This window comes from Panulirus ornatus, chromosome 62 (assembly GCF_036320965.1).
Source record: "Panulirus ornatus isolate Po-2019 chromosome 62, ASM3632096v1, whole genome shotgun sequence".
In the NCBI taxonomy this organism is placed as follows: Eukaryota; Metazoa; Arthropoda; class Malacostraca; order Decapoda; family Palinuridae; genus Panulirus; species Panulirus ornatus.
The window spans coordinates 5,550,180-5,678,535 of record NC_092285.1 but is presented as its reverse complement, the minus strand read 5'-3'; the positions used below and the strand labels follow the sequence as shown (position 1 = coordinate 5,678,535).

The 128,356-nt window shown below is 40.9% G+C and overlaps 1 protein-coding gene and 1 long non-coding RNA gene across 10 annotated transcripts; one reads left to right on the top strand and one right to left on the bottom strand.

Annotated features, from left to right (window-relative positions):
• Nucleotides 1-32,843: 32,843 nt before the first annotated feature.
• LOC139745789 (uncharacterized) lies at nt 32,844-40,115 on the bottom strand. The gene is made up of 2 exons (XR_011711957.1): nt 39,985-40,115; nt 32,844-34,328 (listed from the first exon to the last, which is right to left on the bottom strand). It is a non-coding gene; the product is annotated as an uncharacterized lncRNA (long non-coding RNA).
• LOC139745788 (uncharacterized) lies at nt 33,506-113,688 on the top strand. 9 transcript variants are annotated; one of them, XM_071656332.1, is made up of 5 exons: nt 44,476-44,723; nt 44,963-45,078; nt 66,871-67,091; nt 100,247-100,361; nt 107,268-113,688. In XM_071656332.1, exon 5 carries the CDS (start codon nt 108,547-108,549, stop codon nt 109,825-109,827), a length of 1,281 nt encoding a protein of 426 aa, XP_071512433.1. In that variant the 5' UTR covers nt 44,476-44,723; nt 44,963-45,078; nt 66,871-67,091; nt 100,247-100,361; nt 107,268-108,546; the 3' UTR covers nt 109,828-113,688. The 9 variants fall into 9 exon arrangements, with proteins under 9 accessions (XP_071512437.1, XP_071512438.1, XP_071512433.1 ...); XM_071656333.1 differs by lacking the exon at nt 66,871-67,091; XM_071656328.1 differs by lacking the exon at nt 44,963-45,078 and having other exon boundaries at nt 44,477-44,723.
• Nucleotides 113,689-128,356: the final 14,668 nt, after the last annotated feature.

Here is a 128,356-nt window from a genome sequence, read left to right as displayed (position 1 = left end):
GCAGCACCTAACTGTTCATACTAAAGAGAAGCCACATGAGTGTTCACGATGTCAAAAGACCTTTTCCTGGAAGAGTGCTTTAGTGCAGCACATGGCTGTTCATACAGGAAACAAACCATACAGATGTTCAAAGTGTCAAAAGTCTTTCTCCCAAAAGAGTCATTTAGTGAGACACATGATTATTCATACAAAAGAGAAACCATTTGAATGTTCACAGTGTCAAAAGGCCTTCTCAAGGAGGCATAGTTTAGGGTGGCACATGGCTATTCATACAGGGGAGAAGCCATATGAATGTTCACATTGCCAAAAATCCTTCTCTCGGAAGAGCACTTTAGTGCGGCACATGACCATTCATACAAGCACAAGGCCTTATGAATGTTCAGAATGCCAAAAGACCTTCCTTTGGAGAAGTAGTATAATGCAGCATATGACTATTCATACAGGAGAGAAACCGTATGAATGCTCACTGTGCCAAAAGACTTTTTCAAATAATAGTCACTTACTTCGGCACATGAGTATTCATTCAGGAGTGAAGCCACATGAATGTCCACAGTGCCAAAAGACCTTCTCACGGAAGAGTTCTTTAGTGGAGCACATGGCTGTTCATACAGGAAGCAAGCCATATAAGTGTTCACAGTGTCAAAAGACCTTCTCCCTGAAAAAGAATTTAGGGCAACATATGACTATTCATACAGGAGAGAAGCCGTATGAGTGCTCACAATGCCAAAAATCCTTCTTCCAGAAAAGTAATTTAATACGGCACATGAATACTCATACAGGAGAGAAGTTGCATGAATGTTCACATTGTCAAAAGACCTTCACTCTGAAGGGTAATTTAATGCGGCATATGACTATTCATACAGGAAAGAATTCATATGAATGCTCACAGTGCCAAAAGACCTTTTCCTGGAGGCCTAGTTTAATGAGACATATGAAGCTACACAAAGCAAAGAAATCCTTCACTAATGTCCATTCTGGTCAAGGCTTCTACTGCAAGGCTAGTCCAACAGGCCATACTTCTTCTTATGAAGATTGTCATTGTGACATGATGTCCTGCCAGCAAACACCTGAGTACCAATTATCATCTCACACAACAGTAGAGAAGTATAGTGGTCCAAGTGAAGTGAAACAGGAAGTTGTTAATAGTGGAGAACTTATAATATGCAAGACAGAAAATTGTCCAGAACTTGTCAGAACTGTCTCTGAGTCATCCATAAAGGTAGAGTTAGATGACACTGGCCTTGTTAAGGAAGAGTTCATAGCATCATGAAGTTCATCTGTGTTTTATTTCTTTTTTACCACTATGAAGTGTATGTATAGTGATTGCATCATGCTTCTTGCATTCAGATAGTGAAACAGTGACTTTCACAACAAACAATGAACTTTTCTTTAGATACTCTGAAGAGCTATATCATCTGTGGTGGGTTGGGGGGGGGGGGGGGGGGGTTACTGTGTCATTTCCGTTAAATTTATGTTTGAATTGGTAATACAGTTATTGTCTAGAATCACTTTGCATGTGTAAATATTTCATGTACTGACTCCCTTCAAGGAAGGCTGTGTTCCATGGTTCAGAATGATTGTGATTGGGGCCTTATGAAGTCACATACTCATATTTGTACTTCTATGATGTATATTATAATAAAGACAGTTGAAAGATGCAGTTTTATATATTATTAGGTATTTCATCCTAACAGCTGAATTGATATGTTAGTATTGGTGATAATAAAGATAGTGAAGAATATTATTTATTCAAAGAAATGTTCTGATATTTTTTAAAAAAAGTTAGATCTGGCATTCATCTTTCATTTATTTGATCTTAAGATTTGATTTAAAATGATGTTTATATTCCAGGTTATGCTTTGGTATGCCATTGGTTTGTATACTCTGTGCTGATATTCTCATATATCACTTGATGTTCCATATATAGAAGTAGAAATATTTATCATTTCATTTTTGAAATGAAAACAAGATCTTTCATAACTAAGTTACACATGTTTCACACTACCATATGAAGTTTTGACACATAAGAATAACAGGATATTATAGGGAGTCTTTTTGGCTCATTCAATGCAGCTCTTATCACTGTTGAAATTTTCCAGCATCTATATCTTAATTGTATTAATTGACTACTTAGTTCAGTTGTCTAAAACTCTGCCTTGAAACCAGTGCTTCCTCATGTCATCATTTAACCTAATATTTTCAAGTTTAAAATCTTTGTTGAGACATCTGTCTTTATTACTTATTCCATGTAGTTTGTTAATGTCTTTTAGCTTCAGTTCTTTCATCCATTTGTACATACCATTCTTCTGTATACAGTATACTTTTTAAGAGAACATGTATATGATTTTCTTGATATCTCTGTAAGGAAAGTTCCAAATGATCAATGCTGATTTTGTGATTCTTCACTGCATAGTTTCAAAGGATTATATCTCCATTATTTAGTTCTCTTACCAAAGTTTCTCAGGATAATCAAGGTTTTGGCCCACTAATAGTAGATAATGTTGAGGGATGACTCACAAATCAGTTGCTTTGCATGTTTCTCGTTCTTCAAGACACATAGACAAATAATTTTTTTTTATATTACATGCAACTGGAGGGATGTTGAGATTTTCAGAAAAGAAGAGAGAATGTTGGGGTGAAGAGAGTGGTGAGAGTAAGTGAGCTTGTGAAGGAGACTTGTGTGAGGAAGTACCTGGAGAGACTGAGTACAAAATGGAAAAAAGTGAGAACAAAGAACGTAAGGGGAGTGGGGGAGGAATGGGAAGTATCTAGGGAAGCAGTGATGGCATGTGCAAAAGATGCTTGTGGCATGAGAAGTATGGGAGGTGGGCAGATTAGAAAGGGTAGTAAGTGGTGAGATGAAAAAGTAAGATTATTAGTGAAAGAGAATAGAGAGGCATTTGGATGATTTTTGCAGGGAAATAATGCAAATGACTGGGAGATGTATAAAAGAAAGAGGCAGGAGGTCAAAATATATGGTGTGAGAGGTAAGTTGTTGGAAGCAGTGAAAAGATTTTATCGAGAGTGTAAGGCATATGTACGTGTAGGAAGAGAGGAAAGTGATTGGTTCTCAGTGAATGTAGGTTTGCGGCAGGGGTGTGTGATGTCTCCATGGTTGTTTAATTTGTTTATGGATGGGGTTGTTAGGGAGGTGAATGCAAGAGTTTTGGAAAGAGGGGCAAGTATGCAGTCTGTTGGGGATGAGAGAGCTTGGGAAATGAGTCAGTTGTTGTTCGCTGATGATACAGCGCTGGTGCCTGATTCATGTGAGAAACTGCAGAAGCTAGTGACTGAGTTTGGTAAAGTGTGTGAAAGAAGAAAGCTGAGAGTAAATGTGAATAAGAGTAAGGTTATTAGGTACAGTAGGATTGAGGGTCAAGTCAATTGGGAGGTAAGTTTGAAGGGAGAAAAACTAGAGGAAGTGAAGTGTTTTAGATATCTGGGAGTGGATTTGGCAGCGGATGGAACCATGGAAGCGGAAGTGAATCATAGGGTGGAGGAGGGGGCGAAAATTCTGGGAGCCTTGAAGAATGTGTGGAAATCGAGAACATTATCTCGGAAAGCAAAAATGGGTATGTTTGAAGGAATAGTGGTTCCAACAATGTTGTATGGCTGCGAGGCGTGGGCTATGGATAGAGTTGTGCGCAGGAGGATGGATGTGCTGGAAATGAGATGTTTGAAGACAATATGTGGTGTGAGGTGGTTTGATCGAGTAAGTAATAATAAGGTAAGGGAGATGTGTGGTAATAAAAAGAGTGTAGTTGAGAGAGCAGAAGAGGGTGTTTTGAAATGGTTTGGTCACATGGAGAGAATGAGTGAGGAAAGATTGACCAAGAGGGTATATGTGTCAGAGGTGGAGGGAACGCGGAGAAGTGGGAGACCAAATTGGAGGTGGAAAGATGGAGTTAAAAAATTTTGAGTGATCGGGGCCTGAACATGCAGGAGGGTAAAAGGCGTGCGAGGAATAGAGTGAATTGGAACGATGTGGTATACTGGGGTCGACATGCTGTCAATGGATTGAATCAGGGCATGTGAAGCGTCTGGGGTAATCCATGGAAAGTGGTGTGGGGCCTGGATGTGGAAAGGGAGCTGTGGTTTCGGTGCATTATTACATGACAGCTACAGACTGAGTGTGAACAAATGGGGCCTTTGTTGTCTTTTCCTAGCGCTACCTCGCACACGAGGGGGGAGGGGGTTGTTATTCCATGTGTGGCGGGGTGGCGATGGGAATGAATAGAGGCAGACAGTATGAATTATGTACATGGATATATATGTATATGTCTGTGTGTGTATATATATGTATACATTGAGATGTATAGGTATGTATATGTGCTGTGTGTGGACGTACGTGTATGTATATACATGTGTATGTGGGTGGGTTGGGCCCTTCTTTCGTCTGTTTTCTTGCGCTACCTCGCTAATGCGGGAGATAGCGACAAAGCAAAATAAAGTAAATAATATATATATATATATATATATATATATATATATATTTTTTTTTTTTTTTTTTCTTTTTCATACTATTCGCCATTTCCCGCGTTTGCGAGGTAGCGTTAAGAACAGAGGACTGGGCCTTAGAGGGAAAATCCTCACCTGGCCCCCTTCTCTGTTCCTTCTTTTGGAAAATCAAAAAAAAAAACGAGAGGGGAGGATTTCCAGCCACCCGCTCCCTCCCTTTTAGTCGCCTTCTACGACACGCAGGGAATACGTGGGAAGTATTCTTTCTCCCCTATCCCCAGGGATATATATATATATATATATATATATATATATATATATATATATATATATATATATATATATATATATATATTTTTCATATTTTTTATTATACTTTGTCGCTGTCTCCCGCGTTTGCGAGGTAGCGCAAGGAAACAGACGAAAGAAATGGCCCAACCCCCCCCCCCACCATACACATGTATATACATACGTCCACACACGCAAATATACATACCTACACAGCTTTCCATGGTTTACCCCAGACGCTTCACATGCCTTGATTCAATCCACTGACAGCACGTCAACCCCGGTATACCACATCGCTCCAATTCACTCTATTCCTTGCCCTCCTTTCACCCTCCTGCATGTTCAGGCCCCGATCACACAAAATCTTTTTCACTCCATCTTTCCACCTCCAATTTGGTCTCCCTCTTCTCCTTGTTCCCTCCACCTCCGACACATATATCCTCTTGGTCAATCTTTCCTCACTCATCCTCTCCATGTGCCCAAACCACTTCAAAACACCCTCTTCTGCTCTCTCAACCACGCTCTTTTTATTTCCACACATCTCTCTTATCCTTACATTACTCACTCGATCAAACCACCTCACACCACACATTGTCCCCAAACATCTCATTTCCAGCACATCCATCCTCCTGCGCACAACTCTATCCATAGCCCACGCCTCGCAACCATACAACATTGTTGGAACCACTATTCCTTCAAACATACCCATTTTTGCTTTCCGAGATAATGTTCTCGACTTCCACACATTCTTCAAGGCCCCCAGAATTTTCGCCCCCTCCCCCACCCTATGATCCACTTCCGCTTCCATGGTTCCATCCGCTGCCAGATCCACTCCCAGATATCTAAAACACTTCACTTCCTCCAGTTTTTCTCCATTCAAACTCACCTCCCAATTGACTTGACCCTCAACCCTACTGTACCTAATAACCTTGCTCTTATTCACATTTACTCTTAACTTTCTTCTTCCTCACACTTTACCAAACTCAGTCACCAGCTTCTGCAGTTTCTCACATGAATCAGCCACCAGCGCTGTATCATCAGCGAACAACAACTGACTCACTTCCCAAGCTCTCTCATCCCCAACAGACTTCGTACTTGCCCCTCTTTCCAAAACTCTTGCATTTACCTCCCTAACAACCCCATCCATAAACAAATTAAGCAACCATGGAGACATCACACACCCCTGCTGCAAACCTACATTCACTGAGAACCAATCACTTTCCTCTCTTCCTACACGTACACATGCCTTACATCCTCGATAAAAACTTTTCACTGCTTCTAACAACTTTCCTCCCACACCATATATTCTTAATACCTTCCACAGAGCATCTCTATCAACTCTATCATATGCCTTCTCCAGATCCATAAATGCTACATACAAATCCATTTGCTTTTCTAAGTATTTCTCACATACATTCTTCAAAGCAAACACCTGATCCACACATCCTCTAGCACTTCTGAAACCACACTGCTCTTCCCCAATCTGATGCTCTGTACATGCCTTCACCCTCTCAATCAATACCCTCCCATATAATTTACCAGGAATACTCAACAAACTTATACCTCTGTAATTTGAGCACTCACTCTTATCCCCTTTGCCTTTGTACAATGGCACTATGCACGCATTCCGCCAATCCTCAGGCACCTCACCATGAGTCATACATACATTAAATAACCTTACCAACCAGTCAACAATACAATATATATATATATATATATATATATATATATATATATATATATATATATATATATATATATATATATATATATATATATATATTTATGATTATTATTTTTTGATTTTGCTTTGTTGCTGTCTCCCGCGTTTGCGAGGTAGCACAAGGAAACAGACGAAAGAAATGGCCCAACCCACCCCCATACACATTGTATATACATACACGTCCACACAAGCAAATATACATACCTATACATCTCAATGTACACATATATATACAGAGACACATACATATATACCCATGCACACAATTCACACTGCCTTTATCCATTCCAATCGCCACCTCACCACACATGGAATACCATCCCCCTCCCCCCTCATGTGTGCGAGGTAGCACTAGGAAAAGACAACAAAGGCCCCATTCGTTCACACTCAGTCTCTAGCTCTCATGCAATAATGCCCGAAACCACAGCTCCCTTTCCACATCCAGGCCCCACACAACTTTCCATGGTTTACCCCAGACGCTTCACATGCTCTGGTTCAATCCACTGACAGCACGTCAACCCTGGTATACCACATCGATCCAGTTCACTCTATTCCTTGCCCTCCTTTCACCCTCCTTCATGTTCAGGCCCCGATCACACAAAATCTTTTTCACTCCATCTTTCCACCTCCGAATTTGGTCTACCACTTCTCCTCGTTCCCTCCACCTCCGACACATATATCCTCTTGGTCAATCTTTCCTCACTCATTCTCTCCATGTGCCCAAACCATTTCAAAACACCCTCTTCTGCTCTCTCATCCACGCTCTTTTTATTTCGACACATCTCCCTTACCCTTACATTACTTACTCGATCAAACCACCTCACTCCACACATTGTCCTCAATCATCTCATTTCCAGCACATCCACCCTCCTGCGCACAACTCTATCCATAGCCCACGCCTCGCAACCATACAACATTGTTGGAACCACTATTCCTTCAAACATACCCATTTTTGCTTTCCAAGATAATGTTCTCGACTTCCACACATTCTTCAAGGCTCCCAGGATTTTCGCCCCCCTCCCCCACCCTATGATTCACTTCCGCTTCCATGGTTCCATCCGCTGCCAGATCCACTCCCAGATATCTAAAACACTTTACTTCCTCCAGTTTTTCTCCATTCAAACTTACCTCCCAATTGGCTTGACCCTCAACCCTACTGTACCTAATAACCTTGCTCTTATTCACATTTACTCTTAACTTTCTTCTTTCACACACTTTACCAAACTCAGTCACCAGCTTCTGCAGTTTCTCACATGAATCAGCCACCAGCGCTGTATCATCAGCGAACAACAACTGACTCACTTCCCAAGCTCTCTCATCCACAACAGACTTCATACTTGCCCCTCTTTCCAAAACTCTTGCATTCACCTCCCTAACAACCCCATCCATAAACAAATTAAACAACCATGGAGACATCACACACCCCTGCCGCAAACCTACATTCACTGAGAACCAATCACTTTCCTCTCTTCCTACACGTACACATGCCTTACATCCTCGATAAAAACTTTTCACTGCTTCTAACAACTTGTCTCCAACACCATATATTCTTAATACCTTCCACAGAGCATCTCTATCAACTCTATCATATGCCTTCTCCAGATCCATAAATGCTACATACAAATCCATTTGCTTTTCTAAGTATTTCTCACATACATTCTTCGAAGCAAACACCTGATCCACACATCCTCTACCACTTCTGAAACCACACTGCTCTTCCCCAGTCTGATGCTGTGTACATGCCTTCACCCCTCAATCAATACCCTCTCATATAATTTACTAGGAATACTCAACAAACTTATACCTCTGTAATTTGAGCACACACTCTTATCCCCTTTGTCTTTGTACAATTGCACTATGCACGCATTCCACCAATCCTCAGGCACCTCACCATGAGTCATACATACATTAAATAACCTTACCAACCAGTCAACAATACAGTCAACAATTTTAATAAATTCCACAGCAATACCATCCAACCTGCTGCCTTGCCGGCTTTCATCTTCCGCAAAGCTTTTACTACCTCTTCTCTGTTTACCAAATCATTTTCCCTAACCCTCTCACTTTGCACACCACCTTGACCAAAACACCCTATATCTGCAATCTATCATCAAACACATTCAACAAACCTTCAAAATACTCACTCCATCTCCTTCTCACATCACCACTACTTGTTATCACCTCCCCATTTGCGCCCTTCACTGCAGTTCCCATTTGCTCCCATGTCTTACGCACTTTATTTACCTCCTTCCAGAACATCTTTTTATTCTCCCTAAAATTTAATGATACTCTCTCACCCCAACTCTCATTTGCCCTCTTTTTCACCTCTTGCACCTTTCTCTTGACCTCCTGTCTTTCTTTTATACATCTCTACTCAATTGCATTTTTTTCCCTGCAAAAAATCGTCCAAATGCTCTCTTCTCTTTCACTAATAATCTTACTTCTTCATCCACGACTCACTACCTTTCTTATCAACCCACCTCCCACTCTTCTCATTATATATTATATATATATATATATATATATATATATATATATATATATATATATATATTAATTTTATCCCTGGGGATAGGGGATTAAGAGTTACTTCCCACGTATTCCTGCGTGTCGTAGAAGGCGACTAAAAGGGGAGGGAGCGGGGGGCTGGAAATCCTCCCCTCTCGTTTTTTTTTTAATTTTCCAAAAGAAGGAACAGAGAATTGGGCCAGGTGAGGGTATTCCCTCAAAGGCCCAGTCCTCTGTTCTTAACGCTACCTCGCTAATGCGGGAAAATGGCGAATAGTTTGAAAGAAAAAAGAATATTATATATATATATATATATATATATATATATATTATATATATATATATATATATATATATATATATATATAAACCACTAACCACTGCCATTTTCTCTTCATACTTCCCAGATTGCTTGGCACAACCTTCCACTCACCTGCAACATATTTCTCAAAAGATATATCACCCCCAGCAGCCAACAATATCTGTACTGCAGTAGAAGTGAATGAACCATTGGCAACTGTGTATAGAGATTAGTCATTGTATGTTTAGCAATTTATTGGCATGTTTACAGGTGTAAAATAGACAAGACCACCTTTTTATAATGTAGATTAGATTAAACTGGGTTACTTTCTTCCCACTCTTAGATTACTGCACATGGTCTGAAACAAGAGGAAATATGTTCAGTACAGAGAAGAGAGTATTAGAAAGAGGGAAGGGAAGGTGAGGTGGACTATGTAAAGTGGAATCATATATTAAGAGTGAATAGGGTTAGAAATAAATGAGAGGGAATTAAAAGATAAGCAATAGAACAGAACTCTGAGGAACACCATTGTTGATAGGATGGAAGGAAGACACTTTATCAACATATATTGCAATATAATGGCTGAAAAAGAAACTATACATTGGATAATAGAGGAGAAGCAGAAGGAATGGAAAGCACAGGAGTTTGTAAAGAAAAGATTTATCTCTGAAGAGGGAGGACCAGAAGTTCATTACATAAAACAGATTACCCCCAGTAGACTGTGAAATCTGTATTGAGAAAGTGAATTTAAAGAAGTTTCAAAGACTTTAGAGATAATAGAAGTGAGAGTTGGGGGACATAGATGGGCTGCACAAGGGTAACTTCAAGGGAAGGAAAGGGGGTTGGGTCTTTAGAAGTAAAATTATTAAAAGAATTTGAGGTATTTCAAAAAAACACACTCCTTTAGGACACAAAGGTATGCAATCCCTTTTCCCGTGGGCTGAGAGAATTTTGGAGATGGTTTTGGTTCAGTGGAAAGTATGGGGAGAGGGATTCGAAAACAGAATCATTTAAAGTTGAATGAGAAAAAAATAGATACCAAAAATAGTGATTTGTATTGGAATACCCCGGGGATAGGGGAGAAAGATATTCCCCAGATTCCCTGGTGTGTAGAAGGCGACTAAAAGGAAGGGGGGGGGGGGGGCTGGAAAATTTTCCCTTTTCTTTTTTTTTTTTTTTTTTTTCCAAAGAAGGGAACAGAGAAGGGGGGGAGGGTGAGGATTTTTCCTCAGGGGCCCCAGTCTTTTTTAACGCTACCTCGCTGGGCGGGAAAATGGCGAATAGTATGAAAGAAAGAAAAAGATTTTATTTAATTTTATATTATTTTTTATATTTATATTTTAAAAAAACCATGGAAAATCAAAAAACCCCTCCCGAAAAACTCTTTTCACTGAAACCAAATTTTCCTTTTCCTACACTAAACATGTTTAATCCCGATAAAAACTTTTCCTGTTTTAAACAATTTTCCTCCACACCATATATTTTAATACCTTCACAGAGCATCTCTTAATCTTTCATATGCCTTTCCGATCCATAAATGCTCATACAAACCCTTTGTTTTCAAAGTATTTTCACATACATTCTTCAAAGCAAACCCCTGATCCAACATCCTTACCCTTCTGAACCCATGTTTCCCAATTGATGCTTTGTACTGCCTTCACCCTCTCAATCAATATCCTCCATATAATTTTCAGGGAAAACTAAAAAAAAATTTTACCCCGTAATTTGAGCACTCACTTTATCCCCTTTGCCTTTTTACAATGGCCCCCTTGAGCATTGCCCAAACCTCAGGACCCCACCTGGTCATACTAATTTTAAAAAACCCTTCCCCAAAAAGTAACAATACAGTCACCCCCCTTTTTTAAAAAATTCCACTGCAATCCTCCAAAAATGCTGCCTTGCCCGGGTTTATCTTCCGCAAAGTTTTATCCTCTTCTTGTTTACCCAAACTTTTCCTAACCCTTCCTTTGCCAACCCCCTTGACCAAAACACCCTAATCTGCCCCTCTATCATCAAACCATTCAAAAAAACCTTCAAAATATACTCATTCCCTTTCAATCACCCCTACTTGTTATCACCTCCCATTTGCGCCCCTTCCCCTGGTTCCCCTTTGCTCCCTTTTTCTTACGACTTTATTTATCCTTCCAGAACATTTTTTATTCTCCTAAAATTTAATATCTCTTAACCCCCCAAATCTATTTGCCCTTTTTTTTTTTTTTTTACCCCTTGCCCCTTTTTTTGACCCCCTGTTCTTTTTTTTTACTTCCATCAATTGCTTTTTTTCCCCGAAAAATCATCCCAAATGCCCTCTTTTCTTTTCATAATCTTTACTTCTTCTCCCCCCATCATACCCCTTTTAATAACCCACCCACTCTTTCATGCCAAAGATTTTTGGCAAACCATCACCCATTCCCCAAATAAACCCCTTCCTCCCCACCCCTTTCTTATTTTTTCTCTTTTTTCATTTGTACTCAGTCCTCCTTGTTTTTTCCTCACACACGTCTCCTTCCCCAAACCATTACTTCTCACCCCCTTTTAACCCAAAATTTTTCTTTTTGAAAACCCATACAAATTTCACCCTTTCTCACAAAATAATGGGTCAGAATCCTCCAGTTGACCTTCGCACTTTAAAATCCAAAAGTTCTCTTTGCCGATGTCTTAACACGTAAACCAAAAAACACTCTTGGGCCTCTCTCCTCTTACATAAATATATTATGTATATCTCGCTTTTTAAACCAGGTATTCCCAAAATTCAGTCCTTTTTCGCCTAAATTACAAACTTTCCCATTTCCTTTACAACATGAACACCCATGTTTTCCAATTATTCCCCAATGCCACTTTTTACCTTTTAAACAAATACCCATCACTTACCGGTTGTGCATCAAAAAAACCCCAACACCTCATTCAGTGCTCCCCAAAAAATTGCCCCTCTTTTCTTTCTTCTCATGCCCCGGTGCATATGCACCCATAATCACCCATTTCCTTCCATCAACTTTCGGGTGTGGATGTCTCCAGGTTGTTTTTTGTTTTGGGTGGGGTTTTTAGGGGGGCGTGAATGCAAAAGTTTTGGAAAGAGGGGCAAGTATGAAGTTTGTTGGGGGGAGGGGAGCTGGGAAATGAGTCAGTTGTTGTTCGTGATGTACAGCGTGGTGGGTGTTATGTGAGAAATGCAGAAGCTGGTGCGAGTTTGGGAAAGTGTGTGAAAGAAGAAATTTAAGAGTAAATGTGAATAAGAGCAAGTTATAGGTTACAGTAGGGTTGAGGGGTCAAGTCAATTGGGAAGTGTGAGTTTGAATGGAGGAGAAAAACTGGAGGAAGTGAAGGTTTTAGATATCTGGGAGTGGATCTGGCAGCGGAATGGGAAACCCCATGGAAGCCGGGAAAGCAGATGAAGCGAAGAGCACTAGGGGGAAAGTGGATTTTTCACTAGGGTTGGGGGAGGCGGCTCGCTGTGGGTGTGGGGAAACATTCTGGGAGCCCCCCTTTGAAGAATGTGTGGAAATCGAGAACATTATCTCGGAAAGCAAAAAGGGATGTTTTTGAAGGGAATAGTGGTTCCAACATGTTGTATGGTTGCGAGTGCGTGGGATATGGATAGAGTTGTGTGCAGGAGGGTGGATGTGCTGAAGAGATGTTTGATGACAATATGTGGTGTGAGGTGTGTTTGATCGAGAAGTAATAATTAGGTAAGGGAGATGTGTCGTAATAAAAAGAGTGTAGTTGAGAGAGCAGAAGAGGGTGTTTTGAAATGGTTTGGTCACTTGGATGAAATGAGTGAGGAAACGATTGACCAAGAGGATATATGTGTCAGAGGTGGAGGAACGCGGAAGAAGTGGGAGACCAAACATTGGAGGTGGAAAGATGGAGTTTAAAAATTTTTGATTGATCGGGGCCCTGAAATGCAGGAGAGGTAAAAGGCGTGCGAGGAATAGAGTGAATTGGAACGATGTGGTATACTGGGGTCGACATGCTGTCATTGGATTGAATCAGGGCATGTGAAGAGTTCTGGGGTAATCCATGGAAAGTGGCTGTGGGACTGGTTGTGGAAAGGGAGCTGTGGTTCTCGGTGCATTATACATGACAGCTACAGATGTGAGATGTGAACAAGTGGGGCCTTTGTTGTCTTTTCCTAGCGCTACCTCGCACACGAGGGGGGGGGAGGGGGTTGTTAATCCATGTTGTGTGGCGGGTGGTGGCGATGGGAATGAATAGAGGCAGACAGTATGATATTAGGTACATGGTATATATGTTTTGTCTGTGTGTGTTAACTCTCTATAGTATACATTGAGATGTATGGGTATGTATATGTGCTGTGTGTGGTCGTTACGTGTATGTATTATTTAAATGTGTATGTGGGTGGGTTGGGCCCTTCTTTCGTCTGTTTCTTGCGCTACCTCGCTAATGCGGGAGATAGCGACAAAGCAAAATAAAGTAAATAATATCTATATATATATTATATATATTATATATATTTATTTTTTTTTTTTTTTTTCTTTATATTTCATACTATTCGCCTTTCCCGCGTTTGCGGATGGGTAGCGTTATGAAAAGGACTGGGCCTTAGAGGGAAAATCCTACCTGGAACCTTCTCTGTCCTTCTTTTGGAAAATCAAAAAAAAAAAAAAGAGTAGAGGGGAGGATTTCAGCCACCACGCTCCCTCCCCTTTTAGTCGCCTTCTACGGACAGCAGGGAATACGTGGGAGTATTCTTTCTCCCCTATCACCAGGGATATATTATATATATATATATATATATATATATATATAGTATATATATATATATATATATATATATATATATTTTTCATATTTTTTATTATACTTTGTCGCTGTCTCCAGCGTTTTGCGAGGTTTAGCGCAAGGAAACAGACGGAAAGAACTGGCCCAACCCCCCCCACCATACACATGTATATACATACGGTCCCACACACGCAAATTATCATACCTTACCACAGCTTTCCTGGTTTACCCCAAGACGCTCACATGCCTGGATTCAATCCAACTGACTGCACGTTCAACCCCGGTTATACCACATCGTCCAATTCACTCTCTCCTTGCCCTCTTTCACCCTCTGATGTTCAGCCCCGATACACAAAATCTTTTTACTCATATGTCACCTCCAAGTTGGTCTCACCTCATTCTACTTGTTCCCTCACCTGACACATAGATCCTCTTGGTCAATCTTTCCCCAAATCCTCTCCATGTTCCACAAAACACATCAAAAACACCCTCCTTCTGCTCTCTCACCACGCTCTTTTTATTTCCACACATCTCTCTTATCATTACATTACCACTCGATTCAAACCACCTCCACCACACATTGTCCCCAAACATTCTCATTTCCAGCACATCCATCCTCCTCGCGCACAACTATTAACATAGCCCCACGCCTAGCAAAACCATTACAACATTGTTGGAACCACTATTCCTTCAAACATCCCATTTTTGCTTTCCGAGATTAATGTTCTCGACTTCCACATTCTTCAAGGCCCCCAGAATTTTCGGCCCCTCCCCCAAACCCTATGATCCACTTACGTTCCATGGTTCATCCGCTGCCAGATCCACTCCCAGATATTAAAACACTTCACTTCCTCAGTTTTTCTCCATTCCAAACTCACCTACCAATTGACTTGCCCTCAACCCTACTGTACTAATAACCTTGCTCTTATTCACATTTACTCTTAACTTTCTTCTTCCTCCACTTTACCAAAATCAGTCACCAGCTTCTGCAGTTTCTCCATGAAAATCAGCCACCAGCGCTGTATCATCAGGAACAACAACTGATAACTTCCCAAGCTTCTTCATCCCCAACTGTCTTCGTTAACTTGCCCCTCTTTCCAAAACTCTTGCATTTACCTCCCTAACAACCCCATCATAAACCAAAATTAAGCAACCATGGACGAACATCACACACCCCTGCTGCAAACCTACATTCACTGAGAACCATTCACTTTACTCTCTTCCTACACGGACAAATGCATTACATCCTCGATAAACCCGATTAAAAACTTTTCACTGCTTCTACAAACTTTCCCCCAAACCATTTATTCTTATACCTTCCACAGGCTCTCTATCAACTTATCATATGCCTGTCTCCAGATCCATAAATGTACCTACAAATCATTTGCTTTTCTAAGTATTTCTAACATACATTCTTCAAAGCAAAACACATGATCCACAAATCCTCTAAGCACTTATGAAACCACACTGCTCTTCCCCAATTGATGCTCTGTACATGCCTTCAACCCTCTCAATCAATGCCCTCCCATATAATTTTACCAGAAATACTCAACAAACTTATACTCTGTAATTTGAGCACTCAACTTTATCCCTTTGCCTTTGTACAATGGCACTTTGCAGCATTCCGCCAATCCTTCAGGCACCTCACCATGTAGTTCATACATACATTAAATAACCTTACCACCAGTCAACAATACACATATATTATATATATATATATAATATATATATATATTATATCTATATATCTATTTATATATATATATATATATATATATATTTATAAATTATATCATTTTTTGATTTTCGCTATGTTCTGTCTCCCGGTTTGCGAATGGTAGCACACGGAACAGGACGAAATAAATGGCCCAACCCACACCATCACATTGTATAACATACACGTCACACAAGCAAATATACATACTATAATCTCAATGTACACATATATATACAGCGAACATAATATATACCATGCACCACAAATTCACACTGCCTTTATCCATTCCAATCGCCACCTCACCACACATGGAATTCCATCCCCCTTCCCCCTATGATTGTGCGAGGTAGCACTAGGAAAAGAAAAGCCAAAAAAGGCCCCATTCGTTTCACACTCGTCTTTTTTTTCTATTAAAGCTCTCAGTGCAATAATGCCCGAAAACCACAGCTCCCTTTCCACTCCAGGCCACACAACTTTCATGGTTTACCCCAGACGCTTCACATGCTCTGGTTTTCAATCACTGACAGCGCGTCACACACTGGTATACCACATCGATCCAGTTCACTCTATTCCTTGCCTCCTTTCACCCTCTACATGTTCAGGCCCCGATCACACAAATTCATTTTTCACTCCAATCTTTCCACCTCCGTAATTTGGTATTCCATCTTCTCCTCGTTCCTTCCACCTCCGACACATATTATCCTCTTGGTCATTCTTTCCTCTCTCATTCTCTCCTGTGCCAAAACCATTTCAAAAACACCCTCTCTGCTATTCTATACACGTCTTTTTATTCGACCATCTCCCTTCCCTTACATTATTATCGACAAATTAACCCAAACCTCACTCACACATTGTCCTCAATCATCTCATTTTTTTTTTTCCAGCACATCCACCCTCCTGCGCACAACCTCTATCCATGCCCACGGCTCGCAACCATCAACATTGTTTAGGAACCATATTTCTTCAACATACCCATTTTTGGCTTTCCACAATAATGTTCTCGACTTCACACATTCTTAAAGGCTCCAGGATTTCGCCCCCCTCCCCCACCCTATGATCCTTCCGCTTCCATGGTTACCGTGCCAGGATCCACTCCCAGATATCTAAAACACTTTACTTCCTCCAGTTTTTCTCCATTAAACTTACCTCCCAATTGGCTTGACCCTCAAAATACTGTACCTAATATACTTGTCTTATTCACATTTACTCTTAACTTTCTTCTTTCACACACTTTACAAACTCAGTCACCAGCTTCTTCAGTTGCTCACAAGAATCAGCCACCAGCGCTGTATCATCAGCGAACAAACAACTGAACTCACTTCCCAGCTCTCTCATCCACAACAGACTACTTACTTGCCCCTCTTTCCAAAACTCTTGCATCACCTCCCTTAAAACATACCCATCCATAAACAATTTAAACAACCAATGGAGACATCACACAACCCTGCCGCAAACCTACATTCACTGAAACCAATTCACTTTCCTTCTTCCTACACGTACACATGCCTTACATCCTCGATATAAACTTTTCACTGCTTCTAACAACTTGTCTCCAACACCATATATTCTTAATACCTTCACGAGCATCTCTATCACTCTATCATATGCCTTATCCAGATCCATAAATGCTACATAAAAATCCATTTGCTTTTCTAAGTATTTCTCACATAACAATCTTCGAAGCAAACACCTGATCCACACATTCTCTACACTTCTGAATCCAACACTGCTCTTCCCAGTCTGGAAGCTGTTTGTACATGCCTTCACACTTTCAATCAATACCCTTCATATAATATATAGGAATACTCAACACATTATACTCTGTAATTTGAGCACAAACTCTTATCCCCTTTGTCTTGGTACAATTGCACCTATGCACGCATTCCACCAATCCTCAGGCACACTCACATGGAGTCATACATACATTAGCTAACCTACAAAACCAGTCAACAATACAGTCAACAATTATAATAAATTCCACAGCAATACCATCCAAACCTGCTGCCTTGCCGGCTTTCATTCTTCGCAATCTTCTTACTACCTCTTCTCATGTTTTACCAAATCATTTTCCCATAACCCTTCGCTCTTGAACACCACCTTGACCAAAAACACTATATCTGCCCAATCTATCATCAAACACATTCAACAAAAACCTTCAAAATATCTCACTCCCATCTCCTTACTAACATCACCACTACCTTGATTCACCCTCCCCATTTGCGCCCTCTTTCACTGCAGTTCCCATTTGCTCCATGTCTTACGCACTTTATTTACCTCCTTCCAGAACATCTTTTTATTCTCCTAAAATTTAATGATACTCTCTCACCCCAACTCTCATTTGCCCTCTTTTTCACCTCGTGCACATTTCTCCTTGACCTCCTGTCTCTTTCTTTTATACGTTCCTACTCAATAGCATTTTTTCCCTGCAAAAATGTCCAAAATGCTCTCTTCTTCTTTCACTATAATCTTACTTCTTCATCCCCACGACTCACTACCCTTTTATTATCAACCCACTCTCCCACTCTTCTCTTATATTATATATATATATATATATATATATTATATATATTATGTATATATATATATATATATATATTTATCCGGGGGATAGGGGGAATAAAGTAATTTCCACGTTTCCCTGCGTTGGGTAGATGGCGACTAAAAGGGGAGGGAGCGGGTGGATGGAAATCTCCCCTCTCGTTTTTTTTTTAATTTTCCAAAGATAGGAACAGAGAATGGGGCCAGGTGAGGGTTATTCCCTCAAAGGCCCAGTCATCTGTTCTTAACGCTACCTCGCTAATGCGGGAAGGGAAATAGCGAATAGTTGAAAGAAAAAAGAATATATAGTTATTTATATTATATATATAATATATATATATCTATTTATTATATATATATATATATATATATTATAACACTAACCACTGCCATTTTTCTCTTCATACTTCCCAGATTGCTGGCACATACCTTCCCACTTCAACCTGCAACATATTTCTCCAAGATATATCACCCCAGCAGCCAACAATATATGTACTTCAGTAGAGTGATATGAAAACCCATTGGCAAACTGTGTGTAGAGATTAGTCATTGTATGTTGCAATTTATTTTGGCATGTATACAGGTGTAAATAGACAAATACACCTTTTTATTAATGTAGATTAGAATTAAACTGGTGTTACTTTCTTCCCACTCTTAGATACAGCAACAGGTCTGAAACAAGAGGAAAATATGTTCAGTACAGAGAAGAGAGTATTAGAAGAGGGAAGGAAGGTGAGTGGACTATGTTAAAAGTGGAATTCATCATATTAAGATGTGGATAGGGTTAGAAATAAATGAGCGAGGGAAATTAAAAGATAACCAATAGAACAGAAACTCTGAGGAACACATTGTTGATAGGATGGGAAGGGAAGAAACTTTATCTAACATATATTGCATATTATAATGGCTGAAAAAGAAAACTATACATTGGATAATAGAGAGAAGCAGAAAGAATGGAAAGCACAGGAGTTTGTAAGAAACAAGACTTTATAACTGAGAGAGGAGGACCAGAGTTCATTAATTAAATCAGATTACCCCCAGTAGACTGTGAATTCTGTATTGAGGGAAAGTGAATTTGAAAGAAGTTTCAAAGACTTTGAGATAATAGAAGTGAGTTGTGGGACACTTAGAATGGGCATGCACCCCAAGGGCTTACTTCCAGAGGAAGGAAAGTTTCTTGGGTATTTAGAAAGTGGAAATATTTAAGCAAGAATTAGAGTAGTTCAGATACACACTCCTTTTGGAAACAAGGAGGTATTGCCATATTGCCTTGTTCACGTGGAGCTGAGAGAAATTTTGGGATGGCTAGGTTCAGTGGAAAAGATATTGGGGCAGAGGGATTCGAAAACAGAATCATTTAAAGTTGAATGAGAAGAAAAATGATACCAAAAATAGTGTGATTTAGTATTGGGGATATCCCTGTGGGATAGGGAGAAAGAATACTTCCACGTATTCCTGCGTGTCGTAGAAGGAGACAAACGGGAAAGGGCGGGGGGGCTGAAATCTTTCCCCTCTTTCTTCTTCTTTTTTTTTTTTTTCCAAAGGAAGGAAACAGAGAAGGGGGCCGTGTGAGGATGTTTCTCAGAGGCCCAGTCCTCTGTTCTTAACGCTACCTCGGCTGAGGCGGGAAATGGCGAATAGTATGAAAGAAAGAAAAAATATATATATTATATATATATATATATTATTTATATATTATATATATAAACAACCATGGAGACATCACACACCCTGCCGCAAACCTACATTCACTGAGAACAATCACTTTCCTTCTTCCTACACGTACACATGTCTTTACTCCTCGATTTCCAAAACCTTTTCACTGCTTCTAACAACTTTCCTCCACCACAATATATTCTTAATACCTTCCAAAGAGCAGTCTCTATCAACTTCTATATATGCCTTCTCCAGATCCATAAATGCTTACATACAATCCATTTGCTTTTCTAAGTATTTCTCACATACATTCTTCAAAGCAAAACACCTGATCCAAACTCCCTCTACCAACTTCTGAAACCACATGCTCTTCCCCAAATCTGATGCTCTGTACATGGCCTCACCCTCTCAATCAATATCCTCCCATATAAATTTACAGGAAAACTAAACAAAATTATGAACTCTGTAATTTGAGCACTCACTCTATCCCCTTTGCCTTTGTACAATGGCACTTGCAGCATTCGGCCTATCCTCAGGCACCTCACATGAGTCATACTACATTAAATAACCTTACCAACCTGTCAACAATACTAGTCACCCCCTTTTTTTAATTAATTCCATCTGCAATACCATCCAAACTGCTGCCTTGCCGGCTTTTCATCTTCCGCAAAGATTTTACTACCTCTTTCTGTTTACCAAATCATTTTCCCTAACCCTCTCATTTGCACACCACCTTGACCAAAAAGACACCTATATCTGCACCTCTATCATCAAACGCATTCAACAATCCTTCAAAAGACCTACTACATTCCTTTCACATCACCACTATTGTTATTCACCTCCCCATTTGCGCCTTCACTGAAGTTCCATTTTGCTCCCTTGTCTTACGCATTTATTTACCTCCTTCCAGACATCTTTTTATTCTCCCTTAAAATTTAATGATATCTCTAACCCCAACCTCTCAGGGTGTGTGATGTCTCCATGGTTGTTTAATTTGTTTATGGATGGGGTTGTTAGGGAGGTGAATGCAAGAGTTTTGGAAAGAGGGGCAAGTATGCAGTCTGTTGGGGATGAGAGAGCTTGGGAAATGAGTCAGTTGTTGTTCGCTGATGATACAGCGCTGGTGCCTGATTCATGTGAGAAACTGCAGAAGCTAGTGACTGAGTTTGGTAAAGTGTGTGAAAGAAGAAAGCTGAGAGTAAATGTGAATAAGAGTAAGTTATTAGGTACAGTAGGATTGAGGGTCAAGTCAATTGGGAGGTAAGTTTGAAGGGAGAAAAACTAGAGGAAGTGAAGTGTTTTAGATATCTGGGAGTGGATTTGGCAGCGGATGGAACCATGGAAGCGGAAGTGAATCATAGGGTGGAGGAGGGGGCGAAAATTCTGGGAGCCTTGAAGAATGTGTGGAAATCGAGAACATTATCTCGGAAAGCAAAAATGGGTATGTTTGAAGGAATAGTGGTTCCAACAATGTTGTATGGTTGCGAGGCGTGGGCTATGGATAGAGTTGTGTGCAGGAGGGTGGATGTGCTGGAAATGAGATGTTTGAAGACAATATGTGGTGTGAGGTGGTTTGATCGAGTAAGTAATAATAAGGTAAGGGAGATGTGTCGTAATAAAAAGAGTGTAGTTGAGAGAGCAGAAGAGGGTGTTTTGAAATGGTTTGGTCACATGGAGAGAATGAGTGAGGAAAGATTGACCAAGAGGATATATGTGTCAGAGGTGGAGGGAACGCGGAGAAGTGGGAGACCAAATTGGAGGTGGAAAGATGGAGTTAAAAAATTTTGAGTGATCGGGGCCTGAACATGCAGGAGGGTAAAAGGCGTGCGAGGAATAGAGTGAATTGGAACGATGTGGTATACTGGGGTCGACATGCTGTCAATGGATTGAATCAGGGCATGTGAAGCGTCTGGGGTAATCCATGGAAAGTGGTGTGGGGCCTGGATGTGGAAAGGGAGCTGTGGTTTCGGTGCATTATTACATGACAGCTACAGACTGAGTGTGAACAAATGGGGCCTTTGTTGTCTTTTCCTAGCGCTACCTCGCACACGAGGGGGGAGGGGGTTGTTATTCCATGTGTGGCGGGGTGGCGATGGGAATGAATAGAGGCAGACAGTATGAATTATGTACATGGATATATATGTATATGTCTGTGTGTGTATATATATGTATACATTGAGATGTATAGGTATGTATATGTGCTGTGTGTGGACGTACGTGTATGTATATACATGTGTATGTGGGTGGGTTGGGCCCTTCTTTCGTCTGTTTTCTTGCGCTACCTCGCTAATGCGGGAGATAGCGACAAAGCAAAATAAAGTAAATAATATATATATATATATATATATATATATATATATATTTTTTTTTTTTTTTTTTCTTTTTCATACTATTCGCCATTTCCCGCGTTTGCGAGGTAGCGTTAAGAACAGAGGACTGGGCCTTAGAGGGAAAATCCTCACCTGGCCCCCTTCTCTGTTCCTTCTTTTGGAAAATCAAAAAAAAAAACGAGAGGGGAGGATTTCCAGCCACCCGCTCCCTCCCCTTTTAGTCGCCTTCTACGACACGCAGGGAATACGTGGGAAGTATTCTTTCTCCCCTATCCCCAGGGATATATATATATATATATATATATATATATATATATATATATATATATATATATATATATATATATATATTTTTCATATTTTTTATTATACTTTGTCGCTGTCTCCCGCGTTTGCGAGGTAGCGCAAGGAAACAGACGAAAGAAATGGCCCAACCCCCCCCCCACCATACACATGTATATACATACGTCCACACACGCAAATATACATACCTACACAGCTTTCCATGGTTTACCCCAGACGCTTCACATGCCTTGATTCAATCCACTGACAGCACGTCAACCCCGGTATACCACATCGCTCCAATTCACTCTATTCCTTGCCCTCCTTTCACCCTCCTGCATGTTCAGGCCCCGATCACACAAAATCTTTTTCACTCCATCTTTCCACCTCCAATTTGGTCTCCCTCTTCTCCTTGTTCCCTCCACCTCCGACACATATATCCTCTTGGTCAATCTTTCCTCACTCATCCTCTCCATGTGCCCAAACCACTTCAAAACACCCTCTTCTGCTCTCTCAACCACGCTCTTTTTATTTCCACACATCTCTCTTATCCTTACATTACTCACTCGATCAAACCACCTCACACCACACATTGTCCCCAAACATCTCATTTCCAGCACATCCATCCTCCTGCGCACAACTCTATCCATAGCCCACGCCTCGCAACCATACAACATTGTTGGAACCACTATTCCTTCAAACATACCCATTTTTGCTTTCCGAGATAATGTTCTCGACTTCCACACATTCTTCAAGGCCCCCAGAATTTTCGCCCCCTCCCCCACCCTATGATCCACTTCCGCTTCCATGGTTCCATCCGCTGCCAGATCCACTCCCAGATATCTAAAACACTTCACTTCCTCCAGTTTTTCTCCATTCAAACTCACCTCCCAATTGACTTGACCCTCAACCCTACTGTACCTAATAACCTTGCTCTTATTCACATTTACTCTTAACTTTCTTCTTCCTCACACTTTACCAAACTCAGTCACCAGCTTCTGCAGTTTCTCACATGAATCAGCCACCAGCGCTGTATCATCAGCGAACAACAACTGACTCACTTCCCAAGCTCTCTCATCCCCAACAGACTTCGTACTTGCCCCTCTTTCCAAAACTCTTGCATTTACCTCCCTAACAACCCCATCCATAAACAAATTAAGCAACCATGGAGACATCACACACCCCTGCTGCAAACCTACATTCACTGAGAACCAATCACTTTCCTCTCTTCCTACACGTACACATGCCTTACATCCTCGATAAAAACTTTTCACTGCTTCTAACAACTTTCCTCCCACACCATATATTCTTAATACCTTCCACAGAGCATCTCTATCAACTCTATCATATGCCTTCTCCAGATCCATAAATGCTACATACAAATCCATTTGCTTTTCTAAGTATTTCTCACATACATTCTTCAAAGCAAACACCTGATCCACACATCCTCTAGCACTTCTGAAACCACACTGCTCTTCCCCAATCTGATGCTCTGTACATGCCTTCACCCTCTCAATCAATACCCTCCCATATAATTTACCAGGAATACTCAACAAACTTATACCTCTGTAATTTGAGCACTCACTCTTATCCCCTTTGCCTTTGTACAATGGCACTATGCACGCATTCCGCCAATCCTCAGGCACCTCACCATGAGTCATACATACATTAAATAACCTTACCAACCAGTCAACAATACAATATATATATATATATATATATATATATATATATATATATATATATATATATATATATATATATATATATATATATATATATTTATGATTATCATTTTTTGATTTTGCTTTGTTGCTGTCTCCCGCGTTTGCGAGGTAGCACAAGGAAACAGACGAAAGAAATGGCCCAACCCACCCCCATACACATTGTATATACATACACGTCCACACAAGCAAATATACATACCTATACATCTCAATGTACACATATATATACAGAGACACATACATATATACCCATGCACACAATTCACACTGCCTTTATCCATTCCAATCGCCACCTCACCACACATGGAATACCATCCCCCTCCCCCCTCATGTGTGCGAGGTAGCACTAGGAAAAGACAACAAAGGCCCCATTCGTTCACACTCAGTCTCTAGCTCTCATGCAATAATGCCCGAAACCACAGCTCCCTTTCCACATCCAGGCCCCACACAACTTTCCATGGTTTACCCCAGACGCTTCACATGCTCTGGTTCAATCCACTGACAGCACGTCAACCCTGGTATACCACATCGATCCAGTTCACTCTATTCCTTGCCCTCCTTTCACCCTCCTTCATGTTCAGGCCCCGATCACACAAAATCTTTTTCACTCCATCTTTCCACCTCCGAATTTGGTCTACCACTTCTCCTCGTTCCCTCCACCTCCGACACATATATCCTCTTGGTCAATCTTTCCTCACTCATTCTCTCCATGTGCCCAAACCATTTCAAAACACCCTCTTCTGCTCTCTCATCCACGCTCTTTTTATTTCGACACATCTCCCTTACCCTTACATTACTTACTCGATCAAACCACCTCACTCCACACATTGTCCTCAATCATCTCATTTCCAGCACATCCACCCTCCTGCGCACAACTCTATCCATAGCCCACGCCTCGCAACCATACAACATTGTTGGAACCACTATTCCTTCAAACATACCCATTTTTGCTTTCCAAGATAATGTTCTCGACTTCCACACATTCTTCAAGGCTCCCAGGATTTTCGCCCCCCTCCCCCACCCTATGATTCACTTCCGCTTCCATGGTTCCATCCGCTGCCAGATCCACTCCCAGATATCTAAAACACTTTACTTCCTCCAGTTTTTCTCCATTCAAACTTACCTCCCAATTGGCTTGACCCTCAACCCTACTGTACCTAATAACCTTGCTCTTATTCACATTTACTCTTAACTTTCTTCTTTCACACACTTTACCAAACTCAGTCACCAGCTTCTGCAGTTTCTCACATGAATCAGCCACCAGCGCTGTATCATCAGCGAACAACAACTGACTCACTTCCCAAGCTCTCTCATCCACAACAGACTTCATACTTGCCCCTCTTTCCAAAACTCTTGCATTCACCTCCCTAACAACCCCATCCATAAACAAATTAAACAACCATGGAGACATCACACACCCCTGCCGCAAACCTACATTCACTGAGAACCAATCACTTTCCTCTCTTCCTACACGTACACATGCCTTACATCCTCGATAAAAACTTTTCACTGCTTCTAACAACTTGTCTCCAACACCATATATTCTTAATACCTTCCACAGAGCATCTCTATCAACTCTATCATATGCCTTCTCCAGATCCATAAATGCTACATACAAATCCATTTGCTTTTCTAAGTATTTCTCACATACATTCTTCGAAGCAAACACCTGATCCACACATCCTCTACCACTTCTGAAACCACACTGCTCTTCCCCAGTCTGATGCTGTGTACATGCCTTCACCCCTCAATCAATACCCTCTCATATAATTTACTAGGAATACTCAACAAACTTATACCTCTGTAATTTGAGCACACACTCTTATCCCCTTTGTCTTTGTACAATTGCACTATGCACGCATTCCACCAATCCTCAGGCACCTCACCATGAGTCATACATACATTAAATAACCTTACCAACCAGTCAACAATACAGTCAACAATTTTAATAAATTCCACAGCAATACCATCCAAACCTGCTGCCTTGCCGGCTTTCATCTTCCGCAAAGCTTTTACTACCTCTTCTCTGTTTACCAAATCATTTTCCCTAACCCTCTCACTTTGCACACCACCTTGACCAAAACACCCTATATCTGCCAATCTATCATCAAACACATTCAACAAACCTTCAAAATACTCACTCCATCTCCTTCTCACATCACCACTACTTGTTATCACCTCCCCATTTGCGCCCTTCACTGCAGTTCCCATTTGCTCCCATGTCTTACGCACTTTATTTACCTCCTTCCAGAACATCTTTTTATTCTCCCTAAAATTTAATGATACTCTCTCACCCCAACTCTCATTTGCCCTCTTTTTCACCTCTTGCACCTTTCTCTTGACCTCCTGTCTCTTTCTTTTATACATCTCCTACTCAATTGCATTTTTTCCCTGCAAAAATCGTCCAAATGCCTCTCTTCTCTTTCACTAATAATCTTACTTCTTCATCCCACGACTCACTACCCTTTCTTATCAACCCACCTCCCACTCTTCTCATATATATATATATATATATATATATATATATATATATATATATATATATATATATATATATATATATTTTATCCCTGGGGATAGGGGATTAAGAGTACTTCCCACGTATTCCCTGCGTGTCGTAGAAGGCGACTAAAAGGGGAGGGAGCGGGGGGCTGGAAATCCTCCCCTCTCGTTTTTTTTTTAATTTTCCAAAAGAAGGAACAGAGAATTGGGCCAGGTGAGGGTATTCCCTCAAAGGCCCAGTCCTCTGTTCTTAACGCTACCTCGCTAATGCGGGAAATGGCGAATAGTTTGAAAGAAAAAAGAATATATATATATATATATATATATATATATATATATATATATATATATATATATATATATATATATATATATATATAACCACTAACCACTGCCATTTTTCTCTTCATACTTCCCAGATTGCTGGCACAACCTTCCCACTCACCTGCAACATATTTCTCAAAAGATATATCACCCCCAGCAGCCAACAATATCTGTACTGCAGTAGAAGTGAATGAACCATTGGCAACTGTGTATAGAGATTAGTCATTGTATGTTTAGCAATTTATTTGGCATGTCTACAGGTGTAAAATAGACAAGACCACCTTTTTATAATGTAGATTAGATTAAACTGGGTTACTTTCTTCCCACTCTTAGATACTGCACAGGTCTGAAACAAGAGGAAATATGTTCAGTACAGAGAAGAGAGTATTAGAAAGAGGGAAGGGAAGGTGAGGTGGACTATGTAAAGTGGAATCATCATATTAAGAGTGAATAGGGTTAGAAATAAATGAGAGGGAATTAAAAGATAAGCAATAGAACAGAACTCTGAGGAACACCATTGTTGATAGGATGGAAGGAAGACACTTTATCAACATATATTGCAATATAATGGCTGAAAAAGAAACTATACATTGGATAATAGAGAGAAGCAGAAGAATGGAAAGCACAGGAGTTTGTAAAGAAAAGATTTATCCCTGAGAGAGGAGGACCAGAAGTTCATTACATAAAACAGATTACCCCCAGTAGACTGTGAAATCTGTATTGAGAAAGTGAATTTAAAGAAAGTTTCAAAGACTTTAGAGATAATAGAAGTGAGAGTTGTGGGGACATAGATGGGCTGCACCAAGGCATACTTCCAAGAGGAAGGAAAGGTCTGGGTCTTTAGAAGTGAAATATATAAGCAAGAATTAGAGGTAGTTCAGAAACACACTCCTTTAGGACACAAGGAGGTATGCCATATGCCTTGTTCACGTGGAGCTGAGAGAATTTTGGAGATGGCTTAGGTTCAGTGGAAAGATATGGGGCAGAGGGATTCGAAACAGAATCATTTAAAGTTGAATGAGAAGAAAATAGATACCAAAAATAGTGATTTAGTATTGGAATATCCCTGGGGATAGGGGAGAAAGAATACTTCCCACGTATTCCCTGCGTGTCGTAGAAGGCGACTAAAAGGGAAGGGAGCGGGGGGCTGGAAATCTTCCCCTCTTTCTTCTTCTTTTTTTTTTTTTTCCAAAGGAAGGAACAGAGAAGGGGGCCGGGTGAGGATGTTTCCTCAGAGGCCCAGTCCTCTGTTCTTAACGCTACCTCGCTGAGGCGGGAAATGGCGAATAGTATGAAAGAAAGAAAAAGATATATATATATATATATATATATATATATATATATATATATATATAAACAACCATGGAGACATCACACACCCCTGCCGCAAACCTACATTCACTGAGAACCAATCACTTTCCTCTCTTCCTACACGTACACATGTCTTACATCCTCGATAAAAACTTTTCACTGCTTCTAACAACTTTCCTCCCACACCATATATTCTTAATACCTTCCACAGAGCATCTCTATCAACTCTATCATATGCCTTCTCCAGATCCATAAATGCTACATACAAATCCATTTGCTTTTCTAAGTATTTCTCACATACATTCTTCAAAGCAAACACCTGATCCACACATCCTCTACCACTTCTGAAACCACACTGCTCTTCCCCAATCTGATGCTCTGTACATGCCTTCACCCTCTCAATCAATATCCTCCCATATAATTTACCAGGAATACTAAACAAAATTATACCTCTGTAATTTGAGCACTCACTCTTATCCCCTTTGCCTTTGTACAATGGCACTATGCACGCATTCCGCCAATCCTCAGGCACCTCACCATGAGTCATACATACATTAAATAACCTTACCAACCAGTCAACAATACAGTCACCCCCTTTTTTAATAAATTCCACTGCAATACCATCCAAACCTGCTGCCTTGCCGGCTTTCATCTTCCGCAAAGCTTTTACTACCTCTTCTCTGTTTACCAAATCATTTTCCCTAACCCTCTCACTTTGCACACCACCTTGACCAAAACACCCTATATCTGCCACTCTATCATCAAACGCATTCAACAAACCTTCAAAATACTCACTCCATCTCCTTCTCACATCACCACTACTTGTTATCACCTCCCCATTTGCGCCCTTCACTGAAGTTCCCATTTGCTCCCTTGTCTTACGCACTTTATTTACCTCCTTCCAGAACATCTTTTTATTCTCCCTAAAATTTAATGATACTCTCTAACCCCAACTCTCATTTGCCCTTTTTTTCACCTCTTGCACCTTTCTCTTGACCTCCTGTCTCTTTCTTTTATACATCTCCCACTCAATTGCATTTTTTCCCTGCAAAAATCATCCAAATGCCTCTCTCTTCTCTTTCACTAATACTCTTACTTCTTCATCCCACCACTCACTACCCTTTCTAATCAACCCACCTCCCACTCTTCTCATGCCACAAGCATCTTTTGCGCAATCCATCACCGATTCCCTAAATACATCCCATTCCTCCCCCACTCCCCTTACTTCCATTGTTCTCACCTTTTTCCATTCTGTACTCAGTCTCTCCTTGTACTTCCTCACACACGTCTCCTTCCCAAGCTCACTTACTCTCACCACCCTCTTCACCCCAACATTCACTCTTCTTTTCTGAAAACCCATACAAATCTTCACCTTAGCCTCCACAAGATAATGATCAGACATCCCTCCAGTTGCACCTCTCAGCACATTAACATCCAAAAGTCTCTCTTTCGCACGCATGTCAATTAACACGTAATCCAATAACACTCTCTGGCCATCTCTCCTACTTACATAAGTATACTTATGTATATCTCGCTTTTTAAACCAGGTATTCCCAATCATCAGTCCTTTTTCAGCACATAAATCTACAAGCTCTTCACCATTTCCATTTACAACACTGAACACCCCATGTATACCAATTATTCCCTCAACTGCCACATTACTCACCTTTGCAATCAAATCACCCATCACTATAACCCGGTCTCGTGCATCAAAACCACTAACACACTCATTCAGCTGCTCCCAAAACACTTGCCTCTCATGATCTTTCTTCTCATGCCCAGGTGCATATGCACCAATAATCACCCATCTCTCTCCATCAACTTTCAGGGGTGTGTGATGTCTCCATGGTTGTTTAATTTGTTTATGGATGGGGTTGTTAGGGACGTGAATGCAAGAGTTTTGGAAAGAGGGGCAAGTATGAAGTTTGTTGGGGATGAGAGAGCTTGGGAAGTGAGTCAGTTGTTGTTCGCTGATGATACAGCGCTGGTGGCTGATTCATGTGAGAAACTGCAGAAGCTGGTGACTGAGTTTGGTAAAGTGTGTGAAAGAAGAAAGTTAAGAGTAAATGTGAATAAGAGCAAGGTTATTAGGTACAGTAGGGTTGAGGGTCAAGTCAATTGGGAGGTGAGTTTGAATGGAGAAAAACTGGAGGAAGTGAAGTGTTTTAGATATCTGGGAGTGGATCTGGCAGCGGATGGAACCATGGAAGCGGAAGTGGATCATAGGGTGGGGGAGGGGGTGAAAATTCTGGGAGCCTTGAAGAATGTGTGGAAGTCGAGAACATTATCTCGGAAAGCAAAAATGGGTATGTTTGAAGGAATAGTGGTTCCAACAATGTTGTATGGTTGCGAGGAGTGGGCTATGGATAGAGTTGTGCGCAGGAGGATGGATGTGCTGGAAATGAGATGTTTGGGGACAATGTGTGGTGTGAGGTGGTTTGATCGAGTAAGTAACGTAAGGGTAAGAGAGATGTGTGGAAATAAAAAGAGCGTGGTTGAGAGAGCAGAAGAGGGTGTTTTGAAATGGTTCGGGCACATGGAGAGAATGAGTGAGGAAAGATTGACCAAGAGAATATATGTGTCGGAGGTGGAGGGAACGAGAAGAGGGAGACCAAATTGGAGGTGGAAAGATGGAGTGAAAAAGATTTTGTGTGATCGGGGCCTGAGCATGCAGGAGGGTGAAAGGAGGGCAAGGAATAGAGTGAATTGGAGCGATGTGGTATACCGGGGTTGACGTGCTGTCAGTGGATTGAATCAAGGCATGTGAAGCGTCTGGGGTAAACCATGGAAAGCTGTGTAGGTATGTATATTTTGCGTGTGTGGACGTATGTATATACATGTGTATGGGGGTGGGTTGGGCCATTTCTTTCGTCTGTTTCCTTGCGCTACCTCGCAAACGCGGGAGACAGCGGCAAAAAAAAAAAAAAAAAAATATATATATATATATATATATATATATATATATATATATATATATATAGACAACATTTACATTAAAGGATGGAAGTAACATGGGAATTACTAAAAAGGAGAACTAGAAGGTTCTTGGTGTCAAGGGAAGGTTTGGGTTTAACTATAAGATGACTTCTTTGCCAGCTTAAGGGATTTATCAATGAAATATCTAAGATACTTTAACTTGGATTCAATGGAATGCATTTTCTCAAACTCATTAATGTACTCTGGACTGCATTTATACGTAATCATCTAAGGCACATAGACTGGAATGATGATGATTTAACTCTGTCATGTTGAGCTGAGTAATAATGGATATATGAGCATACATTGGTAGGTTTCTGCATATGCTAAACTTAAAATGTTTCCATCCTAATGAATCATGGAATCTAAAAATGGTAACATGCCATTTTTTCAGTTTCTATAGTAATCATGTGCACAACAGCTTGCCGAATATTGCGTAAATAGTGGTGGTGGCACAGAAGCAGCCAGCTCACGGGAGCAAAAATCAAAGTGCTTCCTATAGACAAGGGAAAGTGAACCAACAATGCAGCAGCGACTCTAACTCTGGCAAGTAAGGATACAGAGCTAGAACCACCGCAGATGTGAGAGCAGTACACCATACAAGGACGAATCAATCCTTTATATAAACAGTGCAGTTATTCAGAAGTTTCATTTAAAAGGCCACCCAGTGTAGAGGAAACAAACTTGAGTTGTGAGGAGTTTATGATAGATGGTAGAAATTGGGTCTTGGAGGCATTAAACTTAAGATTTCGTCTACCCAATTGAGGTATCCTGTACACGTGTGTTGATCTTATTAGTCCGTGATGATAATTATAACGGTGAAATCGCAATTCAGTAGGAATTCATATAATTTTATCACGTAATTTTTCTATACATGCAACACTACAACGGAGACATTCCTTCTCTTCAGGTACAAACAATCCATAAACGAATGAAATCATACAAGACATATCTTTAGGAAGTTATGTTATCCGAAGTGTTTTTTTTTTATATATATATATATATAAGGCGTACTGGAAAACTAGTAAGACAATTTATGCATCTAGTTACAATAATGTGGAAAATGACGATAGGTCTAATGTAAGACACGTACTAATAAAGTGCTTTTAATGTTGCCTTCCAGTACAATAACGCCATCAGTAACACCTTAATTAAAAGTTAAGTAAATCATCAGAAAATTGGTTGTTTACACCGTCAAATGTAAGGCATGTAAATGTATACATTATCCAGGCCGATAAAACACACACACACACACATACTATCCGTGATGATTGTATGAAGGCGAAATCGCACTTCAATAGGAGTTCATAGAAAGTGATTCGTCAGGGCCTTTCATAAATATCATTGTGAATTCTTGAGATTATTGCGAGACATTGTTACTCTACGAGTCAACTGCGATAACACCATCGTTCTCAGATGATGGTCATGCACATATCTGTTGCGAAGGAAAGTGAAACAGCCGTGGAGTTTATGGGTCACAGTATTGTTTATTTTTTTTCCCTCCATATGACAATGAATTACACTAAATGCTCAAAGTGTCTCCCACGTACTTGATTTCATGCCTCGGCACGTTGATGCATCGATTGTCTGACCCATTCCAACGTACCTGGACCATCCCTGATTAGCTGACACCCGTGAAGCGCTCTTCCCCACAGTTCACCCTGTGTGTGGACCTCAGTGTCATAAAGAATTGCTCTTTAGATGGCGCCAAAGTGAAGTAATCAAGAGGATCGAGAACAGGTGAACGAGCAGGTCACGTAGCAGGGCCGGTGCGTCCTCCTAGGATACACGTCATCAAGGTTGTTGACAATTGGACGGCCGAAATGCGCTGGGGCTCCATTACGCAAGAACCACTTAGTCAATCCAGTCCTGAGTGGAATATCTTCTAGAAACACTGATAAATTTTCATGTACAAACACTTTGTATGCATCTCCATTTAACCGTCGTGGTAACTGAAACGGACTGATGACATTATGAACCAAACTACTGGCCCAAACACTGATGGAAAAACATGGCTGATGAGCTACAGCTTCATGTAGTGCGTGAGGATTTGTGCCCTGGCTATGTTGTGGGTATTAGGCCACCTCAACTGTAAACAACACCTGACTTGCAGTCATCACCACTCGTCGCGGGTGATCATCTGGAGACAGTGAGTGAAACTTGTGGTGGTAGTAAGGATACACCCGCACATAGTAGACTGTGACACCTGCACGCAGTAGACTGTGACACCTGCACAGTAGATTGTGACACCTGCACGCAGTAGACTGTGACACTTGCACACAGTAGACTGTGACACCTGCACGCAGTAGACTGTGACACCTGCACAGTAGATTGTGACACCTGCACGCAGTAGACTGTGACACCTGCACAGTAGATTGTGACACCTGCACAGTAGATTGTGACACCTGCACGCAGTAGACTGTGACACCTGCACGCAGTAGACTGTGACACCTGCACGCAGTAGACTGTGACACCTGCACGCAGTAGACTGTGACACCTGTACACAGTAGACTGTGACACCTGCACACAGTAGACTGTGACACTTGCACGCAGTAGACTGTGACACCTGCACGCAGTAGACTGTGACACCTGCACGCAGTAGACTGTGACACCTGCACGCAGTAGACCGTGACACCTGCACAGCACGAGCAATCCTTCCAGTGTGGTGGGAGGATCAGCATGTACCAAGCCCAGTATTTGCCCATGTTGGTCGTCCACCTGGTAATCATGCTGTCGCCTTCCCCGGTCTCTGGTTTGTGGCTGCAGTGAACGTATTTTCCTTAACCTGTGAGCCACTTCCAGGAACGTAGGACGTGATGGCAACCTTGGTTGGGAATCACTATGCATACACTCTTACCGCCTCTCCTGTATTGCCACCTGCCTCACGCAGGGCAAGGTACATACCCGCATATTTCACGATTGCTGTACACTGCCATCCAATAACAACCTGAAAGTGCAATAATAACAGTTGTACATTAAATTAGGTTAGGTTAAAATCACAACATGAATTATGTTCTACAAAATTAACAGTGCATTTGGTTAGGTTGCATTTGATTAGCTTAGTTTAGGGTGAGGTAGTTTACATTAACGTACGTTGTGTTCTGCTCATGTACGTTAGCTTACATCAGGTTAAATTCACTTGTTCAAGATTTGATGACTGGTTTCAAGTACGTACGAGCCTGCTGATCACAAATACCTCATACAGTAGTGTTATCGAAAGCCACGGTCATTTACCGAACATTTACCTACCATTGTACTCTGTTACAGTACTACAGTACAGTATGTACGGCCTTAGACCTTAACCTGTATGGCAGTGGCCATCGACCTATGAGGAAGGTCATTAAGCCTGCAACTCTAATGTATGATTGAAGTCATCATTCCTACATATGTTCCTAAAAAAATTATATAAATACATAAGTGTTATTGATATAATGATAAAGATGATAATAATGAAAATAAATGATGGAAAGAAAAGATTTTGTGGGTCTTGGGCCGACGTGGCGGCAAATACCACCCAGTGAGCACACTAGCCACGGTTGTATTTTCCGCGAGAATGTGAGTAGATAGGACAGACTTAGAGGTAGTCCTTCACCACAACATCCTCATAGAATAAATAGTTTGTTCGGAGGTCCTCCGGCTCAGCATCATAGCGTAGCTTACTCGGGGGAAAACCACCTCAACCCAAGGCCGATCGCCTGGTGAATGAATGGACATGTCCACCCAACCACTATGCGACCAGCCCAAGTAGGAGGAGGAGGAGGAGCCTCACACCGAAGCTAACCCCGCCACAGAGAACACACGAACCACCTTACATCATCTGGATCAATTCTGTTTCTCTGAGGAAGACCATCAATTTGTCAATAGTACTCATGTTATCCCCGAGTACATTAATGATGTTAAAGGAAACTTTTTTTTTTTCTTGTTACAGCGATTTATTAGTTTTCTTCTATGTTGGTGAAATCTATTGCATCGTAATAGTAACCTCGTCTAGTTCTGAGGTCGACTTAGCCAAGCTGTCTGCCTGCTCATTACCGTATATACTGCAATGACCCACCAGCCACACTAATCAAGATATCTTTTTCACATGAATCTACTTTATTAACAATATTGCCCTGTAATTCACAGGACTCTATATTCAGAGCCTGTTGCTTTTAGAGCAGAAAGAGAATCAGAGAAAAAAAATTACCGCTTTACTGTGATTTGAATTAGATATATGGTCTATGGCTCGATCAATGGCAAACAATTCAACGCAAAATACGGATGTATGGTTCTGCAAGCGGTATCTGAGTGCGCACACTCCATCGACCATACACTTGCACCCACACATTCATCCGTCTTGGAGCCATCAGTGTAGAAGTGAACATACGACAAGTGATCAATGATGACCTGACGAAAACGCTGGTGTACCTCGCTCTCCGATGTGTGTGCTTTTTTGAATCCTCCCTTAAGGAGGGAGGGTGGGGTAAGGAATTCTTGACCAGCGAGTCCACTACATTCACTTTAATACCGGAGTTCTCACTAAGGAAGTGTATTCTGACGGCCAGGGGCCTGACGCCTCTGTTGACGAGCTGTGAACATTCCAGAATGAGGAGACAGGCAGTTGTATTGTTCCTTCTGGCCATCAGAATACCGCTTTGCCACGACAGGATCTCACGTCTTAGTCGGAGAGGAGGTACATGGGCCTCAACTTCCAATCGTGGAACTCTGGTACAGGTTAAGGCTCAAGACACATTCGCAAACATTTATTCTGTATCACATCCAACTTCGCTCGCCGAAACATACACCTGAGAGTCATAGTCTAATTTAGATCTAATCAGGGGCTTATGAATCATTAATGAAAAAGATATGTCGGCTTCTCAGAAGGAACCCGTAAGGCATTTAAGAATATTTAATCTTTTACTGTAATTTCTTACTACATAGTCAACATGACTTTCAATTAACTCATCAAAATTTAAGCCTAGGAATTTAATTATTTCGAAATGGGATCGGGTTGTTGTCTAGCGTTAAAAGCAAATTCGGGATATTAATTTTTCGGGTGTAGACAATGGCAATACTTTTGTTGGGTGAGAACGTACATATTTACCCCACTGTAGCGCCCAACGATGAACGGACTCGAGCGTAGCTGGAACCCGCTCAGCCGAAAATTGTGCACTAGGCGAAGATGTGCCACAGCGCACAATCATCAGCATAAAGTGAGTATTTAAGATCTCGCGGGACGGAAGTTGGAGACAGAATATCATAGATAATAATATTGAATAATGTTGGGCTAAGAACGCTGCCTTGCGACACCGCATTCTCTTGGACTAGTGTGTCCGAAGTGACACAGAGTGCTGCAAGTTTCACAGCAAAAGTTCTATTGTTTAAATTTTCTTTTAATAAATATGGGTAAATAACCTCAAACCAAAAGCATAAAGTTTGCTTAAAATTCCGTTTCGCCATGTCATATCGAAGGCTTTTTCTAAATCTAGAAATACAGCAACCAAAAAACGCATTTTACTAAATGACTTAGAATGTTGTAGGTGTACCGAATGATCCAATGTGCCTCTGTTACGACGGAAAGCACACTGTTGATCATTTAATAAATCCCTCTATTTGAACAACAAAAACGTAGCCTTCTGTTAACCATTATATCCACGACCTTATAAATGCAGCTCGTGAGCGCAATAGATCGAAAAGTAAGGCGTCCGGGAGGGAGATGACGTGCGCCAAGGTGCCATGAGTTTGGAAACGTTCGAGACGTCCAAATCTCATTGTACAATGCTAACTTGAGTCAGGTTAGCCTGAGTAAGGTGCTGGATCATCCCGTAAGTGATCCCGCTGGGTCCCTGGGCTCGAACCTTTATAGGATTTCAGGGCGAGAAGCAATTCTTTCATTGTGAATATTTGGTTGTAATCAAAAGTATCTCTGTGGCGAAGTCTGGTAACCGTTGCTCGGCCTGTCGCTCGTGGTGTAGGAAGCGCGGGTCGTAATTGGGCGAGCTGCTTGTTTCTGAGAATCTCCTAGCGTGTGGCCATGTCCACCGGGTCGTTGATGATTTGATCTTGGTTTTGCGGAGGAAGTGGCGGCTTGTATTTTCTTTTGATATTATTGTGGACCAGACCTGACTTACTGGTGTGTCCTTGTTCACAGTAGAGACAAAGCCGCGCCAGGAGTCTCGTTTGACTTGTTTGTAGTTCTTCTTGCCTGAGCCCTCGTACGTTTGTACGTAATAACTTTATTATCTCAAGACTCGTTGTCGACAAGCCTTATCTCCTCCTATTGCGCTCACGCAGTGCATTTCGGCAATCTGGTGTCCACCAAGGAACTCTGTTCTTTGTGGATATTGTAGGGATCTTAGGAATAGAGTTCTCATCAGCCCTCAGTATGGTGGAGGTAATCTTGAGGACTTTTACATCAATGTTACCACCGGATTTATCAAGGATGGATTGCCTTGCCAATAACACCCAGTCTGCTTTCTTATAGTTAAATTTAGGCGGAGACGAGACGGGTTGGTAATAATGTCGCATGAATAACAAAGACAGATCGGGATATGGTAACTTCCTAGAGAGTCGTCATAAATACCCAAAGTGATGTCGTTAAGTATATCCGGCGATGACAAGGATAAATCAATTGCCGAGATATTGCCAGTTCGGTCATCTACACGAGTTCCACTACCATCGTTCAGAAGAGCGAGTTGGCGTTTATCAAAATCAACCATTTGTTCCCCACTGATAATGACGAGCCAATATTGAAGTCTCCTAAAACTACTTTACGGTGGGGCAACTGGTAAACAAGCAAGTTTAACTCATTATCAAGTGTATTGGAACCGGAGCAATATATTGAGCAAATGGCCAGGTATGTGTTATTAAATTTCACTCTACATGCGACAGCGTCTAGAGTAGAATTTAAAGTCACTCCTGTGTGAGGTAAATTTTGGTGTACATAGATAGCTACCCTACGATTCTCGCGTCTTCTATACGAGTGATAACTATCTATTCTCGTCTCTTCTATACGAGTGATAGCTATCTAAAGCGGACAGTCTTCGACTGTGTCGTTTAGAAGGGTCTTCTGTAGACATATCACGGCTAGCCTATACAGTGCAAGCAACAGTTGTAATTGTGCTTGCTTATGCCTAAGGCTTAATTTGAGTTATTTAACCGACCAGTTTTCTTAGCCCGTTTATGTCGGGACTTTGATGAGTCCCCAGGAGAACATGATCGGTCCCTGGAAGTGGATGTTCTGGCTTCCATCACTTGTATGTCCTCCAACGAAGTGGACCTGTGAATCACAGACCACTTTGCTGGAGTTATGGAGGTATTGGTACAATGACGTGCGACGTAGGTTTTTTTTAGTTTAGTCAAGTTCAAGGATATGTTAGTCTTGTTCTCTTTCTTATCTTTATGGTTGGATGAGGATGTGGTGTTGGGCATAGGATTTTTTGTGGCCTTTGGATGGAGAAATTGGTATAGGATTAGGTGGAGCTGGGTTCTGGGCAGCGGCGGTCGGCGTGTCACAAGGAGTTTGCGTCGAGATCGTTCACATAACCGGCTTGCATTTCAGAGCCGACGCGTAGGATTCATTAGGTTTAGGAGTCTCATAACACTCCTTAACCTTCCTCCTAGCCTCACCATATGAAATGTTTTGAGTCTTAGTTGTACACACGTCTTTCTCAAACTGGAACCGGGGACAGGCCTGGTCCGAGCTTGGGTGGTTGCCATTACAGTTGACATACAACATCCTTGTTACTCGTACAATCCTCCACAGTATGACCCTTCTCAGCACACTTCCCGCACCTTGCAGAAAGAGTGCAAGACTTTGAAGGGTGACCGAATTTCTGGCATTTAAAGCAACGTCGGGGATTCGGAATATATGGACGAACTTGACAACGCATGTAATCAATGGGGATATTATCAGGTAAACGAGATTTTCCGAAAGTTAGGTTTATCAGGGGAGTTCTAAGTCGTTCGCCATTGATAAATTTAGTGATGAATTTAGCAGCGATAACGTCCTCGTTTGCCAGTTCCTTCACAATGTCGTCCACTGACGTATCCATGACATCAGTGCAGTAGATAATTCCCCTGCATGAAGTCATGGAAACGGGTATGGGGACCACAACATCATAAGTATGGAATTTGGTCAACGTAAGTAGTTCCGAAACCTGATTCGTTGATTTCACTTTTTACCAATAAATCACCACTAGCCAGTTTCCTTACCGTTTCAACAGGCTCAGACCATCCATCAATGATCTTCCTGATTAGGAAGGGATTGAGGGAGGCGAGGGTCGTTGCTCCGGTCGCAGGAGCCAAAACATAAACAGAGTTTTTATTTTTGATCGAAGGTCCGTCCCAACTACCCCCAAGGGGTGCAGTGGATGGCTTACCCTGGTCCATCCTTGGGGCCTAACCCAAAGTCTGGGGTGGCAAACCAACCCAGACAGTGGAAAAAAATAAAAACTAGCTACCAAAAAAAAATCAGGCAAGTGTTCTATGCAGAAAAATTTTTCGGGGCGGAGCCGGTTGCACAAGGCCAGGCGAAGTTTTCCGCACATCCGTCAATGAAAAATCAATTTTGCACAAAACAACCTTATAAAGATATTGATGAACAATAGCTTTAGAAAAATTACCTTCAAAACAAAGTTAGGGTAGCGACAACGCAGGGAGGAATAGCTACAAACTACCTCTGAAAGGCGACATCAGCTCTGTACACGTCGGTAGCTGGCGCGCGACTGCGCAGTAGCAGTGATCCTATGGCTTGTCGTACCCTTCCCACAACACCTCACACTCTGGCTTCGATTCCTCTCTTTTGCTTCATTTCAGGCCATTATAAAGACCCGCATTTAAGGAACGGTACTTGAAGCAGAGAATGAGCTGGGTTTAATACATTGGTTCCCCCGGTCCAGAACCAAAGGTACGAGTACACAATGGTTCTTAGGTAATCAGAGATAGTCCACGTATATGGCAACCATCCGACAGTCATTTTGCATTGAAATGGCACATAACAGGCAAGCAAGTATGAATATGTACATGTGTACATATGCAGATATCCGTGTAGGTGTATGTGCATATTGATATGTTTATGTATGTATATGTGCATATATGGGCGTTTATGTATATATACGTGTGTATGAGTGGATGGGCCATTCTTCGTCTGTTTCCTGGTGCTACCTCGCTGATGCGGGAAACTGCGATTATGTGTGTGTGTGTGTGTGTGTGTGTGTATATATTTATATTTATATATATATATATATATATATATATATATATATATATATATATATATATATATATATATATATATATATATTATCCCTGGGGATAGGGGAGAAGGAATACTTCCCACGTATTCCCTGCGTGTCGTAGAAGGCGACTAAAAGAGGAGGGAGCGGGGGGCTGGAAATCCCCCCCTCTCGTTTTTTTTTTAACTTTCCAAAAGAAGGAACAGAGAAGGGGGCCAGGTGAGGATATTCCCTCAAAGGCCCAGTCCTCTGTTCTTAATGCTACCTCGCTAACACGGGAAATGGCGAATAGTTTGAAAGAAAGATATATATATATATATATATATATATATATATATATATATATATATATATATATATATATATATATATGTGTGTGTGTGTGTGTGTGTGTGTGTGTGTGTGTGTGTGTGTGGTTGAGGAAATACTTGGTGTACATGGGGGTTTCAGTATTGTAAAAGGAAATGGTGAAGAGCTTGTACATTTATGTGCTGAAAAAGGACTGGTAATTGGGAATACCTGGTTTAAAAAGCGAGATATACATAAGTATACGTATGTAAGTAGGAGAGATGGCCAGAGAGCGTTATTGGATTACGTGTTAATTGATAGGCGCGCGAAAGAGAGACTTTTAGATGTTAATGTGCTGAGAGGTGCAACTGGAGGGATGATGATCATTATCTTGTGGAGGCGAAGGTGAAGATTTGTAGAGGTTTTCAGAAAAGAAAGGAGAATGTTGGTGTGAAGAGAGTGGTGAGAGTAAGTGAGCTTGGGAAGGAGACATGTGTGAGGAAGTACCAGGAGAGACTGAGTACAGAATGGCAAATGTTGAAAACAAAGGACGTAAGGAAATACTTGGTGTACATGGGGGTTTCAGTATTGTAAAAGGAAATGGTGAAGAGCTTGTACATTTATGTGCTGAAAAAGGACTGGTAATTGGGAATACCTGGTTTAAAAAGCGAGATATACATAAGTATACGTATGTAAGTAGGAGAGATGGCCAGAGAGCGTTATTGGATTACGTGTTAATTGATAGGCGCGCGAAAGAGAGACTTTTAGATGTTAATGTGCTGAGAGGTGCAACTGGAGGGATGATGATCATTATCTTGTGGAGGCGAAGGTGAAGATTTGTAGAGGTTTTCAGAAAAGAAAGGAGAATGTTGGTGTGAAGAGAGTGGTGAGAGTAAGTGAGCTTGGGAAGGAGACATGTGTGAGGAAGTACCAGGAGAGACTGAGTACAGAATGGCAAATGTTGAAAACAAAGGACGTAAGGGGAGTGGCGGAGGTATGGGATGTATTTAGGGAAGCAGTGATGGCTTGTGCAAAAGATGCTTGTGGCGTGAGAAGAGTGGGAGGTGGGCAGATTAGAAAGGGTAGTGAGTGGAAGGATGAAAAAGTAAGATTATTAGTAAGAGACAAGAGAGAGGCATTTGCACTATTTTTGTAGGGAAATAATGCAAATGAATGGGAGATGTATAAAAGAAAGAGGCAGGAGATCAAGAGAATGGTTCAAGAGGTGAAAAAGGGGGCAAGTGAAAGTTTGAGTGAGAGAGTATCATTAAATTTTAGGGAGAATAAAAAGATGATTTGGAAGGAGGTAAATAAAGTGCGTAAGACAAGGGAACAAATGGGAACTTCAGTGCACGGGGCTAATGGGGAGGTGATAACAAGTAGTGGTGATGTGAGAAGGAGATGGAGTGAGTATTTCGAAGGTTTGTTGAATGTGTTAGATGATAGAGTGGCAGATATAGGGTGTTTTGGTCGAGGTGGTGTGCAAAGTGAGAGGGTTAGGGAAAATGATTTGGTAAACAGACAAGAGGTAGTAAAAGCTTTGCGGAAGATGAAAGCCGGCAAGGCAGCGGGTTTGGATGGCATTGCAGTGGAGTTTATTAATAAAAAGAGGGTGACTGTATTGTTGACTGGTTGGTAAGGTTATTTAATATATGTATGACTCATGGTGAGGTGCCTGAGGATTGGCGGAATGCTTGCATAGTGCCATTGTACAAAGGCAAAAGGGATAAAAGTGAGTGCTCAAATTACAGAGGTAAAAGTTTGTTGAGTATTCCTGGGAAATTATATGGGAGGGTATTGATTGAGAGGATGAAGGCATGTGCAGAGCATCAGCTTGGGGAAGAGCAGTGTGGTTTCAGAAGTGGTAGAGGAGGTGTGGATCAGGTGTTTGCTTTGAAAAGTGTACGTGAGAAATACTTAGAAAAGCAAATGGATTTGTATGTAGCATTTATGGATCTGGAGAAGGCATATGATAGAGTTGATAGGCCCCACACAACTTTCCATGGTTTATCCCAGAAGCTTCACTTGCCCTGGTTCAATCCATTGACAGCACGTCGACCCCGGTATACCACATCGTTCCAATTCACTCTATTCCTTGCACGCCTTTCACCCTCCTGCATGCTTAGGCCCCATCACTCAAAATCTTTTTCACTCCATCTTTCCATCTCCAATTTGGTCTCCCACTTCTCGTTCCCTCCACCTCTGACACATATAACCTTTTTGTCAATCTTTCCTCACTCATTCTCTCCATGTGACCAAACCATTTCAAAACACACTCTTCTGCTCTCTCAACCACACTCTTTTTATTACCACACATCTCTCTCACCCTTTCATTACTTACTCGATCAAACCACCTCACACCACATATTGTCCTCAAACATCTTATTTCCAGCACATCCACCCTCCTCTGCACAACTCTGTCTATAGCCCACGCCTCGCAACCATATATCATTGTTGGAACCACTATTCCTTCAAACATACCCATTTTTGCTCTCCAAGATAACGTTCTCGACTTCCACACATTCTTCAACGCTCCCAGCACTTTCGCCCCCTCCCCCACCCTATGATTCACTTCCATTTCCATGGTTCCATCCGCTGCCAAATCCACTCCCAGATATTAAAACACTTCACTTCCTCCAGTTTTCCTCCATTCAAACTCACCTCCCAACTGACTTGTCCCTAAACCCTACTATACCTAATAACCTTGCTCTTATTCACATTTACTCTCAGCTTTCTTCTTTCACACTCTTTACCAAACTCAGTCACCAGCTTCTGCAGTTTCTCACACGAATCAGCCATCAGCGTTGTATCATCAGCGAACAATTGACTCACTTCCCAAGCTCTCTCATCCCCAACAGACTAAATACTTGCCCTCTTTCTAAAACTCTTGCATTCACCTCTCTTACAACCTCATCCATAAACAAATCAAACAACCATGGAGAGATCACGCACCCCTGCCGCAAACCAACATTCACTGAGAAACAATTACTTTCCTCTCTTCCTACACGTACACATGCCTTACATCCTCGTTAAATACTTTTCACTGCTTCTAACAACTTGCCTTCCACACCATATATTCTTAATACCTTCCACAGAGCATCTCTATCAACTCTATCATATGCCTTCTCCAGATCCATAAATGCTACAAACAAATCCATTTGCTTCTCTAAGTATTTCTCACATACAATCTTCAAAGCAAACACCTGATCCACACATTCTCTACCACTTCTGAAACCACACTGCTCTTCCCCAATCTGATGCTCTGTACATGCCTTCACCCTCTCAATCAATACCCTCCCATATAATTTCCCAGGAATACTCAACGAACTTATACCTCTGTAATTTGAGCACTCACTTTCATCCCCTTTGCCTTTGCACAATGGCACTATGCGCGCATTCCGCCAATCCTCAGGCACCTCACCATGAGTCGTACATACATTAAATAACCTTACCAACCAGTCAACAATACAGTCACACCCTTCTTCAATAAACTCCACTGCAATACCATCCAAACCCGCTGCCTTGCCGGCTTTCATCTTCCCCAATAAATATATACATTTTTTATTGATAGGAAATTACTTTAAGCCGTAGCTCCTCAGAAAAATATTGTAGTTCCGTATCTCTCAATTTCAACGAAGGTCATCTGGCGTAACCATTACTCAAACACATTAGTTTATGACACCATAAACAAAACGTTGAGTCCATTCATTTTTCTAGTGACTCCATGAATTTGTAAGACTCCATGACTTTTCACTGTGCTCCTATTCTCAATTCCTTGGATTTTTACTTGGATTTATCGCACTAGATGAGGAGGAAAAAAGGAAAACTTCCCACAATTGGTTGGTATAGTTCATACTTTATTACTTGGATTTATCACACTAGATGAGGATGAAATGAAAGGAAAAGGGACGCTGCCACAGTTGGTGGATGGTTCATACTTTCTTATTTAGATGTATTTATGTCAGCTGAGACAGCACATGGTTCATACTCTGTCCTTTGAATTCATCATACTGGATGAAGGAGGAAAAAAGGGAAACTTTTACAGTCGTTGGGATGATTTTTTTTTTTCTTATATCAGCTGAGACAGCACAGACGAGGAGGCTCTAATCAAGTTCATCCCATGAACGTGATTGCTTCATGGTCAGGAAAGCTGCTGCTAACCTCTGCACCATGGAAGTCCACGGTTGATTTTAGGTTAGTGAGACACCCCAGGCAAAGAAGATTGTGGAGATAGATTTACTGAAGGCGGACTGTCGAACTGTCATTATTGGTTCTTTGATCCAGAGGGATTTCTGTTATGCAGTGCTGTTTGTCATGGTGTTTAGTGGATATAATGATAGTTGCAGACTGCGATAAAGGACCATTTATACATTAGTTGGTTGAAATATATAGAAGTGCCAATTTGGGTGCAACACTGATAATGGCTTTTTTATTACTGAGAGATTTTTGTTGTACAGTGCCACTTGTATGTTTAGTGGGTATAATGTCAGTTGCATACTGGGATATGAGATCATTTTACACTAGTTGGTTAAAATAGGTTACGTACTAGTTTAAGGGCACCATTGATATTGGCTTTTGGTATTGTGATTTCTGTTATGCAGTGCTTGTAAAGCAGTTTCGTGAATATAATAACAGGTGTAGATTGTGATGTGTGCCAATATTCTGTAGTCTGTTGAAATAGTTTGATCTACTAGTTTAGGAGCACCACTGATATTGGCTTTCAATATTGAGTGATTTTTGTTATGCAGTACTGCTTTTAATGGTAGTTAGTGAATGTAATAACATTTGCAGTCTGTGAAATGAGACCAGGATACAATATTCAGCTGAAATAGGTTGGTGAAGTACCACTTTAGGTGCATCACTGATATTGGCTTTTAATATTGGATGATATTTTTTATGCAGTGCTACTTATATGGTCTTTTGTTAATATAACAGCAGTTGCAAACTGTAATATGGACCATTATACAATAGTAGGTTGAAATAGGTTGAAGTACGAATTTAGAGTCACTACTGAAATAAAGTATAGGTTTGGAAAAAATGTATATTGGTGAATCCCACCTAGCAGTGAAAGTGATTTAGACTGGAAGAGCATTTTTTTATTTCACAATTTATGATAGAAAAAGCTATCAAATTTAGTAGTGGGGAGGGCTGTGTTGAAATGGGAATATGTGTGAGTGAAGATAAAGCAAAACACTTCAGGAAATCAGAATAACATATAAAAGTCCCATCTTATTTCTGCTGTTTGCCTAGATTTATGATATTTTTCTTGTTTGATGTCATTTTTATCTAGATTGTGGGATAATTGTTAATTGGGTGTTTTTAGTATTTTAAGTGTTTTCTCCCAAACATTGCTTTTGGATGTGTGATAGATATTATAAGAAAAATGTATTGCAGGAAAGGAACAGAATAACTAAAGCAGTTTTATTGAAGTGAGAAAAAGCCTAATGCCAGCTGGTTAATACAATATATACAGGTGGTGCAGTGAACCATTGATGACAAAAGGTGTGCTTAAAAGTGATGAGAAATACATGATCATCTTTTATGTAATAGAATGCCATAAATATAAAACATTAAAGTGTTTGTTGTATCATTTTATTCAGTAATATCTGCGGGCCTTTTCAGGAATGATATATCTGTCAGCCAAGGAGGGGGATTGTAGCCCTAATATTTATTTTGGTAAAGGTTTATTGGTTCAGATAAAGAATTGAAGACTGAACTTTGAAAATGAATGATTATCTTAAAAAGTTTATGTTTATGCAGATCTAGTTGTCTATCCTAGGACTCGGCTTATCAATTGATGTAATATATGTTAGCAAACATTTAAAAAGAAATGTTTGATATTATGTAAAAGTAAGGGAAAATATTAATTGGGGAGTGTCACTATGATTGTAATTTTGATTCACAAATTTGACCTTGCATTTTTAGTAAGACTATTACATTCAGAGCATCAGACTGGGAGGAGCAATGTGGTTTCAGAAAACATAGAGGATGTGTGGATCAGGTGTTTGCTTTGAAGAATGTGTGTGAGAAATACTTAGAAAAAAAAGTGGATTTGCATGTAGCATTTCTGGATCTGGAGAAGGCATATGATAGGGTTGATAGAGATGCTTTGTGGAAGGTCTTAAGAGTTTACGGTGTGGGAGGTATGCTGCTACAAGCTGTGAAAAGTTTTTATCAAGGATGTAAGGCATATGTACAAGTAGGAAGAGAGAAGAGTGAATGGTTCCCAGTGAGGGTCGGTCTGTGGCAGGGATGTGTGATGTTTGTTAGATTTATTTGTTTATTTATTATGCTTTGTCGCTGTCACCTGCGTTAGCGAGGTAGTGCAAGGCAACAGACAAATGAATGGCCCAACCCACCCACATACATATGTATATTCATACACGTCCACACACGCGCATATACGTGCCTATACATATACATTCACACAGACATATACATATATACACATGTACATAATTCATACTGACTGCCCTTATTTATTCCCATCGCCACCCCGCGACACATGAAATGACAACCCCCTCCCTCCGCATGTACACAAAGTAGTGCTAGGAAAAGACAACAAAGGCCACATACGTTCACACTCAGTCTCTAGCTGTCATGTATAATGCACCGAAACCACAGCTTCCTTTCCACATCCAGGCCCCACAAAACTTTCCATGGTTTACCCCAGACACTTCACATGCCCTAGTTCAATCCATTGATAGCATGTCGACCCCGATATACCACATCGTTCCAATTCACTCTATTTCATGCATGCCTTTCACCCTCCTGCATGTTCAGGCCCTGATCACTCAAAATCTTTTTCACTCGATCTTTCCATCTCCAGTTTGGTCTCCCACTTCTCCTCGTTCCCTCCACCTCTGACACATATATCCTCTTGGTCAATCTTTCCTCACTTTTTCTCTCTATGTGACCAAACCCTTTCAAAACACCCTCTTCTGCTCTCCCAACCACACTCTTTTTATTTCCACACATCTCTCTTACCCTTTCATTACTTACTCAATCAAACCACCTCACACTACATATTGTCCTCAAACATCTCATTTCTAGCACATCCATCCTCCTCTGCACAACTCTATCTATAGCCCACACCTCGCAACCATATAACATTGTTGGAACCACTATTCCTTCAAACATACCCATTTTTGCTTTCCAAGATAATGTTCTTGAATTCTACACATTCTTCAGTGCTCTCAGAACTTTCGCCCCCTCCCCCACCCTGTGATTCATTTCTGCTTTAATGGTTCCATCCACTGCCAAATCCACTCCCAGACATCTAAAACGCCTCGCTTCCTCCAGTTTTTCTCCATCCAAACTTACCTCCCAGTTGACTTGTCCCTCCCCCCTACTGTAACGAATAACCTTGCTCTTATTCACATTTACTCTCAGCTTTCTTCTTTCACACACTTTACCGAACAACCATGGAGACATCACGCACCCCTGCCACAAACCTACGTTCACTGAGAACCAATCACTTTCCTATCTTCGTACACGTAAAGATGCTTTACATCCTCGATAAAAGCTTTTCACTGCTTCTAACAACTTGCCTCCCACACCATATATTCTTAATACTTTCCACAGAGCATTTCTATCAAGTCTGTCATATGCCTTCTCCAAATCCATAAATGTTACATACAAACCCATATGCTTTTCTAAGTATTTCTCACATACATTCTTCAAAGCAAACACCTGATCCACACATCCTCTATCACTTCTGAAACCACGCTGCTCTTCCCCAATCTGATGCTCTGTACATCCCTTCACCCTCTCAATCAATACCCTCCCATATAATTTACCAGGAATACTCAACAAACTTATACCTCTGTAATTTGAGCACTCACCTTTATCCCCTTTGCCTTTGTACAATGGCACTATGCAATCATTCTGCCAGTCCTCAGCCCTCACCATGAGACATACATACATTAAATAACCTTACCAACCAAGCAACAATACAGTCACCCCCTTTTTTGATAAATTCCACTGCAGTATCATCAAAACCTGCTGCCTTGCTGGCTTTCATCTTCTGCAAAGCTTTTACTACCTCTTCTCTGTTTACCAAATCATTCTCCCTAACCCTCTCACTTTGCACACCACCTCGACCAAAACACCCTATATCTGCCACTCTAACATCATACACATTCAACAAACCTTCAAAATTCTCACTCCGTCTCCTTTTCACATCACCACTACTTGTTATCACCTTTCCATTATCCCCCTTCACTGATGTTCCCATTTGTTCCCTTGTCTTATGCACTTTATTTACCTCCTTCCAAAACATCTTTTTATCCTTCCTAAAATCTAATGATACTCTCTAACCCCAACTCTCATTTGCCCTCTTTTTCTCTGCTCCTAACTGCTTTCCATCTACATCATATATTCTTAAGACCTCCACTAGGCATCTTTATCATTCCTATCATATGTTTTCTTCAGATTCATAAATGACACATATAGATCCATCTGTTTCTCTGGGTATTTCTCACACATTCTTTAAAGCAAAGATCTGATCTGCACATCCTCTACCTTTTCTGAAAGCATGTTGTTCCTCCCCATTCTGAAGCTCTGTATATGCCTTCAGCCTGTCAGTCACCACTCTCCCATACAACTTACCAGATGCACTCTGTAGTTTGAACACTCACCTTTATCCTCCTTGCTTTTATGCATTGGCACTATACACACATTTCACCATCCTTGGGTAAGGCACCATGATCCATAAATACATTGAAAATACTAACTAACCAGTGAACAGCACGGTCACCTTTTTCTTAAATTTAGTTGCAATGCATACCATCCACTCCAACCACTTTGCCACATATCTTATGTAAGGCAATACAGTATCATATATTCTGTGATATTACGTGAGATGATAATATCAGGGATTTAGATTTTCAGGGAAAATTTTGGGTTATTCAATATAGATTTAGGTGAAACTCTTGTAAAATACATGATCTTTAAAAATGTTGCATAACCTCTGTGGTAACCAGTGCTCCTTAATTTTTAATATTCTGTTTGAAAAATACCAGACACACAATATTGAATATTGTGCCATCTACTTATTGATTTCAACAAAAAGACAACAGACCAAATGGCAGTTTATGCCATCTTTCAACTCCCCACAAGAAACCATCGCATGCTGCCCCAATTAGCATGCCATGTTATTGTTAGCATATTTCCATCATAACTTTTGGTGTCTAGATGAGGTTAAGTGAGTCTTTCATATGTTCTTTATATTGTTTACAGGTATTTGATTTGCTTTGTATTGTTCAGCCTTCAACTCCATGCCTGACACTATTTCCACCTCAGCTACATGAAAAGTTTACAATATTTTTGTATTTCAAATATGTATATGTTTATGCTCTAACTGCACTGATATTTGAGTTTCATATCTCTTCCTCTATCACAAACAGGCTTGAAGGGACCCTGTGGTCTGTTGCTATTTGAATTCCTTTTTTTTTATCCATACTTAATCACTGTTAGGAACAAATGAAGAAAGGCCACATCCACTCCCATCCATTCTCCAGCTGTCATGTATAATACACCAAAACCATGGCTCCCTATCCACAACCAGGCCCAACAGACCTTTCCATGGTTTACCCTGGATGCTTCACATGCCCTGGTTCAGTCCATTGACAGCATGTTGACAAGTGTACCTCATTGTCCCAATTAGCTTTATCACATGCATGCCTTTTATCCTCCTGCATGTTCAGGCCCCAATCACTCAAAATCTTCACTCCATCCTTCCATCTCCAATTTGATTCTCCCACTGTCCTTGTTCCTTCCTATTTTGACACATATTTCTTCTAAGTCAACCTTTCCTTACTCATTCTCTGCACATGTCCATACCATTTCAACTCACCTTCATCAGCTCTCTCTTTCACTACTTACTTGATCAAACCACCTCACACATATATTGTCTTCAAACATTACATTTTCAACACATCCACCCTCATCCATGCAGCCTTATCTACAGCCCATGCCTAACATCCATATTATGTAGTTTGTACAACTGTTCCCTGAAATGTAACCATTTTTGCCCTCGCAGATGATGTTCCCTTTCCACTAATTCTTCTGCACTCCTAGAACCTTCGCCCTCTCCCCCATCCTATGACTAACTTGTGCTTCCATACCAGATATCTAAAAAGCTTCACTTCCTCCAATTTTTTCATTCAAACTCACACCCCAACTAACCTATCTGTCAACCCTACTAAACCTAATAATTGGCCTTCTGCAGTTTCTCAGTCAAATCTGCCACTAGTGCTGTATCATCAGCAAACCACAACTGACTCACTTCCCAGGCCCTCTCATCACCCCCACATAGCATACTTGCCCCTTTCTCTAAGACTCACATTTACTTTCCTAACCACCCCATCCACAGACTGCAGACCATCCTTCATGAGGAGCCATTCACTCTCCTCTCTTCCCTACCCATACACATGCCTTAAACCCTAGATGAAACCTCCTCACTGCTTCTAGCATCTTTCTTCCCTCACTGTATATTTTTAAGACCTTCCAGAAGGCATCTCTGTCAACCTTATCAAATGCTTTCTCCAGATCCATAAATGCCTCAAACAAATCCATCTGTTTCTTCAAGTATTTCTCACACATATTCTTTAAAACAAACACCTGCTTCATAAATCCTCTGCCTCTTATGAAACCACATTGCTCCTCCCATCTGATGCTCTGTTCATGCCTTCACTCTCTCAATCAATGCCATCCCATACAAGTTACCAAGTATGCTCAAGAAACTTATGCCTCTGTAGTTTGAACACTTACCTTTATCCCCCTTGCCTTAATAGAGTGGCATTATACATGCATTTCAAGGACCTCACCATGATCCATACATACATACATTGAAAATCCTTACCAACCAATCAACAATGAAGTCACCTCCTTTATTGATATATTCAAGTGCATTACCGTCCACTCCAGCTACTGTACCACATTTTATTGTATGGAAGGCTTTCACTACCTCACCTTTCTTCATCAGACCACTCTTCATGACTCTCTCACTTTACATATTGCCCTAATCCAAACATTCTACGTCCAAACACCCTACATGTGCCATTCTATTATCAAACACATTAATTGGTCCTTCAAAATACTCACTTTGTTGCTGCTGTTATCATTTCCCCCCTTTTCCACCTTCATGTGTCAGTATTTAGTCTTTTTTTCTCACATTATTTACCTCCTTCCAAGACATCTTGTTTTTGTAAATTTTTTTGATACTTGCTCATCCCAGCTCTTGTTGCCCTTTTTTTTTTTTTCAACCCCTGCACCTTCCTCTTGAACTTCTGTCACATTCTCTTATACTTCCCCCAGTCATTTGTACTCCTTCCTAGTAAGTACTGCCCAAGCACTTTTCTTTTTTTGAGCATCTTTTCTTTATCATCCCATGACTTGCTACCCTTTCTAATCTGCTCATCTCCCAACTTTTGCATGCGATATGCCTCTCTTGCACATTGCCAGTACTGCTCACCCGCTTCCCTTCCTCTCACCTGTTGCCATTCTGCACTCAGTCTCTGCTAACATTTCTTCACACAAGTTTCTTTTCCAAGCTCACTTACTCTCACCACTCTCTTCTCTCTGATATTGTTTACTAAAGACCTCTACAAATCTTCACCTTTGCCTCCACAAGGCAGTGATCAGACGTTCCAACAGCTGCCCCTATCAGCATATTTACATACAAAATGTATCTCTTTTACATGCCCATCACTTGATATGTAATCCAGTAATGCGCATTGACCATCTTGCATACTCGCATACATGTACTTGTTTATGTCCCTCATTTTAAACCAGGTATTCTCAATCAGCAGTCCTCTTTCTGCACACACCTCTACTAGCTGTTCACCATTATTATTCATAACTCTGAATACCCCATTTCTCCCAATCATACTCTCAACTGCCACATTACTCAACTTTGCATTTAAATCACTTGTCACTAATACCCGATCATACACATCAAAACTGCAGACACACTTACTCTGTTACATCCAGAACACCTGCCTCACATGATGTGTCTTCTCATGACCAGATGCATAAGCACTAATAATCACTCATTTTTTGCCATCCACTTTTATTTTCACCAACACCAATCTTGAATAAACTTTATTACACACTATCTCACACTCCCACAACTTCTGCACTCCCACAACTCTTGCTTCAGGAATAGTGCTACTCCTTTTTTAGATATATATTTTTTTATGTTAGCTGAGACATCATAGGCAGCTGAGGCCCTAATCAAGGCCATCCCATTAACGCTACATATTTTATCATTATTATTATACATAATTACTGTTTCCTGCATCAGCAAGGTAGTGCCTGGAAACAGACGAAGAATGGCCCATCCACTCATATACACATATATGTACATAAACGCCCACTACGCACATATTTATACATATACATATCAACATATACATACATGTACATACACAGACATTACATACATACACATGAACATATTCATACTTGCTTCCCTTCGTCCATTCCTGTCGCTACCCCATCCCACAGGAAAACAACATCAATATCCCCTGCTTCAACGAGGTAGCACCAGGAAAACAGACAAAAAGGCCCAATTTGTTGACAGTCTCTAGCTGTCATAAGTAATGCACCGAAACCACAGGTCCTTATCCAAATCCAGGCCCACAGACCTTACCATGATTTACCCCAGATGCTTCACATGCCCTTGTCCAGTGGTAGACCCCAGTATACCACATTATTCCAATTCACTTTTCCTTGTACATCTTTCACCCTCCGATGGCTCAAAATCTTTTTCACTCCATCCTTCCACCTCCAGGTTGGTCTTCCACTTCTCCGTGCTCCCTCCGCCTCTGACACATATATCCTCTTTGTCAATCTTTCTTCACTCATTCTCTCCATATGTCCAAACCATTTCAACACACCCTCTTCTGCTCTCTCAACCACACTCTTTTTATTACCACACATCTCTCTTACCCTTTCATTACTTACTCCATCAAACCACCTCACACCACATATTGTCCTCAAACATTACATTTCCAACACACCCACCCTTCTCTGCACAACCCTATCTATAGCCCACACTTCACAACTGTTTAACATTGTTGGAACCACTATTCCTTCAAACATACCCATTTTTGCTCTCTGAGATAACGTTTTCTCCTTCCACACATTCTTCATCACTCCAGAACGTTCGCCTCTTCCCCCACCCTGTAATTCATTTCCACTTCCATGGTTCCATTCGCTGCTAAGTCCACTCCTAGATATCTAAAAGACTTAATTTCCTCCAATTTTTCTCCATTCAAACTTAGTCCCAATTAACTTGTCCCTCAATCCTATTAAACCAAATAACCTTGCTCTTATTCACATTTACTCTTAAAGTTTTCTTTCACACATTTTTCCTCACTTAGCCCCCTTCTCTGGTCCTCTTTTGGAAAACCAAAAAGGAGAGGGGAGGATTTCCAGCCCCTGCTCCCTCCCCTTTCAGTCACCTTCTACAACACGCAGGGAATATGTGGGAAGTATTCTTTCTCACCTATCCCCAGGGATGATATGATGTAACAAAGCTCAAGGGTAAAGGGGAAGAGTGGTTTGGGAATGTCTTGGGAGTAAAGTCAGGGGTTAGTAAGATGACAAGAGTAAGGGAAGGATTAACACTTCTGAAACAGGAGTGGTGGGAGTATGTGATAGGGTGTAAGAAAGTAAACTTGGGTAGATTGATATGGGTAGAACTGAAAGTGGATGGAGAGAGATGGGTGATTATTGGTGCATATGCACCAATAATATATGTGGTATACTGGGGTTATAGTGATGGGTGATTTGAATGCAAAGGTGAGTAATGTGGCAGTTGAGGGAATAATTGGTATACATGGGGTGTTCAGTGTTGTAAATGGAAATGGTGAAGAGCTTGTAGATTTATGTGCTGAAAAAGGACTGATGATTGGGAATACCTGGTTTAAAAAGCGAGATATACATAAGTATACTTATGTAAGTAGGAGAGATGGCCAGAGAGCGTTATTGGATTACGTGTTAATTGACAGGCGTGCGAAAGAGAGACTTTTGGATGTTAATGTGCTGAGAGGTGCAACTGGAGGGATGTCTGATCATTATCTTGTGGAGGCTAAGGTGAAGATCTGTATGGGTTTTCAGAAAAGAAGAGTGAATGTTGGGGTGAAGAGGGTGGTGAGAGTAAGTGAGCTTGAGAAGGAGACCTGTGTGAGGAAGTACCAGGAGAGACTGAGTACAGAATGGAAAAAGGTGAGAACAATGGAAGCAAGGGGAGTGGGGGAGGAATGGGATGTATTTAGGGAATCAGTGATGGATTGCGCAAAAGATGCTTGTGGCATGAGAAGAGTGGGAGGTGGGTTGATTAGAAAGGGTAGTGAGTGGTGGGATGAAGAAGTAAGAGTATTAGTGAAAGAGAAGAGAGAGGCATTTGGACGATTTTTGCAGGGAAAAAATGCAATTGAGTGGGAGATGTATAAAAGAAAGAGACAGGAGGTCAAGAGAAAGGTGCAAGAGGTGAAAAAAAGGGCAAATGAGAGTTGGGGTGAGAGAGTATCATTAAATTTTAGGGAGAATAAAAAGATGTTCTGGAAGGAGGTAAATAAAGTGCGTAAGACAAGGGAGCAAATGGGAACTTCAGTGAAGGGCGCAAATGGGGAGGTGATAACAAGTAGTGGTGATGTGAGAAGGAGATGGAGTGAGTATTTTGAAGGTTTGTTGAATGTGTTTGATGATAGAGTGGCAGATATAGGGTGTTTTGGTCGAGGTGGTGTGCAAAGTGAGAGGGTTAGGGAAAATGATTTGGTAAACAGAGAAGAGGTAGTGAAAGCTTTGCGGAAGATGAAAGCCAGCAAGGCAGCAGGTTTGGATGGTATTGCAGTGGAATTTATTAAAAAAGGGGGTGACTATATTGTTGACTGGTTGGTAAGGTTATTTAATGTATGTATGACTCATGGTGAGGTGCCTGAGGATTGGCGGAATGCGTGCATAGTGCCATTGTACAAAGGCAAAGGGGATAAGAGTGAGTGCTCAAATTACAGAGGTATAAGTTTGTTAAGTATTCCTGGTAAATTATATGGGAGGGTATTGATTGAGAGGGTGAAGGCATGTACAGAGCATCAGATTGCGGAAGAGCAGTGTGGTTTCAGAAGTGGTAGAGGATGTGTGGATCAGGTGTTTGCTTTGAAGAATGTATGTGAGAAATACTTAGAAAAGCAAATGGATTTGTATGTAGCATTTATGGATCTGGAGAAGGCATATGATAGAGTTGATAGAGATGCTCTGTGGAAGGTATTAAGAATATATGGTGTGGGAGGAAAGTTGTTAGAAGCAGTGAAAAGTTTTTATCGAGGATGTAAGGCATGTGTACGTGTAGGAAGAGAGGAAAGTGATTGGTTCTCAGTGAATGTAGGTTTGCGGCAGGGGTGTGTGATGTCTCCATGGTTGTTTAATTTGTTTATGGATGGGGTTGTTAGGGAGGTAAATGCAAGAGTTTTGGAAAGAGGGGCAAGTATGAAGTCTGTTGGGGATGAGAGAGCTTGGGAAGTGAGTCAGTTGTTGTTCGCTGATGATACAGCGCTGGTGGCTGATTCATGTGAGAAACTGCAGAAGCTGGTGACTGAGTTTGGTAAAGTGTGTGGAAGAAGAAAGTTAAGAGTAAATGTGAATAAGAGCAAGGTTATTAGGTACAGTAGGGTTGAGGGTCAAGTCAATTGGGAGGTGAGTTTGAATGGAGAAAAACTGGAGGAAGTGAAGTGTTTTAGATATCTGGGAGTGGATCTGGCAGCAGATGGAACCATGGAAGCGGAAGTGGATCATAGGGTGGGGGAGGGGGCGAAAATTCTGGGGGCCTTGAAGAATGTGTGGAAGTCGAGAACATTATCTCGGAAAGCAAAAATGGGTATGTTTGAAGGAATAGTGGTTCCAACAATGTTGTATGGTTGCGAGGCGTGGGCTATGGATAGAGTTGTGCGCAGGAGGATGGATGTGCTGGAAATGAGATGTTTGAGGACAATGTGTGGTGTGAGGTGGTTTGATCGAGTGAGTAACGTAAGGGTAAGAGAGATGTGTGGAAATAAAAAGAGCGTGGTTGAGAGAGCAGAAGAGGGTGTTTTGAAGTGGTTTGGGCACATGGAGAGAATGAGTGAGGAAAGATTGACCAAGAGGATATATGTGTCGGAGGTGGAGGGAACGAGGAGAAGAGGGAGACCAAATTGGAGGTGGAAAGATGGAGTGAAAAAGATTTTGTGTGATCGGGGCCTGAACATGCAGGAGGGTGAAAGGAGGGCAAGGAATAGAGTGATTTGGAGCGATGTGGTATACCGGGGTTGACGTGCTGTCAGTGGATTGAATCAAGGCATGTGAAGCGTCTGGGGTAAACCATGGAAAGCTGTGTAGGTATGTATATTTGCGTGTGTGGACGTATGTATATACATGTGTATGGGGGGGGGGTTGGGCCATTTCTTTCGTCTGTTTCCTTGCGCTACCTCGCAAACGCGGGAGACAGCGACAAAGTATAAAAAAAAAAAAAAAAAAAATGCACCTGGACATGAGAAGAAAGATCATGAGAGGCAAGTGTTTTGGGAGCAGCTGAGTGAGCGTGTTAGTAGTAGTTTTGATGCACGAGACCGGGTTATGGTGATGGGTGATTTGAATGCAAAGGTGAGTAATGTGGCAGTTGAGGGAATAATTGGTGTACATGGGGTGTTCAGTGTTGTAAATGGAAATGTTGAAGAGCTTGTACATTTGTGTGCTGAAAAAGGAGTGGTGATTGGGAATACCTGGTTTAAAAAGAGAGATATACATAAGTATACATATGTAAGTAGGAGAAATGGTCAGAGAGCATTATTAGATTACATGTCAGTTGATAGGCATGCAAAAGAGAGACTTTTGGATGTTAATGTGCTGAGAGGTGCAACTGGAGGGATGTCTGATCTTTATCTTGTGGAGGTGAAGGTGAAGATTTTGTAGAGGTTTTCAGAAAATAAGAGAGAATGTTGGGGTGAAGAGAGTGGTGAGAGTAAGTGAGCTTGGGAAGGAGACTTGTGTGAGGAAGTACCAGGAGAGACTGAGTACAGAATGGAAAAAGGTGAGAACAAAGGAGGTAAGGGGAGTGGGGGAGGAATGGGATGTATTTAGGGAGGCAGTGATGGCTTGCATAAAAGATGCTTGTGGCATGAGAAGCGTGGGAGGTGGGCAGATTAGAAACGGTAGCAAGTGTTGGGATGAAGAAGTAAGGTTATTAGAGAAAGAGAAGAGAGAGGCATTTGGACGATTTTTGCAGGGAAATAATGCAAATGACTAGGAGATGTATAAAAGAAAGAGGCAGGTCAAAAGAAAGGTGTAAGAGGTGAAAAAGAGGGCAAATGAGAGTTGGGGTGAAAGAGTATCATTAAATTTTAGGGAGAATAAAAAGATGTTTTGGAAGGAGGTAAATAAAGTGCGTAAGACAAGGGAACAAATGGGACCATCAGTGAAGGGGGCTAATGGGGAGGTGATAACAAGTAGTGAAGATGTGAGAAGGAGATGGAGTGAGTATTTTGAAGGTTTGTTGAATGTGTTTGATGATAGAGTGGCAGATATAGGGTGTTTTGGTCGAGGTGGTGTGCAAAGTGAGAGAGGTTGGGAAAATGATTTGGTAAACAGAGAAGAGGTAGTAAAAGATTTGTGGAAGATGAAAGCTGGCAAGGCAGCTGGTTTGGATGGTATTGCAGTGGAATTTATTAAAATAGGGGGTGACTGCAGTGTTGACTGGTTGGTAAGGTTATTTAATGTATGTATGACTCATGGTGAGATGCCTGAGGATTGGCAGAATGCTTGCATAGTGCCATTGTACAAAGGCAAAGGGGATAAAAGTGAGTACTTAAATTACAGAGGTATAAGTTTGTTGAGTATACCTTGGAAATTATATGGGAGGGTATTGATTAAGAGGGTGAAGGCATGTACAGAGCATCAGATTGGGGAAGAGCAGTGTGGTTTCAGAAGTGGTAGAGGATGTGTGGATCAGGTGTTTGTTTTGAAGTATGTATGTGAGAAATACTTAGAAAAGCAAATGGATTTGTATGTAGCATTTATGAATCTGGAGAAGGCATATGATAGAGTTGATAGAGATGTCTATGGGAGGTATTAAGAATATATGGTGTGGGAGGCAAGTTTTTAGAAGCATTGAAAAGCTTTTATCGAGGATGTAAGGCATGTGTACGAGGAAGACAGGAAAGTGATTGGTTCTCAGTGAATGTTGTTTTGTGGCAGGGGTGCGTGATGTCTCCATGGTTGTTTAAATTGTTTATGGATGGGTTGTTAGGGAGGTGAATGCAAGAATTTTGGAGAGAGGGGCAAGTATGCAGTCTGTTGTGGATGAAAGAGCTTAGGAGGTTAGTCAGTTGTTGTTCGCTGATGATACAGCACTGGTGGCTGATTCAGGTAAGAAACTGCAGAAGCTGGTGACTGAGTTTGGTAAAGTGTGTGAAAGAAGAATGCTGAGAGTAGATGTGAATAAGAGCATGTATCCTCTTTGTCAATCTTTCCTCACTCATTCTCTCCATGTGACCAAACCATTTCAAAACACCCTCTTCTCTTTCAACCACACTCTTTTTATTACCACACATGTCTCTTACCCTTTCATTACTTACTCCATTAACCCACCTCACACCACATATTGTCCTCAAACATTACATTTCCAGCACATCCACCCTCCTCTGCGCAACTTTATCTATAGCCCACGCCTCACAACCATATAACATTGTTGGAACCACTATTCCTTCAAACATACCCATTTTTGCTTTCCAAGATAACCTTCCGGACTTCCACACATTTTTCAACGGTCCTGAAACTTTCACCCCCTTTCCCACCCTATGATTCACTTCTGCTTCCATGGTTCCATCTGCTGCCAAATCCACTCCCAGATATCTAAAACACTTCACTTCCTCCACTTTTTCTCCATTCAAACTTACCTCCCAGTTAACTTGTCCCACAACCCTACTGTACCTAATAACCTTGCTCTTATTCACATTTCCTCTCAACTTTCTTCTTTCACACACTTTACCAAAATCAGTCATCAGCTTCTGCAGTTTCTCACCCGAATCAACCACCAGCGCTGTATCATCAGCGAACAACAACTGACTTTTCCCAAGACCTCTCATCCACAACAGTCTGCATACTTGCCCCTTCTCTCCAAAACTCTTACATTCTCATCCCTAAGAACCTCATCCATAAGAAGATTAAACAACCATGGAGACGTCACACACCCCTGCTGCAAACCGACATTCACTGAGAACAAATCACTTTCCTCTCTTCCTACTCATACACATGCCTTACATCCTCAATAAAAACTTTTCACTGCTTCTAGCAACTTGCCTCCCACACCATATATTCTAAGTACCTTCCACAGAGCATCTTTATGAACTCTATCATATGCCTTCTCCAGATCATAAATGCTACATACAAGTCCATTTGCTTTTCTAAGAATTTCTCGCATGCATTCTTCAAAGCAAACACCTGATCCACGCATCCTCTACCACTTCTGAAACCACACTGCTCTTCCCCAATCTGATGCTCTGTACATGCCTTCACCCTCTCAATCAATACCCTCCCATATAATTTCCCAGGAATGCTCAACAAACCTCTGTAACTTGAACTCTCACCTTTATCCCCTTTGCCTTTATACAATGGCACTGTGCATGCATTCCACCAATCCTCAGGCAATTCACCATGAGCCATACATACATTGAATATCCTCAGCAACCAGTCAACAACACAGTCACCCCCTTTTTGAATATATTCCACTGCAATACTATCCAAACCAGCCGCCTTGCCGGCTTTCCTTTTCTGCAAAAGCTTTCACTACCTCTTTTCTGTTTACCAAATCATTCTCTGACCCTCTCACTTCGTAAACCACCTTGACCAAAATGCCTTAGATCTGCCACACTTATCATCAAAAACATTCAACAAACCTTCAAAATACTCACTGAATCTCCTCACATCGCCACTACTTGTTATTACCTCCCCATTATCCCCCTTCACCGTGGTTCCGATTTGTTCTCTTGTCTTATGCACTTTATTTACCTCCTTTCAAAATGTCTCTTTATTCTCCCTAAAGTTTAATGGTACTCTCTCACCCCAACACTCATTTACCCTCTTTTTCACCTCTTGCAACTTTCTCTTGACCTCCTGCCTCTTCCTTTTATACATCTTCCTGTCATTTGCACTATTTCCCTGCAAAAATCATCCAAGTGCCTCTCTCTTCTCTTTTACTAATAGTCTTACTTCTTCATCCCACCACTCAGTATCCTTTCTAATCTGCTCACCTCCCATGCTTCTCATGCTACAAGCATCTTTTGTGCAAGCCATCACTGCTTCCCTAAATACATCCCATTCTTCCCTACTCCCCTTACATCCTTTGCTCTCACCCTTTTTCCATTCTGCACTCAGTCTCTCATGGTACTTCCTCACACAAGTCTCCTTCCCAAGCTCACTTACTCTCACAACTCTGTTCTCCCCAACATTCTCTTTTCTTTACTGAAAATCTCTACAAATCGTCACCTTCGCCTCCACAAGATAATGATCAGACATCCCTCCAGTTGCACCTCTCAGCACATTAACATCCAAAAGTCTCTCGTTTGCACACCTATCAATTAACATGTAATCCAGTAACGCTCTCTGGCCATCTCTCCTACTTACATACGTATACTTATGTAAATCTCTCTTTTTAAACGAGGTATTACCAATCACCAGTTCTTTTTCAATACAAATATACAAGCTCTTCACCATTTCATTTACAGCACTGAACACCCCTTATACAACAATTATTCTCTCAACTCTCACATTACTCACTTTTGCATTCAAATCACCCATCACTATAACCCAGTCTCGTGCATCAAAACTACTAACACACTCACTCAGCTGCTCCCAAAACACTTGCCTGTCATGATCTTTCTTCTCATGCCTAGATGCATATGCGCCAATAATCACCCATATCTCTCAATCCACTTTCAGTTTTACCCATATCAATCTAGAGTTTACTTTCTTACTCTGTTTCACATACTCCCATTACTCCTGTTTCACGAGTAGTGCTACTCATGCCCTTGCTCTTGTCCTCTCACTAACTCCTGACTTTACTCTCAAAACATTCCCAAACCACTCTTCCCCTTTACCCTTGAGCTTCATTTCTCTCAGAGCCAAAACATCTAGATTCCTTTCCTGAAACATACTACCTATCTCTCCTTTTTCTCATCTTGGTTACATCCACACACATTTAGACACCCCAATCTGAGCCTTCAAGGAGGATGAGCACTCCCCGCGTGACTCCTTCTTCTGTTTCCCCTTTTAGTAAGTTAAAATACAAGGAGGGGAGTGTTTCTAGCCCCCACTCCTGTCCCCTTTAGTTGCCTTCTATGACACATGAGGAATGCGTGGGAAGTATTCTTTTTCCCATGTATATATGGAAATGGAGAAAAACTGGAGGAAGTGAAGTGTTTTAGATATCTGGGAGTGGATTTGGCAGCGGATGGAACTATGGAAGCGGAAGTGAATCATAGGGTGGGGGAGGGGGTGAAAGTTCTGGGAGCGTTGAAGAATGTATGGAAGTCGAGAACATTATCTCGGAAAGCAAAAATGGGTATGTTTGAAGGAATAGTGGTTCCAACAATGTTATATGGTTGCAAGGCATGGGCTATTGATAGAGTTGTACGGAGGAGGGTGGATGTGCTGGAAATGAGATGTTTGAGGACCATATGTGGTGTGAGGTGGTTTGATCGAGTAAGTAATGAAATGGTAAGAGTGATGTGTGGTAATAAAAAGAGTGTGGTTGAGAGAGCAGAAGAGGGTGTTTTGAGATGGTTTTGTCACATGGAGAGAATGAGTGAGGTAAGATTGACCAAGAGGATATATGTGTCAGAGGTGGAGGGAATGAGGAGAAGTGGGAGACCAAATTGGAGGTGGAATGATGGAGTGAAAAAGATTTTGAGTGATCAGGGCCTGAACATGCAGGAGGGTGAAAGGCATGCAAGGAATAGAGTGAATTGGAGCGATGTGGTATACCGGGGTTGATGTGTTGTCAGTGGATTGAACCAGGGTATGTGAAGCGTCGGGTAAACCATGGAAAGTTCTGTGGGGCCTGGATATGGAAAGGGAGCTTTGGTTTCGGTACATTATACATGAGAGCTAGAGACTGAGTGTGAACGAATGTGGTGGGAAGGGTTGTTATTTCATGTGTGGCAGGGTGGCATGGGAATGAATAAAGGCAGACAGTATGAATTATGTACATGTGAATATATGTATATGTCTGTGTGTGTATATATATGTATATGTATGTATATGTGCGTGTTTGGACGTGTATGTATATACATGTGTATGTGGGTGGGTTGGGCCATTCTTTTGTCTGTTTCCTTATGCTACCTCGCTAACATGGGAGACAGCGACAAAGTATAATAGATATAATATATATATATTTTTTTTATTTATTTATTTTGCTTCGTCGCTCATTTCCAGCACATCCACCCTCCTGCACACACCTCTATCCATAGCCCATGCCTCACAACCATACAACATTGTTGGAACCACTATTCCTTCAAATATACCCATTTTTGCTTTCCGAGATAATGTTCTCGACTTCCAAACATTCTTCAACGCTCCCAGAATTTTTGCCCCCTCCCCCACCCTATGATTCACTTCCACTTCCATGGTTCCATCTGCTGCCAGATCCACTTCCAGATATCTAAAACACTTTACTTCCTCCAGTTTCTCTCCATTCAAACTAACCTCCCAATTGACTTGACCCTCAACCCAACTGTACCTAATAACCTTGCTCTTATTCACATTTACTCTTAACTTTCTTTTTTCACACACTTTACCAAACTCAGTCACCAGCTTCTGCAGTTTCTCACATGAATCAGCCACCAGCGCTGTATCATCAGCGAACAACAACTGACTCACTTCCCAAGGTCTCTCATCCACAACAGACTGCATATTCGTCCCTCTCTCCAAAACTCGTCCATAAACAAATTAAACAACCATGGAGATATCACACACCCCTGCCGCAGACCAATATTTGATAGTAGCCAATCACTCTCCTCTCTTCCTATTCGTACACATGCCTTACATCCTTGGTAGAAACTTTTCACTGCTCCTGGTAACTTACCTATCACATCATATACTCTTAAAACCATCCATGAAGCATCTTTATGAACCCTATCATATGCCATCTCCAGATCCAAATGCTGTTTACAAATCTATTTGTTTTTCTAAGTAATTCTCGCATAAATCCTTCAAAGGAAACACCTGATCCGTACATCTCCTACCACTTCTGAAACCACACTGCTCTTCCCCATTCTCATGCTCTGTACATGCTTTCACCCTCTCAATCAATACTGTCCCATATAATTTCTCAGGAATACTCAACTAACTTATGCCTCTGTAATTTGAACACTAACCTTTATCCCCTTTGCCTTTGAACATTGGCACTATGCATGCATTCCACCAATCCTCAGGCACTTCACCATGGTCCATACATTCTTTAACCAATCAGCAACACAGTCACCCCTTTTTTGACAAATTCCACTGCAATACCATCTAAACCTACTGCCTTGATGGATTTCATCTTCTGCAAAGATTTAACTGCCTCTTCTCTCTTCACCAAATCATTCTCCCTGTCCCTCTCACTTTGTACAACACCCCGACCAAATAACCATATATCTGCCTTTCTATCATCAAACACATCAGCAAACCTTCAAGATACTCTCTCCATCACCTTCTCACTCCATCACTATCTGTTATCACTTCCTCACTTGCTCCCTTCACCAATGTTCCAATTTGTTCTCTTGTCTTACGCACATTATTTACCTCCTTTCAAAGCATCTTATTATTCTCTCTAAAATTTAATGATATTCTCTCACCCCAACTCTCATTTGCCTTCTTTTTCAACTCTGGCACCTTTCCCTTGACCTCTTGCCACTTTCTTTTATACATCTCCCTGTCAATTGCACTACTTCTTGCAGATATCGTCCAAACGCCTCTCTCTTCTCTTTCACTAACAATCTTACTTCATCCCAACGCTCATTACCCTTTCTAATCTGCCCACCTCCCACCTTTCTCATACTACAGGCATCTTTTGCACAAGCCATCACTGCTTCCCTAAATACATCCCATTCCTCACCCACTCCCCTCACGTCATTTACTCTCACCTTTTGCCATTCTACACTCAATATCTCCCGTTACTCCCTCACACAAGTCTCCTTTCTAAGCTCACTTGCTCTCACCACTCTTCTCCCCAACATTCTCTCTTCTTTTTTGAAAGCCTCTAGAAATCTTCACCTTCGCAAGATGGTGATCAGACATCCCTCTAGCACTGTTTCATGTATTTTTTTCCCTTTAAGATTGTGGAGACCATCAATTGGGACAACTGTAGATCACATGCAGTCATATTAACTTATTTCCTTCCTTCATATTGGGTGATTACTTTCATTTTCAATTCCAAATCGAAGTTCATCTTTAGTTTCTTGCTAGATCTATCAAATTGTGATGGCGTTTTTCGTCTTGGTTGTCGTTTTCTTAGGGATTTAATACAAATATGGCTTAATCCAGCACAAAAATTTGTTAGATTTACTTGAATAATGCGCACTTACTGAATGGTAGCTGAGAGAGGGAACTGAGAGATTCTGTTATGTACACAATGCCAAGATTGACATTCACTTTCGTAAGCATGGAGCCGTTAGCACTAGCGGACGTATGACCAAGTGTAATTTTCATATTCATGGATATCTATTTAATTTATATATTTTTTCAAGTCGTTTGTCACATAGGTCATATGTTGGGGAGCATCTGTACTGAGTGCTTAGGGCTTAAAGAGGCAGGAGGTTAATAGGCATGCATGGAATAAACTGAATTAGAGTGATGTGGTATACATAGGACAGTTTGCTGTCATTGGACTGAACCAGGGTATATGAAGCAGCCAGGGAAACTGCAGAAAGGTTTGTGGAGCCTTGTTGTGGTTAGGTGGCTGTGTTTTTGTTGCATTAAACGTGACAACTAGAGAATTGATGTGAGCAAATGAGAGCCTCTACTGATTTGCACTTGGTACTACTTTGCTGACACTGGAAATTGCAAACAGGGACATATTGACTTTATTAGGCATTAATGGAATTTGTCTGCTTGAGGTTACACTACAGATGAAAAGTCACCTTTGTCAAGACTGTATCACTGGGAGTATAATCTCACAAAGAACTCACTTCAGAGGAGTTTACAAATACTTGCCACCGGAAGTAGTGCAGCTTTGGACTGCACGAGCCTTTAGAAAGGCCCTGGATAACACTGGAACTCTCATGGAAATTGGGCCTTGATTATAAGGTCTAAACCTGTAGACCTATTAAGTGACCTCTCTATATATATCATTATGTACTCCTGTAAAGATTTCAATGTCTGTGTCTTAATGCATAAACTTAAGGATCTCATCTTCAAATATTTTTTCACCATATGATGTCAAGGTTTTAAACTTTGTAAATGTTGAAAGTAGTTGTTAATATTACCAACATATGTATCATAAGCATTCGTCATTTGGGTTTGACCTTTGTGCCATAAGCATTTGATGTTACGGGTCTGATCTACATGTAGCCTTGGCAACTCAAACTCAAACTAACATTAACTACAGTTAATGTTATGTGTTTGATATGGTTTCTATATATTATCAACTCTCTGTGTTAAGGCATTTATATATGTGTAACATTATAACTTATAAGATTGAAGATCTCATCTCTTTGTAATATTTAAATGTGACTTTACAGTTCTCATGCAGTTGGTGTTAGATGTTATATTTGCCTATCAGCAGAATCTGATGTTAATGGTCACTTTCCTGTATAATACTGATATCATGCATCAGAGATTTGAGATCCATATATTGTTAGCACTTGATACTGATGATCTCGCCTAGGTATGTAATATTCATGTTGTATAAAACTTTCATCTTGACCAGTTGGCATTTAATGGGAATGTTTACTCCTCCCTACTTGGCAGATTTCTGTGTTCAGCACTAAAATGTGATATGGGACTTGAAACTCTCCTGAATGACAAGCTGCCACAAGAATAATGTATAACAGTTCTAGTAGTAGGAAGAACCTTGCAACAACACCATTCAAGAATTATAGCTAAATACAAGCAACAGAAGGAGAATCAGTCATGAAGAATGTTATTATGAGAGGAGCAGCAGTAGAAGCATATGAAGAACATCAGTGACAGTAAGAGTATATAGCAGTGGTAACCATAGAGGCAGTAGGAACAACATTGATAGCAATACTGAAGTGACAGCAGAATAGAAATGAAATATTGACATCAAGGACATTGATTAAAAAAGAACTCAGGAAAAGATTTTCCATAATGAGGAGGAACATGACTGTACTTCAGTTGAGCTTTCATATTTATCAACACTGTCATTATTTACATTTTGATATGACAAGACTTGTTGATGATGATCAGTAAAGGCACGTTCTTCATTATTCTGAGATCGAGATTTATTTCATAACTTTTTTAAGATTCATGTATTTCTTTTCAAAGTGAGATTATTGCAATTGAATTGATAATCTTTGTTGATCAGTACCATTTGTATGTCGTGTATCTTCCAGATGTCCCAGTATCAACTGTAGACTGGCATATGCAGGGAGGGCCTGAGATATAGTTAAGTTAGAGTTAATGTTCCAAATATGAGTCAGTTATTGTCAACCATGGTTGGTTACACGTGAAAAAGCAAGTTATCAACTTAGATGTGCACGCAGAGAGACCATTGAATTTTTATTTGTGGAAGTGTAAATGTAAAATAGATTGAGGAATATAGACAGTACGTGGCTTGTCCAGCAGATAAGGCTAGTTTGGAGGGTGTAGTGTTTATATGAAGGTGAGAGATGAGGAAGGGAGAGGACATAATCTTAAATGACCTTTCTTTGGACAGCAGATCTTAGACTGGAGCCCATCGTATTTTTCACCACATACAGGTTGTGAATGGTTCATTTCACTATAGTTGATCTGCAGGAGGTTAGGATGAGACTGGTGCCCTTCTGACCGACCTGGTGCAAATCCAACTCATCATGCCAGCTGGAATCATGCATTCCACACTTAATGGTCATATGAGGCTAATTAGGGCAGTGGCTGTGCTATGCAGTGTTGGTATTATACTAGATTGCATTATGGAGAGCAAACAAGTGGAAAGTTCACATGTGTAACAAAAAATCTTGATGAATATTATCATGGAAGGACATAAAGACACACACATGGATGACAGATCTTTCAAGAGTTCACAGTGTGAGAAAAGTTTTGTCCAACCCTGTGAACTTAAGAGGCACATGGAAGTTCATGCAGGTGAGAAACAATTTGAATGTTCATTGTGCCAAAAAATCTTATCTGTGAGAAGTAACTTGGTGAAGCACATGGCAGTTCATACTAATGAAAAGAAGTCTTATGAATGTTCACATTGCCAAGAAGAGTAATTTAGTACAGCACATGACTGTTCATACAGGAGAGAAGCCATTCAAGTGTTCACATTGCCAAAAGGCCTTCACCCAGAAGAGTAATTTAGTGCAGCATATGAGTTTTCATACTGGAGAGAAGCCATATGAATGTTCATACTGCCAAAAGCCATTCTCTGGGATAGGTAGTTTAGTACAGCACTTGAATATTCATAAAAGAGAAAAGCAGTTTGAATGCTCACATTGCCAAAAGACTTTCTTGTGGAAGAGAAATTTAGTGCTGCACATGACTGTTCATACAGGAGAAAAGCAATTCAGGTGTTCACAGTGCCCAAAGACCTTCTCCTGTAAGAGTAGTTTAATGAAGCACATGAGAGTTCATACAGGAGAGAAGCCATATGAATGTTCTCATTGCCAAAAGACCTTCTCCCAAAGGGATACTTTAGTGCATCACCTGATGGTTCATACTGGAGAGAAGCCATATGAATGTTCACATTGCCCAAAGACCTTTTCTGAGAAGGGTACATTAGTAAAGCACATTACTGTTCATACTAGAGAGAAGCCTTATGAATGTTCACATTGTCGAAAGAGCTTTTCCCAGAAGGGTCACTTAAAGCAGCACATACGTATTCATACTGGAGAGAAACCACATGAATGTTCATATTGCCAAAAGACCTTCTCCCGGAAAAGTCATTTAAGGCAGCACTTGCCACTTCATACAGGAGAGAAGCCATATCAGTGTGTTCACATTGCCAAAAGAGATTCTCCCACAAGTGTCATATAAAGGAGCACATACGTATTCATACAGGAGAGAAACCATATGAATGTTCAAATTGCCAAAAGACTTTCTCCCAGAAAACTCATTTAAGGCGGCACTTGCCGCTTCATACAGGAGAGAAGCAATATGAATGCTCATATTGCCAAAAGATCTTCTCCTGGAGACCTTGTTTAGTGCAGCACATGACTTCACACAGGAGAGAAACCATATGAATGTTCATATTGCCAGAGACTTTTTCTCAGAGGAGTACTTTAGTACAGCACTAATATTAAAGTTCATACAAGAGGGAAGCTATAGCAATGTTCACATAGCTAAAAGACCTTCTGAAAGGATCATTTAGTATATCACATGACTGTTTTCATAAGATACAAGCCATAGAAATGTTCACATTGCCAAAAGACAATGTTCTGAAAAAGTAGTTTAGTGCCCCACTTGAGTATTCATACAGGAGAAGTGATATGAAGGTGCACACTGCCAAACGACCTTTGACCAGAGGGATTTTTATATGTACCATGTGAATGTTCATAGAGCGTATGATCAGAGGGCTGCTTTAATGTGCCATGTAAATGTTCATACAGAATAAAAGCCATATGAGTGACTAAATTGCCAAAAGCCTTTCTCCTGGAAGGGTACTTTAGTGGAACACATGACTCTCCATATAGAGAGAAAAGCCATATAACATATAACATTGCCAAAAGACTTTCTCAACAAAAGAGTGATTTTTACAGCACATGACTTACTATATAAAAGAAAACCCATAGTTTTGTTCTCATTACCAAAAGATCTTCACCCAGAGGAGTATTTTAGTTCAGTACTTGATTGCTCATACAGGGGGAAGCAATATAAATGGCCACATTGACAAAAGACCTTCTCCCAGAGATTTCATTTAGTGAGCACATCTGTTCATACAGAAAAGAAATCGTTTGAATGTTCACATTTTCAGAAGACATTTTTCTGTGTGGCACATGACTGATCATACAGGAGAGAGGCCATATGAATGCTTACATTGCCAAAAACCTTCTCACAGAAGAGTGATTAGGGTGGCACATTACCCTTCATACAGGAGAGAAACCTTATGAATGTTCACATGGCAAAGGACCTTTCCCAGATATGTACTTAAGTGCATCACAAGATTTTTCATATTGGAGAGAAGCTATGTGAATGTTCACTTTACCATAAGACCTTCTCCTGAAAGGATCATTAAGTGCAGCTTATGACTGTTCCTGCAGGAGAGGAACCTTATGAATCTTCACATTGCCAAAAAAAACCTTCAGGAATCATTATTTAGTGAAACACATGACTCTTCATACAGGATAAAAGCCATATGAATGCTTGGATTGCCAGAAGGCTTTCTTCATGCAACACTTGACCATTGATAGAGGGTTGAAGTCATTGTTATGTTCATAGTGTCAGAGGATACATCTGGGTGTGTGTTTAATGCAGCATATGAATTTTTACAAACAAGGCGACCTTTGAAGTTGTGTCCACTTTGATCAAGGCTTTTGTTACAAGGCTGGTTACATATGTTATGCTTCCAGCCTTGGTAATGGTAAGTATGGTGAGACATCATTTTTGTATAGATATGAGTGTAATTTGATGGTAGAAAAGTCTTAGTCCTGAGGGAGTGAACTTGTAAGTTGGTATTTGGACACTATCCATCACATGCAGGATGGGCAGTGTGTAGAATAGGCCCAGATTATCTTCGAATTGTTGGCAAAGCTGAGATAGATGATATTAATGTTAACAAATGACTTAAATGTTGTAAATTTATCACTGGTGAAATTGAATAACTTTTTTATTGCAGTGGTAAGTCTGCATAAGGTGATCAACAAAAGTTCTAATTAAATCAGAAAGCATATAGTGATACAACATGTGAACTTTAAGAACTCCTCAGGAAATGTATTATGAAGATTTTTGTAAAGTTAGTTCCCATTTTTACTTACTCTGACTCACGCTAGAAGGTAGTTCCTGTGTCTATTGTTGTGATGTTGATTTATTGATTTGTCAAGTCATTTACTACTGTCTAGACATATATGATAGGTATCAGTGTAGACTGATGAGGGTGAAAATGAAAGTGAATGGTGAGATGTGGATGATTATTAGTGTTTATGCATCAGGCCATGAAAAGAAAGATCATGAGAGGCAGGTGTTTTCAAGCAGTTGAGTGAGTGTGTCAGCAGTTTTGATGCAAAGGACCAGGTATTAGTAAATTGAATGCGAAGGGGAATAATAGAGCAGTTGAGGGTATTATTAGAGGGCATGGAGTATTCAGTATCATGAACGGAAATGGTTTACAGCTTCTGGAATTGTGTGCTGAAAAAGGACGGTGATTGGGAGTATGTGGTTCAAAAGGAGGGATTACACAATTATACATATGTGAGTAGGAGAGTTAGTCAGCAGGCATTATTGCATCACATATTTATTGATACCTGTGTAAAAGCGAAATTTTTTAATTTAATTGTGAGTATAGGGGCAACTTGGGGAGGTGATGGTGAAGATTTGTAGAGGTTTTTGAAAAAGATAGTCAGAAAGACAGTGGTAAAAGTAGTTGAGCTTATGTGAAGAAATATCAGGAGAGATTGAGTGTAAAATGACGAAAGATGAAAGTGAATAGAAGAGAGTGGATGAGGAAGTGGGAGGTATCGAGGGAAGCAGAGATGGCATTTGCAAGAGATGCATATGGCATGCTGAAGATGGGAGGTGGGCAGATTAAATAGGGTGGTGATTGGTGGGATGAAGTGAAGTTGCTAGTGAAAGAGAAAAAAAGAGATGTTTAAGAGGAAAAGCAAATGATTGGGAGATGCATAAGAGAAAGTAGCAGGAAGTCAAGAGGAAGGTGCATGGCTTGAAAAAGAGAGCAAATGAGAGTTGGGGTGAGCAAGGATTAGTTAGGAGAATAAGATGTTTTGGAAGGAGGTAGGTAATACGTGAAAGACAAGAGAGCAAATGGGAACATTGGTGAAGAGCACAAAAGGGAAGAGATAGCAGGTAGTGATGAAGTCAGGGGGAGATAAAGTGATTATTTTGAAGGATTGTTAATTGTGTTCAGTGATAGAGTGGCAGATATAGGATGTTATGGTCAAGGTGTTATGGAGTGGTTTGGTGAAGAGAGAGATGAGGTTGTGAAAGCCTTGTGTAAGATGAAATGCAGCAAGGCCACTGAAGTTAAGTACTGTGGTTGGATTGATTAAGAATGGGGGTGACTGTGTTGTTGATTGGTTGGTAAGGATTTTCAGTGTATGCTTGGATCATGATGAGGTGCCTGAGGATTGGCAGAATACATGTATAGTGTCATTATATAAAAACAAGGGGATAAAGGTGAGTGTTCAAACTACCGAGGCATGAGTTTGTTAAGTATACATGGTAAGTTGTATGGGAGGATATTGATTAAGAGGGTACAGTACATCAGAGTGGGGTGGAGTAGTGTGGTTTCAGAATTGGTAGAGGATGTGAGGATCAGGTATTTGCTTTAATTAATGTGTGAAAAATATCTAGAAAAACAGATAGATTTGTATATGGCATTTATTGATATGAAGAAGGTTTATGCTAGGGTTGATACGGATGCTTTTTGGAAGATCTTAAGAATATATAGTGTGATGAAGAAGGTATATGATAGGGTTGATAGGGATGCTTTTTAGAAGGTCTTAAGAATACATGGCTGTGATGAAGAAGGTATATGATAGGGTTAATAGGGATGCTTTTTAGAAGGTCATGAGAAAATATGGTGTGCAAGGAAAACTGCTTGAAGCAGTGAGTTTTTATCAAGGGTGTATGAATAGGAAGAAAGGAAAGTGAATACTTCTGCATTGGCATGTGTGATTGTGTTATGGATGGAGTAGTGAGGGAGGTACCTGCGAGATTCTTAGAAAGAGTGGCAAATATGAAGTTTGTGGGGGATGAAAGGGTCTGTGAAGTGAGTCAGTTGTTTGCTGATGATACAGCACTGGTGGCAGATTCAAAAGAAACTGCAGAAGCTGGTGACTGAATTTGTTAGAGTGTATGAAAAGAGAAAGTTGAGAGGGAATATGAACAAAAAATTAGGTATTGGGTTCAGCAGAAGTGAGGAACAGATTAGTTGGGGTGTGAGTTTGAGTGGATAAGACTTTAATAAGGGAAGTGTTTTAGATATCTGGGATTGGGCTTAGCAGTGGATGGAGCCATGGAAGTGGAAGTGAATCATAGGGTGGGGGAGGGCATGAAGGTTCAGAGAGTACTAAAGAATGTGTGGAAGGAGAGAACATTATTTAGGAGGGCAAAAATTGGTATGTTTGAGGAAATTGAAGTCCCGGTGATTTTACATGCAAGGCATGGGCTGTAGTTAAGGCTATGCAGAGGAGGGTGGATGTGTTGGTAAAGAAATGTTTGTGGACAATGTGTGATATGATGTACTTTGATCGAGTAAGCAATGAAAGGTGCGAGAGCTATGTGGTGATTAAAAGAATGTGGATTACATGAATTTGCTTGAGAAAGACAGATAACAGGAGGCCTGATTGGCCCATGACTGGGTTGTCTGGTAAAAAAGAAAAAGAAGCAACTTGACAGGAAAATGTAGTTCAAGCTCAGCAGTTTTTTAAGCTATCACCAACTCCCTGCTACTGCACATTAGCCTTATAGTGTCCTCATTACCGCTGTTGTATATGTTTATTTCTGGTGTTTTTTTTTCAGATTATACCTGAATTTATAGAATATTTGTCTAAACCACTTTTGAAGGTATTTATAGTCTTAGCATTCACTACATCTGATGGTAACTTATTCCAGTGCTCATCACACCTATAGGAAAAGAAGCTTTTATCCACGTCCGTACTACATCTTTTAGCTTTGACTTTTATTCCATTTGTCCTAGTAAACGTATTTTTTTGTATTTCAAAAAGATGCTCGTTGTTTACTTTATCAAACTTTTTCAGAATTTTGAACACTTAGATTAAGTTGCCACGAAGTCTACATTTTTTAGGGAAAAGAGATCTAATCATTTTAACCTCCCTTCGTTTGCCAGATTCTAAGGGATGGGAACAGTTTTGTCACGCATCTTTGTACTTGCTCTAATTTTTCCTTATCTTTTTATAGTGTGGACTTACTAGAGAATTATAAAGTGTGAGAATCGTTTCTGTTGTTTTGTGATATATGTCCCTGGCTATGAAACTTAACATTTGGTTGCCTTTTTACTTGCTGCTTGACACTGTTTAGTGTATTTCAGGTTGTTACAAATGACAACACCAAGGTCCTTTTCTTCATTTACTTTGGTTAGAGAGTTTCTGAATAGCTTGTAGATGTAACAGATATTCTAGTCTCCAAAGTGCATAACTGTACACTTGTCTACATTAAACTTCATTTGCCATTTGTCTGACCACTCTGTTGGTAAGTCAAGATCTCTTTGAATCATTTCACAGTCCTGCATGTTTACAGCAAATTTGGAGATCTTACATATGAAACTGAGCTCTGGGTCATTTATGTATTCTATGAAAAGAATTGGGCCTAGGACTGACCCCTGTGGCACATCACTTGTTACATCTAGCCAATCTGAAGCTTTGCCATTTAACATTGCTCTCTGCTTTCTTCCAGTAAGCCAGTTTCTGATCCATGTACAGAGTTCTTCTCTGATTCTGTGTGCTTTGAGTTCATGTAAAAGTCTCTTGTGAGGAACTTTACCGAAAGCCTTTTGGAGATCTAAATATACTATATCAGACGGTAAAGAATTCCAGCAAATTTGTCAGGCAGGATCTTCTATTGTGGAAACCATGTTAGTTGTCTGATGTAATTTTCTGATCTTCGGGAAACGTGACAATTTTATCTTGTATTGTTTTTTTCCATCATTTTACTTAACACTGATGTAAAGATAAATGGCTGCTAGTTCCAGGCTCTCTCTTTTTCTCCTTTTTTATATGTAGGAGTAACATTTGCTAGTTTCCAGTCACTTGGCACCTGACCATCTGATTGAGATTTGTTGAATATTTTCTTCATGAGATATATCAGCTGTCTCCTGACCTCCTTTAAGAATCTTGGAGCTCAGTTATCTGGGCCATTGTATTTGTTAGGATTTAATTGGTCCAGGTATTTAAGCACTTCAGAGCTCTATATTTCTCTAACCTTCAACTCTTCTTCATCAGATCCAGGAAACGTTTTCTTTGGTTTTGGTGTTTGAACTGTTTCTTCAATCGTGAATATGGAGTTAAAAGAATAATCTAGTATGGTAGCCATTTCCTTGTCATCAGTAGTGTGTCTTGTTTATTTTGTGATGGTCCAGTTCCTTCTTATACTGCCTTTCTTTGTCTTATATATTTCAAAAATTCTTTAGGATTATTCTTAACTTTCAGAGAAATTATTTTTTCTTCACATTTACTATGTCTTATGACCTTCGTTCACTTACTTTGGATTTTGATTAATTCCTGGTAATTTTCATCAGTTCCCATTGATATGAGTTTCTTATATGTTTTCTTCTTTTGGCAAACTAGTCCTATTATTCTCCTATTCATCCATGGCAGTTTTGAGATATTTCAAGTTCTCTTTGTAGTGGAATTATTCCACATTTCCTGTACTGTGTGAATGTCAAGAAGTTATGTTCAGTTGGTACAGCGAATTTCATGTCTAATGTTTTCAAAACATGCTCGCCTGTAATCTGAGATCAAGAGTTTGTTTTCATTTATTTCATAATCTAAATTTATCTCCTATCTAATCAAACTGTGATCACCGTTTGACAAACTCTCACCTACTTCGTAAGAGTTGATTAAGTTTGTGTCAATGATGAGGACAGTATCGAGAATGTTTTTACCTCTAGTTGGGTTTTAACCAACTGTTCTAGAAAAGCATCTTCAATCAGCTCCATTTCTCTCATCCCCTCTCGGTCACTTGTTAACGTGTTCCAGAAGAGAGTGTGTTGAGATGGTTTTGACGTAAGGAGAGAGTCCTCGAGGAAAGGTTGACAAAGAGGATATGTGTGTCATAAGTGGAGCGAACAAGGTGAACAAGAAGGAGTCCTGAGGAAAGGTTGACAAAGAGGATATGTGTGTCAGAAGTGGAGGGATCAAGGTGAACAGGAAGACCAAATTTTAGATGGAAGGATGGAGTGGAGCGATTGGGGCCTCAACATGCAAAAGGGTGAAAGGTGTGCACAGGATAGGATCAATGGGACTGATGTGGTATATTGCATTCAGCATGGTGTCGGTGGATTGAATGAGGGCATGGAAAGTGTTCAGGATGAACCATAGTAATATATTGATATATATATATATATATAGTGGTTCCAACAATGTTGTATGGTTGCGAGGCGTGGGCTATGGATAGAGTTGTGCGCAGGAGGATGGATGTGCTGGAAATGAGATGTTTGAGGACAATGTGTGGTGTGAGGTGGTTTGATCGAGTGAGTAACGTGAGGGTAAGAGAGATGTGTGGAAATAAAAAGAGCGTGGTTGAGAGAGCAGAAGAGGGTGTTTTGAAGTGGTTTGGGCACATGGAGAGAATGAGTGAGGAAAGATTGACCAAGAGGGAACGAGGAGAAGAGGGAGACCAAATTGGAGGCGGAAAGATGGAGTGAAAAAGATTTTGTGTGATTGGGGCCTGAACATGAAAGGAGGGCAAGGAATAGAGTGAATTGGAGCGATGTGGTATACCGGGGTTGATGTGCTGTCAGTGGATTGAATCAAGGCATGTGAAGCGTCTGGGGTAAACCATGGAAAGCTGTGTAGGTATGTATATTTGCGTGTGTGGACGTATTTATATACATGTGTATGGGGGGGGTTGGGCCATTTGTTTCGTCTGTTTCCTTGCGCTACCTCGCAAACGCGGGAGACAGCGACAAAGTATAAAAAAAAAATAATATATATATATATATATATATATATATATATATATATATATATATATATATATATATATATCCCTGGGGATAGGGGAGAAAGAATACTTCCCACGTATTCCCTGCGTGTCGTAGAAGGCGACTAAAAGGGAAGGGAGCGGGGGGCTGGAAATCCTCCCCTCTCGTTTTTTTTTTTTAATTTTCCAAAAGAAGGAACAGAGAAGAGGGCCAGATGAGGATATTCCCTCAAAGGCCCAGTCCTCTGTTCTTAACGCCACCTCGCTATCGCGGGAAATGGCGAATAGTATAAAAAAAAAATATATATATATATATATATATATATATATATTTTCATACTATTCACCATTTCCCGCCTCAGCAAGATAACGTTAAAAACATCCTCACCCGGCCCCCTTCTCTGTTCCTTCTTGTGAACAAAAAAAAGAAAAAGAAAGGGGAAGAATTTCCAGCCCCCCGCTTCCTTCCCTTTTAGTCGCCTTCTACGAAACACAGGGAATACGTGGGAGGTATTCTTTCTCCCCTATCCCCAGGGATAATATATATATAATATATATATATATATATATATATATATATATATATATATATATATATATATATATATGTATATATATATATATATATATATATATATTTTTTTACTACCTCTTCTCTGTTTACCAACTCATTTTCCCTAACCCTCGCACTTTGCACACCACCTCGACCAAAACACCCTATATCTGCCACTCTATCATCAAACACATTCAACAAACCTTCAAAATACTCACTCCATCTCCTTCTCACATCACCACTACTTGTTATCACCTCCCCATTTGCGCCCTTCACTGAAGTTCCCATTTGCTCCCTTGTCTTATGCACTTTATTTACCTCCTTCCAGAACATCTTTTTATTCTCCCTAAAATTTAATGATACTCTCACCCCAACTCTCATTTGCCCTTTTTTTCACCTCTTGCACCTTTCTCTTGACCTCCTGTCTCTTTCTTTTATACGTCTCCCACTCAATTTCATTTTTTTCCCTGCAAAAATCGTCCAAATGCCTCTCTCTTCTCTTTCACTAATACTCTTACTTCTTCATCCCACCACTCACTACCCTTTCTAATCAACCCACCTCCCACTCTTCTCATGCCACAAGCATCTTTTGCGCAATCCATCACTGATTCCCTAAATACATCCCATTCCTCCCCCACTCCCCTTACTTCCATTGTTCTCACCTTTGTGGAAGATGAAGGCCGGCAAGGCAGCAGGTTTGGATGGTATTGCAGTGGAATTTATTAAAAAAGGGGGTGACTGTATTGTTGACTGGTTGGTAAGGTTATTTAATGTATGTATGACTCATGGTGAGGTGCCTGAGGATTGGCGGAATGCGTGCATAGTGCCATTGTACAAAGGCAAAGGGGATAAGAGTGAGTGCTCAAATTACAGAGGTATAAGTTTGTTGAGTATTCCTGGCAAATTATATGGGAGGGTATTGATTGAGAGGGTGAAGGCATGTACAGAGCATCAGATTGGGGAAGAGCAGTGTGGTTTCAGAAGTGGTAGAGGATGTGTGGATCAGGTGTTTGCTTTGAAGAATGTATGTGAGAAATACTTAGAAAAGCAAATGGATTTGTATGTAGCATTTATGGATCTGGAGAAGGCATATGATAGAGTTGATAGAGATGCTCTGTGGAAGGTATTAAGAATATATGGTGTGGGAGGCAAGTTGTTAGAAGCAGTGAAAAGTTTTTATCGAGGATGTAAGGCATATGTACGTGTAGGAAGAGAGGAAAGTGATTGGTTCTCAGTGAATGTAGGTTTGCGGCAGGGGTGTGTGATGTCTCCATGGTTGTTTAATTTGTTTATGGATGGGGTTGTTAGGGAGGTGAATGCAAGACTTTTGGAAAGAGGGGCAAGTATGAAGTCTGTTGGGGATGAGAGAGCTTGGGAAGTGAGTCAGTTGTTGTTCGCTGATGATACAGCGCTGGTGGCTGATTCATGTGAGAAACTGCAGAAGCTGGTGACTGAGTTTGGTAAAGTATGTGAAAGAAGAAAGTTAAGAGTAAATATGAATAAGAGCAAGGTTATTAGGTACAGTAAGGTTGAGGGTCAATTCAATTGGGAGGTGAGTTTGAATGGAGAAAAACTGGAGGAAGTGAAGTGTTTTAGATATCTGGCAGTGGATCTGGCAGCGGATGGAACCATGGAAGCGGAAGTGGATCATAGGGTGGGGGAGGGGGCGAAAATTCTGGGAGCCTTGAAGAATGTGTGGAAGTCGAGAACATTATCTCGGAAAGCAAAAATGGGTATGTTTGAAGGAATAGTGGTTCCAACAATGTTGTATGGTTGCGAGGCGTGGACTATGGATAGAGTTGTGTGCAGGAGGATGGATATGCTGGAAATGAGATGTTTGAGGACAATGTGTGGTGTGAGGTGGTTTGATCGAGTAAGTAACGTAAGGGTAAGAGAGATGTGTGGAAATAAAAAGAGCGTGGTTGAGAGAGCAGAAGAGGGTGTTTTGAAATGGTTTGGTCACATGGAGAGAATGAGTGAGGAAAGATTGACCAAGAGGATATATGTGTCGGAGGTAGAGGGAATGAGGAGAAGAGGGAGACCAAATTGGAGGTGGAAAGATGGAGTGAAAAAGATTTTGTGTGATCGGGGCCTGAACATGCAGGAGGGTGAAAGGAGGGCAAAGAATAGAGTGAATTGGAGCGATGTGGTATACTGGGGTTGACGTGCTGTCAGTGGATTGAATCAAGGCATGTGTATGGGGGTGGGTTAGGCCATTTCTTTCGTCTGTTTCCTTGCGCTACCTCGCAAACGCGGGAGACAGCGACAAAGCAAAAAAAAAAATATATATATATATATATATATATATATATATATATATATATATATATATATATATATTTATTTATTTTGGATGTTAAAGTGCTGAGAGGTGCAACTGGAGGGATGTCTGATCATTATCTTGTGGAGGCTAAGGTGAAGATTTGTATAGGTTTTCAGAAAAAAAGAGTGAATGTTGGGGTGAAGAGGGTGGTGAGAGTAAGTGAGCTTGGGAAGGAGACTTGTGTGAGGAAGTACCAGGAGAGACTGAGTACAGAAAGGAAAAACGTGAGAACAATGGAAGTAAGGGGAGTGGGGGAGGAATGGGATGTATTTAGGGAATCAGTGATGGATTGCGCAAAAGATGCTTGTGGCATGAGAAGAGTGGGAGGTGGGTTGATTAGAAAGGGTAGTGAGTGGTGGGATGAAGAAGTAAGAGTATTATTGAAAGAGAAGTGAGAGGCATTTGGACGATTTTTGCAGGGAAAAAATGCAGTTGAGTGGGAGACGTATGAAGGAAAGAGACAGGAGGTCAAGACAAAAGGTGCAAGAGGTGAAAAAAAGGGCAAATGAGAGTTGGGGTGAGAGAGTATCATTAAATTTTAGGGAGAATAAAAAGATGTTCTGGAAGGAGGTAAATAAAGTGCGTAAGACAAGGGAGCAAATGGGAACTTCAGTGAAGGGCGCAAATGGGGAGGTGATAACAAGTAGTGGTGATGTGAGAAGGAGATGGATTGAGTATTTTGAAGGTTTGTTGAATGTGTTTGATGATAGAGTGGCAGATATAGGGTGTTTTGGTCGAGGTGGTGTGCAAAGTGAGAGGGTTAGGGAAAATGATTTGGTAAACAAAGAAGAGGTAGTAAAAGCTTTGCGGAAGATGAAAGCCGGCAAGGCAGCAGGTTTGGATGGTATTGCAGTGGAATTTATTAAAAAAGGGGGTGACTGTAGTGTTGACTGGTTGGTAAGGTTATTTAATGTATGTATGACTCATGGTGAGGTGCCTGAGGATTGGCGGAATGCGTGCATAGTGCCATTGTACAAAGGCAAAGGGGATAAGAGTGAGTGCTCAAATTACAGAGGTATAAGTTTGTTGAGTATTCCTGGTAAATTATATGGGAGGGTATTGATTGAGAGGGTGAAGGCATGTACAGAGCATCAGATTGGGGAAGAGCAGTGTGGTTTCAGAAGTGGTAGAGGATGTGTGGATCAGGTGTTTGCTTTGAAGAATGTATGTGAGAAATACTTAGAAAAGCAAATGGATTTGTTTGTAGCATTTATGGATCTGGAGAAGGCATATGATAGAGTTGATAGAGATGCTCTGTGGAAGGTATTAAGAATATATGGTGTGGGAGGCAAGTTGTTAGAAGCAGTGAAAAGTTTTTATCGAGGATGTAAGGCATGTGTACGTGTAGGAAGAGAGGAAAGTGATTGGTTCTCAGTGAATATAGGTTTGCGGCAGGGGTGTGTGATGTCTCCATGGTTGTTTAATTTGTTTATGGATGGGGTTGTTAGGGAAGTGAATGCAAGAGTTTTGGAAAGAGGGGCAAGTATGAAGTCTGTTGGGGATGAGAGAGCTTGGGAAGTGAGTCAGTTGTTGTTCGCTGATGATACAGCGCTGGTGGCTGATTCATGTGAGAAACTGCAGAAGCTGGTGACTGAGTTTGGTAAAGTGTGTGAAAGAAGAAAGTTAAGAGTAAATGTGAATAAGAGCAAGGTTATTAGGTACAGTAGGGTTGAGGGTCGAGTCAATTGGGAGGTGAGTTTGAATGGAGAAAAACTGGAGGAAGTGAAGTGTTTTAGATATCTGGGAGTGGATCTGGCAGCGGATGGAACCATGGAAGTGGAAGTGGATCATAGGGTGGGGGAGGGGGCGAAAATTCTGGGAGCCTTGAATAATGTGTGGAAGTCAAGAACATTATCTCGGAAAGCAAAAATGGGTATGTTTGAAGGAATAGTGGTTCCAACAATGTTGTATGGTTGCGAGGCATGGGCTATGGATAGAGTTGTGCGCAGGAGGATGGATGTGCTGGAAATGAGATGTTTGAGGACAATGTGTGGTGTGAGGTGGTTTGATCGAGTAAGTAACGTAAGGGTAAGAGAGATGTGTGGAAATAAAAAGAGCGTGGTTGAGAGAGCAGAAGAGGGTGTTTTGAAATGGTTCGGGCACATGGAGAGAATGAGTGAGGAAAGATTGACCAAGAGGATATATGTTTCGGAGGTGGAGGGAACGAGGAGAAGAGGGAGACCAAATTGGAGGTGGAAAGATGGAGTGAAAAAGATTTTGTGTGATCGGGGCCTGAACATGCAGGAGGGTGAAAGGAGGGCAAGGAATAGAGTGAATTGGAGCGATGTGGTATACCGGGGTTGACGTGCTGTCAGTGGATTGAATCGGGGCATGTGAAGGATCTGGGGTAAACCATGGAAAGCTGTGTAGGTATGTATATTTGCGTGTGTGGACGTATGTATATACATGTGTATGGGGATGGGTTGGGCCATTTCTTTCGTCTGTTTCCTTGCGCTACCTCGCAAACGCGGGAGACAGCGACAAAGAAAAAAAAAAATATTTTTGTTATATTTATTTTGCTTTGTCGCTGTCTCCCGCGTTTGCGAGGCAGCGCAAGGAAACAGACGAAAGAAATGGCCAAACCCACCCCCATACACATTTATATACATACACGTCCACACACGCAAATATACATACCTATACATCTCAATGTACACATATATATACACACACAGACACATACATATATACCCATGCACACAATTCACACTGTCTGCCTTTATTCATTCCCATCGCCACCTCGCCACACATGGAATACCATCCCCCTCCCCCCTCATGTCTGCGAGGTAGCGCTGGGAATAGACAACAAAGGCCTCATTCATTCACACTCAGTCTCTAGCTGTCATGCAATAATGCCCGAAACCACAGCTCCCTTTCCACATCCAGGCCCCACACAACTTTCCATGGTTTACCTCAGACGCTTCACTTGCCCTGATTCACTCCACTGACAGCACGTCAACCCAGGTATACCACATCAATCCAATTCACTCTATTCCTTGCCCTCCTTTCACCCTCCTGCATGTTCAGGCCCCGATCACTCAAAATCTTTTTCACTCCATCTTTCCACCTCCAATTTGGTCTCCCACTTCTCCTTGTTCCCTCCACCTCCGACACATATATCCTCTTGGTCAATCTTTCCTCACTCATTCTCTCCATGTGCCCAAACCATTTCAAAACACCCTCTTCTGCTCTCTCAACCATGCTCTTTTTATTTCCACACGTCTCTCTTACCCGTACATTACTTACTCGATCAAACCACCTCACACCACACATTGTCCTCAAACATCTCATTTCCAGCACATCCACCCTCCTGCCCACAACTCTATCCATAGCCCACGCCTCGCAACCATACAACATTGTTGGAACCACTATTCCTTCAAACATACCCATTTTTGCTTTCCGAGATAATGTTCTCGACTTCCACACATTCTTCAAGGCTCCCAGAATTTTCGCCCCCTCCCCCACCCTATGATTCACTTCCGCTTCCATGTTTCCATCCGCTGCCAGATCCACTCCCAGATATCTAAAACACTTTACTTCCTCCAGTTTTTCTCCATTCAAACTTACCTCCCAATTGACTCGACCCTCAACCCTACTGTACCTATTAACCTTGCTCTTATTCACATTTACTCTCAACTTTCTTCTTTCACACACTTTACCAAACTGAGTCACCAGCTTCTGCAGTTTCTCACATGAATCAGCCACCAGTGCTGTATCATCAGCGAACAACAACTGACTCACTTCCCAAGCTCTCTCATCCACAACAGACTTCATACTTGCCCCTCTTTCCAAAACTCTTGCATTCACCTCCCTAACAACCCCATCCATAAACAAATTAAAAAACCATGGAGACATCACATACCCCTGCCGCAAACCTACATTCACTGAGAACCAATCACTTTCCTGTCTTCCTACACGTACACATGCCTTACATCCTTGATAAAAACTTTTCACTGCTTCTAACAACTTGCCTCCCACACCATATATTCTTAATACCTTCCACAGAGCATCTCTGTCAACTCAATCATATGCTTTCTCCAGATCCATAAATGCTACATACAAATTCATTTGCTTTTCCAAGCATTTCTCACATACATTCTTCAAAGCAAACACCTGATCCACACATCCTCTACCACTTCTGAAACCACACTGCTCTTCCCCAATCTGATGCTCTGTACATGCCTTCACCCTCTCAATCAATGCCCTCCCATAAAATTTTCCAGGAATACTCAACAAACTTATACCTCTGTAATTTGAGCACTCACTCTTATCCCCTTTGCCTTTGTACAATGGCACTATGCACGCATTCCGCCAATCCTCAGGCACCTCACCTTGAGTCATACATACATTAAATAACCTTACCAACCAGTCAACAATACAGTCACCCCCTTTTTTAATGGATTCCACTGCAATACCATCCAAACCTGCTGTCTTGCCAGCTTTCATCTTCCACAAAGCTTTTACTACCTCTTCTCTTTTTACCAAATCATTTTCCCTAACCGTCTCACTTTGCACACCACCTCGACCAAAACACCCTATATCTGCCACTCTATCATCAAACACATTCAACAAACCTTCAAAATACTAACTTCATCTTCTTCTCACATCACCACTACTTGTTATCACCTCCCCATTAGCGCCCTTCACTGAAGTTCCCATTTGCTTCCATCTTACGCACTATATTTACCTCCTTCCAGAACATCTTTTTATTCTCCCTAAAATTTAATGATACTCTCTCACCCCAACTCTCATTTGCCCTCTTTTTCACCTCTTGCGCCTTTCTCTTGACCTCCTGTCTCTTTCTTTTATACATCTCCCACTCAATTGCATTTTTTCCCTGCAAAAATCGTGCAAATGCCTCTCTCTTCTCTTTCACTAATAATCTTACTTCTTCATCCCACCACTCACTACCCTTTCTAATCAACCCACCTCCCACGCTTCTCATGCCACAAGCATCTTTTGCGCACTCCATCACTGATTCCCTAAATACATCCCATTCCTCCCCCACTCCCCTTACTTCCATTGTTCTCACCTTTTTCCATTCTGTACTCAGTCTCTCCTGGTACTTCCTCACACAAGTCTCCTTCCCAAGCTCACTTACTCTCACCACCCTCTTCACCCCAACATTCACTCTTCTTTTCTGAAAACCCATACAAATCTTCACCTTAGCCTCCACAGGATAATGTTCAGTCATCCCTCCAGTTGCACCTCTCAGCACATTAACATCCAAAAGTCTCTCTTTCGCGCGCCTGTCAATTAACACGTAATCCAATAATGCTCTCTGGCCATCTCTCCTACTTACATACGTATACCTATGTATATCTCGCTTTTTAAACCAGGTATTCCCAATCACTAGTCCTTTTTCAGCTCATAAATCTGCAAGCTCTCCACCATTTCCATTTACAACACTGTACACCCCATGTATACCAATTATTCCCTCAACTGCCACATTACTCACCTTTGCATTCAAATCACCCATCACTATAACCCGGTCTTGTGCATCAAAACCACTAACACACTCATTCAGCTGCTCCCAAAACACTTGCCTCTCATGATCTTTCTTCTCATGCCCAGGTGCATATGCACCAATAATCACCCATCTCTCTCCATCAACTTTCAGTTTTACCCATATTAATCGAGAATTTACTTTCTTACATTCTATCACATACTCCCACAACTCCTGTTTCAGGAGTACTGCTACTCCTTCCCTTGCTCTTGTCCTCTCACTAACCCCTGACTTTACTCCTAAGACATTCCCAAACCACTCTTCCCCTTTACCCTTGAGCTTCTTTTCACTCAGAGCCAAAACATCCAGGTTCCTTTCCTCAAATATACTACCTATCTCTCCTTTTTTCACATCTTGGTTACATCCACACACATTTAGACACCCCAATCTGAGTCTATGAGGAGGATGAGCACTCCCCGCATGACTCCTTCTGTTTCCCATTTTTAGAAAGTTAAAATACAAGGAGGGGAAGATTTCTGGCCCCCCACTCCCGTCCCCTCTAGTTGCCTTCTACGACACGTGAGGAATGCGTGGGAAGTATTCTTTCACCCTTATCCCCAGTGATAATATATATTTTTTTTTTTTTTTTCTTTTCATACTATTCGCTATTTCCCGCGATAGCGAGGTAGCGTTAAGAACAGAGGACTGGGCCTTTGGGGGAATATCCTCACCTGGACCTCTTCTGTGTTCCCTCTTTTGGAAAAAAAAAAAAAAAAAAAAATATATATATATATATATATATATATATATATATATATATATATATATATATATATATATTTTTTGCTTTGTCGCTGTCTCCCACGTTTGCGAGGTAGCGCAAGGAAACAGACGAAAGAAATGGCCCAACCCACCCCCATACACATGTATATACATACGTCCACACACGGAAATATACATACCTACACAGCTTTCCATGGTTTACCCCAGACGCTTCACATGCCCTGATTCAATCCACTGACAGCACGTCAACCCCGGTATACCACATCGATCCAATTCACTCTATTCCTTGCCCTCCTTTCACCCTCCTGCATGTTCAGGCCCCGATCACACAAAATCTTTTTCACTCCATCTTTCCACCTCTAATTTGGTCTCCCACTTCTCCTCGTTCCCTCCACCTCCGACACATATATCCTCTTGGTCAATCTTTCCTCACTCATTCTCTCCATGTGCCCAAACCATTTCAAAACACCCTTTTCTGCTCTCTCAACCATGCTCTTTTTATTTCCACACATCTCTTTTACCCTTACGTTACTTACTCGATCAAACCACCTCACACCACACATTGTCCTCAAACATCTCATTTCCAGCACATCCATCCTCCTGCGCACAACTCTATCCATAGCCCACGCCTCGCAACCATACAACATTGTCGGAACCACTATTCCTTCAAACATACCCATTTTTGCTTTCCGAGATAATGTTCTCGACTTCCACATATTCTTCAAGGCTCCCAGGATTTTCGCCCCCTCCCCCACCCTATGATCCACTTCCGCTTCCATGGTTCCATCCGCTGCCAGATCCACTGCCAGATATCTAAAACACTTTACTTCCTCCAGTTTTTCTCTATTCAAACTTACCTCCCAATTGACTTGACCCTCAACCTTACTGTACCTAATTACCTTGCTCTTATTCACATTTACTCTTAACTTTCTTCTTTCACACACTTTACCAAACTCAGTCACCAGCTTCTGCAGTTTCTCACATGAATCAGCCACCAGCACTGTATCATCCTCGAACAACAACTGACTTACTTCCCAAGCTCTCTCATCCCCAACAGACTTTATACTTGCCCCTCTTTCCAAAACTCTTGCATTCACCTCCCTAACAACCCCATCCATAAACAAATTAAACAACCATGGAGACATCACACACCCCTGCTGCAAACCTACATTCACTGAGAACCAATCACTTTCCTCTCTTCCTACACGTACACATGCCTTACATCCTCGATAAAAACTTTTCACTGCTTCTAACAACTTGCCTCCCACACCATATATTCTTAATACCTTCCACACAGCATCTCTATCAACTCTATCATATGCCTTCTCCAGATCCATAAATGCTACATACAAGTCCATTTGTTTTTCTAAGTATTTCTCACATACATTCTTCAAAGCAAACACCTGATCCACACATCCTCTACCACTTCTGAAACCACACTGCTCTTCCCCAATCTGATGCTCTGTGTATGCCTTCACCCTCTCAATCAATGCCCTCCCATATAATTTACCAGGAATACTCAACAAACTTATACCTCTGTAATTTGAGCACTCACTCTTATCCCCATTGCCTTTGTAGAATGGCACTATGCACGCATTCCGCCAATCCTCAGCCACCTCACCATGAGTCATACATACAATAAATAACCTTACCAACCAGTCAATAATACTGTCACCCCCTTTTTTAATAAATTCCACTGCAATACCATCCAAACCTGCTGCCTTGCCGGCTTTCATCTTCCGCAAAGCTTTTACTACCTCTTCTTTGTTTACCAAATCATTTTCCCTAACCGTCTCACTTTGCACACCACCTCGACCAAAACACCCTATATCTGCCACTCTATCATCAAACACATTCAACAAACCTTCAAAATACTCACTCCATCTCCTTCTCACATCACCACTACTTGTTATCACCTCCCCATTTGCACCATTCACTGAAGTTCCCATTTGCTCCCTTGTCTTACGCACTTTATTTACCTCCTTCCAGAACATCTTTTTATTCTCCCTAAAATTTACTGATAGTCTCTCACCCCAACTCTCATTTGCCCTCTTTTTCATCTCTTGCACCGTTCTCTTGACCTCCTGTCTCTTTCTTTTATACATCTCCCACTCAATTGCATTTTTTCCCTGCAAAAATCGTGCAAATGCCTCTCTCTTCTCTTTCACTAATAATCTTACTTCTTCATCCCACCACTCACTACCCTTTCTAATCAACCCACCTCCCACTCTTCTCATGCCACAAGCATCTTTTGCTCAATCCATCACTGATTCCCTAAATACATCCCATTCCTACCCCACTCCCCTTACTTCCATTGTTCTCACCTTTTTCCATTCTGTACTCAGTCTCTCCTGGTACTTCCTCACACAAGTCTCCTTCCCAAGCTCACTTACTCTCACCACCCTCTTCACCCCAATATTCACTCTTCTTTTCTGAAAACCCATACAAATCTTCACCTTAGCCTCCACAAGATAATGATCAGACATCCCTCCAGTTGTACCTCTCAGCACATTAACACATATATACACATATATACATACATATACACACATACACACACACATATATATATATATATATATATATATATATATATATATATATATACATATGAAAAATGTAAGAAATAATTTAGAAAACTGAAACTTCTAGCTTGAAATGAAATGAAAAAATGAATGTCACATAATGGTTCAACCTCTGGCTATGGAAAAGGGAAATGTGTAATTTATTTACACAACGTCAATAGTAGTTTTCATCAGTTTAACCACTGTATCATACTGCCTGGTCCACTTCTCTTATCATGAAACTGGAATATTGGCTTATGATGTTTCTCATTTGTCTTCATTACACAAAGTACAACCATATCTTGGATACATGAGGGTAGGTAGTTGGTCATCCGCCATAATAAAGCCATGACTGACCAAAAGTTTATCTGGACCTCAACTTTTCCAGTACATTCATGAAAAACACCTTTTTGTTTTCCATCTCTGTCACTTTGAAAAAAATGCTCCCTTTGTTCACATTTCAGTGAAAGAATAAGCTTCAATGTCTAAGCTACATTATTTTCCAATTTCACTATTTTCTTGTCAGAGCACCATGTATGAAAACTATCACTCCAGTAACACAACTATAAACATTTACTTCCCCTTTAAAAAAGTTCTGGGGAAGTCTGTCTCGATACACTGCGGGTCACTCTACCACCTGGCGAAGTTTGTGTTGCAATGGCTCTTAATTCACAAAAGTAGTAGCATCACTGGTGGGCGGAAGAACATTCTTGTAACCAAAACGAGGATCACAGTCTGTGCAACAACAGCCTGCGGCGCGAGGATGTGCACGAAGCCTGCAGAGAAGAGGATCAGACAAACAGGCAGGGAGACCCAGGCCAGGTACTGTAGTGCTGTATAGCTTGCCAGGTCCCGGTACAACCAGATCCGTGCAGCATTGCAACACACAATAGTACTACCAGCACTGCAACACACTAGATTATTCATAACATTGCCACAAACACACAAGGGCTGTCGTTGATTAGAAAGGGTGGTGAGTGGTGGGATGAAGAAGTAAGAGTATTAGTGAAAGAGAAGAGAGAGGCATTTGGACGATTTTTGCAGGGAAAAAATGCAATTGAGTGGGAGATCTATAAAAGAAAGAGACAGGAGGTCAAGAGAAAGGTGCAAGAGGTGAAAAAAAGGGCAAATGAGAGTTGGGGTGAGAGAGTATCATTAAATTTTAGGGAGAATAAAAAGATGTTCTGGAAGGAGGTAAATAAAGTGCGTAAGACAAGGGAGCAAATGGGAACTTCAGTGAAGGGCGCAAATGGGGAGGTGATAACAAGTAGTGGTGATGTGAGAAGGAGATGGAGTGAGTATTTTGAAGGTTTGTTGAATGTGTTTGATGATAGAGTGGCAGATATAGGGTGTTTTGGTCGAGGTGGTGTGCAAAGTGAGATGGTTAAGGAAAATGATTTGGTAAACAGAGAAGAGGTAGTGAAAGCTTTGCGGAAGATGAAAGCCGGCAAGGCAGCAGGTTTGGATGGTATTGCAGTGGAATTTATTAAAAAAGGGGGTGACTGTATTGTTGACTGGTTGGTAAGGTTATTTAATGTATGTATGACTCATGGTGAGGTGCCTGAGGATTGGCGGAATGCGTGCATAATGCCATTGTACAAAGGCAAAGGGGATAAGAGTGAGTGCTCAAATTACAGAGGTATAAGTTTGTTGAGTATTCCTGGTAAATTATATGGGAGGGTATTGATTGAGAGGGTGAAGGCATGTACAGAGCATCAGATTGGGGAAGAGCAGTGTGGTTTCAGAAGTGGTAGAGGATGTGTGGATAAGGTGTTTGCTTTGAAGAATGTATGTGAGAAATACTTAGAAAAGTAAATGGATTTGTATGTAGCATTTATGGATCTGGAGAAGGCATATCATAAGTTGATAGAGATGCTCTGTGGAAGGTATTAAGAATATATGGTGTGGGAGGAAAGTTGTTAGAAGCAGTGAAAAGTTTTTATCGAGGATGTAAGGCATGTATACGTGTAGGAAGAGAGGAAAGTGATTGGTTCTCAGTGAATGTAGGTTTGCGGCAGGGGTGTGTGATGTCTCCATGGTTGTTTAATTTGTTTATGGATGGGGTTGTTAGGGAGGTAAATGCAAGAGTTTTGGAAAGAGGGGCACGTATGAAGTCTGTTGGGGATGAGAGAGCTTGGGAAGTGAGTCAGTTGTTGTTCGCTGATGATACAGCGCTGGTGGCTGATTCATGTGAGAAACTGCAGAAGCTGGTGACTGAGTTTGGTAAAGTGTGTGGAAGAAGAAAGTTAAGAGTAAATGTGAATAAGAGCAAGGTTATTAGGTACAGTAGGGTTGAGGGTCAAGTCAATTGGGAGGTGAGTTTGAATGGAGAAAAACTGGAGGAAGTGAAGTGTTTTAGATATCTGGGAGTGGATCTGGCAGCGGATGGAACCATGGAAGCGGAAGTGGATCATAGGGTGGGGGAGGGGGCAAAAATTCTGGGAGCCTTGAAGAATGTGTGGAAGTCGAGAACATTATCTCGGAAAGCAAAAGTGGGTATGTTTGAAGGAATAGTGGTTCCAACAATGTTGTATGGTTGCGAGGCGTGGGCTATGGATAGAGTTGTGCGCAGGAGGATGGATGTGCTGGAAATGAGATGTTTGAGGACGTGTGGTGTGAGGTGGTTTGATCGAGTGAGTAACGTAAGGGTAAGAGAGATGTGTGGAAATAAAAAGAGCGTGGTTGAGAGAGCAGAAGAGGGTGTTTTGAAGTGGTTTGGGCACATGGAGAGAATGAGTGAGGAAAGATTGACCAAGAGGATATGTGTGTCGGAGGTGGAGGGAACGAGGAGAAGAGGGAGACCAAATTGGAGGTGGAAAGATGGAGTGAAAAAGATTTTGTGTGATCGGGGCCTGAACATGCAGGAGGGTGAAAGGAGGGCAAGGAATAGAGTGAATTGGAGCGATGTGGTATACCGGGGTTGACGTGCTGTCAGTGGATTGAATCAAGGCATGTGAAGCGTCTGGGGTAAACCATGGAAAGCTGTGTAGGTATGTATATTTGCGTGTGTGGACGTATGTATATACATATGTATGGGGGGTTGGGCCATTTCTTTCGTCTGTTTCCTTGTGCTCCCTCCCCTTTTAGTCGCGGGTGGCTGGAAATCCTCCCCTCTCGCTTTTTTTTTAATTTTCCAAAAGGGGGAACAGAGAAGGGGGCCAGGTGAGGATATTCCCTCAAAGGCCCAGTCCTCTGTTCTCAACGCTACCTCGCTGATGCGGGAAATGGCGAATAGTATGAAAAAAAAAAAATATATATATTTTTTTTTTTTGCTTTGTCGCTGTCTCCCGTGTTTGCGAGGTAACGCAAGGAAACAGACGAAAGAAATGGCCCAACCCACCCCCATGCACATGTATATACATACGTCCACACACGCAAATATACATACCTACACAGCTTTCCATGGTTTACCCCAGACGTTTCATATGCCCTGATTCAATCCACTGACAGCACGTCAACCCTGGTATACCACATCGATCCAATTCACTCTATTCCTTGCCCTCCTTTCACCCTCCTGCATGTTCAGGCCCTGATCACACAAAATCTTTTTCACTCCATCTTTCCACCTCCAATTTGGTCTCCCACTTCTCGTTCCCTCCACCTCCGACACATATATCCTCTTGGTCAATCTTTCCTCACTCATTCTCTCCATGTGCCCAAACCATTTCAAAACACCCTTTTCTGCTCTCTCAACCACGCTCTTTTTATTTCCACACATCTCTTTTACCCTTACGTTACTTACTCGATCAAACCACCTCACGCCACACATTGTCCTCAAACATCTCATTTCCAGCACATCCATCCTCCTGCGCACAACTCTATCCATAGCCCATGCCTCGCAACCATACAACATTGTTGGAACCACTATTCCTTCAAACATACCCATTTTTGCTTTCCGAGATAATGTTCTCGACTTCCACATATTCTTCAAGGCTCCCAGGATTTTCGCCCCCTCCCCCACCCTATGATCCACTTCCGCTTCCATGGTTCCATCCGCTGCCAGATCCACTCCCAGATATCTAAAACACTTTACTTCCTCCAGTTTTTCTCCATTCAAACTTACCTCCCAATTGACTTGACCCTCAACCCTACTGTACCTAATTCCTTGCTCTTATTCACATTTACTCTTAACTTTCTTCTTTCACACACTTTACCAAACTCAGTCACCAGCTTCTGCAGTTTCTCACATGAATCAGCCACATGAATATATATATATATATATATATATATATATATATATATATATATATATATATATATATCAATCCCTGGGGATAGGGGAGAAAGAATACTTTCCATGCATTCCCCACGTGTCGTACAAGGCGACTAAAGGGGACAGAGCAGAGGGCTAGAAACCCTCCCCTCCTTGTATTTTAACTTTCTAAAAAGGGGAAACAGAAGAAGGAGTCATGCGGGGATTGCTCATCCTCCTTGAAGGCTCAGATTGGGGTGTCTAAATGTGTGTGGATGTAACCAAGATGAGAAAAAAGGAGAGATAGGTAGTATATTTGAGGAAAGGAACCTGGATGTTTTGGCTCTGAGTGAAACGAAGCTCAAGGGTAAAGGGGAAGAGTGGCTTGGGAATGTCTTGGGAGTAAAGTCAGGGGTTAGTGAGAGGACAAGAGCAAGTAAACTCTAGATTGATGTGGGTAAAACTGAAAGTTGATGAAGAGAGTTGGGTGATTATTGGTGCATATGCACCTGGGCATGAGAAGAAAGGTCACGAGAGGCAAGTGTTTTGGGAGCAGCTGAATGAATGTGTTAGTGGTTTTGATGCACGAGACCAGGTTATAGTGATGGGTGATTTGAATGCAAAGGTGAATAATGTGGCAGTTGAGGGAATAATTGGTATATATGGGGTGTTCACTGTTGTAAATGGAAATGATGAAGAGCTTGTAGATTTGTGTGCTGAAAAAGGACTGGTGATTGGGAATATCTGGTTTAAAAAGAGAGATGTACATAAGTATACGTATGTAAGTAGGAGAGATGGCCAGAGAGCGTTATTGGAATATGTGTTAATTGATAGGCGTGCAAAAGAGACACTTTTGGATGTTAATGTGCTGAGAGGTGCAACTGGAGGGATGTCTGATTATTATCTTGTGGAGGCAAAGGTGAAGATTTGTAGAGGTTTTCAGAAAAGTAGAGAGAATGTTGAGGTGAAGAGAGTGGTGAGAGTAAGTGAGCTTGGGAAGGAGATGTGTGAGGAAGTACCAGGAGAGACTGAGTACAGAATGAAAAAAGGTGAGAACAAAGGAGCTAAGGGGAGTGGGGGAGAAATGGGATGTATTAAGGGAAGCAGTGATGACTTGTGCAAAAGATGCTTGTGGCATGAAAAGCATGGGAGTTGGGCAGATTAGAAAGGGTAGTGAGTGGGGGGATGAAGAAGTAAGATTATTAGTGAAAGAGAAGAGAGAGGCATTTGGACGATTTTTGCAGGGAAGTAATGCAAATGAGTGGAAGATGTATAAACGAGAGAGGCAGGAGGTCAAGAGAAAGGTGCAAGAGGTGAAAAAGAGGGCAAATGAGAGTTAGGGTGAGAGAGTATCATTAAATTTTAGGGAGAATAAAGAGATGTTCTGGAAGCAGGTAAATAAAGTGCGTAAGACAAGGGAACAAATGGGAACTTCAGTGAAGGGGGATAATGGGGAGGTGATAACAAGTAGTGGTGAAGTGAGAAGGAGATGGAGTGAGTATTTTGAAGGTTTGTTGAATGTGTTTAATGATAGAGTGTCAGATATAGGGTGTTATGGTTGAGGTGGTGTGCAGAGTGAGAGGGTTAGGGAGAATGATTTGGTAAACAGGGAAGAGGTAGTAAAAGTTTTGTGGAAGATGAAAGCCATCAAGGCAGTGGGTTTGGATGGTATTGCAGTGAAATTTATTAAAAAAGGGGGTGACTCTGTTGTTGACTGGTTGGTGAGGTTATTTAATGTATGTATGACTCATGGTGAGGTGCCTGAGGATTGGCAGAATGCTTGCATAGTGCCATTGTACAAAGGCAAAGGGGACAAAGGTGAGTGCTCAAATTACAGAGGTATAAGTTTGTTGAGTATTCCTGGGAAATTATATGGGAGCGTATTGATCGAAAGGGTGAATGCATGTACAGAGCATCAAATTGGGGAAGAGCAGTTTGGTTTCAGAGGTGGTAGAGGATGTGTGGATCAGGTGTTTGCTTTGAAGAATGTATGTGAGAAATACTTAGAAAAGCAAATGGATTTGTATGTAGCATTTATGGATCTGGAGAAGGCATATGATAAAGTTGATGAAGATGCTCTGTGGAAGGTATTAAGAATGTATGGTGTGGGAGGCAAGTTGTTAGAAGCAGTGAAAAGTTTATATCGAGGATGTAAGGCATGTGTACGTGTAGGAAGAGAGGAAAGTGATTGGTTCTCAGTGAATGTAGGTTTGCACAGGGGTGCGTGATGTCTCCATGGTTGTTTAATTTGTTAATGGATGAGGTGAATGCAAGAGTTTTGGAAAGAGGGGCAAGTATGCCGTCTGTTGTGGATGAGAGAGCTTGGGAAGTGAGTCAGTTGTTGTTCGCTGATGATACAGCGCTGGTGGCTGATTCATGTGAGTAACTGCAGAAGCTGGTGACTAAGTTTGGTAAAGTGTGTGGAAGAAGAAAGTTAAGAGTAAATGTGAATAAGAGCAAGGTTATTAGGTACAGTAGGGTTGAGGGTCAAGTCAATTGGGAGGTGAGTTTGAATGGAGAAAAACTGGAGGAAGTGAAGTGTTTTAGATATCTGGGAGTGGATCTGTCAGCGGATGGAACCATGGAAGCGGAAGTGGATCATAGGGTGGGGGAGGGGGCGAAAATTTTGGGAGCCTTGAAAAATGTGTGGAAGTCGAGAACATTATCTCGGAAAGCAAAAATGGGTATGTTTGAAGGAATAGTGGTTCCAACAATGTTGTATGGTTGCGAGGCGTGGGCTATGGATAGAGTTGTGCGCAGGAGGATGGATGTGCTGGAAATGAGATGTTTGAGGACAATGTGTGGTGTGAGGTGGTTTGATCGAGTAAGTAACGTAAGGGTAAGAGAGATGTGTGGAAATAAAAAGAGCGTGGTTGAGAGAGCAGAAGAGGGTGTTTTGAAATGGTTTGGGCACAAGGAGAGAATGAGTGAGGAAAGATTGACCAAGAGGATATATGTGTCGGAGGTGGAGGGAACGAGGAGAAGAGGGAGGCCAAATTGGAGGTGGAAAGATGGAGTGAAAAAGATTTTGTGTGATCGGGGCCTGAACATGCAGGAGGGTGAAAGGAGGGCAAGAAATAGAGTGAATTGGAGCGATGTGGTATACAGGGGTTGACGTGCTGTCAGTGGATTGAATCAAGGCATGTGAAGCGTCTGGGGTAAACCATGGAAAGCTGTGTAGGTATGTATATTTGCGTGTTAGGACGTGTGTATGTACGTGTGTATGGGGGTTGGGCCATTTCTTTCGTCTGTTTCCTTGCGCTACCTCGCAAACGCGGGAGACAGCGACAAAGTATAAAAAAAAAAAAAAAAAAAAAAATATATATATATATATATATATATATATATATATATCCTCAGTGGTAGAGGATGTGTGGATCAGGTGTTTGCTTTGAAAAATCGATGTGAGAAACCTTTAGAATAGCAAATGGATTTGTATGTAGCATTTTATGGATCTGGAGAAGGCATATGATAGAGTTGATAGAGATGCTCTGTGGAAGGTATTAAGAATATATGGTGTGGGGGCAACTTGTTAGAAGCAGTGAAAAGGTTTTATCGAGGATGTAAGGCATGTGTACATGTAGGAAGAGAGGAAAGTGATTGATTCTCAATGTATGTTGGTTTGCGGCAGGGATATCTGATGTCTCCATGGTTGTTTAATTTGTTTATGGATGGGGTTGTTAGTGAAGTGAATGCAAGAGTTTTGGAAAGAGGGGCAAGTATGTAGTCTGTTGTGGATGAGAGAGCTTGGGATGTGAGTCAGTTGTAGTTCGCTGATGATACAGTGCTGGTGGCTGATTTGGGTGAGAAACTGCAGACGCTGGTGACTAAGTTTGGTAAAGTGTGTGAAAGAAGAAAGCTGAGAGTAAATGTGAATAAGAGCAAGGTTATTAGGTACAGTAGGGTTGAGGGACAAGTCAACTGGGAGGTAAGTTAGAATGGAGAAAAACTGGAGGAAGTGAAGTGTTTTAGATATCTGGGAGTGGATTTGGCAGTGGATGAAACCATGGAAGCGGAAGTGAATCATAGGGTGGGGGAGGGGGCGAAAATTCTGGGAGCGTTGAAGAATGTGTGGAAGTCGAGAACATTATCTTGGAAATCAAAAATGGGTATGTTTGTAGGAATAGTGGTTCCAACAATGTTGTATGGTTGCGAGGCGTGGGCTATAGATAGAGTTGTGTGGAGGAGGGTGGATGAGAGATGTTTCAGGACAATATGTGTTGTGAGGTGGTTTTATTGAGTAAGTAATAATAAGGTAAGAGAGATGTTTGGTAATAAAAAGATTGTGGTTGAGAGAGCAGAAGAGGGTGTTTTGAAATGGTTTGGTCACATGGAGGGAATGAGTTAGGAAAGATTGATCAAGAGGATATATGTGTCAGAGGTGGAGGGAACGAGAAGTGGGATTGGTGGTGGAAAGATGGAGTGAAAAAGATTCTGAGTGATCAGTGCCTGAACATGCAGGAGGGTGAAATGCATGCAAGGAATTGAGTGAATTGGAACGTTGTGGTATAACGGGGTCGACGTGCTGTCAATGGATTGAACCAGGGCATGTGAAGCGTCTGTAGTAAACCAGGGAAAGTTGTGTGGGGTCCGGATGTGGAAAGGGAGCTGTGGTTTCAGTGAATTTTACATGAGAGCTAGAGACTGAGTGTGAACGAATGTGGCCTTTGTTGTCTTTTCCTAGCGCTACCTCATGCACATGCGGAGGAGGGGTTTGTTATTGCATGTGTGGTGGGGTGGCGATGGAAATTAATAAAGGCAGACAATATGAATTATGTACATGTGTGTATGTATATATATATATATATATATATATATATATATATATATATATATATATATTTCTTTCTTTCTTTCAAACTATTCGCCATTTCCCGCATTAGCGAGGTAGCGTTAAGAACAGAGGACTGGGCCTTTGAGGGAATACCCTCACCTGGCCCAATTCTCTATTCCTTCTTTTGGAAAAAAAAAAAAAAACAAGAGGGGAGGATTTCCAGCCCCCCGCTCCCTCCCCTTTTAGTCGCCTTCTACGACACGCAGGGAATACGTGGGAAGTATTCTTAATCCCCTATCCCCAGGGATAATATATATATATATATATATATATATATATATATATATATATATATATATATATATATATATATATGTCTGTGTGTATATATATGTATACTTTGAGATGTATAGGTATGTATATTTGCGTGTGTGGACGTGTATGTATATACATGTGTATGTGGGTGGGTTGGGCCATTTCTTTCATCTGTTTCCTTACGCTACCTCGCAAATGCGTGAGGCAGCCACAAAGCAAATTAAGAAAAAAAATATATATATATATATATATATATATATATATATATATATATATATATATATATATATATATATATATATACATATAAGCTTTGGTTTTGGTGCATTATACATGACAGCTAGAGACTGAATGTGAATGAATGTGGCCTTTGTTGTCCTTTCCTAGCCTTACCTCACACGTGTGCAGGGGGAGGGGGTTGTCATTTCATGTGTGGCAGGATGGCGACAAAAATAAATAAAGGCAGCAAGTATGAATTATGTGCATTTGTATATATGTATATGTCTGTCTATGTATATATATATGTGTATATTGCAATGTAAAGGTATGTTTATGTGCGTGTGTGGACGTGTATGTATATACATGTGTATGTGGGAATAGGGGAGAAAGAATACTTCCCACGCATTCCTCACGTGTCATAGAAGGCGACCAAAGGGGACGGGAGCTGGGGGCTAGAAACCCACCCTTCCTTGTATTTTAACTTTCTAAAAGGGGAAACAGAAGAAGGAGTTGTGCGGGGAGTGCTCTTCCTCCTCTAATGCTCAGATTGGGGTGTCTAAATGTGTGTGGATGTAACCAAGATGAGAAAAAAGGAGAGATAAGAAGTATGTTTGAGGACAGGAACCTGGATGTTTTGGCTCTGAGTGAAACGAAGCTCAAGGGTAAAGGGGAAGAGTGGTTTGGGAATGTCTTGGGAGTAAAGTCAGGGATTGGTGAGAGGACAAGAGCAAGGGAAGGAGCAGCACTACTCCTGAAACAGGAGTGATGGGAGCATGTGATAGAGTGTAAGAAAGTAAACTCTAGATTGATATGGGTAAAAGTGATTATTGGTGCATATGCACCTGGGCATGAGAAGAAAGATCATGAGAGGCAAGTGTTTTGGGAGCAGCTGAGTGAATGTGTTAGTAGTTTTGATGCACGAGACCAGGTTATAGTGATGGGTGATTTGAGTGCAAAGGTGAGTAATGTGGCAGTTGAGGGAGTAATTGGTGTAAATGGGATGTTCAGTGTTGTAATTGGAAATGGTGAAGAGCTTGTAGATTTATATGCTGAAAAAGGACTGGTGATTGGGAATACCTGATTTAAAAAGAGAGATATACATAAGTATACGTATGTAAGTCAGAGAGATGGTCAGAGAGCGTTATTGAATTAAGTGTTAATTGATAGTCGTGCAAAAGAGACTTTTGGATGTTAATGTGCTGAGAGGTGCAGCTGGAGGGATGTCTGATCATTATCCTATGGAGGTGAAGGTGAAGATTTGTAGAGGTTTTCAGAAAAGAAAAGAGAATGTTGTGGTGAGGAGAGTGGTGAGAGTAAGTGAACTTGGAAAGGAGACTTGTGTGAGGAAGTACCAGGAGAGACTGAGTACAGAATGGAAAAAGGTGAGAACAAAGGACGTAAGGAGAGTGGGGGAGGAATGGGATATATTTAGGGAAGCAGTGATTATAATTCTTGGTGTATTTGATAATAGAAGATTCAATGATATTTCTTGTGGTACTGGACTTAGAGTTAATAACTGAGATAGTATTACTCTAGTCAGTACAATGATATAGTTTTTAATGTGATTAGACAGTGCATTTGATTCATGTCCCATCCTTATACTATATTTCTGTTGCTTAAGTCTAACAGAAAGATCCTTACCAGTCTGCTCAGCATTAAACTTATCACAATTTCTACATAGCACTTTATAGATGCACCCAATAGAATTTTCTGGTGAGTTCCTGATTAAGATATTCTTTATAGTATTATTGTTGCTGAAAGCATTATTAACATTAAAAGATTTAAGCAACATGGGAAGTAAAGTAAAATTATTATTAAAAGGGAGAACTGAAAGTTTCTTGGTGTCAATGGGAGGTTTGGGCTCAACTCTGTAAAATGATTTCTTTGTTAAGTTAGGGGATTTATCAATGAAAGATCTAGGGTAGTTTAACTTAGATCCAATAGAATATATCCTCTCGGACTCATCATCAATATACTCTGGACTGCAAATATGTAATGCCCTAAGGAACATAGACTGAAATGATGATGATGATTTAACTCTGTCATGTTGAGATGCATAATAATGGATGTATGAGCATACATTGGTAGGTTTTCTGTATATGCTAAACTTAAACTTGTATCCTTGCCTATGGACCATGCAATCTAAAAATGGTAACATACCATTATTTTAATTCTCTACAGTAAATTTGATGGAAGGTGCTAAATTGTTAAGAAAGGGGAGAGATTTGAAAATTTTCATTTGTTGGCCAAACTCAAAGAACATCATCTACATTCCTAAACCAAATTGCTTTAGAAGGTAAGATATCCTTTAGTAATTTTGTTTAAAAAAATTCCATATTAAGATTACTTAGTACAGATGAAAGAGGGTTACCCATTGCCATACCAAATTTTTGATCATAATAATCTCCATTGAATTGAAATATACAGTCTTTTATACACAATTTTATCAGAACAATGAAAACAGACTTTGAAACAGGTTAATGAATATCATCCAAGACATCAAATAGATATTCTAAAAGGTCATCAACTGGAACTTTTGTGAAAAGTGAGGACACATCAATGCTAACAAGTTTGAAATCAAAATTAACGTTGATATTGTTAAGCTTGTTAAATAAATCTACATTGTTCGTGACATTAGAATTTGATAGCTTACCCACTAAAGGGCTTAATAAAGAAACTAACCAATTTGGCAATTTGTATGTGATGGAGCCTACTGAACTCATTATAGGTCTTGCTGAAACAAACGAAAGAATGGCCCAACCCACCCACATGCACATGTATAGCAACGATGTATGGAAGTGTGTAATAAGGATAATAGAATGTTAGACTTCATTAATAGGACTGTCAGCAGTAAAACTCCTAGAGTGTTATTGCAACTTTATCTTGCATTGGTAAGACCACATTTGCATTATGCAATACAGTTTTGGGCTTCATACTATGCAGGTGATATAGATTGTTTAGAGAGAGTACGAAGGCAAATGACAAAAATGATCCTCAGAATTAGAAACCTCACTTTTGAAGAAAGGTTAAAAAGACTGAATTTACCCTGACTTAAGAGGAGGGCTAGAGGGGATATGATTGAAGTTTGTAAATGGTTGAAGGGCATTAATAAAGGTAACATGAATAAAGTTTTTAGAATAGCGCCACCGGATAGTGGATAATGGATTTAAATTAGAAAAAAATAGATTCAGGTCAGATGTGGGTAGATATTGGTTGGGGAATAGAGTCGTAGATTAATGGAACCAGCAGATACCAAGCACAGTAGTGGAAGCTACGTGGGTCTTTAAGTAGCTTTAAACGAAGGTTGGATGATGTGTTTATGGGTTCAAGTAACCACCTGAACCCAGGACAGACTCAGGACCTGCCCAGCATGGGCCAATAGGCCTCTTGCAGTATCCTCACTTCTTATGTTCATGGAAAAAGGTGAGAACAAAGGAGGTAAGGGGAGTGGGGGAGAAATGGGATGTATTTAGGGAAGCAGTGATGGCTTGTGCAAAAGATGCTTGTGGCATGAGAAACTTGGGGAAGTGGGCTGATTAGAAAGGGTGCGTAGTGAGTGGTGGGATGAAGAAGTAAGATTATTAGTGAAAGAGAAGAGAGAGGCATTTGCACGATTTTTGCAGGGAAAAAATGCAAATGAGTGGGAGATGTATAAAAGAAAGAGGCAGGAGGTCAAGAGAAAGGTGCAAGAGGTGAAAAAGAGGGCAAATGAGAGTTGGGGTGAGAGAGTATCATTAAATTTTAGGGAGAATAAAAAGATGTTCTGGAAGGAGGTAAATAAAGTGCGTAAGACAAGGGAGCAAATGGGAACTTCAGTGAAGGGGGCTAATGGGGAGGTGATAACAAGTAGTGGTGATGTGAGAAGGAGATGGAGTGAGTATTTTGAAGATTTGTTGAATGTGTTTGATGATAGAGTGGCAGATATAGGGTGTTTTGGTCGAGGTGGTGTGCAAAGTGAGAGGGTTAGGGAAAATGATTTGGTAAACAAAGAAGAGGTAGTAAAAGCTTTGTGGAAGATGAAAGCCGGCAAGGCAGCAGGTTTGGATGGTATTGCAGTGGAATTTATTAAAAAAGGGGGTGACTGTATTGTTGACTGGTTGGTAAGGTTATTTAATGTATGTATGATTCATGTTGAGGTGCCTGAGGATTGGCGGAATGCTTGCATGGTGCCATTGTACAGAGGCAAAGGGGATAAGAGTGAGTGCTCAAATTACAGAGGTATAAGTTTGTTGAGTATTCCTGGTAAATTATATGGGAGGGTATTGATTGAGAGGGTGAAGGCATTTACAGAGCATCGGATTAAGGAAGAGCAGTGTGGTTTCAGAAGTGGTAGAGGATGTGTGGATCAGGTGTTTGCTTTGAAGAATGTATGTGAGAAATACTTAGAAAAGGAAATGGATTTGTATGTAGCATTTATGGATCTGGAGAAGGCATATGATAGAGTTGATAGAGATGCTCTGTGGAAGGTACTAAGAATATATGGTGTGGGAGGCAAGTTATTAGAAGCAGTGAAAAGTTTTTATCGAGGATGTAAGGCATGTGTACGTGTAGGAAGAGAGGAAAGTGATTGGTTCTCAGTGAATGTAGGTTTGCGGCAGGGGTGTGTGATGTCTCCATGGTTGTTTAATTTGTTTATGGATGGGGTTGTTAGGAAGGTGAATGCAAGAGTTTTGGAAAGAGGGGCAAGTATGCAGTCTGTTGTGGATGAGAGAGCTTAGGAAGCGAGTCGGTTGTTGTTCACTGATGATACAGCGCTGGTGGCTGATTCATGTGAGAAACTGCAGAAGCTGGTGACTGAGTTTGGTAAAGTGTGTGAAAGAAGAAAGCTGAGAGTAAATGTGAATAAGAGCAAGGTTATTAGGTACAGTAGGGTTGAGGGTCAAGTCAATTGGGAGGTAAGTTTGAATGGAGAAAAACTGGAGGAAGTAAAGTGTTTTAGATATCTGGGAGTGGATCTGGCAGCGGATGGAACCATGGAAGCGGAAGTGAAGCATAGGTTGGGGGAGGGGCGAAAATCCTGGGAGCTTTGAAGAATGTGTGGAAGTCGAGAACATTATCTCGGAAAGCAAAAATGGGTATGTTTGAAGGAATAGTGGTTCCAACAATGTTGTATGGTTGCGAGGCGTGGGCTATGGATAGAGTTGTGCGCACTAAGGTGGATGTGCTGGAAATGAGATGTTTGAGGACAATATGTGGTGTGAGGTGGTTTGATCGAGTAAGTAATGTAAGGGTAAGAGAGATGTGTGGAAATAAAAAGAGCGGAGTTGAGAGAGCAGAAGAGGATGTTTTGAAATGGTTTGGGCACATGGAGAGAATGAGTGAGGAAAGATTGACCAAGAGGATATATGTGTCGGAGGTGGAGGGAACGAGGAGAAGTGGGAGACCAAATTGGAGGTGGAAAGATGAAGTGAAAAAGATTTTGAGTGATCGGGGCCTGAACATGCAGGAGGGTGAAAGGAGGGCAAGGAATAGAGTGAATTGGATCGATGTGGTATACCAGGGTCGACGTGCTGTCAATGGATTGAATCAGGGCATGTGAAGTGTCTGGGGTAGACCATGGAAAGTTCTGTGGGGCCTGGATGTGGAAAGGGAGCTGTGGTTTCGGGCATTATTACATGAGAGCTAGAGACAGTGTGAACGAATGTGGCCTTTGTTGTCTTTTCCTAGCGCTACCTCGCACACATGAGGGGGGAGGGAGATGTTATTCCATGTGTGGCGAGGTGACGATGGGAATAGATAAAGGCAGACTATGAATTATGTACATGTGTATATATATGTATATGTCTGTGTGTGTATATATATGTGTACATTGAGATGTGTAGGCATGTATATTTGCGTGTGTGGACGTGTATGTATATACATGTGTATGGGGGTGGGTTGGGTCATTTCTTTCGTCTGTTTCCTTGCGCTACCTCGCAAACGCGGGAAACAGCGACAAAACAAAATATATATATATATATATATATATATATATATATATATATATATATATATATATATATATATATATATATATATATATTTTTTATTTTTTTATTATACTTTGTCGCTGTCTCCCGCTTTTGCCATTTCCCGCGTTAGCGAGGTAGTGTTAAGAACAGAGGACTGGGCCTTTTTTGGAATATCCTCACCTGGCCCCCTCTGTTCCTTCTTTTGGAAAATTAAAAAAAATAAAACAAGAGGGGAGGATTTCCAGCCCCCGCTCCCTCCCCTTTTAGTCGCCTTCTACAACACGCAGGGAATACGTGGGAAGTATTCTTAATCCCCTATCCCCAGGGATAAATATATATATATATATATATATATATATATATATATATATATATATTTTTTTCCGCTGTCTCCCGCGTTTGCGAAGTAGCGCAAGGAAACAGACGAAAGAAATGGCCTACCCACCCCCATACACATGCCTTGATTCAATCCACTGACATTACGTCAACCCCGGTATACCACATCGCTCCAATTCACTCTATTCTTTGCCCTACTTTCACCCTCCTGCATGTTCAGGCCCCGATCACTCAAAATCTTTTTCACTCCATTTTTCCACCTCCAATTTGGTCTCCCTCTTCTCCTCGTTTCCTCCACCTCCGACACATATATCCTCTTGGATATATATATATATATATATATATATATATATATATATATATATATATATATATATATATATATATATCTGTGTGTGTGCGCGTGTGCGTGTGTGTGTGTACGTGTGTGTGTGTGTGTGTGTGTGCTTTTAGAATTGAATATGACAATATTTAGAGTTATCATTTTTCTTTCTTATGTTCTCTAATTTTCTCAGTATTATTCTACCATAAGGTGGATTTTCAAACACCAGTTGTCCGTAGTCCATCATTTAATACATTTAAGCTTTCGCTTTCACAAAGGCATCATCAAGAATTTACAAAAAGAGAAAAGTAGTGAGTCACAAAACTTGGATAAGAAAAGTGGAACGCAAACATAATCTAAAAACACTGCACATAGCTCATAAAAGTAAGTGAAACATTAAACAAATTAACAGTGACATAGAAATAGAAGTATAGAAAATTTACAATGGAGGAAAAACACAGAACAATATTACACAAGAAAGTCCATCAGTAAATATACAAAGAAGTGCCAAACGAGACCGTTATTGTCCTGATGTGGAACTGAGGTCAGGTTGGTCTCGTCTGGAAGTTTGAATTGTACTGATGCACTATTGGGCACTGTCAACCCCCTACCGCATAAACTACGCTACATATACAACCTACACCCTGAGCCACCGCCTCCCGCTCCACTTACAAGAAGGTGGAATCAAACATCATGAACAAAAGCATGGAACGAGACTAATGAGGGAGGTTATAGTGAATAACACAAAAATCATTACCAGTTGCAGTGATCGGGGGTGACAACAGATATTAGAAGCCATTCACATTAGAGAGAAAGCACCTGTCATCCACATCCAGACGAACATGACCACCACCATACGGCTCTTTGATGGCCCGTCAATAGGACGTAGACGAAAGGGACACATCACTGACCCACCACAAGCTTCCGGGCGTCAGGAACACGGCCCTACTGCTGGGTGTCAGGAACACGGGCCTACTGCTGGGTGTCAGGAACACGGCCCTACTGCTGGGCGTCAGGAATACGGCCCTACTGCTGGGTGTCAGGAACACGGCCCTACTGCTGGGGGTCAGGAACACGGGCTTACTGCTGGGGGTCAGGAACACGGCCCTACTGCTGGGTGTCATGAACACGGCCCTACTGCTGGGTGTCAGGAACACGGCCCTACTGCTGGGGGTCAGGAACACGGCCCTACTGCTGGGTGTCAAGAATACGGCCCTACTGCTGGGTTCCAGGAACACGGCCCTACTGCTGGGTGTCAGGAACACGGCCCTACTGCTGGGTGTCATGAACACGGCCCTACTGCTGGGTGTCAGGAACAAGGCCCTACTGCTGGGTGTCAGGAATACGGCCCTACTGCTGGGTGTCAGGAACATGGCCCTACTGCTGGGTGTCAGGAGTACGGCCCTACTGCTGGGTGTCAGGAACACGGCCCTACTGCTGGGTGTCAGGAATACGGCCCAATGTTACAAAGGTCTTGAGAGGATCAGACGAGCCTAACCTGACCTCATCTCCACAACCAGACAATAACGGTCTCACTTGGCCCAGCTTAATATATTCAGTGATGTACTTTCTTCCGTAATATTGTTCTTAGAGTGTAAGTTTTCTATATTTCTATTTCCATATGATGTATTTGAATTGTAATACCCTTCATGTGATTTTTCATTTGTTTAGTGTTTCCCTTACTTTTATGTTCTATGTGCTGTGTTTTGATATTTGTGCGTTTCACTTTTCTTGTCCAAGTTTTGTAGCTGTCATGTGGAAGACACCGAAATCACAGCTCCCTATGTACAACCACGCCCCACAGACCTTTCCATGGTGTACCCCCGGCTATTTCACATCCACTGGTTCAGTCAACTGACAGCACGTTGACCCCAGTATACCACTTCTTTCCAATTCACTCTGATCCGTGCACGCCTTTCACCCTCCTGCATGTTCAGGTCCCGAGTACTCAAAGTCTTTTTCACTCCATCCTTCCACCTCCAATTTGGTCTCCCACTTCTCCTCGTTCCTTCCACCTCTGACACATATATCCTTTTTGTCAACCTCTCCTCACTCATTCTCTCCATGTGATCAAACCACTTCAGCACCTTCTCTTCTGCTCTCTCAACCCACACTCTTTTTTTATACCAAACATCTCTCTTACCCTTTCGTAACCATTTAATGTGTAGGTCTAATCTAGATATAACCTGAGCAACTGAAAGTATCGGTTTTGATGTATATAGCCAACAGTTGATGTTATGTGTTTGATCTGGTCTGTATATATTATTAACTCATAATTCTAAGGTATTTATATTTGTGTAAGATTATCACATATAAGATTAAGGACCTTAACCCTTTATGATATTGAGATGTGACTTTAGAGTTCTTGCATAGATGGTGATAAATATCTTATATTTGCCTATGGGCAGAATCTGATGTTAATGGTCGCTTTCCTATATAATAATGATATCATGCGTCAGAGATTTGAGATTCATATATTGTTAGCACTTGATACTGATGATCTTGTCTAGTTGTGTAATATTCATATTGTATAAAACTTTCATCTTGACCAGTTGGCATTTAATGAGAATGTTTACTCCTCTCTATTTGGCAGCTTTCTGTGTTCAGCGCTAAAATGTGATACGGGACTTGAAACTCTCCTGAATGACAAGCCGCCACAAGAATGATGTATAACAGTTCTAGTAGTAGGAAGAACCTTGCAACAACACCATTCAAGAATTATAGCTGACTACGAACAACAGAGGAGAATCAGTCACGAAGATGTTATTATTAGAGGAGCAGCAGTAGAAGCATATGAACATTAGTGACAGTACGAGTATATGGCAGTGGTAACCATGGAGACAGGAGGATCAACATTAATAACTATCATGAAGTGACTGTAGCAGAAAAAAATGAAACATTGACAGTATGAACAAAGTCCAAAAAAAAAAAAAACTCAGAAAAAGATATGTTACAGTGAAGAAGACGATCATTGTTTAGTGCAGTTGAACTTTTCATATTTATCAACACTCATTAGCGACATTTTAATTTGACAAGACCTGTTAATGATGATCATTAAAAGCATGTTCTTCGCAATTATGTGAGATTGATTTTTGCATGTCTTAAGATTTTTCTTTTTCTTGGCAAAGTTAGAATTTTACCATTAGTTTATAATCTTTGATGATCAGTACCATTTCTAACTCAATTTTCTCTGAGATGTCCCATTATCATCTCTGGCATGTGAATGAAAAGTCTGAGATGTAGATAAATATTCCTATCTCCAAATGGTAGCTTTTAGGATTACATATTCATGAAATTAAAAGAACAAAATAGGAAATGGTGTTACAGTTAACCTTACAAATATGAGTTGGATCTTGTCAACCATGTTCGGGAGCAGACATGTGGTGTATGAAAGCAACTTCTCGACTTGGATGTGAAATAAATTGAGAGAAATTTAGACAGTAAGATAAGGCAGATAAGGCGGTTGGAGGTTGGAGGGTGTAGTGTTTGAATGAAGGTGAGAGATGAGGAAGGGAGAGGACATGATCTTAAATGACCTTTCTTTGGACAGCAGACTTTTGAAGACCAGATACCACTGTATGCTGCACCATTTGCAGGTTGTGAGTGGTTCATCTTACTACAGTTGACTGGCAGGAGGTTAGGGTGAGACTGGTGCTCTTCTGACCGACGTGGTGCAAATCCCTCTCACTTCGTCAGCTACGGTCATGCATTCCACCCTTAATGGTCCTGTGAGGCTATCGTGGGCAGTGGCTGTGCTATGCAGTGTTGGTATTTTAACAGATTTCATTATGAAGAGCAACCAAGAGGAAAGTTCACTTGTGTAACAAAAAGCTTAGATAAATATTATCGTGGAAGGACATAAAGACACACACATGGATGACAGATCTTTCAAGTGTTCACAGTGTCAGGAAGGCTTTACCCAACACTGTGAACTTGAAAGGCACATGAATGTTCATGTAAGTGAGGAACAATTTGAATGTTCGCTGTGCCAAAAGGTCTTTTCTGTGAGAAGTAAGTTGGTGCAGCACATGGCAAATCATACTCGTAAAAAGAAGTCACATGAATGTACATATTGCCAAAAGACTTTCCCCAAGAAGAGTAATTTACTGCTGCACATGAATGTTCATACAGGAGAGAAGCCATTCAAGTGTTCACGTTGCCAAAAGTCCTTCACCCAGAAGAGGTATTTAGAGCAGCACATGACTTTTCATACAGGCGAGAAGCCATACGAATGTTCATATTGCCAAAAGACGTTCTCTGGGAAGGGTAGTTTAGTGCAGCACTTGAATATTCATACAGGAGAAAAGCAATATGAATGTTCACATTGCCAAAAGACTTTCTTGTGGAAGAGTAATTTAGTGCTGCACATGACTGTTCATACAGGTGAGAAGCGATTTGAATGTTCACAGTGCCAAAAGACTTTCTCCTGGAAGAGTAGTTTAGTGAAGCACATGACAGTTCATACAGGAGAGAAGCCATATGAATGTTCTCATTGCCAAAAGACTTTTTCCCGGAAGGGTACTTTACTGCAGCACATGACTGTCCATAAAGAAGACAAGCCATATGAATGTTCTCTTTGCCAAAAGACCTTCACTCAGAAGGGTAGCTTAAAGCAGCACATGCCTACTCATACAGGAGAGAAACCTTATGAATGTTCTCAATGCCTAAAGACCTTCTCCCGCAAGGGTGTTTTAGTTCGGCACATGGCTGAACATACAAAAGAGAAGCCATATAAATGTTCACATTGCCAAAAGGCCTTTTCTACGAAGAGTAATTTAACGCAGCACATTACTGTACATACTGGAGAGAAACCGTATGAATGTTCACATTGCCAAAAGAGCTTCTCCCAGAAAAGTCATTTAAAGCAGCACATGCGAGTTCATACAGGAGAGAAGCCATATGAATGTTCATATTGCCAAAAGACCTTCTCCCAGAAAAGTCATTTAGGTCAGCACTTGCCAATTCATACAGGAGAGAGACCATATGAATGTTCACATTGCCAAAAGACCTTTGCCTGGAGGGCTATTTTAGTGCAGCACATGACTATTCACACAGGAGAGAAACCATATGAATGCTCGCATTGCCAAAAGACCTTCTCCCAGAGGAGTACTTTAGTAAAACACATTAAAATTCATACAAGAGAGAAGCTATAGGAATGTCAACATAGCTAACAGACCTTCTTTCAGATCATTTAGTGCAACACATAACTATCGTCCTATTGCTTTGATATCCACCATTTCCAAAGTCTTTGAATCCCTCCTCAACTCCCATATTCTTAAACACCTCGAAAATCACAGTCTTCTTTATGATCACCAGTATGGCTTCCATAAGGCGAGATCCACTGGTGATATTCTTTCCTATCTTACTAATGTTTGATCATCATTCCCGAGAGATTTTGGGGAGTCATGCGTAGTTACCCTTGACATATCTAAGGTTTTTGACAGGGTGTGGTATGGCGGTTTCATCTCTAAGCTCCCCTTCTTTTAGCTTTCCTCCCTCACTTTGCTCCTTCATATCTAGCTTCCTCTCTGGCTAATCTATCTCTGTAGTTGTTGATGGATCAGCCTCTCCCACTCTTCTCAATCAACAGCGATGTCCCTCAAGGTTCTGTCCTGTCCCCTACACTTTTTCTCCTTTTTTCAACAATTTTCTCCACAACTAATCCAATGCACTCATACTCTGACAACTCAACACTACATTCATCAACGTCCTTCTCTCACTCGATCTGCATCTCGTCTTGACACAGCTTCCTGAATAAACTCTGACTTGGACAGGCTATCTCAGTGGGGGTAGACAAAACTCTGACTTGGACAGGATATCTCAGTGGGGGTAGACAAAGTCTTTAAGTTTAATGCCTCCAAGACCCATTTTTTAACCCATCTCTCGAAAACTCACAACTTTCGTCTCCTTTGATGGTTATGTAATTCCACCTCTTGACTCAATGAAAATACTTGCTATTACTGTAACATCCACTCTTTCCTGGAAGCCCCACATTATAGGAATGGCTAAGTCTGCCTCTGAGAAAGTAGGTGTCCTACCTAGATGCAGTAACTTCTCTTCTAAACAGTTGCTCTGTTTATACAAAGGAGTGATTCGTCCTTACTTGGAGTACTGCTCTCACATTTGGGGTGGTTCTAACTCTACCTCCTTTCTTGACAGAGTTGAGGCGAAAGCGGTCCGATTTATAAACTATCCCAGGCTAACTTCCAAACTTGATCCTCTTGCCCTACGCCGCAATGTTGGTTCACTTTCCCTCTTCTATATACATTACTTTGGTTTTGCTCCTGAGAGCTGGCTGCTTGTGTGCCCACATACTAGCTAGACCACGCAATACTCGGCAGGCTGCTGCGTCACATGATTATTGTATGGCCATCGGCAACTCGAGGATGGGCCATTTTGATACCTGCTTCTTTCCCTTACACTTCGAACCTTTGCAACTCTCTACCTTTTCATGCCTTTCCCAATAACTATGACCTGGCACATTTCAAGACAGGTTTTTCACTTTCTCCAAAATTCGTAAATACTTTCCCTTGTCTTTTATTTTTCCGTTTCATAATTCTCTACATGGGCCTTTGTCCGTGATTGGAGCCTTCAACATAGAATATGTATAAATGTTCATATTGCCAAAAGACAACCTCCACAAAAGGTAGTTTTGTGCACCACTTTCATATAGGAGAGAAGTGATATGAATGTGCACACTGCCAAAAGACCCAGAGGGCTGTTTTAATGTACTATGTGAATGTTCACACAGGAGAAAAGCCATATGAGTGATCAAATAGTCAAAAGCCTTTCTCTTGGTAGAGTACCTTAGTGCAACACATGACCTTCCAGCCATGAGAAAAGCCATCTTAATGTTCCCATTGCCAAAAGACCATTTCACAGAAGAGTGATTCATTGATTGTTATCTAAAAGGGCAAAATGGGTATGTTTAAAGGTATAGTAGTTCCAACAATACGATATGGATATGAGGCATGGACTGTAAATGAGTTTGTGCGCATAAGGATGAATGTGTTGGAAGTGAATTGTTCGAGGACAATATGTGGTGTGAGCTGATTTGATTAAGTGATAAAAGGGTGAAAGAGATGTGTGGTAATGAAAATAGTGTGCTTACGAGAGCTGAAGATGTGCTGAAATGGTTTGGACATATGGAAAGAATGAGAGAGGAAAGATTGACAAAGAAGATATATATGTCAGAGGTGGAGTGATCAAAGAGAACAGGGAGACCAAATTGGAGGTGGAAGGATCTAATGGGAAAGATTTTGAGCAATCGAAGCCTGAACATGCAGGAGGGTGAAAAGCATGCATGGGATAGAGTGAAATGGAACGATGTGGTATACAAGGTTTGATATGCTGTCAATGAAATGAACCACGGCATGTGAAGCATACAATGTAAACTATGAATAGGTCTGTGGATACGGAGCTGCGGTTTAGTTACATTACACAGCTAAAGAATGGATGTAAGCGGAGGCCTTTCTTCGTGTGTACTTGGTGCTACCATGGTAATGCAGGATATGGTGATCAAGACAAGAATTAGTGTAGCAGTGGTGGAAAGAATCTGGTTTATTGAATGTGAAGTGTATGGTCATGGCAACTGAACATATGTTTTTCATTACAAAGAGGAGATAAATCTTTTTATTGATACCAATTTACGATGTGATACAGTAAACCCTCGACTTAACGGACTAATAAGGGGGAAGTGGTGTCCGTTAAGGCCGAAAAGTTCATTAAATCGGATGTAACCAACTTCTGTGCCACACTTAAGTTCGCGCGCTTTCTTTGAACTCCTCTGTCACTGTTGGGTTTAGTGTGTGGTACGATAGTTGGGCGGCGGGAACCCGGCAGCGTGTGACAGCTCGCAGGGCAGTTGGTGGCAGGAGTCAGAGTGAGGTAGAGGCGATGCCATCCCTTTCCTGTGATAACTGCATCACAAAATATGAAAATGAATGCCCAGAGAACGTCAGGATGATTTTAGTTGATTTTTAACCATTGTAACTATCGAGACAAAGTCCCATCATACGAGCAAACAGTAAAATGCGCTGCTAGGAGAAGTAGTACTCTCGATAAGACGTATTGCAATGGAGAAAATAGCTATCGTATTTTGAAAAGGGCCCCTTCCTCTGGGAAATGGTGATCACAACATGCTGTCTTGTGTACCAACCTGCATACAAGTGTGGAGAAAAGATGTAAACATGGGATGCTGGGAGTAGCCTACAACTCCAGGAATGGTTTGAGTGCATTGCGAGAAGATGGAGCAAATCTTAATACAAACTAACTTTGACATCTTGAATTCTTATTTTAGATTTTATTTTGAAACGATAGTGACAAGTAAAGAAATAACTCTCTATCCCAACAACAACAAGCCTCGGGTAAACAAAGAACTGAAGAATATGCTCATTGAAAAATGTAGAATCATACAAAATGGAAACCGTGCTCAGGTAGAATTAATACAAAAACAATTAAGAAAATATTCGATTCTAAAAGAGCTTACAAGGAAAAGGTTGAGGAGTTATTTAAAACAGATTGTGTGAAAGATGAGTGGAAAGGATTAAAAACATTATGTTGTTATAATACAAAACAGAACATGCCTGAGTTAGAAAACATTGATACTTATGTGAATGATTTAATTTTTTTTTTTTTTTTTGCAATATTTGAAAGGATCGGTTTTAGTGAAGAGTTCAGTAATTCGAGAAAGAAATGATGAAAGAATTGTCATATTGTACGACTATGTATTACGGTCCCTGAAGTGTTTCAGGCCTGGAATGGCCACGGGAACAGACGGTCTGCCAGCCAAGGCTGAACGACTTGCATCATCCATACTTCAGCAACTATTCCAGGACTCGCTAGATGAAGGGTTGCTGGTGCCTGACATATCGAAATGGTCCGAAATAAAGGCAATTGCCAAAAAAAAAATATCTCATTTCCTAAAGTGTTCAACAATCTTAGACCCATTGTTTCAACGTGAAATATGATGAAATGTCTTGAAGACATAATGAGAAAATATTTGTGTAATCTTTTTCTTTATCTTTTTCTTTCTTTCAAACTATTCGCCATTTCCCGCATTAGCGAGGTAGCGTTAAGAACAGAGGCCTGGGCCTTTGAGGGAATACCCTCACCTGGCCCAATTCTCTGTTCCTTCTTTTGGAAAATTAAAAAAAATGAGAGGGGAGGATTTCCAGCCCCCCGCTCCCTCCCCTTTTAGTCGCCTTCTACGACACGCAGGGAATACGTGGGAAGTATTCTTTCTCTCCTATCCGTAATAGCATCAGATAATTTCAGAGATCCACTGCAGTTTGCATATCATAGAAATAAGTGTGAGCAGGATGTAAGTTTGACTTTTGAGAACATTGCAAGAGGCCTATTGGCCCATGCTGGGCAGGCCCTGAGCCTGTCCACCAACCACATGAACCCATAAACACATCATCCAACCTTGGTTTAAAGCTACTTAAAGACCCACGTAGCTTCCACTACTGTACGTGGCATCTGCTGGTTCCCCAAATCTACGACCCTATTCCCCAACCAATATTTACCCACATCCGACCGGAATCTATTTTTATCTAATTTAAATCCATTATTTCTTGTCCTATCCGGTGGCGCTATTCTAAGAACTTTATTCATGTTACCTTTATTAATGCCCTTCACCCATTTACAAACTTCAATCATATCCCCTCTAGCCCTCCTCCTCTTAAGTCAGTGTAAATTCAGTCTTTTTAACCTTTCTTCATAAGTCAGGTTTCTAATTCCAGGGATCATTTTTGTCGTTCGCTTTTGTACTCACTCTAAACAATCTATATCACCTGCACAGTATGAAGGCCAAAACTGTATTGCATAATGCAAATGTGGCCTCACCAACGCAAGATAAAGTTGCAATAATACTCAAGGAGTTTTATTGCTGACAGTTCTATTAATGAACTCTAACATCCTATTAGCCTTATTACACACCTTCATACATTGTTGCTACGGCTTCAGATCCTTGCTCACCAGTACCCCTAAATCACTTTCACATTCTGTTTTATCAATAGTAATATTGTCCAGTTTGTAATCAGTGTTCCTGTCTTTACCCACACTAAGTGTTGTGCATTTATCTATGTTGAATTCCATTTTCCATGTACCCGCCCATTCTGATAATCTGTTTAAGTCCCTCTGCAAATTCACTGAATTTTCATGCGTCAATTACGGCCCTTATTTTTGTATCATCGGTAAATTCACTGAAGTCGCTAGTTATCCCCATATGCAAATCTAAAATATATATAACGAACAAGAGCGGTCCCAAGACTGACTCCTGAGGAATATCACTACGTACATTGACCCAGTCCGATGTAACACCGTTGATGCATACTCTGTTGTCTGTCAGTAGCCACACAACCCCCTGATGCCGTGTGCCGCTATTTATCTAAGCAGACGCTCATGAGGTACTCTGTGAAAAGCCTTACTTAAGTCTAAGTATACGAAATCATAACTCTTACCCTGATCAACAGTTTCAAATACTCTATTAAAAAGAAGAGAAGGTTACTGAGACATGACTTCCCTCTTGTAAACCCATGTTGAGAATCCCTTATGAGATATATGATTCTCCAAGTGTTCCCGTATTTTGTCCACTATAAGTGATTCGAGAAATTTCCCCACAATAAATGTCAAGCTGATGGGATGATGATTATATGCAATGGATCTATCTCCTTTCTTAAAGACGGGAATGGCATTTGTTGTCCTCCATTGCTTAGGAACTACGCCTGATTTCTGAGACTGTTTAAACACATTTAAAAGCGGAACACACACTTACTTCCTCCTTATATTCCTTCAAAACTCTTGCATAAATACCATCTGGCCCAACACTCTTGTTTACTTCCTCCTTATATTCCTTCAAAACTCTTGCATCAGTACCATCTGGCCCAACACTCTTGTTTACTTTTAATCGTTCTATTTGTTTCAAAATATCAAATTCATTTATTTTCATATCGCATAGCTTCCCGCTTTTGTTCCTCATGTAAATTTGCTTTAGATTCGTAATGTATGTATTCTCCTCCTTCGTAAATACTGATATGAAGTGATTGTTTAAAACTTCACACATTTTAATCTCGCTATCAACTAATCTACCAGAATGCGATTTGATAGGTCCAATTCTGTCCCTAATCTTCGTTCTGTACATTTCAAAAATTCCCTTGGCATTATTTTTTGCTTCGTTAGCGATCTTAAATTCGTGATTTTTCGTAGCGCACCTCACCTTTGAGTTTACTATTCTCTTTAATCTGTGTTAGCTGATCAGTAAACTGTGTTTTCCTTCCGTTTTACCTTGTTGTACGAGGCTTCTTCTGCCCTGTGAGATTAACAAACATTTAAGACATAACTCACAAGCAAGAATCTAATACATTGATTTAGCTCTGCCTTTAAGACAATCCAGCCACATATTTTAGATAAATTATTAAGGATGGATGTCAGACGTAACTTATTGAAATGGATCTTTAGCTTTTTCACACAGAGGAGGCCACAGTATACCAAGGTAGACAATGCTAAGTCCAACTTAATTTTTACCGACACAGGTGTACCCTAAGCAGGCTTTTCGTCCCCCCCTTTGTTCAGTTTGTATACTAATCACTGTAGAAGTATCTTTAGCAACTGTAATATTATCAAATATGATGATACAGTAATCATAGGAAAAATTGTAAATGATAATTGTAATGATTATATTGCACAGGCTACTTGCTTTGTTGATGGTGTAAAAGAAATTATTATCTGCACTTTAATGTACAGAAAATTAAAGAAGTGATAATAGATTTTAGGACAAAAAATAAAAACGACTTGTACCAGACTTAATTACAATTGAAGATGAAAATGTAGAAAGAGTGAGTCAGTACAAGTATCTAGACTTTATTATAGATGACCAGTTAAAAGGTGGTGCAAATACTGATATGGTGCATCAGAAAAGTATTCAAAGATCTCACTTTGCACGTAGTCTACATATACACAACACAATAATTGATATTTGCTATAAGTAAATCATAGAGCTAATTTCATATTTTTCAATTACCTCCTGGTATGGCAGGTTAAATGGCAGAGATAAACAAGATGGAAGCCATCATTTATAATGGTCTGGAGGAGGAAGACTTGTCTATACACCGCACAACGATCCATTCAGCAAACATTTGTACCACAAACACGCTGTAAACTCCTGTGTGACATGCGTAGTTGTGTGCCCAATAGATGATTGTGATATTTTATGTGATATTTTTATCCGATATTTTATATGATACTTTCATCTAATATTTTATGTGGTACTTTGATATTTTATATGATACTTTTATCTGATATTTTAGAATTTCTATTTTATGATTCTTATACTTTTAACCTTCTAGCCATAAAAGATTTCACTTTGTTTCCTGTATGTAATTTGACAAAAAAGATCTTTATAATATAGTGAGGACTGACTACCTGCTGTCATTGCATCTCTAACATTGAGCAATGAGTAGGATTCGAACCTACGCGGGAAACATCCCAAGTTATTGCAAGGTTGATCATGTTCTCCGTGTGGATCCTTTTATGGTGGTGTCTCACGTGAAGAGTGAACACACTAATTTGTCATTTTCGTTCTGTTCGCCTGTTCAGGAAGTGATTGGCGTATATGTTTACTTTGTACCTTGTCGAATTTTAATTTCTTTGTTTTGTGTTCTTGTTTTAAGTTTTGTAGTAACAAAATGTCGCATGGAGTTGCCAAAATCTCGCGAGAGGGTGTAGGGTTTAGTGTGTGGTACGATAGTTGGGCGGCGGGCAACCTGGCAGCGTGGGAACGCTCGCCTGGCAGTTGGAGGCAAGAGTCAGTGTGAGGAGGAGTTCATACCATCCCTCTCCTGTGAAAGGATACTTATATTCAAGTGAGGACGGACGGACTGCCTTCACTGTGCCTCTTATAATCACTTGATGCCATCTTGAATGATAAGGATTGCAAAATTATGTCATAGATAAAGTCACAGTTTTGAAATAACAGAAACACTCTGTATACTAAACCTGACTACAAGATAGCTTGAGGCAAACTGAGACCGAAGCGAAACGAGTCTAGTGAGAGGGCTACCCAACGCTACCAAAAACAAGTGCGATATGAAATGCTCATGGTGCGGTGTTTGAGGTTTTGTATTTCTTTAAAATACTAATGTACTCTATAATTATTTGTTCGTTGAATCCAAAATCTGTTATACTGGGGTCCGTCTAATCAAGGGTTTACTGCTTTGGAAAATGAATTTTTTTTTTTTTTTTTTGCTCCACAGTGTCTGCATCCCATTCAAATATGAGAAATTGCTTTTGATTAACAATTATGTTTTAGGATTGTATTATGTCATTTGTGTAAGTGTTGGGTTTATCAGTGTCTCCAATGATACAAATGGAAGTATTTTTCTTTTAGAAATATCTCAGAATAATATGTGGAAGTAAATTCTCCCACCATTAATGAGTTGCACTTAATTCAAATTGCCTCTTAATAGTTTTAACATTTAAGAATGTAGAAATAAGAGGATATTGTTGTTTGTCTTTTGAGGCATTGAAGGCTGCTCTTGTGAGGACCCAGCCCATGTTATATATGTATAATACTCAACCCATGTTTCAAAAGTTTCTAGGGTATTTGTACAAATGATTTTACTTTGTCCTATATGACACTCGTTGACAACTTGCAAAAGGGATACTTCATTCCTTTTTTGAAGTTGGACTTATCCATATTAAAAGCATTTTTGCAACTTCTCTCATATAGTTTTAATATCCTCTTATATCTTTTCTTATTGGCCCCCTTCATCCATCTGTGCATGTTATTCCTCTGTATATTCCATTAAGAGAATAAGAATTTGATATCCTGGATGTTTTGGCTCTGAGTGAAACAAAGTTCAAGGGTAAAGGGGAGGAATGGTTTGGAAATGTCTTTAGGAGTAAGGTCAGGTGTTAATAAGAGGTCAAGAGCTAAGGAAGGAGTAGCACTACTCCTAAAGCTGGAGTTGTGGGAGTGTGTGACAGAGTACAAGGAAGTAAATTCTAGATTGATGTGTGTAAAACGGAAAGTGGATGGCGAGAAATGGGTGATTATTGGTGCTTATGCACCTGGTCACGAGAGGCAAATGTTTTGGGAGCAGCTGAATGAGTGACAGCAGTTTTGATGAAAAAGACCGGGTATTAGTGATGGGTGAATTAAATTCGAACGTGAGTAATGTGGCAGTTGAGGGTATAACTGGGGCATATGGGTTATTCAGTGTTGTGAAAGTAAAGGGTGAATAGTTTCTGAAGTTGTGTGCTGAAAAAGGAAAGGTGATCAGGGATATCTGGTTTAAAAAGAGGGATATACATAATTATACATACGTAAGTAGGAGAGAGAGTTAGCGAACATTATTGGATTACATGAGTTCAAGAAGGGAACGCATCAGATAGAGTAAAATTGAGACATTTGTATATAATTGTCCTGATAGGGGCAGCTGGTGGGATGAATGATCATTATCTTGTGGAGGCGGTGAAGATTTGTAGAGGTTTTCAGAAAAGAAGAATGTTGGGGAGAAGAGAGTGGTGAGAGTAAGTGAGCTTGAAAAAGAGACTTGTGTGAAGAAATACTAGAAAAGACTAAATATAGTATGGCAAAAGGTGAGCATGAATGAAGCGAGGGTAATGGGTGAGAAATGGGAGGTGTTCAGGGAAGCAATAATGGCATGCGTAAGATAGGAGGTGGGCATATTAGAAAGGATAGTGAGCGGTGCAATGAGGAAGTAAGTTGCTACTGAAAGGAAAGAGAAAAACGGTCAGGCGTTACATACAGGGAAGGAATGCAAATGATTGGGAGATGTATAAGAGAAAGCAACAGGAGGTCAAGAGTAAGGTCCAGGGGTTGAAAAAGAGGGCAAATAAGACTTGGGATGAGAGAGCATCAGTAAACTTCAGGAAGAATAAGATGTTTTGAAAGGAGTAAGATAATGTGCGAAAGATGAGAGAACAAACGGGAACATCAGTGAAGGGAGCAAAAAAGAAGTGATAACAGGGAATGGAAGTAGTATGCGAAGTGAGAGTGTCATGTAGAGTGATTTGGTGAAGAGAGAAGAGGTGGTGAACTTTACGTAGCAAAAGAAAAAAGAAAAAAAGGCAGCAGGAATTTCTGTATGAGTGTGTCCCTAACCCATGGCCAGAGTCCCAAATGAGGAAAAGAGTGAAGGACACAAATTGTCTTTTGGCAACATAAACTGCCTTCTGGTTCAGTGGTCAGAAAATATTCAGCAAGTCTGTTTGTGTCGCGACACGAGGCAAAATCTATATTCTTCTTCGTTTTGGGTCACTGCACTTCAAGAAGCACAAAGGGCTAATAGAAAAGGTCGAGAGGAGAGCAGCAAAAACGGTACCAGAATGAACTTGATAAAGATGGATAGAAGTTCTATTTAAAGTATAAGAGTGGTAGATGAATGGAATGAATTGACTGAGGCCATAAGATAGATACAGAAAGTATAGAGTTAAAAGATTTGCATGAATGTCGAGATTCTTCAAGAGTGAGACTCCACAAGAGTAAAACATCCCACAGAGTGCTAATAGGTAAATCATGGAAAGCTTTGTCTGTTGAGGACTGGGTGTGGATAGGGAGGTGTGGTTTCGGTGCATTACACGTGACAGTTAGAGACTGAGTGTGAATGAATGTGGCCTTTTTTGTCTGTTTTCCTGGCGCTACCTCGCTGAAGCAGGTGGTAGAGATGCTGTTTCCTGTGGAGCGTGGTAGCGCTAGGTATGGACGAAGGCAAGCAAGTATGAATATATATATATATATATATATATATATATATATATATATATATATATATATATATATATATATGATTTATTTATTTTAGTTTGTCGCTGTCTCCCGCGTTAGCGAGGTCGCGCAAGGAAACAGGCGAAAGAATGGCCCAACCCACCCACATACACATGTATATACATACACGTCCACACACGCAAATATACATACCTATACATCTCAATGTACACATATATATTAACACACAGACATATACATATATATACATGTACATAATTCATACTGTCTGCCTTTATTTATTCCCATCGCCACCTCGCCACACATGGAATAACAACCCCCTCCCCCCTCATCTGTACGAGGTAGCGCTAGGAAAAGACATCTATATAATATATTTATATTTTGCTTTCTCGCTGTCTCCCGCGTTAGCGAGGTAGCGCAAGGAAACAAACGAAAGAATGGCCCAACCCATCCACATACACACGTATATACACACACGTCCACACAAGCAAATATACATGCCTATACATCTCAACGTATACATATATATATATACACACAGATATATACATATATACACATGTACATAATTCATGCTGTGCCTTTATTCATTCCCATCGCCACCCTGCCACACATGAAAATACAACCCCCTCCCCCCTTATGTGCGCGGGGTAGCGCTAGGAAAAGACGACAAAGGCCCCATTCGTTCACACTCAGTCTCTAGCTGTCATGTAATAATGCACCGAAACCACAGCTCCCTTTCCACATCCAGGCCCCACAGAACTTTCCATGGTTTACCCCAGACGCTTCACATGCCTTGATTCAATCCACTGACAGCACGTCAACCCCTGTATACCACATCGCTCCAATTCACTCTATTCCTTGCCCTCCTTTCACCCTCCTGCATGTTCAGGCCCCGATCACACAAAATCTTTTTCACTCCATCTTTCCACCTCCAATTTGGTCTCCCTCTTCTCCTCGTTCCCTCCACCTCCGACACATATATCCTCTTGGTCAATCTTTCCTCACTCATTCTCTCCATGTGCCCAAACCATTTCAAAACACCCTCTTCTGCTCTCTCAATCACGCTCTTTTTATTTCCACACATCTCTCTTACCCTTACGTTACTTACTCGATCAAACCACCTCACACCACACATTGTCCTCAAACATCTCATTTCCAGCACATCCATCCTCCTGCGCACAACTCTATCCATAGCCCACGCCTCGCAACCATACAACATTGTTGGAACCACTATTCCTTCAAACATACCCATTTTTGCTTTCCGAGATAATGTTCTCGACTTCCACACATTTTTCAAGGCTCCCAGAATTTTCGCCCCCTCCCCCACCCTATGATCCACTTCCGCTTCCATGGTTCCATCCGCTGACAGATCCACTCCCAGATATCTAAAACACTTCACTTCCTCCAGTTTTTCTCCATTCAAACTCACCTCCCAATTGACTTGACCCTCAACCCTACTGTACCTAATAACCTTGCTCTTATTCACATTTACTCTTAACTTTCTTCTTCCACACACTTTACCAAACTCAGTCACCAGCTTCTGCAGTTTCTCACATGAATCAGCCACCAGCGCTGTATCATCAGCGAACAACAACCGACTCACTTCCCAAGCTCTCTCATCCCCAACAGACTTCATACTTGCCCCTCTTTCCAAAACTCTTGCATTCACCTCCCTAACAACCCCATCCATAAACAAATTAAACAACCATGGAGACATCACACACCCCTGCCGCAAACCTACATTTACTGAGAACCAATCACTTTCCTCTCTTCCTACACGTACACATGCCGTACATCCTCGATAAAAACTTTTCACTGCTTCTAACAACTTGCCTCCCACACCATATATTCTTAATACCTTCCACAGAGCATCTCTATCAACTCTATCATATGCCTTCTCCAGATCCATAAATGCTACATACAAATCCATTTGCTTTTCTAAGTATTTCTCACATACATTCTTCAAAGCAAACACCTGATCCACACATCCTCTACCACTTCTGAAACCGCACTGCTCTTCCCCAATCTGATGCTCTGTACATGCCTTCACCCTCTCAATCAATACCCTCCCATATAATTTACCAGGAATACTCAACAAACTTATACCTCTGTAATTTGAGCACTCACTCTTATCCCCTTTGCCTTTGTACAATGGCACTATGCACGCATTCCGCCAATCCTCAGGCACCTCACCATGAGTCATACATACATTAAATAACCTTACCAACCAGTCAACAATACAGTCACCCCCTTTTTTAATAAATTCCACTGCAATACCATCCAAACCTGCTGCCTTGCCGGCTTTCATCTTCCGCAAAGCTTTTACTACCTCTTCTCTGTTTACCAAATCATTTTCCCTAACCCTCTCACTTTGCACACCACCTCGACCAAAACACCCTATATCTGCCACTCTGTCATCAGACACATTCAACAAACCTTCAAAATACTCATTCCATCTCCTTCTCACATCACCACTACTTGTTATCACCTCCCCATTTACGCCCTTCACTGAAGTTCCCATTTGCTCCCTTGTCTTACGCACCCTATTTACCTCCTTCCAGAACATCTTTTTATTCTCCCTAAAATTTACTGATACTCTCTCACCCCAACTCTCATTTGCCCTTTTTTTCACCTCTTGCACCTTTCTCTTGACCTCCTGTCTCTTTCTTTTATACTTCTCCCACTCAATTGCATTTTTTCCCTGCAAAAATCGTCCAAATGCCTCTCTCTTCTCTTTCACTAATACTCTTACTTCTTCATCCCACCACTCACTACCCTTTCTAAACAGCCCACCTCCCACTCTTCTCATGCCACAAGCATCTTTTGCGCAATCCATCACTGATTCCCTAAATATATCCCATTCCTCCCCCACTCCACTTACTTCCATTGTTCTCACCTTTTTCCATTCTGTACACAGTCTCTCCTGGTACTTCCCCACACAGGTCTCCTTCCCAAGCTCACTTACTCTCACCACCTTCTTCACCCCAACATTTCTAAATTGTTTCTTACATTTTTCATATGTATATATATGTATGTGTGTGTGTGTGTGTGTATGTGCGTATGTGTGTGTATGTGTGTGTGTGTGTATATGTATATATATATGTATATTATCCCTGGAGATGGGGGTGAGGGAGTGCTTCCCGCGTGTTCCTCGCGTGTCGTGGAGGGCGGCTGGGGGGGACGGGAGCGGGGGGCCGGAAATCCTCCCCTCCTTGTATTAACTTTCTAAAATGGGAAACAGAAGAAGGAGTCACGCGGGGAGTGATCATCCTCCTCGAAGGCTCAGAGTGGGGTGCCTAAATGTGTGTGGATGTAACCAAGATGTGAAAAAAGGAGAGATAGGTAGTATGTTTGAGGAAAGGAACCTGGATGTTTTGGCTCTGAGTGAAACGAAGCTCAAGGGTAAAGGGGAAGAGTGGTTTGGAAATGTCTGGGGAGTGAAGTCAGGGGTTAGTGAGAGGACAAGAGCAAGGGAAGGAGTAGCAATACTCCTGAAACAGGAGTTGTGGGAGTATGTGATAGAATGTAAGAAAGTAAATTCTCGATTAATATGGGTAAAATTGAAAGTTGATGGAGAGAGGTGGGTGATTATTGGTGCATATGCACCTGGGCATGAGAAGAAAGATCATGAGAGGCAAGTGTTTTGGGAGCAGCTGAATGAGTGTGTTAGCGGTTTTGATGCACGAGACCGGGTTATAGTGATGGGTGATTTGAATGCAAAGGTGAGTAATGTGGCAGTTGAGGGAATAATTGGTATGCATGGGGTGTTCAGTGTTGTAAATGGAAATAGTGAAGAGCTTGTAGATTTATGTGCTGAAAAAGGACTGATGATTGGGAATACCTGGTTTAAAAAGCGAGATATACATAAGTATACTTATGTAAGTAGGAGAGATGGCCAGAGAGCGTTATTGGATTACGTGTTAATTGACAGGCGTGCGAAAGAGAGACTTTTGGATGTTAATGTGCTGAGAGGTGCAACTGGAGGGATGTCTGATCATTATCTTGTGGAGGCTAAGGTGAAGATTAGTATGGGTTTTCAGAAAAGAGGAGTGAATATATATATATATATATATATATATATATATATATATATATATATATATATATATATATATATATATATATATTTTATCCCTGGGGATAGGGGAGAAAGAGTACTTCCCACGTATTCCCTGCGTGTCGTAGAAGGCGGCTAAAAGGGAAGGGAGCGGGTGGCTGGAAATCCTCCCCTCTCGTTTTTTTTATTTTTCCAAAGAAGGAACAGAGAAGGGGGCCAGATGAGGATATTCCCTCAAAGGCCAAGTCCTCTGTTCTTAGCGCTACCTCGCTAATGCGGGAAATGGCGAATAGTATGAAAGAAAAGAAGAAAGATATATATATATATATATATATATATATATATATATATATATATATATATATATATATATATATATATTCATACTTGCTTGCCTTCGTCCATACCTAGCGCTACCACGCTCCACAGGAAACAGCATCTCTACCACCTGCTTCAGCGAGGTAGCGCCAGGAAAACAGACAAAAAAGGTCACATTCATTCACACTCAGTCTCTAATATATATATATATATATATATATATATATATATATATATATATATATATATATATATATATATATATATATATATATATATATATATCTTATGTATTTATTCTAGTTTGTCGCTGTCTCCCGCGTTAGCGAGGTCGCGCAAGGAAACAGGCGAAAGAATGGCCCAACCCACCCACATACACATGTATATACATACACGTCCACACACGCAAATATACATACCTATACATCTCAATGTACACATATATATTAACACACAGACATATACATATATATACATGTACATAATTCATACTGTCTGCCTTTATTTATTCCCATCGCCACCTCGCCACACATGGAATAACAACCCCCTCCCCCCTCATCTGTACGAGGTAGCGCTAGGAAAAGACATCTATATAATATATTTATATTTTGCTTTCTCGCTGTCTCCCGCGTTAGCGAGGTAGCGCAAGGAAACAAACGAAAGAATGGCCCAACCCATCCACATACTCACGTATGTACACACACGTCCACACAAGCAAATATACATGCCTATACATCTCAACGTATACATATATATATATATACACACAGATATATACATATATACACATGTACATAATTCATGCTGTGCCTTTATTCATTCCCATCGCCACCCTGCCACACATGAAAATACAACCCCCTCCCCCCTTATGTGCGCGGGGTAGCGCTAGGAAAAGACGACAAAGGCCCCATTCGTTCACACTCAGTCTCTAGCTGTCATGTAATAATGCACCGAAACCACAGCTCCCTTTCCACATCCAGGCCCCACACAACTTTCCATGGTTTACCCCAGACGCTTCACATGCCCTGGTTCAGTCCATTGACAGCACGTCGACCCCGGTATACCACATCGTTCCAATTCACTCTATTCCTTGCACGCCTTTCACCCTCGTGCATGTTCAGGCCCCGATCACTCAAAATCTTTTTCACTCCATCTTTCTTCCTCCAGTTTGGTCTCCCAATTCTATTCGTTCCCTCCACCTCTGAAACATATGTCCTCTTGGTCAATCTTTCCTCACTCATTCTGTCCATGTGACCAAACCATTTTAAAACACCCTCTTCTCTCTCAACCACACTCTTTTTATTACCACACATCTCTCTTGCTCTATTACTACTTACTCGATCAAACCACATCACACCACTTATTGTCCTCAAACATCTCATTTCCAGCACATCCACCCTCCTCTGCACAACTCTATCTATAGCCCACACCTCGCAACCATATGAATCATTGTCGGAACCACTATTCCTTCAAACATACCCATCTTTGCTTTCCAAGATAATGTTCTCGACTTCCACACATTCTTCAACGCTCCCAGAATTTTCGCCCCCTCCCCCACCCTATGACTCACTTCCGCTTCCATGGCTCCATCCGCTGCCAAATCCACTCCCAGATATCTAAAACACTTCACTTCCTCCAGTTTTTCTTCATTCAAACTTACCTCCCAATTGACATGTCCTTTAACCCTACAGTACCTAATATCCTTGCTCTTATTCACATTTACTTTCAGCTTTCTTCTTTTACACACTTTACCAAACTCAGTCACCAGCTTCTGTAGTTTCTCACACGAATCAGCCACCAGCGCTGTATCATCAGCGAACAACAACTGACTCACTTCCCAAGCTCTCTCATCCACAACAGACTGCATACTTGCCCCTATTTCTAAAACTCTTGCATTCACCTCCCTAACAACCCCATCCATAAACAAATTAAACAACCATGGAGACATCACACACCCCTGCCACAAACCTACATCCACTGAGAACCGATCACTTTCCTCTCTTCCTACACGTACACATGCCTTACATCCTCGATAAAAACTTTTCATTGCTTCTAACAACTTGCCTCCTACACCATATATTCTTAATACCTTCCACAGAGCATCTCTATCAACTCCACCATATGCCTTCTCCAGATCCATAAATGCTACATACGAATCCATTTGCTTTTCCAAATATTTCTTGCATACATTCTTCAAAGCAAACACCTGATCCACACATCCTCTACCACTTCTGAAACCATACTGCTCTTCCCCAATCTGATGCTCTGTACATGCCTTCACGCTCTCAATCAATACCCTCCCATATAATTTCCCAAGAATACTCAACAAACTTATACCTCTGTAATTTGAGCACTCACTTTTATCGCCTTTGCCTTTGTACAATGGCACTATGCAAGCATTCCGCCAATCCTCAGGCACCTCACCATGAGTCATACATACATTAAATAACCTTACCAACCAGTCAACAATACAGTCACCCCATTTTTTTTTTTATAAATTCCACTGCAATACCATCCAAACCCGCCGCCTTATCGGCTTTCATTTTCCGCAAAGCTTTTACAACCTCTTCTCTGTTTACCAAATCATTCTCCCTCACCCTCTCACTTTGCACACCAACTCGACCAAAACACCCTATATCTGCCACTCTATCATCAAACACATTCAACAAACCTTGAAAATACTCACTCCATCTCCTTCTCACATCACCACCACTTGTTATCACCTCCCCATTAGCCCCCTTCACTGAAGTTCCCATTTGTTCCCTTGTCTTACGCACTTTATTTACCTCCTTCCAAAACATCTTTTTATTCTCACTAAAATTTAATGATACTCTCTCACTCCAACTTTCACTTGCCCTCTTTTTCACCTCTTGCACCTTTCTCTTGACCTCCTGCCTCTTTCTTTTATACATCTCCCACTCAGTTGCATTATTTCCCTGCAAAAAATCGTCCAAATGCCTCTCTCTTCTCTTTCACTAATAATCTTACCTCTTCATCCCACCACTCACTACCCTTTCTAATCTGCCCACCTCCCACGCTTCTCATGCCACAAGCATCTTTTGCACAAGCCATCACTGCTTCCCTAAATACATCCCATTCCTCCCCCACTCCCTCTTACCTCCTTTGTTCTCACCTTTTTCCATTCTGTACTCAGTCTCTCCTGGTACTTTATATATATATATATATATATATATATATATATATATATATATATATATATATATATATATATATATATATATATATATATATATGTATATATATATATATATATATATATATATATATATATATATATATATATATATATATGAGTGTGTGCATGGGTATATATGTATGTGTCTGTGTGTGTGTATATATATGTGTACATTGAGATGTATAGGTATGTATATTTGCGTGTGTGGGCGTGTGTGTGTGTACATTGTGTATGGGGGTGGGTTGTGCCATTTCTCTCGTCTGTTTCCTTGCTCTACCTCGCAAACGCGGGAGACAGCGACAAAGCAAAAAAAGAAAATATATATATATATATATATATATATATATATATATATAT

What these genes read in the sequence shown, in the direction of transcription:
- LOC139745788 (XM_071656336.1), top strand. Translation starts at nt 108,547, where the DNA reads ATGGATGACAGATCTTTCAAGTGTTCACAGTGTCAGGAAGGCTTTACC.